This window comes from Neolamprologus multifasciatus, chromosome 7, assembly GCF_963576455.1.
Source record: "Neolamprologus multifasciatus chromosome 7, fNeoMul1.2, whole genome shotgun sequence".
NCBI lineage: Eukaryota > Metazoa > Chordata > Actinopteri > Cichliformes > Cichlidae > Neolamprologus > Neolamprologus multifasciatus.
The window spans coordinates 9,596,815-9,740,993 of NC_140445.1; the positions used below are offsets into that span (position 1 = coordinate 9,596,815).

At 39.2% G+C, this 144,179-nt stretch overlaps 7 protein-coding genes across 10 annotated transcripts in view; 2 read left to right on the forward strand and 5 right to left on the reverse strand.

Moving 5' to 3' along the window:
* sptlc1 (serine palmitoyltransferase, long chain base subunit 1) overlaps positions 1 to 7,552 on the reverse strand; it is a 13,271-nt gene extending 5,719 nt beyond the window's left edge. Inside the window, exons 1-6 of the mRNA XM_085167535.1 lie at positions 7,436 to 7,552; positions 4,983 to 5,090; positions 4,814 to 4,908; positions 3,099 to 3,192; positions 2,660 to 2,732; positions 1,271 to 1,403 (exon numbers count right to left, since the gene is read on the reverse strand). Coding sequence (XP_085023661.1) covers positions 1,271 to 1,403; positions 2,660 to 2,732; positions 3,099 to 3,192; positions 4,814 to 4,908; positions 4,983 to 5,090; positions 7,436 to 7,489 — 557 coding nt within the window. The 5' untranslated portion in view covers positions 7,490 to 7,552. The remainder of the gene's footprint in view (positions 1 to 1,270; positions 1,404 to 2,659; positions 2,733 to 3,098; positions 3,193 to 4,813; positions 4,909 to 4,982; positions 5,091 to 7,435) is intronic.
* A 68-nt stretch (positions 7,553 to 7,620) lies between these two features.
* On the reverse strand, positions 7,621 to 14,905 carry LOC146513745 (chondroitin sulfate synthase 3-like). Of its 2 annotated transcripts, none has more exons than XM_085167534.1 (3): positions 14,461 to 14,905; positions 13,661 to 13,944; positions 7,621 to 12,580 (listed from the first exon to the last, which is right to left on the reverse strand). In XM_085167534.1, the coding sequence occupies exons 1-3, from the start codon at positions 14,903 to 14,905 to the stop codon at positions 11,006 to 11,008; spliced, it is 2,304 nt and encodes a 767-aa protein (XP_085023660.1). In that variant the 3' UTR covers positions 7,621 to 11,005. The 2 variants fall into 2 exon arrangements, with proteins under 2 accessions (XP_085023660.1, XP_085023659.1); XM_085167533.1 differs by having other exon boundaries at positions 14,341 to 14,905.
* Positions 14,906 to 20,656: 5,751 nt separating this feature from the next.
* megf10 (multiple EGF-like-domains 10) lies at positions 20,657 to 76,723 on the forward strand. The gene is made up of 25 exons (XM_085166885.1): positions 20,657 to 20,941; positions 26,768 to 26,903; positions 27,905 to 28,006; positions 30,009 to 30,109; positions 31,289 to 31,381; positions 45,073 to 45,319; positions 47,390 to 47,510; positions 47,737 to 47,873; positions 50,552 to 50,764; positions 51,629 to 51,803; positions 54,853 to 54,973; positions 55,495 to 55,658; positions 56,060 to 56,162; positions 56,992 to 57,138; positions 58,175 to 58,309; positions 58,731 to 58,859; positions 58,964 to 59,092; positions 64,704 to 64,832; positions 66,664 to 66,792; positions 67,815 to 68,042; positions 71,404 to 71,510; positions 71,620 to 71,743; positions 72,933 to 72,977; positions 73,060 to 73,269; positions 76,303 to 76,723. Exons 2-25 carry the CDS (start codon positions 26,785 to 26,787, stop codon positions 76,467 to 76,469), a joined length of 3,375 nt encoding a protein of 1,124 aa, XP_085023011.1. The 5' UTR covers positions 20,657 to 20,941; positions 26,768 to 26,784; the 3' UTR covers positions 76,470 to 76,723.
* Positions 76,724 to 83,151: 6,428 nt separating this feature from the next.
* On the reverse strand, positions 83,152 to 86,021 carry LOC146513747 (lamin-B1.S-like). 2 transcript variants are annotated; one of them, XM_085166887.1, is made up of 4 exons: positions 85,704 to 86,021; positions 84,633 to 84,853; positions 84,311 to 84,543; positions 83,152 to 84,085 (listed from the first exon to the last, which is right to left on the reverse strand). In XM_085166887.1, the coding sequence occupies exons 1-4, from the start codon at positions 85,800 to 85,802 to the stop codon at positions 84,048 to 84,050; spliced, it is 591 nt and encodes a 196-aa protein (XP_085023013.1). In that variant the 5' UTR covers positions 85,803 to 86,021; the 3' UTR covers positions 83,152 to 84,047. The 2 variants fall into 2 exon arrangements, with proteins under 2 accessions (XP_085023013.1, XP_085023012.1); XM_085166886.1 differs by having other exon boundaries at positions 83,152 to 84,089; positions 84,315 to 84,543; positions 85,704 to 85,996.
* Positions 86,022 to 90,775: 4,754 nt separating this feature from the next.
* On the forward strand, positions 90,776 to 102,595 carry nadk2 (NAD kinase 2, mitochondrial). 2 transcript variants are annotated; one of them, XM_085167030.1, is made up of 12 exons: positions 90,776 to 91,580; positions 91,673 to 91,761; positions 91,848 to 91,936; positions 93,928 to 94,009; positions 95,346 to 95,429; positions 96,299 to 96,438; positions 96,674 to 96,767; positions 96,907 to 97,050; positions 97,708 to 97,763; positions 100,146 to 100,199; positions 100,288 to 100,411; positions 100,514 to 102,595. In XM_085167030.1, exons 1-12 carry the CDS (start codon positions 91,359 to 91,361, stop codon positions 100,650 to 100,652), a joined length of 1,317 nt encoding a protein of 438 aa, XP_085023156.1. In that variant the 5' UTR covers positions 90,776 to 91,358; the 3' UTR covers positions 100,653 to 102,595. The 2 variants fall into 2 exon arrangements, with proteins under 2 accessions (XP_085023156.1, XP_085023157.1); XM_085167031.1 differs by having other exon boundaries at positions 96,955 to 97,050.
* On the reverse strand, positions 100,722 to 108,696 carry skp2 (S-phase kinase-associated protein 2, E3 ubiquitin protein ligase). The gene is made up of 10 exons (XM_085167032.1): positions 108,558 to 108,696; positions 107,755 to 107,993; positions 107,555 to 107,666; positions 106,961 to 107,104; positions 106,625 to 106,759; positions 106,192 to 106,290; positions 105,974 to 106,101; positions 105,648 to 105,699; positions 105,378 to 105,485; positions 100,722 to 104,944 (listed from the first exon to the last, which is right to left on the reverse strand). Exons 1-10 carry the CDS (start codon positions 108,569 to 108,571, stop codon positions 104,725 to 104,727), a joined length of 1,251 nt encoding a protein of 416 aa, XP_085023158.1. The 5' UTR covers positions 108,572 to 108,696; the 3' UTR covers positions 100,722 to 104,724.
* Positions 108,697 to 118,070: 9,374 nt separating this feature from the next.
* Positions 118,071 to 137,436, reverse strand: LOC146513750 (stromelysin-3-like). The gene is made up of 8 exons (XM_085167029.1): positions 137,283 to 137,436; positions 127,722 to 127,987; positions 124,564 to 124,707; positions 120,171 to 120,304; positions 119,870 to 120,084; positions 119,546 to 119,750; positions 118,646 to 118,906; positions 118,071 to 118,540 (listed from the first exon to the last, which is right to left on the reverse strand). The coding sequence occupies exons 1-8, from the start codon at positions 137,385 to 137,387 to the stop codon at positions 118,413 to 118,415; spliced, it is 1,458 nt and encodes a 485-aa protein (XP_085023155.1). The 5' UTR covers positions 137,388 to 137,436; the 3' UTR covers positions 118,071 to 118,412.
* Between the last annotated feature and the right edge of the window lie 6,743 nt (positions 137,437 to 144,179).

Below are 144,179 nucleotides of genomic sequence, written 5' to 3' on the forward strand. Positions count from 1 at the left end.
ATAATCCAGCTTAGTCAAATATAGATCAATTTCACAGACCAAAACCTAGTGAAGCTTAATAATCGTCTTATGGCCTCTGGCAGTGGCCTGAAAACGGCTTGTCCTGTTACACCTCAGTGCCGCATTCAACCGTTGATCGCAGCAGTTTACAGAGACTAGCATACACTGTTAGCTATAAAGCAAAACACTGTGCTGTTGTCTGACAGATTAAAATTTGTACATTTAAAGAAGAAGTTTCCTTCACATACAGAAGTTAGTCTTGGAGTTCCACAGAAAACTTTATGTTAGACATGCTTTTCTTAGGCAATTTATTTAAAAAACAATTTACACATTTCTGTTGCTGTACAGATGATACCCAGTTATTATCATCTAAAATGTGATCCAAAAGTTTTGAGCAGCCCATGATTTGAATGATTTGACTTTTTTTTTTTTAATTATTTTGTTTAACATATTGGTTCCTCAAAAAGCCCATCCTTGGCCTGGCGGTAATTATTCATTTTTCATCTAAAAACACTCCTCTTTTATTGATTGATCAGTTACATCTAGCTCTGGCTCATGTTTACGTGTAACTAGTTTCTGGGGATGGTATTACACTGACCTCCAGTAACACTTTGAGGAGTCTTAGGGGCGTTTTCTTGTCTAGGATGTGTTCTTCCATATTCACATTAAACTAGTATGTAGGAGACTGCTCTAACACCTCTATTTAAAGCTTTCATTTGAATCACAATGTCACAGTAAGGGTACTAACATGGACTAGAAAGACACCTTAGACATGTTTCCTATTTTAGTTTCTTTTTGAGTCCCTGTTAAATCCAGAACTTAAAATGGTAAATGGCCTGTATTTATATAGCGCTTTACTAGTCCCTAAGGACCCCAAAGCGCTTTACATATCCAGTCATCCACCCATTCACTCACTGGTGATGGCAGCTACATTGTAGCCGCAGCCACAGCCACCCTGGGGCGCACTGACAGAGGCGAGGCTGCCGGACACTGGCACCACCGGGCCCTCTGACCACCACCAGTAGGCAACGGGTGAAGTGTCTTGCCCAAGACACAACAACCGAGACTGTCCAAGCTGGGGCTCGAACCGGCAACCTTCCGATTACAAGGCGAACTCCCAACTCTTGAGCCACCATCTCTGAAAATCTCTGTCCTCACAAAGGCCACATAAAATAAACAAAACTAAAGCTAACTGAAGATTGGTTTAATTGAGTGAGGGGTGTTATATTGGTTTAATATTGGTATAAATATTATGAGAAACAACACTCACACAAAGATGATGTCACCCCTCTTGGAGTACGCAGGTATTGCACTAGCAATAGTCGCAAAGCCATATGAATAAAGAATGGCCTCTTCAGTCTTCATGAATTTGGAGAGACGACTTTCCAGCTCCAGGTGAACATCTGGGGGCAGGGAAACATAACATTAGTTACTAATTGGTTACATTTTTTAGATGTCACTTACCATTACCTTTAGTATTTCTAAATTTTTAGTGGATGTGGTTTAATCAGAGGTGAAAAACTACTGCACTTTGAAAGAAAGACTGTCAAGACACCAAACAACAGTATGATTTTAAATATTTGTGCTTGACTGAGAAAAGTCTCAGTTCATCACTTAGCATTAGATACATTCACTTGCTTATCCCTTAACAAGGCTCATTAAAAAATATGATAGGGCTGTCTATCCCATTTATCATGGCAGAAAGACTTAAGGATAATGACAAAATTATAATACCAAGAGAAAATCTGAGAAACTGCAAACTCCAGTGAACTTAATAAGATATACTTGGATATATAGTTGCGCGAGTGACTCTAAAACTATGTTTTGCTCTGAACAGTGAATGTTTCTTGGTGTGTGAAAGAAGTTGCTGCGGTGATGGAAAGTAAATGTCCATACTAAGGTAGAATGAGTATGACTATTGGTATTTGCTTTACTACTGAGGTTTCACTAATTCATTTGAATTAGTGAGTCATTAGGTCTTTTTCCAAAATTTTTTTCCAAAATTATCCTCCTTGTATTATCCCCAGACGGCTGGAATTTCGATTGCAAATCAACAGCTAACATATAAACGCTTAAGCTAACATAACGTAACTAATGTCATGCCCCGTAGTAATTGGGCTACTCAGCAGCCATCCTAATATTTCGGTCTTTGTCGTTTCAAAAAAATATAATGTTAAAATCTCAAATAAATAGTCTGACACCAATATGTCACAGATTTAAAAACGATCTTCAGTTTTCGTGTTTGCAACATCTTCTGAAAACCTGACCTCTGACTTTAACGTCAATCCAATCTAAGACTTCTAAGAAATGGTGTCAGTTTAAAAATCCTTACAAAAGCGAGTGGCCATGCCGCTCAGTCGTTTAAGGCTGAGCTATAACTGCAGAAAAGAAGTTGTCCTATAGTTAACCCTTGAGGTAAGCCACATTTCTGTATAAATGGGTTTGATTTCTCTGACAACACATCGTTTTATGTCAGCGAGATATTCATTCAAACCAAGAAAAGAATAAATTAAGGGTATATTTAGGAAATAATTAGATTATCAAAGAGTTTAATTACTTTTCTTGCAAGTGTAGCTTAACATCAAATGGTGGAATGTTAATAGAAGATAAAAGTACCCCATCAGCCTTTTACAGCTGAGGGGTGAAAAGCTGAACTCACCAAAGGTCCCATAGAAGCCTCTTGGACCACAAGTGCCCACACCATATTTCTTCAGTGATGCCAAAGCCTTTTGCTGTAATGAAAAATTAGCTTATAATTCTAAAATTAGAACAAATTCAAGTTTTAATAAAACTCATTGACTGAGGCATACTGTCAATGTCACACCGTGTTTGTGCATAATTCAAAGAATTATTGTTGCTAGCAATAATACAACTTAATAGTTGCTTCTGATAAAAACTGCACTGCCCACTGGGCAAGTCATTCACTGGGCACAGCTAGCTGTGTGTGTGGCTGTTTTAAATAAGGGATTTTCCCTTCAAAACATAAATTTTGCCTAGATAAAGATTTAGCTATAACAGTAAATGAATAATTTAGCACATTAGAGGAAGAACATATCGTACTGAAATTACAAGGTTGCCTTTAAATAATAAATACTGACCTTAACCCGCTCATTATCAAGGAGACCCAGGAAGTTGAATGATGCAAAGTTTATGCAGTCTTTTCCATTGATTGTGATTTTGTGGCTGGGAGGTCTGTAACAAAATTTTTTGCATTTGAATCTTTATTTTATCATCTTTCATACTCAAGGCACAAATCTGATATTTACAAAAATCTGATATTTTCATTTTCATCCAAGCTGTCAAGATGTAATTTAAGTTCAGATTGATTTTTTTTTCCTTTTACTTTTTCTCGAGTATATGAAAAACATTATCATTTAGTTTGAGATCAAGTAAGTGACTCAGTCATTTACAAGTATTCAATTTTTGCCTGAATAAGCCCTTGGCCTGCTTTTGTGAAGGTAATTTAGCTGAATCTCAAATGCTACAACCTTCGTATTATCCTGCTACTATCAGCAGTCACACAGCAGTTTTAGATATTATATAGCAAAGAGTAACACGGGCTTCCTGTTCTTGAGCATAAGCAGTGGTTTACACTTTGTTTTAAATCTTCATTCATTATAGTGACTTTTGATTATAGACTTTGGCAAAGATATGCTCTCTACATCGAGTATACTATTTGAATAGATAGTGTCATGTTTTTTCTTAACCAAGGAAAGACTTCTCCAGTGATGCTCTTCATCTTCTGTGGTCTTTTAGACATTTTCGTCTGTCTGAGCTTGACCAGCTTCCTTGTTTGTATGAATGTGCTAGATAACTGATTTGGCCACTTTAAATTTTTGGATATCTACCTGATAGATTTATTTGGGGTTTTCAGCTTAGGCATCTCTTGATACAACTGCCTATTACTTACAATTGTTCCTTACTTCCCTACCTGTTTTTATTGTCTTTTTGATATAGCCCTGTTGAAATCTTGTACCATTTCTGATGGGTATGTTTAGCAACTTAATTTTAGGCTCTTACCCTTGCATAACCTTTGGACTGCATATTCAAAGCACCTATGATCACCATGTGTGGAAAGGCAAAAAGATAAAAACTATCATTGTTCAACTGCTCGTGGAGATGCCTAGCAGATTACCCATAATTATATTAAAGAACTTTTTTTTTCTTAAGAGTATCAATGAAAAATCTTTAAAAGTAATTAGGGAGAGATGTTTCTCAAGATCCCAGAGCAACTGCCAAGACACTACTGAATCACTTAGCCAAGTCAAAAATTGTAGTCTTAAAAAAGGCAATCACTTGAACATAAATGGACTGCAGATCAAGAAAACCCCTGCTTCTGCAGAAGAAACATCTTCAAGCTAGACTGACACATGCTAAAGATAACCTGGAGAAAGGTTAATCACACTGGAAGTACATCCTTTGGTCAGATGACTAAGGTCCTTTCCAGAAGACCATAAAAGAGTTTGAGAGATTTGCCAAAAAACAATGGGATGTGATTGCTTAGTAGATAAGTGCAGGACTGCTTGAAAACAAAACAAAACTGTCACTAGGCTGTCATCCAGCTAAAAAGAAACAAAATTAACTATTAGCATTTTTGGTGGGATAATTCTGTTGGCAAATTAATGTAAGCATGCAAACTGAAATTAGTATATTTGGAAAAGTCATGCTAATCCTGGTTCAGAGGGAAAAAAACAAATAATATTATTTTCACAGGGGGGCTAATATTTCTTTCGTCATCTGACTCTTATAGACATTTAAATTTAGTGAATACTTAAAACCTGTAAATAAAGCAGTGAGGTAACAGAGTGTTTACCCTGTGACAACATCATAGTTGAGGGTGGGATAGTCTTTGGAAACGGGAGGAACTAGCGCCTCTGGCTGCCATTCCTCAATCAGTTCCTCCTTTTCCTGTAATGTAGAATCATGTGAGAAGAGTTTGGTAACAAAAAATAACACTGTTTGATTTTCACCGCACGGTTTACCTTCTCTGTCAGTTTATACGTCTCATGAAGTTTGTAGGTCTTAGAGAATAGAAGCCTAATTATCCACAGTATGAGGATTCCCTCCAAAATAAGGTGGTAAGCAGGAGCCTGAGGGGAAAAAAAATACTTGTTTTTGAGACATGCTCCAAAAAAATGCATTTTTACATAGGAAAGAATTAAAATAAGTGGAAACATTTCAGAAACATTGCAAATGCCTGAATGAAATTTAAATGCAACATAAACAACTAAGCTGTAGAGAACTTAATACAACTTTTTGATGTAGTAAAAGAGGACATGTAAGGGGTAAGTGTAACAGAGTACGATGCTGACCAGGAGGATGAGGAAGAAGAGGAAGATAACTGAAATGGCAGTAAAAACAAATTCAGCACTGTTGAACACTCATGTCTTCAACCCAATCATGCTGGCTGCACCACCATGTGCAAGGTTACAAAAATTAAGAGGAACACAATCAGCTAAAACAACAGTGAGGTCCAAAGCATACTGCTGCATTTTTACTAGGGCTTCAACAAATAAAATAACTCAATTATAAAAAAATCCTCAACACAAATGTTTTAATCCGATGCTTCGTTTAATACATGGCACTGTAGTGTGCAGTTGTTACCATGTAAACGCGAGCTTTTCACCCATGTTTGTGACTAAAAATAGACTTGCAATAGGAACATATCTAAGAACAAGCATGTGAATATGTAGTATGAAGACATTAAGCCTACGCAGCCCCCAATTTTTCAACAAAAAGACTTATAACATAACAGCAGCAGTGATAAAGTCAGGAAGAGTGAAATAAAATGTTTTTCTAGTGTTCAAAACAGCAGTGCTGCTCCTGTAATAGCCATTGAAACCTTTACTGGGAAAGGGTAGTGGTCCTTAATGAAAGCACCTGATCAACAAACTCTGACATGAAGAAAAGTGAAATTTGTAGCTTCTCCATCCACCACTGTTTGCTTTATACAGCGAGAAGCTACAGTAAAGCTGCAGAAATTATATTAAAATATGCAGATGAACTGTTAACTTAGTCTGACACATGTTTAAATTAGGCAGCCTGTTGAAGGCTGATGGCAGCCTTTCTATCGCAGTGATAACTGCAGCAAGCAGGGGGGAGTCAGTTGACAGTTGACAGTTGAAATGTCCTATGTCCAAAATTAATGTCTTATGTTGGACACTGAATTATTATTAACATTCTTTATTAACCTCATACACCATCATAACAGAAAAATAAAGATATGAAGATGTGACAAACTGAGGATGAGGATACTTGCATGTCCAAGACAAGTCAACATTTTTCTAACTGCCTAGATTGGGAATCTAGAGCCTAACTGACATAAAGAAAGAAAGGAGGCAACAATTCACAAATACAGCCAATTTAAAATCAACAATTAATGTAGCTTGCATGAATGGACTGATTCTTATATAGTGCTTTTCTACTCTCTCTGAGCACTCAAAGTGCTTTATACAACATGCCACACTCACCCATTCACACAAGCACTTTCTTTTATGCTTTAAGTTCTTTCTATCTATAAGCATTCACACACTCAAAGTAACTTGGGGTTAATATTTGCCCAAGGATACTTGGCATGCAGACTGGGGCAACCTTCTGATTAGTAAGTGACCTGCTCTACCTCCTGAACTACAGCCACCCCACAGGACCATGCAAACTTCTGCAGAAAGGCCACAGCTGGCTCTCTTATTCAAATCCAGAGCCTTCCTCTGAAGTGATAGCACTAACCACTGTTCTACTTGTCATTGCTTAAAAAATGTAACATGGACACTTGTGAATAGTTGAAGAGATCTCAAAGATAAAGTATGCTCCTACTTCATTCCATCATGACGGTGCCCTACGAAATGACGGAAGAGACGCCCTCTACACACACAACTAGCCGATCACTCTGATAAGTTTCCCCGATTACTAACCAAAAACATGTGAAGGAAATAATAACAACAATAATAATATTAATAATAATAAAACAGCCAATCATAGCACTGATAAACAAAAGCTACAACACCTCCAAAAGTTGATTCTGTTCATCTGGACGTAGCGTTTTGTGAACAGAATCAACTTTTGGAGATTTACTTACCTGGATGATTGAGCATGCATCAAGACGTTAAAAAGCTACAACGGTTAGCCTAACATCATCAGCATAGTTTGAAGCTCTTATCGTAGCAGCTCTATCGTACTATGTGCATTTAGAAACTTAACTCCAGCGCTGTAGCTCACCTAATATGTAAGTAGTAGCTAGCTACTACATACTTCCTTGATGAGTTACCTCTTCGCTGAACAGCTACGGGCTGAGCCTTTCATCGGGTCGTAACCGAGAACTTTACAGTTAACAACCTGGGACAAATTTAACAGCACCAACGTATAGCCAAGCATAAGAAAAATCGAGCAAACGTCAGGGAATACTTCGGCCCAACAACTGAGGAAAAGAAACACTTACCTCATAAAACGCCTGGACCATTTCCACCAACACCCATTGCTGTCCGGTCGCCATGTTTGACTTCCTAAAACGTCACTCGCAATCATGCCACACCCCTATTACGTCACCCACCACTGCTATGACTTTATTTTTATATTTCTTAAAAAATAATAATAATGAAATAAAATAATTAAACCGCCCACGTATAATTGCACAGCTTTTTATTATAATAAAAAATAAAAATAAAAACTCTTACTCTATGCAATACTGTTCTAAATGCCACTTTAAATCTTGTACTGCTCTAAAAATTTGCACTGCTGCTCGCTCTTGCCACTTTATCTCATGTGCAATCACGTTGTCCGACCCCACCTCAATACATGAATATTGAGGTAAGGTGGTCCATTAATACATTTCTATTTTCTTTTATTTCTTGGAACTGTAATTTTAGTGTTATATTGCATTATAATTTTAACTTGCAGTGCTATATTGTACTATGCTGCTGAGAGACTTGTCTTCTGCTCGTCTAACACATTTCATTGCAATGTTGACCCTGTGCTAACTTGCTTATGACAAATATAGCTGAAAACTGAAAATATCAAAAAGGTGATTGAATGATTAAATTTAATTAAAATGAATAACTACATAAAGCATTAGTGTGATTAATGAATTTAATACTCGAAACTGACTGACTATACTGAAACAAATTATCAAAGAACAAAAGTAAAATTTAGTAAATGCTGGTTTCTACAAGCAGTGCTTTGGCACAGGATTTGAAAAACAAAAACATTCCAACAAACTAAATTTGGGTCAGAAACTTGGGTCAGATTTGTTTTAGTCCAGACGCAGTAATGACACACAGTATTATCTCTCTGTGATTGATTGTAGATACAAATTCATGCAAAATGGCTCATGGCTAACAAAGTGTCCTTTATTTAGCCCAACAATTTTCTGTGGCAAAATACAAAGAAAACATACAAAGAGAAACTGCAGCATTATCAGAATGCACCATCAGAAGAACATCTCATGCGTGAAAGACGCCAGCGAAAAATAGTTTCATTACAGGTGCTAGAGGTCTGCCTGAACTGACAGGAACAGGGGTGCCTCAAAATATTTACACCAGAAAGTGCTGCATAATCAGTCAACCAATCAAAATGCTTGGCCAAGAACTCACCAACTTCAAGCTTCAAAAACCAACTGTGTGGAGCTGTGACATCTGGTGGAGAGCTTTGTTTTGCCACCAGTGCAGGCAGAGCCTTTTGGGGCACTCTTTTAAGACCGTGCAAAAACTAGCAAGTTAAACTAACTGTTGTAGTGGGCAAAGGAAGGAAATAGGATGACACTCAAATTTCAGTTGGTTCCAGATCACTGTCTTGAAAACTGAAAAGTTGATTTTTTTTTTTTCCATTTGTGTTTAATTTGAGCTTTTCTAGAGTCTGTCCTAATGACTTCTGTAGTATATCAATAAAGGATAATCACACATCTTCTATTAAGAATTAAAAGTGAATCATTTACACTAAGGATAATTACAATAGAAATGGTCAATAAAAGAATAAAGGTTTTTCAGAGCCAGCTAAATTAACAGCATTCACACTTTGCATTTCCATATGAACATCATTAAATCAACGTGAAATAATTAAAAATTGAATTTTCAACCAACCCTGTACTAGGTTTACCTCAAATGTCTAAATGATTTTAAAGGTCACCCAATCATTGCTTAATCAGTCAAGGGAGAAAGCCTATATTTAATTCAGAAACAGGATTTCAGTCTAAAACAAGATTTAGACATTTGCTTATATTTTACAATCAAATCTCATTTTTATAATAAATACTACTGCTTATATCAGCTCTAGAATTACAGAGAGCTATAAACATTATGCTGAAATTGATCTTGAACTGTACAAGAGTTAAAATGTCTGTTTTGAAATGCAAAAACTGTTTGGTTAGCATAGTACTGTAATTCTTCATATTAATAAAACAATACCTCGCCATCTGGCTGCATGGCAAACTTAAAGTGCATTATAACACATAATTATCTAAGCTTATAAATGCTGTGTCTGAAATTGTAAGATGCTGATTTGTTTTGCTGAAAAAAAAATCTTCTTTTGTACATGAATAAGAAAGTATTGTGAAAGTGGTTATCCTGCCTTTAACTGAGTATTTTATTTATTGGTGGGTAGTGCATTCCACTTTCAAGCCTTTAGATGCAGCGTGTCACTTTACCTTTGGTTTAATCACAGAAATTATTATTTATTTATTTATTTACAATGTAAAAATATAAGTGTGATAGAGGTTAAGGGGGTAGTGCCAGGGAGGCTGGCAGGCCAGCTGAGATCAATTCGTTAATCACTCTCTCCCTATTTCAGTGATACTGGGACTTGGAGGTGGCAACAACTGGGAAGCTGCTGGGACAGCAAAGTGAAAGGCACAGTTGTACATAAACACACACAACATGCAACACTGAGTTTCTCGGGTCCTTCTGGTGTTTACAATCATTTTTAATTTATAAAGCTATAATATCATTTTTCATTGGTATTTGATTTAAGCTGTGCCTACATTTATTGTATGCATCCTGGGTAACTGAGAATGAGGTTCTGTCTTAGTGCATCTTCCTAGGTTTTGATTGAGTAAAATGATGGCAGTGAAGCTGCTGAATTATGATACTCTAAAATTAATGAAAGCAACATTATATTTAGACTTGAGACTGGAAATAAGACAGCTGAGCAGGACTTATTTCTAGAACAGAAGCATACAAGAAATGTGGACAGACAATAACTACACAGGCTCAGCTTCAGCTTCTGCACGAGCCTATTTTGAAACTGCATTGGGAGATTAAGGTAGATTAGTTTAGATCAATACAGCAGTACCAAATCCCTCACCTAAACATACATACAGATTGTTTAGCGCAGCACACCATGCTGCTCAATGAGAACTTATGGAAAGAAACAACAAATTATCTAATTCACTGACTCACTGAGTTGTAGGCAACATAATTGTTGTAGGCAACAATTATGCTACAGACTCAAACTTGTAGCAAAGTAAACCATCACTCTATGAATAACATATGAAATCATATGAAAATCTCACTTACCATATCAATAATTTCTGTTGATTTCATTTTCTGATAGTACTTTTTAATTGCCAAGTATTTTGAATAATGCAACTTGTTCTTTGGGTCATTTAATTAATTCCTCAACTTACTCAGATTAGCAAGTAGTTAATTTATACCGGTATAAAAAGGAGACTAGTAGAGAGTGATGCATAACTGTACAAATAACAATCAGCTACATTTAGCTATTAAATATAACAAATATTTCTTTTTCTCATTTTTTCCAATTTTCCAGCTGGTTTGGAAGAAAGTAAAGAAGCAGATAGTTGGCCTTGCTTCTGCACTAAATTGGGTGCAGATCTGTTCTATCTCCTTTTGGTGTCTTCAACATTGGTCTATCTCCTGCTGGTTAAGCTGTGTCTAGTACCATTTCATTGGTTAGAGTACACTCAATTTTAGAGACATGACTGCTTTGGGCCCCACAGTGCATAGCTATCTGCGTTTAAGCAGAACAGAAAGTAGAGGAGTCCTGGAAGGTTGAAGTATCAGGATGAAGTTCTGTTATAGCCTACCTCTATGTGTTTCTCAAGCCACATCTCTGCTAACTGCACAGCTGATGCAAATGCACTTGCTCTTGACCCAAGACACATTTTATATTGCTTCTGTTCAAGGCTTGAATTGCAATTGATAGGATGATAAACGTGGACAATTCCTGGTTCTTGACTGCGTAAAACCTTTAAACCAGAATTAATAACCTTGGTGTAGAAGTCTACATCTTCCAACCCCCAGCCTAGGATGGATGTATCAAAACCTCCAGCTTTTAGTAAATCGCTCTTAAAAACACAGGTGGTTCCAAAGCCATAATCACGCCAAAAGCCACTCTTCTTGGTGAGCACAAAGTTGTTTTCACTTGGGGCTTTTTCACCGTACACAATCTTAGGGCTGTATTGGCTAAAGATAACAGGAAAATAGACCTGTCTCCCTTGAATAGCATTATCTCTGCAGCGCTGCAGAGCCTCACCACTAAAGATTAGATCAACATCGCAGAGGAACAGTAAAGTGTCATTATCAAGCTGTGACGAACCCAGCTCTAGAGCCAGCCCTCGTGAAAAATTTCCTGTCATGGGGATTACAGACATATCAGCTTTAGGATACCTTCTCTTATAGTCCATTATTAAATGAATATGCTTTTTTATATTCTTATTGTTTACATTGTCCACCAAAATGATGCAGAGCTGAACATTTTGTTTAGGTATCAAACACACTTTCTCAAAGTTCTCCATAAACCGAATAAAAGTGCCATAGCGACCAGACAGTGGGACGAGAATGCTGATCTTTTTCTGGCTTTGCTCCCACATTTCTCTTGTTGACTCATAGAACTGGAAAGGTGACAAGAACTTCAGAGAGTTGGATAGGAATGACAGGGATTGGGATTCAGAGTTGATGGCAGCCATAAGTTCTGAAACATTTAGATCTTCAGCTTCACTAAAGAAAGGTCGGCTGAAGGACTGTTGAAGGTAAGCATGCCGCCTCACAGGCAGAGTTATTTTACGTCCCTTGTGTTTTTTGTACAGAAGCAACAAGTCTAAGACGTATTCTGCACCATGTATTGGATCCACCCTGTAGTAGCCATACTGAATCTCTTTAAAGTCAATTACATGGCCACGTGTCTTTGAATTTTCATTAATCATTTCCATGACCTCTAGTATAATATTGTCTTCAAGGGCAGTCCGAAGCAATTTTCCAAGGCTTTGCCTAGCCATCTTGTTTTCAATGGCAGAATAAATATGTTGGCCTGTCAGGAAATCCCACTCAGTGACATCATTTCTCTCACTGGGCACATAGCGCATGTAGGAAGGTGGAGACCCCAGCTGTTGGTCCTCCCACAGTATTTCTGTATCACTAAGATAACTCATATGTAGGCCTTCACGATGGAGTAGGATTGTGCGGTAACGGAGCCTTGAGATCTCACAGCTGAGCATGTAGTTGTGGAGCCGGTACTGGTAGGCAGGACTTTTGTTGGGATGGAGCGTAATGGCATTGTGGATCTTGCGACTGTGAAGTTCTTCAATGAAGCCTTTTTTGTTGTGTTCATAGTTTTCATAGAACAGTTGCTGCATCTACGGAAAGAATTTAAAAGTAATAAGACTATGGATGTCCAAGCATCAATACACACAACATTGTTGACTAGAGCTGGATGATATATATCATTAGCAATTCAAATTTGTTAAACAACAAGACAATTATTTTTCTTTCACAAAACAAAATACATTCCATGTCCTAATTGCTTGCTGGCCTTGGTATCTGGGGATTGGTCTGCCAGGGTCTCCGTCCTGGCTGCTACCCAGCACACATTGCACCTGACGGCTATGGTGCCTCATGCGGGAAGCGGGCCTCCGGAAGGGGGGCCTATGTCCCTTTTTCAGGCTGGGCCCAGCTGGGCCCCATGGACTAAAGCCTGGCCCTCGGGCACCCTCTTCGGTCCCAATCTCTAGTGCGGGGATCCAGCAACCCTATCCCGGGCAGGATGAACAGTTCCCTCAATCTTCTGCACATAGGGGTTTTTGAATTGCTCTTTGTCTGGTCCCTCAACCAGAACTAATTTGCCATAGGAGACCCTACCAGGGCAACACAGCCCCTGTTATCCTTGGGACACACAAACCCCTCCACTATGATAAGGTACCATTTCACAGTGGGACAGTACAGTTGGGTGACCTCCAAGAAAATATCAATTAATATCTGTGATATCTGTGAATATATAGGAAAATACTGACTGGAAGGATGACTCACAGATTTTAGAAGTCTGGCAAAAAAGAAATAATCCAATATGCTAAGAACAGGGGTGGATCTACATGGGGGTGTGAGGGGCACACTGCCCCTCTGCTGTAGAGGCCGCCACAACTTTTATGTCTTTAAAATACTTGTAAAAACTAATAGTCTAAACCTACCTACTCAAAAAATGTCTTTGTTTTCTTAGAAGAATGATATAGCAAATAGCTTTAAAGTGTTTTTGTGGATATTTTGTTGACTCCATGTACATATAGGGGATTTTCACATACCCCACTGAAGAAGTGTGTGCCACTCTGCCTACACCTCTGCCCGTCCTTTGCCTCCCCATGTGAAGTTTTCTCGATCTGCCACATGCTAACGATCTGAAACACAATCTCTCACACATACACACACGCAGATTCAAGTCTTACCTCATAAGACCATACACACTGTGTGCCTCCAAAGCGTCGTACACAACGCCCTACTTCCACATCCTCATGGGTGGTGTACATCTCCCTTAGACAGGTACTGATGTGAGGGACCATCCTGCGTAACACCTCTCTACTAAAGATCATCCCAGGACCTCCCATGCAAAAGTTTTCTCCGGGTTCTAGAGCCAGTCGTCCTAATTCTTCAGCTGTACCCAGCCCTGTCTGGCCAAGGTAATGGGGCTGACTGCTGTTGAGTGACCGCAAGAACAATTCCAGCTTCCCACCTAGCAGAAAGTGAGTTGTAAGAAATAACTGTTATCAAAAATGGTAAAATGTATGTATTCTAGACATGTGTATGTGTGCATGCTTAAGTCTTTATCTTACTTATCTCTCAAGATAAAGACTCAAAGTATGTAAGCATGTAACCCACTGTTTTTTTTTTTAATTAAAACACTCTTTTTACACTTTGTAGCTGGATGAAAAATATTAACATCTTAGCAACTTGTACAATCATAGCTTTGGTTGCCTAAAATGAGACAACATTAATTTATCTCAGTAATGTCAAAGAGATGTTGTTTTCACTAAAGCCACACAATATTGCATAATGCATAGCATGTTACATTTTACTGTGACAAATAAACAAACTGCACTGGCATCAAATTCACTCCCAAAATAAGCACCTCTTATATAAACATCATCATCTGCCCGCATGAACCACTCGTATTTATCCAGGTAATGGTCATGGATGTACTTTAGCATCATGAATGATTTCTTCTGTGGTGGATAGGAATCATCAACACCTGCCAGTGAAACCACAGGGAGAGGAGCAGGCGCGTGGACGGTCCCAGACCCAGCGCTCGAGAAGAACTCCACCTTCCCGGGTATAGAAGCCGCCCATGTCTCATACGCAGCCTGTGCTCGAGACGTCAGGTATTTTTTGGCTGTCATCACGCCAACATAAATGAAACGCTTTGGTTTGCTTTGGGTTCTGCCTAAATATCCACTGCTGTTCTTCGTACTGAATAACCTGTTCTCCTGCGCACTGTCCAGATCTTTGACTGACACGGACTTCCCGTGGATGTCAGCACCTATAGCAACGGCGGAGTCACTGTAGTACAAACACATGGCAGATCTTTTCCTTTTACTTTCCAGAACCTGAGGTAAAATGAGCCAAGAGGACGCTGTGAATCCGAGAAAGACGCCGAAGATCACGGTCGTCCACGATCTTCTGGACTTAACAGCCATTTTCGTATCCTACGAAGAGTACAGTTCTGCGGTTAACGGGGACCAAATGTATGATTGCTGACGCTGTAAGGGTGGTGCTAATCTGTGAAGCATGCTATCCCTATGGAGCACGAAGTTTCCGTTTTAGTAGCATAAGTCACGGAGCGGGACATTTCCTTCACAACATTAAGAAACATGTTAGCCTGTCCAAAGCCGTCCCAGGACGTCTGTACTGAATATTTGTAGTTTAGTTTCTTTGGGGGTTAAATGATTTTGTCCTCATCTGGGACCGCTATCTTGTCGCCCGTCAACAAAAACAAATCGACTTCCAGTCGTATTTCCTTTTCAGAATAAAAGCAAATGTCCATAAACTTGCAGCAATAGTTTTCTTGATTGTTTGTTTTAATAAAAACCAACTGATTAACCACGACATGCAAATTACAACGGTGTATAAAACCTTCAAAAAATTAACATTGGTCTAAGGAGTAACAAATATAACAAAATGTCAGTACTTTTGTTTTGAAAGTTTCCTTTTCTCTAACAACTTTTAAAATGATTGCCAATACAAAATAAAAGCTTTATCACCGTAGACTGACGAATCATACAAATATATATTTTCTCTGGTATTTGACGTGCATGAGCATTATAAGACCTTACCACGCCACATTTTTATAACCATCTCTTCACAATAAACCCGCAATATTCCAGTTGGTTAGGCTGAAAAATAAACGCATTATCAGCGGTGCTATCGCGCAGTCCGTTTCATTCGTGCGGAACTGGTCGGTTAAATGGAATGGTCGAGGCGCAGGGATCTGGTCTCATTTCAGCGGATCTGGGCTAAAGCAGATCGGTTAAATGGAAGAGTCGCGTCATCTCCGTTTACTCCAATGGACCCTTTTTCCTTCCTTTCTTTCTTTCTTTAAACTGCAATTGCGGATCATGGAGCCTCGTAATAGATCCAGTGTTCCAGGTGGTTCCAACTGGTTTTTATATTAACTGGTTAGATTCGTTTACATATTCCACTCTCAGTGTTTCAGATGTTGGATCCGCAGATTCGTCATTTTTACTGAATGGGCTTCTGTCTGTCAGTGTGTCATGCGGTTTGTCAAGATTCATTCCTTTTAAATTCCGTTTGGCATTTTTAAATTAGATCAGTCAGTCTTTTTTTTGCTGATTTTGTGCAGAATTTTGCCATAACATCACGTTATATAGAGTAGCAGCTACCCACGTAACATTTTTACATCACCAAGTAACGTTTGCGTGTTTCCTGAGTCAGTCAACTCGAGGGACGAGTCGAAAAAAAAAATGTTGGCTCGTTTTTTTATGTTATAGAAAGACAGAGGTAGGAGACAGCAGAAGACTTTTTGATTTATAAAATAAAATAAAATAAAAATAATTTCATTGTTGCCTGAAGATAATATTTGCATGAGCTGGAGACCTCTTGTCAAACCACATGACACACTAACAGAGAGAGAGACAGAGAGAGAAGACCAGGATCAAACATCTGGAACTCAGAGCATGGAATATGTAAACAAATCCAACCAGTTAACCTGGAACACTGGATAGGTTTTCTCTATTTAATCTATCACAACACCTGTGGCTCTCACAGATTTAAATATATTAATCTTTCCACATCGAATAGAGCCAGTTGAGGTGGTTCGGGCATCTGACAAGGATGCTCCCTGGGCACCTCCTGGGCAAGGTTTTCCGGGCATGTCCCACCGGGAGGAGGCCCCAGAGCAGACCCAGGACACGCTGGAGAGATTATATCTCTCAGCTGGCCTGGGAATGCCTTGGTGTTCCCCCGGATAAGCTGGAGGAGGTGGCTGGAGAGAGGGAGGTCTGGGCTTCTCTGCTTGGGCTTGTGCCCCCGCGACCCGGCCCCGGATAAGCAGAAGAAATTGGATGGATGGATAATCTTCCTTACTGTATTGGATTGATGTACAAAAATATAATTATTAAAATATAGTCACTTTATTTTCCACTCAGATTATGCGATTTTGATTAAAGTTTTTGTGTTTTGTTAAGAAAAGCCAAGCACTATGCCTTCGCATAGCTTTTTCTCTCAAGCTATTGACAACTTACAGAACCAATGCAGATGGAGAAAATGATTATACATGTTCAGTTGTAGAATCAAATCTGTGAAACATACCAAAACAAACAAAAAGAAGTGTTTAATTTTTGTTTCTTCTTATAGATCTTCTTATATTTATTTTATTTCCACAAGTACAAGTGAATTATGAAAAAACACTGAAAGTCTGTTGAATGTAGAGTCCATTGTTTTTGAGGTTATTTAAAAGACAAAAGAATGCTGTACTCATAAATATACATAGATTAAATGGTAAGTAGACTGTTTCTCATATAGGGCTTTGCTACTCTCCCGGAGAACTCAGAGCGCTTTATACAGGATGTCACATTCACAGAAGCACATTCTTCTATGCTTTTAAGTGTTTTCGAGCTAACATTCACACCCTGAAAGATACATCAGAGAGCAACTTTGGCTTAGTATCTTGCATGTCCCAAGGATATTTGGCATGCAGCCATGGATCAAACCACCAACCTTCCTATCAGTAGATGTCCTGTTCTACCACCTGAGCTACAACCACCACAGATCAGCATGCAATTACATCTTCCAAGAAAATGATGCACCTTCATAAACTTTGAATTAATCCATTAAAAATACATAGCAATGTGGAAGCCGCCACATTGCCTTGCAGTTCTGAATACAGTGGAAGAGATTAAATCACTCTGCATATGTAGCACACAGTACTATTGTTGCAGTTACTGTTGATGTTTGTTTGAAAGACAGCATGGAATTTAAATTGTACTGTAAGTTTGAAGAAAAAGAGGATAGGATAGTTTTTTTTCTGGAAAAAAGAAACACTATTCATCTTACTGAAGTTAAACGAGTGTAATGCCTTAATATTTACTCTCTTTACTCTTTACTCTTGCTCTTTAAAAAAATATTTTCTAATGCTTGTTTGACTAACTTTGCAATCCTTCCCTAATACAAGAAAGTGTGGTATGTAACTATGTTTAAACCAAAAATTGTGCCATTAAACTATGGGCATTCCTGATTATGATTATTGATTAAAATGAAAAAACTGGATCACTCCATAATAGCTGTACTGCCACTACCTGACTACAGTTCATTACTCCGTATTTATATATATATATATATATATATATATATATAAATATATATATATTATAGAAACAAAATCAGTCATGATAAGTATAGTTGTATAGTTCACCAGTTATAATAAAAAAGCATTATGACAATATGTGAAATGACTATTAGTTAGAGAACCTATCTCAGCTGACATACAGCAAAGGCAGGGTACATCCTGGATAGGTTGCACATAGAGACAGACAACTTTTAATAAAATTATTTAGCTACAAAATTAGATTTTTGCTTCTAGGATGGGTTAATAACATACAGCTAAGTTAAATTTTAAAGTATTACCTAACAACAAGCTTAGAGACTTGCCTTGCACAGCATAAAAATTAACCCTGTAACTTTTCTGAATTGTTAAATGATTAAAGAAATATTATTAAATTCAGATTTTTCATGTCTAGAAAAGAAAACTACCAAATACTGTTGCGGGGACTCTGACTGTGTTATGGAACGGCTGTGTGCAGACAGGAATAGGACCCAAAGTGCAGACTCCAGAGACAGACGTGAACTCAAAAAAAAGCTTTAATGCTGAACTCAAAGTAACAAACTTCCAAAGTACAAACATTAACACAGGCAGGAAAACCAAAACACACAGCATAAGTGAGGGTAGATAAGAGTAGATCGCAACACTGACAAACTGAAACACAGGGCTTAAATACATAGAGGGAGCAATGAGGGAATGGGCAACAGGAGGGAGACACAGCTGGGGCAAATCAGGCCTAACAAGACAAGGGGAAGCAAAAGCAGACGCATTAACATGAGACATGGACTTTCAAAGTAAAACAGGAAACAAAACACAGACTCACAGGCAAGCACTATAACAAAGGGAACAGAGACGTGAGACCAGGGCAGACACAGACACTGACTGGACGTGGGGATACTGCAGACAGGGGAGACAGCAACTATGGAACACAGACAGAAAACCAGAACACTAAAACTCTAACCAAACCCCACCCAGAGAACCTAAACTAAGAATAATCCTTAAACCCATAAAGCAAAGCTAGAATATAATGAAATAACAAAATCAAAGAACCAAAAACACAAAACACTGTGTCGATGACCCAGGGACCCTAACAGATTGTGACGCCATAATACGACCCATGCCCCCGAAAGTACAAGGTACTTACAATGTAATTATGTCATTGTTTCCTGTAAAAACCTGACTTGCCACTTGATATTAGGTACAATTACAGGATACTTACGCCTTAGTTGCATGTCTAACAGTGTCATTTTTTCAGTATTTCCCGTAAAAACCTGACTTGTGACGGAAAATTACATGTGGTTATAGGGTACTTACACCCGAGTTGCAGGTTGTATTAACACATGGTAAACATCCAGGGAAAACAGGAGCTGCGCAAATATACAGAAAAGAAGAAGCCAGGGTTTCACTGTGTAGCTCAACAATTCAGCAAAGATTGACTGCCAGCTGAATTGCCACAGGGAGAACCCTGGATTAGTCATGCCCATAAATGCAGGCAACAACAGCAACAGACAGAGAGGGAGTGAGAAAGAGAGCGATAACCAAAATGGAGAGACAGAGGGAAAACAAACCGGGCAAAACCAGCCAGGGAGAACGAGGGGCTATCTGCTTTAGAGCATTAGGCTGTTATACCTCATGTTGAGAATAGCGTCCTTCTTTCTCCACAAAATAACTGCAGAAAACAGCTTCTGTGTTTACTGGGAAATCTTTTAATTTGAGTTGACAAAATTCCTTAGAACTATAGCAGTAATTTAACCTGAAACATAAAAAGGGAAGAACAAACTTTGATTTCCAAAATTGAATGTCTCATCACTCCAAATTATATCTCCTGAAAAAGAAGACGTAGCTATTTTAAATGACCAACTTCACAACCTTTATCTTTATAAAGGCAAAAGCTCATATGCGAGCTCTAGAAGGCAACGGTTAGCAGAGGGAGACCAAAGCACAGCTTATTTATTTTGTCTAGAACAACAAGAAGCACAATTTCATTCCTTCTCGTCTGCAGCTTACTGTTTACTAGCAGATTACTGTTTTGCCTTTTACAGCAAACAATGCAATTCCATCTACTAACAATGAGGTTTCCTTTATTTTATGATTAACGTTAATATTTATTTGTTGAGCACATAAATAAATGTGATGCTCCACTTACTCTGATCAATGTCAAAATGCATATTTAAAATCTAAAAAACCAGCAACTCTCTAGGTTTAGGCTGTTTAAGTGTTGAATTTTAAACATCATTCTCTGATTTGCTGACAACAGAGACTATACGTACAATTTATTGAGCAAGAATTTTTACCTGGTGCCTTATTACATTAAAGCTTCTACCACTGGGATATTTCTTCTATCCCTGTTATCTTTTGGAGTAATTATATCAATAGAATTAAATGTAAAAGAAAAAAAAATCATTTTCTTTTTTTTATTTCAGTATATCGTGTAAGATTTAATTATGCTATTGTGAGTCCTTGGTTTGTATTGTATATTCTGTTTGTGTTCCTGTTCTGTGTAGATGAGACGTACTCGTGTGTTTCTAATGGGATGGTGTTTTGCGGCAGGTGGCAGCAGAGTCAAAGTGTTGCTACACAACCCTCAGAAAGATGCTGTTGATGCCGCATCAATGACGTCACATACTTGGTCACCAGTATTTTGACGGTGGGAAAAGTTTATCGTTCTGGCGACGAAACGTTGTAGAAATCTGAGAAAACGATTCGACTAATGCGCTTTACACTAGTTATTTTTAATTTCAGTTTATGATTTATTTCTTATGCGGTTTCAGGGGGATAACACTTTTTTCTTTTCTTGTCTTTTCTTGTCTTCTTTTTAACTACTGGACATATCAACCTCATACACCGAAGGACGGATCGACAGCCGTGGCATGATCGTGTTTTGCTCATAGAGAAGGTAATGTATTGTACTGATTTGTGTGATATTTTTATGTAATAACTGTAAATGACTGGACAAGAATCTGCTATAGATAAAGTTAAAAAAATATTTTTGAACAACGATACTTTTGATGTGTGCTGGCCAGCTGGCAAGCGATACAGATGTTCAATTTTCTTTTAAGATCTTCAAAAAAAAAAAAAGAAAAAAGAACTTTATTCCTGTTGTGCTTTCAATTTGGACGTCTTTCATAGACCTAAATGGTGTTGGGGTTTTGCAATCTTAAACTCTAGATTTGAACTATATCTTGCAAAAGGAGGATAAAAAATAGTGACCGAGAGATGTTAATGGGTTTAATAATTTGCACCTCTCAAAATCACCCATCTCCATATTTTGGTGGTTTAAACCACCAAGTGCAAAGGTTACTAGCTGTAAACACTGAGTAATGGTCAGATAGGAACCGTTTCAGACCTATTTGTTTACATGCTTATCTTTGACATCTTCAATACTTTCACACAGTAGGTGAAATCAAAGTACAAAGCTCCTAGCTTCGACACTCTCTCTTGTTTTGTTTTTTTTTTTTTGGTTTTTTTTGGTTTGTTTTCTTTTGTTTTTAAAGAGTAGCATACTGAAAATGCAATAGTACTGCACTAGCAGTACTGAAAATATGTTCTGACGACAGACAACTCTACGACAGACTTGGGTGCTATAACTTTAAAAACTTTCTAAATTAATTAGCTTAAAGAAAACTGAGTATAGTGACTGCTCATATTTATACATCTCATTTAGTTCAATTTACACCAATTCTAAAAAGAGAGAATTTACGTCAAAATGGCATGTGTTTGCAAATGAATATTGTGCTAAAGACTGACTGTTTTTTTCAGGGATTTCAAGTAGCAGATCTGCTTTTCTGGAATTCCTTTGTGCATAGAGAGAGCCATCAATGCTGTGCTGCCTGACTGCTAGTATATCAAAGTTATGCAGCCTAGCTTAATCCATTTCATTAGCATTGTGCCTGGAGCTCTTTCACGCATACAGCATAGCCCTTATGTGCGTAGCAGTGCAGTTGTCTTGGGGTGGGGAGGATTTCAGCATTGGTCAGTGCAGCTGTGCCCACTTTCAGCAGAATGAAATCAGAGATGACTGGCTCCAGTATCCAATACACTGCCTGAACAGACACAATGTTACTACCCATACAGCTACTAGAGACATCTTGTAGGCTTACTCCATTAGCCAGTATTTTTGAAAGAAGGCTGACCAGAAGTGTTGACCTCAAAAGATTTTGCTTGGCCACCACTGCCATGAAGTGTGATGCACTAGTCATTTAATGTCTGTGTACTATTAAAAAAGGTCATCCATACTTAATTTGGACTCTTATACAAATTGTAGAAACTCTTAAGGTGATTTTAACCATTGATAATTTGAATGAGTGTTTTGCACAATTTTGGTTCACTGATCTTACACGATTTCTTTATAGTATCGGTTTGAGTTGAGGTTGATGTTCAGTATTTAATTCTAAATTTATTAGTTTAGCTAAACTGACGATATTTTGTGTTATGTGTTTTAAATATAGTTAGTGGTGGGGAGAGTTGAAGGGAAGTTTAAGCCTAATTTCAGTTTGACTACAAATAAGTTAAAAAATAATGGTGTGTTTGCTGGCTACAACGCTTTCTCAGGTCCTTCCCATTTGAGTATACTGTAACCCAGTTCTTTCTTTTTTTGGTACAATTTACATATGTCCCCTGTTTACATGTGTCAATTTACATGTGTCACATGATGTTGAATCATAAAGTTTGTGTTTTGCAAGGTGGGTAGCTATAAAGATCATTAAATATTTGTGATTACTGTGTGTGAATTGTGCCTGTGCAGAAGTGACACATTTTGAGTTCTAACTTTCTCGAGAACCCAGATAACAGAAGTTAGAGCTAAAGTAAGTTGTCATTAATTTGTTTATAAACAGCATTCACAAAAGGAAACATAATACGTCGACTCTTTTTTTCTGAGAATCTGATTAACTTTTTGTGACATGAATGAGGACACACACACACACACAGCTTACACGTTGCTAGATGTTTTATTGTTTGGGATTTTTTGTTGCAGCTTTTCAGCTGCCACATACACACAACGCACCATTTCAGGTCCCAGGCACATCTTTTACATGGGAGACATGATCAGCTGATGGAGCTGAGGTGTGCGTCAGCCTCCCCTGACACCACTGTTCCACCCCTCCCCTGCAGCTGAGCCACAAACCACACCCTGCCACACTTTTAAACTATCAGACTGATAAAAATGAGTAAACGTGAGAACTTTTTGCTAGCCAAACTCATCAAAAGTCTTTTTTAAATGTTCACAATAAACCCCACTGAAGATGCTGATATGTATGAAAAACGACATGACTACAGCTGTTTTCTATTTTAGTTTATTTCTTTTCATATCTATATTTGTTTGTTAGATTTAAAAAAAAGTTACCCATAAACGTATTACCTAAAGTATTCTATTTAGGCACATTTTGTGCATCTGCAAACTTAGCTTGCAAAAGTAACTCACAATTTCCTTCTATCTGTAACAACACGTAATGTTAAAATCTTCTTCTGGGGGTGGTATGTGTTTGATCCTTGAGCTCGGGTCCTCAACCAGAGACATGGGAGTTAGAGGGTTCTGCGCTCTGTCTTAGTTGTTCCTAGGACTGCACTATTGTGGATAGAGACTTCCAGTGTTGTGCCTGGCTCTTAATACTCTTATTACCGCAAGAACCAATTTGGACTCTACCTTCTAGACTTGCTCCAGCAGTTTTTTCAGACCCTAGTACTTCTCTATTTTCTTGTGCTGCTTTTTCTTGATGTTGCTATCTGCTAGGATTGCCATATTTATTACAACTGCAGTCCTCTGGTCCTTCTCAACTACCATTATGTCTGGTTAGTTGGCCAGCAGCTTCTTGTCTGTCTACAACTCAAAATCCCACAGGACCTTATCCCCGTTGTTTTCAACAAACTTTGGTGGTTTCTCCGATTGAGACTTGAAGACTTCGAGTCTTCAAGCCACACTATCTCAGTAATTTGGGTTTGCCTCTTATATGTGGTCCAAGCTTGCATCATACTATGTGATGCTCGTATGTGCTGGATAGCCTCCAGGGCACCCTTGTACAGTTGGCAGCTTAGATCCAGTCAGCTGTGGTAAACGTCTGGATCTTGTGTTTAGGTTCTGTTCTTGTGCTGCTATTATCAGTCCCTCTGTGCTGGCCTCTAAGCAAGCCTTTTCTATCCACTGGTAGGATTTCTTTATGTCAGGGATTTCCTCTATGTGTCTGTGGTACATTTTATGCAGTGGCTTAGTCATCCATGATCTTGGTCTTGTGGTGCAAAAAAAACAATGGTACAGAAATAGAATATATGGTATTTACAATATATATAATATATACATCTCAAAATAAATATTAATATAAATAAATACATTAGGAATATATACTAGCTACCTACCTTGAGAAATGTGTGTGTGTTGTTTGTGTGTGTGTGTGTGTGTGTGTGTGTGTGTGTGTGTGCATGTATTGAGTCCAGTGGGAAAGTTATTGTAGCCTGAGTAAATAAGTGTGTTGTTGTAACATGTTAAGTGAGGGGGTGTTGTTACGTAGTCCGACGTCTTCTTGTGCCATGAGGTGTTGGTTCTGATGGACCACAACCTCCTGTAAAAGGGAAATATCCCAATTTATGCCTGGGTGAAGAGTCAGTAGCAATCCTGATTGCCTGTCTCACTTGCATGAAGGAGTACATGTCTTGTAGGCAAGGCAGATTGCAGTCAGTGGAGTGGATTACATGCTGTAGTCTGCCTTTGTCCTTTGCAGTGGCAGCAGTATGCCAAAGTGTTAAAGGAGGTGAGAATAAATTCAGTGATGGAGCAGCTAAACTGCAATCTGTGATGGTGAGCAGTCCATGCCACATGCTCCGTGTGTCGCCCTGGTGGAAGCGAGACTCTATGCGCTCCCGATACCGGCGTTTGGCATCCCTCACCATGCGCCGAATGGCATATAAAGCCGCTTTGTAGGCGCTTATATCTCCAGTGGCGAGACCAGCCTGGCGGTCCTGGTTTTTGAAATAGAAATTCTTCAACAAGATTTTGAGCTGTCACTTGTTTGTTTGTTTTTGTCAAAAACAAAAGAAATCAGTTTAGACTTGAGAAATTTGTTGCTGCTCACAATGTAATAGATTTATATATAGAACAACTTGTCAGAAGAACTGACAAGATGCTAGAACGTTGATTGTAGGGTGTTTACCTTACAATATGAAGCACCTTCAGGTGACTGTAGTGATTTATGACAGTATAAATAAAATTGAATTGAATTGAACAGAACCCTGACAGGAATGGATTGTGAAATTGCAGACCAAGAAGAAAAACTTTTTTTATACCGGTTGAGACTTCATTGTCATTAAGACTCAACATCTCGTTTACAAGAGAGACCTGTTTCAGACAGCATAATAAAATTAAAATTAAAAAACCACATTAAAATAGCTGAAAGAGTCATATTAAAAACAAGAACAAGTAATGATGTCAGAAAATCATTTAACCCTTTGATGCATGAATTATGACAACCTCAATCAGGATTTTTTCTTAAGTATTTTTATTCACCTTAAGCCTTCATTTTTTTAAACATGTACTTTTCAAAGAGTTTTTTACATGTCCACTTAGGTGGACAACATCACCTTTGGAGTGGCTGGCAGGGTATGGATTGACGCACCAGTGTCCAATGTAGTGGTTTATGTGCAAGTATACTATCAACACTGACACAAATACAAGAAAACAGCACCAAAGCATTCCCACAGCTGCACCAAAGCATTCCCACAGAAAACAGCTGTGCACTGTAGTGACCACTGTGTGTGAAAGGGTTAAATGTATTTTAAAGTGTGCATGTGAAATCAATTGAGAGAGCTGCAAGTCCTTCCTTAGTACGCTAAGAACAACCTGGAGAAAGATGATGCATACTGCAAGTGCCTTCTTTGGTCCATGTAAAAACAAGAGCTCTTTGGCAGAGACACTGCTTATATTTATGCTTAAATAGGGGAGAGGTGTTCAACCCAAAGAACAGCATCCCCACAGTGAAACACAGTAGTGGGAGGATTATGCTGTGGGGATGCTTTGGTGCATCTGGAACTGGGAACAGGTTCACATCAAAGTGTAAAGAACCACGAGGAAAGAAAATTGTAAAGATTTTGAAAGAAAACCTCAAACAGTGATTTAGAAAAAACTGGGTCTGGGTTGTTTCCCTGCACAAAAGAAATTTTCATAGGTGGGCAAACAATCTTGTACACATCTGTATCAGCTGAAAAGTTCAGATTCTATATCTCAAGCATTTGGTTGGAATAGCTGATTAAAACAGGATCGATCTTAAAGTGAAATTATGTCAGTTACAATATAATTAATCGTGTCAAATACATGTTCATACTTCTGGTAAATGGACTGTTTCTTGTATAACACATTTCTACTTTATTTGAGCACCCAAAGCCTCATTCACATCCATTCACGCAAGCACTTTTTACACCTAAGTGCTTTCTATCTACCATTTACACTCTGAAGGATGTGCTATATTCGGTGCCCTTTCAGACATGAGAAAAGTACAGATCTCAGCAGAATCTTAACATTGTAGTTGGTTTTGACTTTTAACAATTATGTCGAGAACAAAATTAAACAGGATCATATAGACTACAAACATAGTAAAGCACAGATGTTTTGCTTTTTTTAAAAATTAAAACAGAGGAATACAAATTTTTAAATTAATCTTTTTTTCTTTACATTTTCAGACCTGTTGAATGTATTAGGAAACTTAAATGGTGTTTTCTCCTCCTTCCTTGTCTTAAGGTGCAGCCCTCACAGAGATGACTACATCACTGTTGCTCCACAGGACAGTCTTGCTGACTGTAGTCTTCTGTAACTTGCCTTGCATCGCTTCCTCCCTCAACCTGGAGGATCCCAATGTCTGCAGCCACTGGGAGAGGTTAGTCAAGATAATAGCCCATAAAGGGCAATAAAAGCATTCAGCCTTAGGTGTCCTTTACCCACCTCCAGACTATACTAACCAACGTAACATTATGCCCCTGATACTAACATTACATACTAATGCACTAACAGTGGAAATGTGTTATCAACCTGATAACTTCCTTAAGCTGTGTTTAAAGTGTCAATACTTAGCAGTCTGTTTTTTCCATTGGCAAGGATGAAAAAAACTTCTATGTTCAGGACTATCCCAGTAAAGCTGAGCATCGCTCATTTTCCTAATTATAGTACCATCATTCCACTGAATGCTAAAGACACTAGAGTTACTAGAGTTTGTGCACACACAGACTTACCTGTAGAGGTTACTGATGAGACTTACATGACTTACAGAGAATCTGTTCTGTTCAGCCTCATAATGCAGAAACATATCTTCAAAACAAGGCTGAACACAAACAGTTTCTCTGTCAAGGTTTGTCAAAACTTGCAGAGTACTTTGTTTGCAGAGTACTTTGTTTGCAGAGTACTTTCAGCTTTTGCTCTCTGCTGAAACCGAAAGCTGAAACCTGAGCTTTTGACTGGCTCACTTTAATATATAAATCCAGCACTGTAACAGTTTGCATAAGATATTAGAAACCATATGCATTTCCATTGTTAAACAAATGACACCTATTTATATTTCTATATGAAGGCCAATAACCTGAATTGGTTGCCCTGCAGGCATAGCATAACGATGTTAAGACCTATAATTTTTAATCTCATAAACTATTTATTGTATCATTATCGCTTCTAAGAAAACAAAGCTTTTGGACAAACAGGCAATTGGTTTTTACAGGTATTTTAAGGACATAAAAGTTGGTTGAGTGTCAATCTATTGTGTGTCAATCTCTTTTGAAGTAAATCAACTAATCGAACAGAGACGATTAATGAGGCAGTCATGAACTATCATCAGCCACACACTGGTTTCATGTCTGATATCCATTTTTTCACTTTCTGTGGTTTCAGTTACTCTGTGATAGTGCAGGAGTCATATGCCCATTCTTTTAATCAGATTTATTACACCAGCTGCACTGACATCCTCAACTGGTTTAAGTGCACCAGACACAGGTAAGAACCAATTACAATGATACCTGATACGCATGGAAATGTGTGATGATAATGGGTTTGATTAAATGGCAGTACCACAGTTTTTCCCTGTTGTTTTTTCTTTTTTTGTTTATTTCAATCAGACATTGTCGCTGTATATTTACCTCATTGCGGTCTCATTTGTCAGTGTCAAAAACAAGGTCTGAAAGTGGCTTACTCCCTTTACCAAATACAAGTTGTAATAATAAAGACAAAATTTACAGAAGAATGTAGACATGCTAAATGGACTGGAACTTAAATAGAGCCTTTCATTCACCCAGTTACACTTACATTCATACAGCACTTTTATCTAACAATTAAGACAGTCACATGCCAATGCATGCAAATTGGGGTTCAGTATTTTGCCCGGGGACATGTCAACATGCAGACAAGAGGATCTGGGAATTAGAGCCTTGAACAAGACTATTTTTTTGAATTCTGCTCCCACCAAATTTCTGACCATTACTGTTTGCTCCCACTGTCTGTCTCTGTCACCTGCTTTTACAATATTTGTGTCCAATCCTGCCTGCATCCACAGAAAGCATTGTAAGATGGTGAAAGATGTACCCTTAGGCCCCCTCCTCAATTCAGAGATGGTCTTTATATTTTCATGTAAACAGCCTTGTTGACTCCCTGCTCAAACCAGCATTCCTCCCTGTCCAGGATGTGGGATGCATCCTTATCACTGAAAGAGTGTTCACTGGCCTGTAGTAGTAAATAGACCGCAGAGTCCTGGCCTGATGAGTTAGCTCTTCTGTGCTGTGCCATCCACTTAGCCAGAGGTTGCTTGTTATCCCTGATGTATAATCATAACAATCCTCCTGGCACTTAACACTGTTCACTATATTACTGTTTGTGTGCTTAAGGGTACATCTTTCAATATCTTACAGTGTAGCAATTGCAGCCATTCCCCAACTCTCGATGAATGGCACTCGTCATCATGACAGTTTGCATATTAATGATAAAGAAACTGACCCCTATTGTTAGTCAGTGGTGTTAGTTTCAGCTTGTTTCATGCAAATGTACTGTTTAGAGGGTTGGGGAAACCTGCAGTCAGCTGAGACTGAAGAAATCACTTGGATGAATGATTAAATATTTCTTCCACTGAAAAAGTTACGTCCTGAGAAGAGAATAAACTTTTTGGGATTTACTTACCTGGATGATTGAACATGCATCAAGTACTGTGGCCCTAGCAACTACCTGGCATTTTGGCTAATGGATGCACTAATCACCATTTATTTACACCTTTCAGAAGGGAATAGAGTATGGCACCAACATGTGAGCACACCTCTCATAATCCTGCCTTACAGGACAAATTGCACCAATCCCTGCTTCTCCACAGGAACACAGGTTGTTAGTGGCGGCTCATTTAAACTGTAGGAATTATTTACCAAACATCGGAAAAATACTAGGTCAACTTTAGTGCTATGACACAACATCAATATAACAAATTAATGCTATCTTAACTTCTCTGGCCCTGCACTTTAAATTGTCCAAGTCAACAAAATGTAAGATTTACCTGTGGTAGTTTATTTAAGCAAGTTGTGTGGCGCTAACCTTTGCTTTAACAATGAACAATTTCTTGTTGCTGTCCATACTTTGAAACCTTTCATTCTGGCTACAATGTTAGGGATCCTCTACAAGACACATGTAGATGTGACCAAACTGGAGCTCTGGGAGAGAGGTCACTCTATATACAATACTTAAAAAAAAGTATTGTATATAGAGCTTTTCTAGTCTTACTCACTGCTTTTAATACACAAGCCCAACTCAGACCCGAAGATGAGCTACTAGTAACACTACATAGAGTAGATTTTGCAGTAGTTTTGCTCTCTTTGGAGAAGAGTTAGAGTTAAATGATGTTTTCGGTTGTTAATGTCAATGATCCACTTTATACATTTTAATAATATAATAAAAGCTGAAAAACAAAATAATTGGTTACTCAGTGTCTAATTTTGTATGTGACTTAAATTCTTTTCTGCAGGATGATCTATAGAACAGCATATCGTAGTGGGAACAAGACCATGTACCGGAGGAAGTCTCAGTGCTGCCCAGGCTTCTATGAGAAAGAAGAGATCTGTGCTCGTGAGTAACACACACACACACACACACACACACACACACACACAGCCAGCCATGTTTCTATCGCTTTAGAGGATTTCAAGCTATTTCAGTCAGGAAAGCATCTTATACAAGTTTCAGTGCTCTGTGAGACAAATAGTGATTTTGCTTAAGGTCAGCTTTTAGTAACACTTTCCTTACAGCCATTTATCACACTTATTAAATGCTGTAATTAATATTTCTTTTCAAATATCTTGTCACACTTACCTTCCCAGTAAGGCTATTACACAACCCACATCCCTCCTTTTTAATAGGCAGTGACAGGTGTTACTTTGGCAAAACTAACAATTGTAACAGCAGTAAAAAAAAAAAAAAAAAAAAAAGTTTCTGTCAAGACAGCCTGTTCTCATGGTGGAAAGAGTTGGTGATGATAAAGTTATGTGTGCTGTGGTGGAAGGGAGAAAACAGTTAATGTCCCCCAGGAATTTGTTCTAGTGTGAAAATACTCTGCTTTATAAGTAGCCTAAGCATCACATGCTGCTCTGAGAATCACATTTAATTTGCCAAACACTTTAGGCAACATGCCGTTTCCTGTTGGAAGTTTTATTGGAGAAGGAATCAGTTATATTAAGGATTAAGGATTTATTACTTTTTGTTTGTGTAAAGTCAGAGAAGAATCTGTTTGTTTGAAGTGGGTTAATCAATGCAAATCCAGCTTTAAAAAGAGTAATAATCTTTAAAATCAGTGGCATTTGCTTGGTATTAGTGGACAGTGAAAATAAATCATAGTCTTGATGGAAGTTGTCTGTTACAAGGACTGTATTTAGAGTTTCTTGTAAAGAAAAATATTTGTTTGCATGAGGAAAAATCTGCTTGAAAAGCTCTTTACATCAGTTTGCTGTAGAAAACACAAAGTAACTAAAAGAAACATTGACATTTTATTGAAAAAGCAAACAATTTCTAAAAGTCCAATTCTGTTTTTGGCCACAAAAACTCTTTAAAGTGTTAAGCCAAGTCAAGTCACAGAGCATTTGAAAAAGAATATCAAGTTTCCATTTCACAAATCAGATTTATGTCTTAGACATGAACATTTATGTGATTACTACTACATGACTAATTCTAATGTAGATGTGTTTTGATGGGTTATTTTTTGGGGGGACCGTGCTGATCCCTGGCCTCTCTCCCTGTCTCCTCGATGTCTAGCTCATTGTACAGAGAGCTGTATTCATGGCCGTTGTATGGCACCCAACACCTGCCAGTGTGAGCCAGGCTGGGGGGGCTCCAATTGCTCGAGCGGTAAGTCCTCCAGCTGTTGCTGTCTGTTCACAATAATGACTTTGTGAGTGGGATTGGTTTTCTGTAAAAACACTCTGAACTCACAAGAGGAGAATCAGACTGTTCTCGTCTTACTGTACCACACCAATGGCTAGACATACTGCAGGGCCAAAATACTGATGTTAGTCACAACACATGCCCGTCAAAAGTTGGAACGTGAGCATGTAGGAACTCAGGAAATTAGTGGATTTAGTTTTGATAATCAGATGTTCTTACATAGGAACTTGTTATAGGATTTTAACTACCTGTCTTCCTTAGACATATTTTAATTTCACAGGGAATTGGGGGGTCTTAGTGGGTGGCAGATTTTTTATGTAAACAGACCAGATTAGCAACGAGACTTTTTGTGCAACCTGGCTGCAGCAATTGATTAATTCTCTAAATTAAAGCAAGTTCCTAAAATGCTAAAGGTGACATGATGCACGGATAATAGTTTTGAGTAAGTTTTGTTTGATTTGGATTTTGCACTCTCCTCACATGGAGCATTTCTTATCAGCAAGACATCAGGACTATATCACTTGACTCTGCTTCACCAACACTTTTTTTTGTCTGCACAACGCGGGAGGCATTTAGGAAGATTTACATAGCTTACTATGTGATATTTATAAACCACGTGCTTATCATCTTCATTCACAAGAAAATCACAAAACAAAAAACACACAGCAGCACCTGAAATACAAAACGTGTAGTATACAAACAAAAATACAATTTTGCTGCAGTGTCATGATCCAAGCAGCCAGGAACACACAGGCACAAATGTAATCTTCAAAAAAATGGGTTTTATTATACCCCCAAAAAGGACAAGATGATTACAAAAATTCAAAATAACAAAAATAAAGTTTTTAAGAACCAAGTGGGCCCATAAAAGAGGTTAACTTAACAGAACGCTACTCAAAAGTCACTTAACAAAAACATAACTCAACAAACTGACCTGCCCAAATGAGAAACAGCTCCAGTTATATAGCAAATGAATAAACCATTATATACACCAAAGGTGAAAACTAAAGCGATAACAGCTAACCATCCTTCAAGAAGAACCCCATTCCCCCTGCATGATCACAATAGATGGTCCAGTCCACTTTATTGGCTTCTGCATTTAAACCAGCTCCACCCTCAGCCTCCTCTTTCAGCCAAACCAGGAAGGACTGGAGCGGAAGTCAGGTAACTCAGAAAGAGCAGAAATATAATCAGTATAACATATACCTATGTAAAATAACAAACAATGCAAAGCAAAGTCTATGCCACCATTTGGGCTATAGCTTAGTGCTGTCATGCATTATAGGTAAACTCAAAATATCAAATTAGTTTACTTATGATCACAGACGCTTTAGAGCATAACGTAAACATAAGACAAAAGACCAAATGAATATTACCTAAGTATCTCAACTGTGTGGTTGCATGCAGCCATCACATGCATGTGTGTGTGTGAAAGAGAGAGTGAAAGAACAATTGGAAAAATTGTGAATCTCTGTGTATGAGCATTTGTCATGCAACATATTTGATAATGAGGGTCAGAGAATGCAATACAAACCCCTGGGAGCCAGAGGCAGACAGTTAAAAACTCAGGAGAGCTGCACTGTACACAGAACCCAGAAGTGCTGAAGACCTGAGGTCACACACCTAGACGAAAACCATGGGTCCAACCCAGCAGGAGAAAGAGGGAGGACCTGGTGGAGGACTCGATGGAGGGCCCACAGCCAAAGCGCAGGAGTGCCAGACAACCAGAGGCAGCAGGCAGCCAACCGCGGCAGAGGCCAGCTTTCCCAGCATGAGCAGAGGATGGGAACCCAGGCGCGAGAACCTCCTGACGGAGCCAACTTGATGAGAGGTCCAAGCCTCCCCATACCACAACCCCAAGGGAGCAAGCCAGCCAACGCCAAAATCTCCACCCAGGGTGCCGTTGGAGTACTAGCTCCAGCCAGCAGTGAACCTGGGACGCAGGCAGACTGGCCCCAGATCAGCAGCCAACCTCACCACCAAAAGACAGGGTGCAGGAAACAGGGGTGTAGGCCACTTTTAACAGTTGTTAGTGTCAAAGGTAGGCCTTTTGGGTCCATGTGTTGGTGCACGTCACAGTACGAGTAAATAATGAGTAGGACTGTGTGAAATCTAGACTAAACCACTACTGATGAGGGAACAGATGCGACATGAGAATGTGGCAGCTGGTTAACTCATCCAACCAACTTTGGCCCATGCGGCACATGTTCCATCCCTCCCCACGACCCTATGTGTAAAAGTGACTGATAATCAGAGGAGGTTGAGGAGGAGAAGGCATGGGATCTCTAAGACCAGTTGACTACCCTTGAAGGAGAAAGCCACTTCTGCTGGCTCAGTAACCACTTCTGTTTCCTCTATGACACTGCAGGGCAACAAAAAGTGAACCGGGGCCCGTGCAAATGGCGCAGCCTACCACCGCTGCACCAAAGGCTGGCACACTGCTGACGCCACTATAAAGAGTATTCTAACATGTGCAGACATGCCCCAAATCTGGGGCCCATCTGCACATGGAGCCAGTAACCCGCTCAATCAACAAGGACAAAAAGGGTCAAACTGAGTCTGAACCTAGCCACTGCTCCTACCCACCCAAACTGTGTCAACCACTCCAGAATGCCAGAACATTCGGCCACTTGCTCTGGAACCAACAAGTACCAGCATACCAGGGAGGGGCATCAACATCAAGCAGGGAAAAATAGGGAGGGGTAACCTCACCCTCCATGACCTTGTCCCACAGCGGCCAAGGCTCAGCAAGCCCCAGACCCAGACATGGACACACACACAGACACCCAGGGAACCCTCTTTTGATGATAATGTTGAGTCTCTTGTAAATTCTTTTAATGAACATTGCCTTTCTATTATGGATTAGGTTGCTCCTTACAAAATTAGATCTAGTTCTGTTGTCTGTCTCTCTCACCCTTATTAAATAGTGATCCTCATGGTTAGCAGAAGACAGAAAGACTGTAGAAAACCATGGGTGTGACTGTCTATAAAGAATATTTTAAAGAACTTCTTTTTTCTTACAATATGGCACTGAAAGAGGCAAGAGCCTCATTAAAAATCATAAAAACAATCCCAGGGTGTTATTTGACACCATTAATAGCATTATATCCTCCCCTCCTCCACATACATTGATAGCCTCTGACGATGACTTTAATGTATTTCTCCATGATTTTGTAAATAGGGTGATGGACTTAAGCTCGAAATTCTACTTAGGTTCCTTACCTAATGGGGATTGCCCTCAGTGCTTTGATTCATTTACCTCATTTTGTTCAATTACACTAAGTCACTAAGTTAGAATAATGGTTAAGCTGAAACCTTCATCACCCTCTTTAGGGATCTTGCATCCCTCTGTTCTTTCTGGGTCCTTCATTGCTTTCTATCATTAGCAGCTCACTGAAGCGAGGTTGTGTTCCATCTTACTTTAAGCATGCTGAGGTCCTTCCATTACTTAAAAAACCTAGTCTTGATGCCAGGTCTCCTAGTAATTACCGGCTTATTTCAAAATTACCATTTATTAGCAAATTATTAGATAAAGTTGTCAAATCAATTTATTTATTTATTATGCAAACTACAAATTTCTGACCCTTTTCAGTCCGGTTTTCAAAAGCAGCACTCCACTGAAACTGTTCTTTTAAAGGTCTGTAATCTTTTTGCTTTGTGCTTGTGTTGCTTGACCACAGTGCTGCCTTTGATACTGACCATAATATTTAATTACTAGGCTGAAGGTTTTGGTTGGTAACTCTCGCTCACCACTAGATTGGTTTTAATAATAATGGATTGGATTTATATAGCGCTTTTCAAGGCACCCAAAGCGCTTTACAATGCCACTATTCATTCACTCTCACATTCACACACTGGTGGAGGCAAGCTACAGTTGTAGCCACAGCTGCCCTGGGGCAGACTGACAGAAGCGAGGCTGCCATATTTCTCACTGCTGGTTTAACCTGTGGCATTCCTCAAGGTTCCATCCTGGGTCCATTGCTATTCTCCTTTCACATGCTTCCTTTAGCTGGTATTATTCGATCTTTCTCGGGCATTTCATATTAATTTGATGCTGATGACATTTAACTGTACTATGTCTTTTAAGCCTCACCAGCTGGATAGGTTATCTACCCTAGTTGACTGTTTATCTCATTAGTGACTGGCTTTCCAACAATTACTTTGTTTTAAACCCTGCAAGACTGCCATGATTATAGCTCCTCCTGATATACAATCAAGAATCAGTCAAATGATTGCTTCTTTTTACTTGGTAATTTTGGTGTAATATTTGATTCCTCCTTGAACTTTGACTCAAATATAAAATTTTGCTTAAGATCCTGTTTCTTTTATTTAAGGAGTATTTCTAAATTGCAACCTATAGTTTCCTCCTATGAAATGGGAAATTTTTTTCATGCATTTGTATTATGCACTTAGATTACTGTAATGCTTTTCATTTTGGCTTAAATCATCTCTGTCACACCTCAAGCAATAAAAAATGCTGCAGACAGATTCCTGACACACTCTCGTTTTATTTTCTCAATACTGGCTCTTGGTTGATATTAAAATTCATTTGAGGAGTCTCACAATTGCATACAGAGCAATAAATAGACAAGCTCCGCACTATTTGTCCCAAACATCTTTTTAAACACACTGCTGCTTGTTGCCTCCATTCACAAGCTCAAAATCTATTAGTTGTACCTCATACAAGAGTGAAGACTACAGTGGACAAAGCTTCCAGGATATGGAACAGTTTATCACTCCAGCTCTGTTTAGCTGACACTGTGGAGTCTTTTAAGGAATATTTTTTCCATTTAATCAGGTTTTTTGCTGACTTTCTTTTGTTGTGTGTCTGCTGTGGCAGACATGTGGAGTGGAGAGAGAGTGGACCCAAATGCATACTTCGGAAATGGACTTTTTTTGAGGCAGAAAAAAACACAAACAAAAGCACAGTAAGAGGCGATCGTGGCTCAAGAGTTGGGAGTTTGCCTTGTAATCGGAAGGTTGCCGGTTCGAGCCCCGGCTCGGACAGTCTCGGTTGTTGTGTCCTTGGGTACTACCGCCTACTGGTGTTGGCCAGAAGGGCCGCTTCTGTCAGTCTGCCCCAGGGCAGCTGTGGCTACAACTGTAGCTTGCCTCCACCAGTGTGTGAATGGGTGGATGACTGGGTGTGTAAAGCGCTTTGGGGTCCCTAGGGAGGACTAGTAAAAGCGCTATACAAATACAGGCCATTTACCATTTTACCAAGAAAACGACTAAACCTAAACAGGGAGGAAACTAGAAGCAAGTATAAAGAAACTAAAAACCTGAGTCATGGGAAATTCAGTGGGTGATATGCAGACAATCCAGCAACAAACAGAGGAAGACAAAGACTACGTGTACACTAATCAGAATAAATTTGAAAACGGCGTTTTAGTCTAAAAATGCTCTGCGTCCACACTACTGTTTTCAATTGTTTTCAGCCACACTGAAAACGCTTAATTCCTGTACTACGCATGCGTGAAACCTGTGTCATTTCTGCCGTGTATTTACTTTCCGGTTCTTTGAAATGTTGGGGCAAAATGTCGAGGAAAAGTGATCTCCAAGTTTTATCTGGAGCTATCTGGAGGATGTACAAACTGATATTATTCTTTAATAGGGCTGCCAAAATTGAGAACAAACAAAACAACTGCTGTACAGTACCAAATGCCATCTTAGTTGAATTGGTCACATGACTGCATCATATGACTAAAATGCATCATCGTCTTCGCAGTCCACACTGCGATGTGAAAACAGTGTTTTCAAATGTATCCACTTTGGAGAGCGTTTTCAAAAAGCTCCATTTTCCTTGACCAAAAACGGCATCTCAGTGTGGATTGAAGGTTAAAATGGAGAGAAAAAGATGTGTTTTCAAACAAAAACGTATTAGTGTGGACATGTCCAAAGCGCTTAAATACACAGAGGGATAACGAAGGAATGAGACCCAGGAGGAGAGCAGAGCTGGGAGTAATCACACACAATAAGAATGGAGGAAGCAAAACTGAAAACACTAACATAGCACACGAGACTGTCCTAGTAAAACAGGAAACATGAGACAGGCACTTGAAATAATGTGAAACACAGACATGAAAAAATAACTTGACTAGACGTAACACAAGGACCACAGGGGAAGCACAGAGACAGACACCAAGAAATCCAAGACATTTGTTTTTGAACATGGTTCACTGTTGATACTGTATCTTAATTGTCGTTCACCACTTTGTGACTGTTATGTCTGTGAAAGGTGCTAGATAAATCAACTTTACTTACTTACTTGTGGCTCAACGAAAACAACAAAAAGCGATCATCTTTGTATCTCATTGACACCGAGGTCTAATGTATGATTTAAAACACATCAAGCATTCCTATATTCTACTGTTGAAATAATGATCATGATCTTTCAAAAGCAAGTAAAAGTAATAAAGAATTATAACACCTAAATACTTCTACAGTTACATGCTAAATTGATCAACAGGAATGGAAATGTCATAACTGAAAAGACTTAATTAGAAAGCAATGGTTTTGTCATAATTTTTGAAAATCATGTGTCTGTGCTGCTGCCAAACTCTGAAATGTTTGGCCTGTCTACTTTGTCTCTTGTTGATTTTATCTTCTGACTGTGGAAATTCAATTTTTCGACTGTGTAAATTGGGGAAGTATTTGACTCTTCTCTCTTTTGTGTCTTCATCAGTTGACACACCAAAAGAGTCCCAAACGTCATAACAGCAAATGTTAGTGCATCTGGTAAACTAGCTTGAGCTCATCACTATTTTGAGACTGTTGTTTGTGTTTGTTGCCTTTAACAGTCATTTTCCTAAATTATTTTGTTGATGCAAACTTACCAAGAGGTGATTTTTGTTCTTATGAATCTGTAAATGTGCGTTCATGCAGACTGAAATACTGAATACTGAAATGGAAGAGGGCCTCACACGGTGTGTCCCATCGTCTTCAGTTTCACCCTGTGATAAAAGAGCTTGTTGTGTCTGTCCCTTAGGGCAGGCCTGTCTGCTTACTGCTCACACACACACACACACACACACACACACACACACACACAAAAAAAAAACAAAAAAAAAAACATTCAGCTATCTTAGTGAGGACCTTCATTGACATAATGGTCTCCCTAGCCCCTTACCCTAACCCAGTGGTTCCCAAACTTTTTTTGCTGGGCCCCCCTTGTTTTACAAGAAAAATGTTCTCGCCCCCCCTCGCGCGCGCGCGCACGAACACACCCTCCAACCACACACACCCATATTTTGCTCCATTGCGGTTTATTTCACACCTCAAACATTTAGTAAACAATTAAGCAAATACAAGTAATCTGCAATAAATGACAGGTAGTAAGAAAATAAACTACTAAGTCTTTTACGCTACGTCCACACCTACACGGGTATTTTTGAAAATGCAGCTGTTTCGTCCACACGTAAACGGCGTTTCGAATCACCGAGAACTGTAACTTTACTGTATAAAGAGCTAACATCTCCAAAATGTCAGGAGTAGTTAGTCATTACAACAAGTGTTTGTGAACTACAAATCAAGAATGTGGGATACTGTTTGTCCGTGATTTAAACAGCCGCTTCGCTGCTCCCAACGAAGGGAAAACCAATCCTGCAGGGAGACCTACCTCAGCACTTGTGCAGGTGATGCCAAAGGGAAGATTTGCTTCACCATATTTTCTAGTCTTTGGCTTAGAATGAAGTTGGTTTGGAAACATATTCAGCTATGCTTCATCTCCTGCTTTGCGTTTGTGTGGGCGCCCGTGCTAGCAGTGTCCAAGCGTTGTTGTTTTTTTTTTCCCTTTTCATGCCGCGCCCCCCCTGCAATGGCTCTGCGCCCCCCCTAGGGGGCGGGCCCCACACTTTGGGAACGTCTGCCCTAACCCTAACCATTAAAAATGAATGCCTAACCCTGACCCTAAACCTAACCGTAACCTAATTGTAACCCTGACACTAAAACCACATTTTGAGCCTCAAAAAGGCCTTCAAATTTGTGAGGACCGGTGTGTGTGTCCTCACAAGTGACTGTTGGTTCTCACAAGTATAGTAGAATGCAAATTTCGATCCTCACAAAGATAGCGAGAGAGAAACACACACGCACACACATTTTTCTTCGTGGATAGAAAGTGTGAACAAATTACTTCAGTTGTTAATTATTATTTCTTTTTCTATTTTTTGCTTATTCATTTTTTAAATCTTAAAATGTATGAAAGGCAAACTCAGGTGTTATATTTGTTATATTTTATTTGAAAATAAAAGCTGTAGGAATGACTTGATAAAAAATGTTGCAAACCCAGGAGACAAGTGAGGGAAAATTATGTGGTTAAAGTTACTGCATTGAAGGAACAGTCAAGTTCAAACACAGTATCTTGCTTTGTTTTTATCACTTGCACATGAATTAGGTGGTTTTTGTGCAAAGCCATTTCTTTCTTCCACAATTAACCCTGCAGCAGTTGCCCTGCAGTCGTCCTTCACGGTCCATATCCATATTAAGATCTCTTACTGAAAACCATTGAGCTCTTTGGGACTAACCCAATGTTCGACCTTCTTTTACAGCTACACAGTTAAAAATTTAAGGCTAGAATTAGGATATTTATGAACTCAAGTTTCAAGTGTCCATCCATCCATCCATTCGCTTCCGCTTATCCTTTTCAGGGTCGCGGGGGGCGCTGGAGCCTATCCCAGCTGTCATAGGGCGAGAGGCAGGGTACACCCTGGACAGGTCGCCAGTCTGTCGCAGGGCCAACACACAGGGACAGACAACCATTCGCGCTCACATTCACACCTAGTGGTAATTTGGATTATCCAATTAACCTATCCCCACAAGCTGCATGTCTTTGGATGGTGGAAGGAAGCCAGAGTACCCGGAGGGAACCCACGCAAACACGGGGAGAACATGCAAACTCCACACAGAAAGACCTGATGGTGGGATTGAACTCAGGACCTTCTTGCTGTGCGGCAACAGTGCTAACCACCGTGCCACTGTGCTGCCCCAAGTGTTTTCCAGTTAATTCTCAACCCTATCTTGGATGAAATAGATTCAAATTACACCACCAGTCACCTCAAGGCGCTCAAGATTGAGGGAAATATTTTCCATCAGTAATGACAGCTATTGTTAGAAAATGATTTTAAGTTTTTAATATCTGATGGACAATCTGTATTGCATTTGGAAGACATCAAAAATCGTATCAATAATCAATAAACACTGACATGTTTGACTTGAAATAGGTGCTGAAGCAGGGACTAGGTTTTTCTGTAAAATGTAGCAAAAATAGCTCAGTATATGGAACTAGTCACTCAGTTCATATTCATGTGGCTTTCTGTATTAAATGGCCTGAAGATCAAAGAAAGACTAATCTGTTGACTGTCTCATACAGGTCAGTGAACCACAACAATATGTCTGAGGCTCAATTTGACATACGAACGACAGGAAATGGCAAAGACAATATGTGCTGTGTGTGTGTGTGTGTGTGCGTGTGTGTGTGTGTGTATGAGATTATGGGTGGGGAGGGGTGGGTTATCGTTAGGAGTAATAGCAGGAGGAGAAAATTTTGCGGGAGGAAATGACCTGAGGCAGTGGAGCTTGTGATTTAGTACACATGATAATAACACAAGATCCTCAGGAGGGGCTCAAATTCAGCTGTGAAATCAAAGTAACATCAACATTATGGACTATATTTTACTGTCTATGTAAAAAAATTCTCTTTTGTGTTTATATCGGTAGATCACTTTGAACTCTTAGTTGTCAACAAAGACTCTCAGTAGTCTGATAATGACAGAAATTATTAAACGTAATTCCACCTCAAACAGCAAAAATATTTTGTATAATACCCACACATAATATGATCTGAGCCCTAAAAGCCAACAAAATGCTTTATAACGAATTACAGTATTGCTGTTATTTAAATTATTCAAATATTTAATTAATATTTAAATCATTAAAAAAAAAACGTTGCTGTTGCTGTTTGAGAAATGGCCTCACTTTGGCTCAAGAAAACTTTGGTATACAGCATAGTTCATGGTTGGCTTTATGACTGCAAAGTGCCCAGGTCTCGTGGCCCTAAAACAAGCCCAAATCATCCCCTTTTAGATGTTTTATCTGATTTAGTGCTCAGCTCAGATAAAATAATTAATTGCAGGTGATTTTTAACATTCATGTAGATACTAAAACTGACAGCCTATAAAGAACCCACCACTTTAATCACACTCTAGATCTTGTTTTAACATGTGGCATAGAAACCGAACATTGAACAGTGTTTCCTAAAAACCCTCTCTTGTCTGATCATTTCCTTAAATTGTGAACATGTCTAATAACTGGTTTGATTTACCTGTCTACGGACATGTTTAACAAAATAACGTGACAATTAAAAACTCTGGAGGATGAGAGAGGAAAACTGGAGGAATGCTACAGCTGTTTCTTCTCACTGGGAATCCTTCGTATTAGTGTGACAGTGCTTTCTGTTCCCATGAGTGCACCATTTTTGGCAGGCTGGGTAATCACTAAATAGATGGAAAAACATCCAGGCTCCCCAGTGTGAACCCACTCTGAACAACTGGCAGTCACTGGCTCCCAGTCTTTTCTCTACTCACCCAACTCTTTTATACTCTTTCTTGGTTTGTGATTAGAAGAAGCTTTTAAAATTTATCTGATGCAGATTCAAGTGAATATACATAAAACAGTCGAATTTACTGTGGCAGAAAGTGAGAGCTCAGGATAACAATGTGAGGTCTGACAAATCTTTCTCATGTTGAACATTTTAGAAAATAAAATCCTTAGGATCCTATTTGAGACTGTGATGCAACCAGCGTTGTGACAAAACCATGCCACAGTTTTTTTTCCTGCGTGTGTGTGTGTGGCTGTTTTGAATAGGCTGATGAAAGAGAACAATCCGTTCTCCGGGAAGTAGATGAAGAGCCCTAAGCTCCTGGAGTTGAGCTTTTATTCAATCTAGGTCAGGTTTCAAAAAGGTATCGTGATAGTGGACTTGAATGGAAGAGATTTTTATATGTACATGTTAGTATCTTTATTCTCCTCCTCCCCCTTCAGCCCCGCTGCTGTTTGTCACACAAGGCTAAACCGCCGGAGGTAAGAGAGTATGTACATTTTATCAGGCCAGAGTGAAGCGCACTAATGCAGAAGGAAGAAAAGGAGCCTTTTAATCACTTGAACAACTTCAGAATAGTGGAGTAGCTGGAAATGGCAGCATTACTCTGCATGCCAGGCATATAAATGCCAAGCTGTTTGTGGTAGTCGAAAGAAGGAGCTCGACCTTAAATAAAATTTATTGCTAATAAAAAAAAAATAATAATAATAATTTATTTTGACTTAAAATGTAACTGAGAGCTATACCTTCTCACCATCAATTCAAGTTGTATTTGCAGTATTACTACCTTTTTATTGACATTTTACACAGCATCCTATCTTTTTTAAAATGTCAATGTTCAGATTTGTGTTCAACTATTAAAAGTTTTGGACTAGTTTTGACTCTCAGTCAAACTCTCTTTTATTTTTTCTGAAAATCAAGCAAGATGACACCAAAGATTTTCAATTTTATACTATAGGTGCATCTACTAGGAGGCTAAGATAGCACTGGAAACCACAAATATTTTTGAGTCCCTGGGTTTTTTGCGGTGCTTCATTGCACTACATATTAATACATGCAGAAATAAAGTTGCTTGTAAAAGAATGCAACTGCAATCAGTGTGTTTTACTGTGGATTTTTCACAGCCAGCAGCTTTTCATTAGTTAGCAGATACACCAGGCTTTGAGAATAAAAGTTGAAGCCCAAAAAACTACAGCCAAAATGTATTAGCCAGTTGCTTGTGTTTAAGACAAAACAAGATTGCACTGAGGACATGGTGTGGAAGGTCATGCACTGGACTGATGAGATTTGTAGTCAGTTCTTGTAGGCAATTATCAGTCTTTAAACATAAATTAATGAGAGCTTGACGGGTTGATGCTTCATCCCTGGTGGATATGTGGTCGTTTTGTTCATTTTTAGTTGAGACTTTCCCTCTGCAACATTATATGCTGACCTGAGCACATAATATAAAGTCATCAGCCTTTTAGCAGTAGGCTGAGGACTGTGCAACATTTTAACAGTCATTAACTTTGCAGATGTAATTTATATGTATACATCCTGGTGCCAGTACTCTTAAGCCACTTGATTCTATACATCACAGTTCTTAGACTTCTAATTACTGTCATGTATAGGACAGATAGAACAAGATTTACTAAATCAGTCATAGGAATTGACAGTGATAGGAATTAGAGCAGGCACTGCAATAAGGCACAAGGGATGTTGGAGGCCAGGAGAAAGAGGTAGGGAACAAATAACTTGAGAACAGAAGAAGAAATGTGAATAAACAGAAAGACTTTGACACCAATACCAGCAGGTCAGCCACTAACCAGAAGGTCGGTGGTTCGATCCCAGGCTGCTCCAGTCTGCATGCCAAATATCCTTGGGCAAGATACTAACCCCGCGTTGCTCTCCGATGCATCCATCGGAGTGTGAATGTGTATGAATGGTAGATTACTTAGCACTTAGGTCAGAAAAAAGTGCTTGTGTGAATGGGTGTGATTGGGTGAATGAATTAGTTGTATAAAGCGCTTTGAGTGCTCAGACAGAGTAGAAAAGCGCTATATAAGAACAAGTCCATTTACCATTTACCATCTATATGTCAATTTAGAGGGACAACCACAGGAAAATGGATGATAATAGACAAATCATGAATATAGGACAATGAATAAGATGAATAAGTTACCGCTAATAAATACTCCATGTGTTGACAAATGCAGAAAAGCCTTGCGTAGCTTAAATGGCACCTATTTCTTTCTTTAAATTTAGATGTGTGTGTATAGTATACAACAAAAAATGAATATCTTCCTGACAGCAGAATATACAGAAAACTCCAGTATTCCACCCACAAACCATTTGGCCTGATAGAAACCCCCAAAACCTGTAGATGGTGCTATATTCATGAAGAACCAAAGGCAGAAAACTATACTATGATGTGCCAGAAAAGGATATTCTGTTCCAGTATAGAGGAGCAAAGATTACACTTACAACTCAGATGGGGGTTATAACGAAGGATGCAGAAATAAAGCTGCTCTGCATTTATTTATTTAGGAAAGCAATTAAGAAAGCCCAGAAACTCCACACAATGCTGAGCACATTGATTTTTCATTCGAGAAAGGCACACCTAAGAGAGCCTGAGGCATTTTGTAGTGAAGAATGATAAGTAGTTATCATTATTCTTATTCTTATTCTCTTGGAAGTATTTGGTGGCACATCACATATTGTAAACATTTATGTCACTTATTTTCTCTGCTATTTTACTCCTAGACAGCTTTAAAAGTAATAAAAAATAAGAATTATAGCTATATTTAAATTGACTTCAGCACTCTGGGGGACTGAAAAAAGATCTGGACAGTGATATTGATGAGTGTTTTGAGTGAGTTTTTATGTGCAAGCTGAATAAGGTGCTAACTCCCTATAATAGATTTTACTTGCAGACTCTTGCATCTCTAACTTAATGATCTATTAAAGCTTCGTATGCAATTAGAAATGACAACCTATGTCCAGTTCTGTGACACATGTCAAGTAAGATAAACATGAAAGATAAAAAAGATGTATTTAGATTTTTTTCTTTTTTTCTTTTCAGCTTGTGACAATGATCACTGGGGTTCCCACTGCAGTAACAGATGCCAGTGCCAGAATGGAGCTCTGTGTAACCCTATCACTGGAGCTTGTATCTGCACTCCTGGATACAGAGGTTGGCGCTGTGAGGTGTCGTGTGCATTAGGCACCTATGGGAATGGATGCCAGCAGAAATGCCAATGCCAGAATGGTGCAGCCTGTCATCATGCAACCGGAGAATGCAAGTGCCCACCGGGATACACTGGTGCTTTGTAAGTCAGGAGGGATCATTTGTTAAATTGGTTTCCTGCTTCTAATACCAACAGTGACATAAAAGAAAAGGTAGGCACCTATAAGAATGGATACCAGCAGAAATCGTAGATTAGTGCTGCCTGTTGTTATGCAACTGGAGAATACCAGAGTGTCCACCTCCGTCTAATGCCAACAGTGACATAACATTAAAAGCCTAGTATCTATGGTCATGGCAATTTCATTTATACAGCACATATCATTATTCTTAAACATTTTGTGCACACACTGGACGGTTCTCTGGACGGTTAAAAGATTTGCATCATATGAGAAGTCTGACATGGTTACAGTGCAAGTTAGAGACCAAAGCACTGAGAGCTTTACAAATTAATAGAAAGATTTTAAAGATAATTCTGAAGTGACTTCAGTAATGATGCTAAAAAACTAGTTCATGCATTTATTATTTCTTGGCTGGAGTATTGTAATTTATTATTATCAGGTTGTCCTAAAACTTCTGCACTGACAGTACTGACAGGGACTAGAAAGAGAGATCATATTTCTCCCATAGTGGCTTCTATTCATTGGGTCCCATTTAATCCAAAATCATATTTAAAATCATTTTCATCACATACAAGGTCTTGAATAATCAGGCCCCATTTTATGTTAAAGGCCTCATAGTACCGTATCACCCCAATAGCGCACTTTGCTCTGAGACTGCTAGTTTACTTGTGGTTCCTAGGATATTTAAAATTAGAACGGGAGGCAGAGCTTTCAGGTTTTAGGACTTTCTTCTGTGGAACCACATCCTAGTTTGGATTCACTAAAGACACACTCTGCATTTAATTATTAGTAAATATTAATCTCTGGCTCTCTTCCACAACACGTCTTTTGTCTTGTCTTCCTCCCCTCACCCCAAACAGTCATGGTCACCCCTCTCTGAGCCCGATTCTGCTGGAGGTTTCTTCCTGTAAAAAGGCAGTTTTAACTTCCCAATGTCACCAAATAGGGCATCATAGGGGTTCATATGATTGTTGAGTTTCTCTCTGATCTACCTTACATTGTAAAGCACCTTGAGGTGACTGTTGTTGTGATTTAGTGCTGTATAAATAAAACTGAATTGAACTGAAATTTAATTGAATGTAGAAATTATGAAAAAGATTAGAAAAAAATGTGTGGCAGTGCTGAATAAATAACTACAAGAAATATTCTTCCTTTTACTAGAAACTTTGTTGTAGTAATAGAACATTTATTAAGTTCAGACACTAGTGTTTTGGAGGAACTGATTAGTTTATTAATGGATGATAATAAAAAAGGAGTTATACAGATCATTTTTTAATTTTATGTCATTGTTGAAGCACAGAGTTTTCCATTATATAGATAGATATATAGTATCTACAGTCAGGGGAATAATTATTTGATTGCCCACTGAATTTGTTAGACTGCTCACTTATGAATAAATGAACAGTCTCTAATTTTTATTTGATCACCAAGCAAAACCTGACTTACTAACTGATGGAGAAACCCTAGTTGGGGAGCACAGTAGTAAGACATTACTTCTAGTTTCCCTAAAGGTTTGCACAAAGGACAGATTTTGTCCCACTTCTCTTTACAGAAACTAGGACACACTGTGACTTAAGTGTGGTTCTACTTTAACCGCTCCTTTGTTGCCTTGGTGGGATTTTTTCCATTATTGTCACGCTGGAAGACCCATCCACATGTTCTGGGAAAGGGAAAGAGGTTCTCGTCCAAGATTTTACAGTACAGAGCCCAGGTCTATTGAAGTTGTCCTGCATCATTAGCAAAGACTAATAGTACTCAAAGTACAGTCTTTCCATCTCTGTGCTTGACTATAGGGATAGTGTTCTTTTAGGTAATATTCGGCATTTTTCTTCCATCAAACACGGCAGGTCGAGTTGATGCCAGAAAGTGCAACTTTAAAACAAAGTTTTAGTGAAACAAGGGTCAGCACAATTTTACTTTATACTTTATAATTTTATATCTATAAAATTACTAGTTGTCTATAATCTCAAAGAAAATTCAGAAGTGCAAAGATGTACCAAGTGTTCTTTTCTTTTTCTTTTCTTTTTTTGAAGGTGTGAAGAACTCTGTCCACCAGGTAAACATGGGCAGCAATGTGAGGAGAGATGTCCATGTCAGAATGGAGGAGTGTGTCACCATGTAACCGGAGAGTGCTCCTGTCCAGCAGGATGGATGGTACAAACACTAACTGTTCCTTAACTCTTTAAGAAAATTCAGCTCACTAGACATGCTAGTATTTTATGGTAATATGCAAGCATGAGCTAAACCAGAGAAAAACCTTTGATACAGGAGCTCTGTGAATATTTTCTAGGAAGAGAATTTATTTTTGAAGTTATAATTATTGAAGTTATTATTGCAGATTCTGTATACGATAAATACATGTTTGTGCTGTTGTCTGCAGGGAACAGTTTGTGGTCAGCCATGTCCAGAAGGGAGATTTGGAAAAAACTGTTCCCAGGAATGTCAGTGTCACAACAATGGCGTTTGTGTGTCATCTACTGGACAGTGCATCTGTAGCCCTGGATACACAGGAGAACGGTAAGAGAGACCTTTACAACAAAGCCCCACAGTACAGTACAGGGTTTTTTATACCCAAAAATCAGGATATCCTCAATACCAAACATCTCCATAACTAATAATTAAAGCTCAGAGTGCATAGAAGGGACCTGCAGAACCTTAAGTATTTGAAGACTGTGTGGAGGAATGGGCCAAAATCATACCTGAGCAAAGTTTCTCCATACATGAGGCATTTTGTCATCGCCAACAAAAGCCTTTTTTTAAGTATTAAATAAATTTCAGTAAGCATGTTCAATGCTTTTCCTTGTGCCATTTCTCATTATTAAACAATTTAATTTATGCACATTTATTGTTTGATTTCTTTGGATGTGTGGATTGGATGGGTTGCTGTTACAGACATCTGGTGAGAATTTCATGTCACCTTTAGAAATATATTTACTTGTGTTCAATACTTATTTTACCCGTTGTATAAACTTGACACAGACAAATGATAAACAGAGACATGACTGACTGGGGAGAGAAGACTAATTTGACACAACTGAACAGGGAGAGCAGACAAATACAGACGGAGAACACAGAACTAGACAGACATGGGAAACAGAGAGGGATCAAAAATGGGAATGACCAAACACAGAGGAACAATGATCAACTACTATCAGAAAACTAAAAAAGCTAAACATAAGTTCTTTCTCAAAATCAAAACAGATCATGAGCTCACAAAAAACTCAAAATCCTGGGTCCAAAACCCAAGGACCCTGACACCACGAGGCAAAGCAGGATTCAAATGCAGGACTTAGTGTAAAAATTTCAGTGAATTTATTTAGATAGTAAAGAATAGGAATACTCGAGGACCTTCTTAATCCCACTGGCACGTCATCCGTGGAGGAAGTACCGGTCTTTAAGTGATGATGTGATGAATCCTGCTTCCGGGCCCAAAGTAGTCTGCATTTAATAAGGCTGTTGTGTTTTTAACATGTTTTAATGCTTTGTATCTTGTTCTATTTAATCTCAACAAGCACCTAAAAACTGTCAGTGATCACTGTCGGCTTCTCTCAGTTTTCATTACCACTAATCATTTTAAAGCTCAGTTTTTAAAACCTTACGATGTAACTACAACCCAGCCCTTGCAGCAGTATATTAATGACTAACCTCGTATTGTGGATGGATTATCTCAGTTGTTCTACTGACTGAGGTTTGGTCCGTTTACAGTATCCTGCCATGCGATGGCATTTGCCCCTAACCATTGGAAGCCCTCACATTAACTTTTATCGAGTGGGAAAAATTCCTGCGTTCGTTAGCATTTATCCTCCAGATTTACTGTTTAAGTAATGCTTACATAGCTTTGTTGCGCTAGCGATCACGTAGCACATCATTATATACCAGCTAGCCCAACTTCAGTAACCTTACAAATGTCGCTGCTGTTTAGTTTCCTGTCTTCATTTATGTTGGAAGTGATAGCAGAGCTGTACGTTTGAATTTGTTTCATAAATCCCTCAGTCAGAACATGGTTAATTATATTTAGATGGAAGCTAGCAAGCTAACTCCCAGCTAACTTCTAAAGCTGTTAAATGTCATAAATTCTGTTTTCATTTGGATGTTAAACTTAATTGTTACACCTGGTAGAGCAGAACGCTGATCATTTTATTACAGAGGAAAGAATTTAGACAGTTTTTCTCTCTCTCTCAGTAATGCTACAGTGATCCTTTGACTTAGGGACCTGCAGCGGAGTTTGTGCCCAGAAATGTCTAATGACGTCAGACTTAAAGACCGGATAGGGACAAGGGGGACAACTCGTCTATCTCTGGGGGTGAGGTCCCTGAGGTAGTTAAATAATTCCTTGGTGTCAGGGCCCCTGGGGTGGATGAGGTTCACCCTGAGTTCCCGAAAGCTCTTGATGTTGTAGGGCTGTCTTGGTTGGCACGCCCCTACAATGTTGTGTGGAGGGGTCAGGGGCGGTACCTCTGGATTGACAGATTGGGGTGGTTGTTTCCATCTTTAAGAAGGGGGACCAGAAGGTGTGTTCTAATTATAGGGAGAAAACTCTATGCCAGGGTGCTGGAAAGGAGAGTCCCTCTGTTATTTGAACCTCGGACACCGGAAGCACAATGTGGTTTTCGACCTGGTTGCTCGTTATCTAGTGGTGGTTTAAAAAAAATCGATTTCCCGATTCAAACTGATTTTAGTTTGAATAATGAAATATCGATTCATTACGTTCTGAATCGATTTTTTTAATATAAATGTATTTTGCCAGAAAAATGCCAAAATCTCAGGTTAAAGGTCACTAAACTATTTCAACAACTGCCAAACAGCTAAAACAGCATATGAGAGCAGGTAAATGGATTCCGCAAAAAGATGTAAACACAAAGCACCTGACGGGAATGGACATGCGCGTGCTGAAAGCCGACATCTCTCAGAATCTGAAGCTGCAGGTTTTATCCCTCTTTATTTTTATACATAGATATAAAATATGGATATGTACTGATAAATGATCTGAATTATAATATTTCTGACTGTCGAGAGACAGACAACCACACATTCCAGATTTGCAGCCAGTAAAAAACAAATTAACCATATGCCTCTTTCCATAGTCACGGAGCTAAATACGCAACAATTCATATTTCATTTGAGAGAATGGTCATTGATCACCACCTCTTTTTCCTAATCACTGTCTCTGGATATTTCTGTGTCTCTATAAACAGGTGCCAGGATGAGTGTCCCCTTGGTACTTATGGTGCTGCCTGTGCAAAGACATGTAATTGTGAAAACAACAGCAAGTGCTACCACAGCAATGGAATGTGTCTTTGTGAGCCAGGATACACAGGAAAGACATGTGATGTCCGACTGTGTCCTGAAGGAATCTATGGCCTGCGTTGCGATAGGAAATGTCCGTGCTATGTCCAAAGCACTCGTGGGTATGTAGTAAATCATGTTGTCATCTTTGGCAAACTTTGATCTGCAGATCAGGGTCAGTTTGAAGCCATTTGATTAATGCTGCCTCACGGTTCCCCGAATTCCAAAATATAACTCTGTGTTTCCTTTGTATCTTTTGGGTTTTAGCAGTTTGACATGTTGCGTGTATAGATTTGTGTATATGACCGCTGTGTCTGTAGACAACTGAGTGTAGTGATCAGTTAGCCTAGCACAGCTGGTGGGCTGCATGTGTCATTGCAGATAACAGCTGTTCTGCTTCTTTCTCAATGGGACTGCTGTGTCAGATACACCATCTGTCAGTCAAACTCTGACACATTTCACCTGTATTACTACAGTTAACCCACACACTGAAAAATGAAAAAAGTCTTCCTCAGGTATATTGTAATTCATTTTTAGATTTAGATTTTCGATAGTTTGATTAGGTTTTTTTTTTTTGGTTTTGTTTTTTCAGATTTAGACCAAGACAGCTAGAAGAAACACTTATGGCCTGATTTGCCTGTTGCCACTGCTGTTAGGCTTTCATTATGCTTCCAGTGAGCACTGTTAGGATGTAGAGAAGTTGTACAAGCTAAAAGAAAAGCTAAAGCTCAGTCCCACAGGGAAGCATGACAGTGCACTTCATTTTTGTAGCTAACTGCAGAAATGCTACTAGTGTGTTAGCTAACCTTTGGGATTAAATACTAGAGATAGTCACTGATCTTAAAAAAAAAACAGGTCATAGAAAAAATTGTTTCAAGCACACTAAATACTTTAAGTAGGAAATAGTACTGACTAGTAGGAATCTTGACTGTAGGAAACACCTCAACAAAGTTTATAACTATTATCTTTTTCTCTCTTGTCACCAGCTGCCACCCGATATCAGGGGAGTGCACATGTCTGCCTGGTTGGTCAGGTCTCTACTGCAATGAGACGTGCACTCCAGGACTTTATGGCGAGTCCTGTCAGCAGGTGTGCCAGTGCCAGAATGGTGCTGATTGCCACAGTGTAACTGGAGAGTGTATCTGTGCTCCAGGCTTCACGGTAAACCCACATATTAGTATGTGTAAATGCCAGTGAGTGTTTTATGTCACAAATCATAAATATGTGATACATGATATCAGACCTAAGTATACTGCACATGGTACATGCAATATTGTAAGACATTGCTGTAATCACATTGCATGTTTTTTGAAAAGCAGCAATGTGATGCATTACTGTCTAAATTCAGTAATCACTGCAGTTAGTAAGCAGCATTAACAGAGCAGCAAAATGCAAAACCGTCTGTTTCCAAATAATAACACATTAATAACCTATAAAGCTAGTCTGTGCTAGGATGCCACCTGTCATGAAATTATTCACTTCTAAGTATTCCAAATAACTATTAGAACAAAGTGTAAGTGATTAGGAACAACAGCAAAAAAGTGGTGGGCCACATAAAATACTGAGGCATATAGATCACCACTTTTAATAATAATAATAATAATAATAATAATAATAATGATGGATTGCATTTATATAGCACTTTTCGGGGCCCTCAAAGCACTTTATAATTCCACTATTCATTCACACTCACATTCACACACTGGTGGAGGCAAGCTACAGTTGTAGCCACAGCTGCCCTGAGGCAGACTGACAGAAGCGAGGCTGCCATATCGCGCCATCGGCCCCTCTGGCCATCACCAGTAGGCGGCAGACTGTCCGAGCCTTGGCTCGAACCGGCAACCTTCCGGTTACAAGACAAACTGCCAACTCTTTGAGCCATGATCGCCCCGCAGAGTCAGTAGCTACAGAACTCCAAATTTCCTCTGGCCTTCAGATTAGCTCAAGAACAGCAGATAGAGAGCTTCATGGAATTCCTTTTTCATGGCCCAGCAGCTGCATCCAAGCACAATGCAAAATGTTGGATGCACACTGCCACCGGACTCCAGAGCAGTGGAGACATGTTGTCTGCTGTGATGAATCGTGTCTCTTCATCTGGCAATCCGGTGGACAAGTCTAGGTTTGATATTTGCCAGGAAAAATGTATTTGGTCTAACTGCAGTGTACCAAGTCTAAAGTTTGGCGGAGGGGCATTATGGCTACCTTCACACTGCAAGTCTTAATGCTCAATTCCGATTTTTTGATCAAATCCGATTTTTTTGTCTGCTTGTTCACACTACAAATAAAATGTGACAGCAAACGCGCTCTAGTGTGAACGCTCAAAGCGGCAAAAGAAGACGTCACACACAACGCGCTCTATTTAGACCCAGACCAAACAGTATTGTTTGACTGATGGCCGTTAATATAAAGACTTGTTTTGGACTTTACGTTTCCCAATTTTGCTTTAAGTTATAAAGTTATTTTGTTATTTGCAAGTGGCTGTTTTAGAGAGGAGCGGCGCTTCAAAGGATAGTTGCAGATTTCTGTCAGAATCTGCAGATTATGCAGTACAAATAAAATGTTCACGTTTCTCCAATACTGTCTTCCCAACAGATTCACTGACATCTACATTGGATGGCCAGGAAGCGTTCACGATGTCTTCTCGGGCGCTTCTCCGCCACTGATAATTGGCGTCTGTCTTGTGTCAGTGATGTAAAAGACGGACTTAATGCAACACGACCATTCAAACAGCAGTCGCTTTCTAAAACATCAGATATGTATCGGAAAGTGACCCAGGTCGGATTTGAAAATATCGGATTTGTGCTGTTTACACTGTCATACCATGATTGGATATGGGTCGCATAGGGTAAAAAAAAGTTGGATTTGACGCGCTTTCGCCTGCAGTGTGAACGTAGCCTAAGTTGTGGGGTTGTTTTGCAGGAGTTGGGCATTCCCATAAACACCTTCCCAGAGGCGTTGAAGCTGTTATAGGTGTAAATATCAGCTGTTATAGCTATTGTAAACCCTATGCATTAAGAATGGGATGTGAAGGCATAATTCTGGCAATTTAAATGGGAGTTATTTGGCAATGAAGGAAATGTTGCAGAGTAATGCAAGCAGTATTTTCTGCTGGGAATTGTTAATGCATGTTGTTCATGGGAAATCTATTTGCCTTTCTTAAGTAAGATACATAATACAAGCACAAGTTATACTTCCAAACACTGTGTGGGCCCATTAACCCGCCTGACTGCCTTATTCACAACCATCATTCCAGTATAGATTAATGTTTCAAAAATTACCAACAAACAAATGGATAATGTGAGGCTCTGCCCGTTCTGTTATTGCATATGTGGCTTTGTAGATAGATCTAGTGGCAACAGGTTGAAACGTTGACAAAATGTGCAATTCTGTTTTCAGAAAAAAGCTTTTAATTATTTTCCTTTTCCACACACGTACACATGATAGTTTTGTCTGTCTGGACACAACTATTTTGGGACTGTTGAAAATTTTAGAAAATCTAAATATTTGCTTCCTTTCCTAGAGTTAGGTTTCCTACTTACTTGTCTCCTACTCTGTAAGTGAAAGCAAAATGGGTTAGCTTAGCAACGAGTGTAGTCAAAGCCCAGAATTATTCCTCACAACATCAATTCCTTTGAATAATGTAGCTTGTGAGGCTACATTATGTGCTTAAAGAATTGTGTCAAGGCAACCAGTTCTCCAGCCACAGTAGTCGTATCCAAATAGATTCAGTGAGCAATTGTTTGCATTTTGGGTTCTATATAGATGTGGCAATATGATCCCCATCTATACAGAATCCAAAATCTTAAATCTCCTGCTTATAATATTCTAAGAAGCTGATAGGAAATAGTTTGTTTCATTTTTGCATGTATTACACTGCCATGAAAAATAACATCTGAGAAGTGTTTGGTTGCCTCTCTTTAAGTGGCTATGCAGCTACACTCAAACATTTTAAACAGCCATAATGAAGCTATCCAAAATTACAAATGTTCAGCTATAAGGCATGCAGAAAATAAACAAGAGTAAAAGAAGAGTGGATCAGAAGTCTTTAATGTGCTGTGTGACTATGTCAAATACAGTTTGAAGAACTGTCCCTTCAGGTCTGTTAATGATCAAACTTTACACAAAAGACAAAAGCAAGCAAAGTTACCAAAAAATGAAACTGTGTTGTTTTCATCGTCACTTTTAGCATTTTGTCTGTTAACCTTCTCAGGGTCCCATATGTTCAGTGCCATGCCCAGCAGGAACATTTGGTGTGAACTGCTCCTCCAGCTGCAACTGTAAGAACAAAGCTAAGTGTTCCCCCATAGATGGATCCTGTTCCTGTAAGCCAGGTTAGTTACTATTAATATAACCCCTGCATTTGCTACAAGTTACAACCATTTCTCTATATAGTTCCCCTGGATGGGTTATTAATATCCTTCTGATAAACACTTGATGAGTCAAACGTTTGACTCATCACATCTAAAATATTCCCAAGTCCATAGTGCATTGTTGCTGAGATAAAGCAGTATTTGCTCTGAATGATAACTGAATATAGGAATCCAAGAATTTAAACTAAAGTCAAAGGATTGCAAAAGTTAAATAAGTATTGTCCAAATTCATGAGCACTGCCTGTAGAAGCCTAGAATGAAAATGCGAGGTCAGAGACTTTGCCTTCCTAGTCAAGCGACACCTTTTTCTCCTCTGCACACACATTAGAGCCTGCAACACATTTTGCACGAATCTCAGTTCGTGTGTTTTATTAATACAGAAATATTTTGATCTTTGTGCTGCACTGAATAAAAATGCTTTCATAAGTTAATCAAAAGTAAGGTTTACATGTGTTCAAATATAAATTACCTTGTCTAATCAGGGTGGCATGGGTTAGACTGCTCCATCAACTGTCCCAGTGGCACCTGGGGTTTGGGATGTGGTTCCGCATGCATTTGTGGGAACGGAGGAGCGTGCAACCCACTGGATGGTCACTGTACCTGTGCTCCGGGCTGGAGAGGAGAGAGATGTGAACTCCACTGTCAGGTGAGTTATAGGATTATATGGAAGCTCCCGAAGTTTTTTGAAAAAGAAAATCATTGTTCTGTTTTATCACTACTTTCAAAAAAGTGGTATCTTATGAAATTTATAAATGGAATTCACACAACAAAAATACAAATCATTTGAATTTTATATTTGAATAAATATAGTACAAAGACAAAATCTGATATTGAGAAGTTTGAACAGTTTTTAAACTGTTTTTGGACCTCAGCTTTTAATAACAGTAAACATCTGTATTTTGAAACGGAGCCAAACCACACCTCAGTTGGTTTTCAGACCATACACCATATTTTTGATTATCTTAATAACCAAATGCCACATGTCATATGAGTGAACATGTTTCTACATTTCTTCATGGATTGCCTTGTTTGTTTGTTTTCCTTTAGGATGGTACCTATGGTCTGGATTGTAAAGAACGCTGTGACTGCAATCATGCTGATGGATGTCACCACGCTACTGGTCACTGCCGCTGTTTGGCTGGATGGACGGGTAACACCTAATTACAATGTGCCATGTGTCATAAACTGGCTGTGAAGCAGGCAGCGTAGAACCCAAATGCAGACTCACAGGCAGAACTTTAACAAAAAAAATAAAAACACAGCTTTTATTATAGGATATAAAATAATACTGTCACGGCGAGTGAAATGAGCCATGTGGAGATGATAAAGGCAGGAACTTGTAAAGGTGTGAAGGTGGTTTATTGAACACAAAGTACAAAATAGAAAAACGGCAAACAGGACTGCAGACTGTCTAAACGGAGAACAACTAAACTACAAGACACGAACATGAAGGAGGATGGGCAGAGGTAAGTGACGATGGACAGCAGGGAGAACACACAGATGAAACACGGTGGATACACAGACGGACCAGCGGCTACTACAACAGAAGACACGACTTAAATTAAGTCTGCATGCTAAGATTGTATTTAAAATGCGGAGGTCTGCATTTAACATAGTTATTGGGCTTTAAAACTGACACTCTGTTGGGTCTTTGCCTTCTTTAGGAAGAACCAGTATTATGGCCTCTGTCCAGGATGGGGCCATTGTTTTTTTACTGTAAGGCGTAATTAAAAGCTTATGATGCCTTACTCTCCCTTTTTTTCTTCTTTTTGTCATCTTCACCAGTGGGGGTTGGCAGGGGGTTTTGCTGCTAATCCTCAATTAGACCTTTTCTAAAACATAGCCATGGACTGACTTCTCCTTTAGCATCAATAGATGTTTTGGTTTTTTTCGTTCACATTCAGGATTGCAGTCTTTGATAGTCAAATTAATGTAAGAATGTACTGCAATGATGGAAACACATCTGTGTGTGTGAACAGGTATCCACTGTGACAGCGTGTGTGCAGAGGGCCACTGGGGTCCAAACTGCTCCCTCCCCTGTAACTGTAAGAATGGAGCATCCTGCTCTCCAGATGAAGGAACCTGTGAGTGTGCTCCAGGATACAGAGGCCCAACCTGTCAGAGAAGTAAGTCCCACATCAACACCACACAATACTGTAAAATCATCACATAGGTTGTGGTGAGCTAAAATGATATATAGGTTTATTTAACCTCACTCTGATTTAATAGTTATTATAGTCATCAATAGTCATGATTAATATCAGTGTTGTTAAAAAAAAAGTCTGGAACAGAAATAAACCTTGGGTTCACATTTGGAAGAGAAAATGGACATCAAAAGCAAAATGTGATATGATTAACCTGCATCTGATGATTTAAACTAGGGGCTTTAAAATATTTTGACATGGTTCAATTAAAATATTTGTACTTATTATCTTAACTCATTTAATGTTAAAATATATAACAGGAAGGTCCATAAGAATTTGGACAATGACACAAATGATGACACACAAGTATTTTAAGATGTAGTAGAATTACAGATTTTCTGTTTTAATGTAAGGAGTTTAACAAAAGTATTACACTAACTGTTCAGGAACTGCAGCTTTTCATATACATAGTCAGATATTTTTACAGGCTCAAAAGTGATCTGAGCATTTAATGACAAGAAGTCCCATGGCCAAGTGAGGCCTGTTGGCTTATTATTCCATGTGAAGTTGAAAGATGTGGAGCTGAGAGGTGTCAATGCAAATAAAGTCAACATAAGGTGGAAAACCAAATTTTATCAGAAACATCAAAAACTTTAGGAGCGATCAAATGAATTAACTTTAGTTAATAAAAGCTAAAGCGTGAATGTCTGCCAGGCTTCACAACACTTACTCAAGTCATGAACATTCTCGAGGAGGTAGGGTATCATTGAAGCCAATCTTCAAAAAATAAATTTAAAGACCTTCAAAAAGCGTGGAGAAGATAACTTCTCTGGCTCCTTTTAACTAAAATATAAATATATTTAAGGTGGCTCAAGAGTTTTGCACAGTACTGTAAAATCCACTAGGACGGTGGACAGAGGAATAAAATTACCACAAAAAATATCCCCTCGCTGTCCACAAATATATGATCCAACAATTTTATAAATTGCATGTTGTGTTTGCTCTGTTTTGCTCGCAGTCTGCTCGCCAGGTTATTTTGGTCACCACTGCAGTCAGACCTGTCCACAATGTGTCCATAGTAATGGACCATGTCACCACATCACAGGACAGTGTGAATGTCTGCCAGGCTTCAAGGGAGCACTGTGTAATGAGGGTGAGTGACAGGCCACATACTGTTGCTTCCAAGAAACAAATGCTGGTCACGTAATTCAACTAGTGTAGGTAAAGGGTTAGTGGTCAAGCTTCCTGTTAATGTTAATCTTTGATGTAATATTCTGAGTAAAGTATGACACATGTTAATCAAGGACTGAAGACAGTCATTAGAATAACTATCAATATTTGTGTGCATACACATTTTAGTTAAAGGCAATAGACACTAAATGTTCAGAAATGTTTGAACATAGTCACATGATGCAATGCACTGCTCAATAAAGAACAGTTAATTGACACAATATTGACGATTTGTCTATAACTGAAAAACACAATGAACCCAATCACCACAATCCCAGGATGCCAGAGAATAATTACACAAATACTATGCAGTTAAGGACAGTGTTTAACACATGTCTATACAGTGTGTCCCAGTGGCCGTTTTGGGAAGAAGTGTGCCCAGAGCTGCAGCTGCACAAACAATGGAACCTGTCATCCTATTGATGGCTCCTGTCAGTGTTATCCAGGATGGATTGGCAGTGACTGCTCTCAATGTGGGTTTACTCTGGAAATAATTATATATTGCAATTTATATATGCTTGATAATGTTATTATTCTTGGTTATGAAGCACTAACATTTGATTATCACATTTTGTAGCTTGTCCAACTGGTCACTGGGGACCCAACTGCATCCATACATGTAACTGCCACAATGGAGCATACTGCAGCGCTTATGATGGAGAATGCAAGTGCAGCCCAGGATGGACTGGCCTCTACTGCACACAGCGTCAGTCAAATTGCAAACACACATACACATAAACACACACCTAAGTTATGTCATTTAGTCCAAATTGTAAATGGTTAAGAGAAAGACAAATTTTTGTTCTGCCATTGTCGAGCATTGCCATGCTCAAACTGAAAAAACAAACGATAAGAAACAATCCAAGGGCGCAAACCTTTCTTGGCAGTTTTTACTTTTTTTATTGTATTTCTATATATTAATTTCGCTTTCTTTCTTTGTTTTGTTTTTTACTTTAAGAAAATACTTTAAGTTTGTAGTGCAGTAAAAATCAGATAAGGGTGGCATGACAGATGTTTAGACAAACATTATGTAGGAGTAAGTAAAAAGTATTGATTTGTAAATAACTGGACATGGAAAAGTTGTTATACGTGTATATAAATATAACTTGCTATATAATATTATACTACAATTTTTCTAACTAACTTGCACCTCATTCTCTTTCTCTTGGCAATACTTTCTTTAAAGATTTAACACATTTTCTTGTCAATTTGAAAGAAAGGTTATGTATAGGATGTGTACTGTAAAAATGAGATCGGAGGTCAAATGGGACAGGATATTTGGATGCAAACTCTAATGTGATATGTCGAATCCCCATATACCAGTATCATTTCCTAAATGTTTCCAATACAAACAAAGGTAGTTCAATAAGGAGAGATAATTTGGAAGAAATGAACATAATTTGTTGCAATAGAAAAATTAATGCATTTGGCAGTTAGATACGATGACTCATCATGGCAGAACAGAATCCCAGTGACAACAGGATTTAGGACAGGACCCCTTGGACTTAAGGAGCTTTGATGGTGCTCTGAGTGACTCGGGTGAGGTGGAAATTTGAGGATGCTGGCTGCATGAATGAGAGCATGAGAGGGAGAATGACAGGGCACTGATCTGGAAGCTAATACGCCTAAGTTTCATTAGAATTTTAAGCATAGTTTAAAAGATAAAAGACATTTTAGAATTTTTATGAAACTTGCGTTTATTTGACTTTAAAGAGGAGTGACCTTAATAAGAAGTGGGCTACCGGAACAAGAAGGCAAGGGACGAGAATAAGGAGCTGTTGGAATGCTGCTATGCAAAGAATTCCAGCAAAAGGGGGTTACATGAATAGGATGTGGGACCTATGGCTTCTTTGTCACCCAACTTCTAGATTAAGAGCAAATCAACTAATAGCTCAGTGTTCCAACATCCAGAAGACGCAACTGCTACAACTAGAGATTGATGAGGTACAACACAAATGCTATGGCAAGGGTTGGCCAGGACCTCAGGCCATGGGGGAGATATCATCATCTCTCTGAGATTGGGTACCAAACCCGATGAACAACTGGTTCATTGAAGGCTTTGAGTTTGAAAGAAGCTGAGCTGAAAGAGAAGCTAAGCTAAGAGATGGCTAAGTTTGAAACCTGGACCCTCCGTGGCCGATTACCAAGCCTTGGCTACCCACTTGGAACGGTATACCAGAGAGAGCCAGGAGAAAAAGCCAGCTGTTCTCCACTAAATAATTCAATCTGTACTATCAGCAGTGTTGGGAAGGTTACTTTTAAAATGTATTCCATTACAGAATACAGAATACATGCCCCGAAATGTATTGACTATGTGCACGTTAGCATATGCTACTTCCGGTGCGGAAACTCCTGTGGGGAGCTTTGTTTCCGGTGTCCTATTCGCGCCCTGTTTACGGTCCAAAACAAGTTAAGCAAATAAATAAATAAAGCGGCGATTTACATTTCTATAGATGTCTCGGGCATTTACCCAATATATCTGTAAATGATGTTCATCGACTTGTCGATATTTTCCCCCACGCCTCAGGGGAAAAGAGAAAATGGATTTAAATGTTATATTTCTCAACTGTCCCTCGTTTATCGCGGGTGTTATGTTCTAAAAATAACCAGCGATAGGTGAAATCAAGTAGCCAATTTTATTTTTGACGGTGCAAAACGTTTCGTGTACATCGTGGACATACAGCACTGCACTTCAGAGTCACACTGCTAGCGATAGATGCAGCGATTCTGTACTGTACAGGAGAGACGGAGGAGATCGTCTGCAGCGATCAGGACGCAGGACGTAAAAAAGCATGCAAACTTGCACTGAAAAATCTGCGAAACAGCCAGGTGAAAGGTGAACCGCGTTGTAGCGAGGGACCGCTGTAATTTTGAAGGTAAGTCACAACATACCCTTCGTAAATACTAATGTATAGAAACCGTTACCAGCAATCATTAATTTTTTGTGTGGCTTTTTTTTCACGGTTTGTTAACATGCTGTGTAGGTGTGTACTTGACTAGCTGATATCGACATAACGGGAAAACATCTGGTTTGACTATTGTTCACCTGTAGTTTGAATGCTGAACATTTGCCTGTTTAAATCATAAGACCAGTCACTATACAGAGATGTGCTTCTGAATGTGGACGATGTGTCTTCTGCTGCAGTGATGCAGTTCTGCTTGTGTTTAGTGATGTAAACAACTGATCGATCTAAACTCTTTAAACGTCAAAATTGATCATTAGATTTTTATGACACAACAGTGGTGAGTGTTCCCACCTTCTCCTCTTTGTAACTTAACGCGATCGTTCCGTTTTCGAGTTTTGGACATCAATTTTGGAGTATATCTTCGCAGTAGCGATTGACCGCAAAGTAAAGCTACCGGAAATGTACAACCCCACATCCGGTCTCAAACCAGGAAGTTAGCATTTTCTCGTGCACAGGGTCAATTCTGTAACGTATTCCGTTACGTTACTCAATGAGAGTAACGTATTCTGAATACTTTGGATTACTTAATATATTATCATGCTGTTTACAACTACATGAATGTACTATTGCTGTGATTTATTACTGTTACTGAAGGTCCGCGGCTCCGAACCGTAGTAAAGGGACCTCTGGCTAATACGGTGGGTTCTGTGTCGGGCTCGTAGCCGAAAACTAGCTTTACTTTGTTGTCTGGGTCAACTTTGCTAGCGAGAGACAGAGAGAGGCGTTGAAAGGCTGCTCCAAAGCAACTTATTGTTTTTGGAGGAAAACACGAACACGGTGTACAGTCGAGTCTTAATAGCTTACTTACAACTGGGCTCGTCAGGCTCTCTTCTTGGCTGCAGTGGTTATTATTATATTTACATGCTTCCAGCTCCCGTTTTTGCTCGATGACAGCTCGTACTTTTCCTTTTTCTCCCTCCCTCGCTCACAGACACATAACGTGTATGGCAGTCCATTCTGCCTGCAGCACGGACTACACTGCCTATGATGCTACATTCTTTAGAGCTATACCTGTAGCATTCTGCCTATTAGCTTAGCACAACAACAACAAAAAGGCCTCTCTCACCCAGGAAACACGCAGAGAGAGAGCGTCACCCTGTAACCATGGCAACCGTAACGCTGCTGCCTGGAACAACAGAAAGTAGCTGTCAAACAAAACCCAAACAGTCCTGACCCGCCACAATATGAAATGAAGTACCGCCGTGTAATCCATTTATTTCAACAAAGTAACTGTATTCTAAATACCACCTTTTTAAACGGTAACTGTAACGGAATACAGTTACTCATATTTTGTATTTTAAATACGTAACGGCGGTACATGTATTCCGTTACTCCCCAACACTGACTATCAGTGGCAGAGGAATGATATGAGCAATGCACCACCAAGACTGGAGACGGAGCAATACTGGAATAGCATATGGAAGAAAGATGCTCAGTGGCTGGTGTAGCTAAGAACAGAACTGAGGGGATTGCACTACATGAACAGTTGAACATTACAGTGGCAGGCATACAAGAAAGATTGTAAAGCATGAAGAGTTTGACAGCACCAGGCCCTGACATGATTCGCACCTACTGGCTAAAACTAACTGGAATCCATGAGTTTCTGACAGCACAATGGAAAAAGCTGCTAAGTGATGAGATGCACCCGGACTGGCTAACTTAAGGCCAGGCAGTCCTGATCCCCAGAGGGGACCAGTCACATCTAAATACGATGGGACTGTTAGAAGCCACTGTCATCAAGACAAGTAAGGTCCTTACTGCGAGGGACCAAGCAGCCAAGGCATAGAGGACACAGGAAAAAATATCTTTAAAAAAGGTTTTCTTTATTTTAACCCTCAAAAAGACAAAATTCCAAAACAGAATTAGCAGGCCCATAAAAGAGGTCAACTAAATATAACTCTACAAAAAGTAATTTCCAGAAACTTAAACAAACAAAGTGGACACAACTTAACCCACAAACTGACCTGATTACAAAGACACATGAGGGTAGCTTTTAAAGTGGTTTGGCCAAACCATTTACACACAGTAGGGGGTAAAAAAAAAACACACACTAATATTAACTAAGCACAGAATAACATAAGTAAACCTAAAACACCCCTGTTCCTGATAACCACATGGTTGGTCCTGCTGAGCAGGCATTTTGTTCTCAGAGTCCTGAGCCAAAACGGAAACAGCCACCGCCCAAAACCAGGTAACTCAAAGAAAGAGAAACATAATTAAACAGAAAACATTTTTAGAAAAACCCCACAATGCTATTATGCGCGTGCCTCATAATATCAGTGTTAGGTTTAAATAAAATGATTAATGAATTATATTAATGAAGAAAACTGCAAACCAAACTAATAAAGTGAACAAATGGACTTGATTTACCATGTGTGGCTGATGCCATTACACTTAATGGGTTTCAACCTCACCTGTTAACAGCAGAGTCTATATTCCTCATATATAGGCATATAGTCCATGCTATTGGTAATTGACTGGGTTAAGATGGGAGCACTTTTTCCATTAGTACCTACTCGAATTGACTCAATGCAGCTCAAGGCAATACAACTTGGCTTGACTCTATTTCTATTACAATCGAGTACCATCTTATGTGTGGTGTCCTTATAGCAACGCGGTCAAACGTCCTGTGAGGTAATTTGTTTGCAACACAAATGCTACAAAATAGGTGGATGTCGAGGCGATGTTTGTACCAGCTGCTGGGTCGATGGCTTTTTGTCAGACTCCGGAAACATGGTGTTGTTTTTGTGACGTTGACGGGTTTCAAAAATTGCAGTTTTGGTTTTTGTGAAGAAGACTCTTTCATGACTCATTGAGTGACACAACTTTCAATTCAGTTTCATTTATACAGCTCCAAATCACAACAACTGTTGTCTCAAGGCACTTTATATTGTAAGGTAGACCCTATAATAACACATACAGAGAAAAACCCAACAATCATATGATTCCCCCATGACCATAAGACTGACTAGCCAATTGATGACATGCATTCTGTTGATGTCATACTTTTGGATCGCTTTGGATAGCTAGCTTGTAATAATACTCATCGTTCTTGTATTGACATTTGTGTCCCAGTGGCAGGCGGGTCACATGTTGGCCATAACACAAATGACTAGGTAGCATTAGCAATTTATAGCCAACAGAATTTGATTAGAGTGAAAATATAAGATTAGGTGGGCCCCATGTGATCTATTTTGGATTTTAAGGGGGGTGCAGCACTCTTCTCTTTGGGAATGGCTGATCCAGATGATACTGGTATAATCTTGGATAAATTTGTCAAAGGTACTTTTTAAATTAAAAAAACGGCATATTTTAAAAGTACAGAATATAATGACGATAACTTCTTTGCAGGCTGTCCGTTGGGTTTCTTTGGGAAGGACTGCTCTCAGACTTGTCAATGTAGGAATGGAGCCGACTGTGACCACATTTCTGGACAGTGCACATGTCGAACTGGTTTCATGGGGAAATACTGTGATCAAAGTAGGTTACAAGATATTGCTGCCTGTTTTGTTTGCTTTTTTGTGTTATGTTTTTTTTTTTAATCATATTAAGTTTCAGTTTTTCTTTTCTTTTTGTTTTTGTTTTACTTTAATCTTGTCTTATTTTTCAAGTTTTTAAACAAAAGTTGGAAGCTGCACTATCCTGTCCTTTGTTCAAGTCACTTGGCAGGTTTTAATTATTTTCTTTGTGCATTCTTGATTATCGATATATCGATATATTGCAAAAAGTATTTGCTCGTTTGCCTTCACGTGCATGTGAACTTGAGTGACATCTCATTCTCTCATCCATAGGGTTTAATATGCTGTCGACCCACCTTTTACAGCTCTAATAGCTTCAACTTTTCTGGGAAGGCTTTCTACAAGGTTTAAGGTTAATGGGAATTCTTCCACAAGCGCATTTATGAGACCAGACACTCATACTGGACAAGAAGGTCTAGCTCTGCTTTAATTCATCACTTTCTGTTCTTTTGGGTTGAGGTCAGGACTCCATTGTAGAAGAGCTTGACTAACCTGCACATAGCTTGGCCTGGCTCGCAGTCTCTGCTCTAAATGATCCCTTTCTATCAGTTCTAACGAGCTGAGGTCAGGACTTGCTCACCCATGTCTTTATGGGCCTTACATGTGCACTGGTATGCAGTCATCTTGTAACAGGAAGGGGCAATCCCCAAACTGCTCCCACAGAGTTGGGAGAATGAGATTGTCCAAAATGTCTTAGAGTTTCTTTCGCTGGAGCCAGTCCCAATTCCTAAAAAGCAACCCCACACAATAATCCCCCCCTCCACCAAATTTTTAACTTTACACTGCTCGGCCAATGAAATTTCATTAAGCTAATCTAAAGGCCAAATGAAGTTTGAAGGTCTGTAGCGACTGACTGCAGAAAGCTGGCGAACTCCGCACCTAAGCATCCGCTGATCCTGCTCTGTGATTTATTGTGTCCCACCACTTTGTGGCTTACATGCTGTCATTCCTAATCACTTCCACTTTGTCATAATAATGATGTTGATTGTGGAAAATGTAGCATCGAGGAAATTTCATAAGTATTTCATATCTAGTCTTGTTGCACAGGTGGCATCCTGTCACAGTACCATTCTGGAATTCACTCAATTCCTGAGAGTTAGTTTTATACACCTGTGGCCATGGAAGTTTTTGGAAAACCTAAATTCAAATTCGGACAGCACGATCGCACGGTGGTTAGCACTGTAGCTTCACAGCATGAAAGTCCTGAGTTCAATTCCACCATCAGGGTTTCTGTGTGGAGTTTGCATGTTCTTCTCGTGTTTGTGTGAGTTCTCTCCGGGTACTCCGGCTTTCTTCCACAGTCCACAGACATGCAGTTAGTGGGGATAGGTTAATTGGCAACACTAAATTGCCCATAGGTGTGAATGGTTGTCTGTCTATGTGTTAGCCTCGCGACAGACTGGTGACCTGTCCAGGGTCTACCCTGCCTCTTGCCCTAAGACAGCTGGGATAGGCTCCAGTGACCCCGCGACCTTGAAAAACGTTTAGCAAATGGATGGATAAATTCGGTTATTTTGATGGGTGGGTGAATATTTTGGCAGTATACTGTACATTGGACATTGGGGGGTTTTTTTTGGGATCTTGCCCTTTTGCCTCCCTGCCTTGGTAGATTTTAAGGTCCATGTCTGTTGTTAGTTTTGACAAGCCACAAATGCAGTTCTGCAGCTTCTTTCCTACCATCATTGATGGTAGGAAAGAAGATTTAGAACGTGGCTAAAGTCAAACCAATCCTAAATAGCACTAAATCCAGATGAACAGAATTAACCTTTTTCTTTTCTTTTTCTGTTTTTCAGAGTGTCCTCCTGGTTTATATGGTTATGGTTGCCATCAGGTCTGTGACTGTCTAAATAATTCCACTTGTGATCACATGACTGGTTCGTGTTACTGCAATTCAGGTTGGAAGGGAGCTCAATGTGACCAAGGTGAGAATGTACTTCAGTAAAAATGGAATCAAACGTTGTTTAATGACACAAACTACAAACCTAATTCACAAAAACAAAAAAGTTGTGATGCTGTGTAAAATGTAAAATAATCAGAATACAACAATTTGCAAATCAGTAATGAGCTTATCACTCAAAGACTTAGATGGAATTTTACTTTTTCTGAAGTCCTTAACATTAGCCTTGTCTGTCCTAATAGGAATAGGCCATATTGATGTGCTATCCTAGACCTAAAAACAAAATGAAGACTTTGGAGTGGCCTAGTAGAGGTCCTGACCTGAATCCAACTGAGATGCTATAACATGACCTTAAAAAGATGGTTCAAGCTCAAACACCCTCCAATGTGGCTTAATTACAACAATTCTGCAAAGATGAGTGAGTCAAAATTCCTCCACAGCACTATAACGATAAGGTTCATTTTCATTTATCGCAAATGCCTGATTGCAGTTTTTGCTGCTAAGGGTGCCGCAAGCAGTTATTAGGTTTAGGAGGCAATCACTTTTTCACACAGGGCCATGTAGCTTTGGATTTTTACATTTTATTTACATTTTATCCCAAACATTTAAGTGTTCAAACATACAAAAAAAATAGGAAATCAGGAAGAGGGCAAACACTTTTTCACTCATCAATAATTCAGTAGTGTTTTTCAGCTAGATTTCAATTTGTTTGTGTAAATAGTGAGTCTTCTTCACTCAAAAGTTAGTCACATAGTTCCACAGGGTTCTGTGCTGGGACCAATTCTTTTTATATTATACATGTTTTGCTTAGGCAATATTATTTAAAAAATACTGCACATACTTTCATTGCAAATGATTGCTTTCTGTTTTACTTTACATTTTACACAGCATCCCACCTTCTCTGGGATTGAGGTTATAGAGGTTTAATTTAATCAAATTTACTGATTTCTCTAATCACTCTCCATTAGAAAAACTAACTCATTTAAACCTAACAGACTCTAAAACATCTAACTCTTATTCTACATTCCCTCCCCCTCCTGTGTGCAGCTGGTGTGATTGTGGTGGGCAGCCTCAACACTTTGACTAGTGCAGCGATGCATGTAGACTCTTACCAGATTGGAGCCATTGCAGGAATCATTATCCTTGTGCTGCTTGTGCTCTTCCTTCTGCTCCTCTTCATTATCTTCAGGAAAAAGCAGAAGGGCAAAGAGCCCACCATGCCATCTGTGACTTACACTCCTGCTGTGAGTGTTGCTGCTGATTACAATATAACAGGTACATTTACATATTTACTTGTTTTAAACTGCAACTAGGTCTCATTGTGCTGTACCAGCATTATTTCGTCTACTATTTATACTGTTTTCCTTGTTTGTTTTATTGATTTTAAATGGTTAACCTCACTACAAATGTACACTTCTAAACCGTATATTGCTAAGCTTATATTGTTAAATACCAGAGGTGTAAAATTCCTTTCATAGTAAGGGAAGGAACGCTGGTTATGCGAAGCTAAAATAGCAGGAGTTGACTTTCCTCGTGGTCTTAATCATTTTTGGGAAGGTTTTTCTTGCTACGTGGTAAAGGAATTACATTTTCACAATGCACTCTAACTCTTCATCATCACACATGTTGGACATGGTGACAAGCAATAACATTTTAGCTGTTAAAAGTATAAATGAGGTTTGTTTGTTTTGTTTTGTTTGTTTGTTTTATCACTGAAGAGTTGAAGCCCCTCATACATCTCAGGGTTATGAGATAACCCCGACATCAGAACTATATTCCAATAAGAGCCTTTCAGAGGCAATTGCTTCGCCTTTCCTAAACCCTGTACTATAATGCAGGATTTTGGCTTATTGGGGTGTAACTTCAAGGTTAACCTTGGGGTTTCTGTACTATGAAGATGGGTCACTTCTTCAAGGGGTAATTTAGGTTGTAATTTATACTGTGAAACTAAACTGCTGCAGTGCAGGTTAGATTTGCAACACATATTAGGTTAGGTATAAAATCACTGCCTACTGACCAGTTAATTCCCCACAAAACAGCACCACCATTCCTGGAAGATCCATAGACGTCTGCAGGTAGAGAAAGAGATCTAAAAATGTTAGTATCATCTTAATGTTTCCTTCATGCGTATCATGAAAGAAACATTCCTTCATGATTTATGTTGTATGAACAATATCATGAGAACAACACAACAATTGTATTGTTCTATAAGCATTAATATATGATCCTAAGCAGGACACCTACACTGTCCTTGCTGATCTCATATCAAATTTGTACATAAAATAGCTGTGCTAAAGTAAGCCTATATGAATGTTGAATTTTGTTTTATATTAATCTTTACTCAACATCACTGAGTCTGTTGCTGAGAGAATCAAAACAAAAAGTGTTAGTAGAAGGTTATGTTTCAGTTTAAAATAGGATGTGTGCCAAGTTTTCATTTACAACATCTGTTTTGGCCTTTTTCAGCTTTATTTGATAGACACAGTGAAGAAAGGACAGGAAAGCAGGAACAGAGAGAGACAAGAGGGAATATGCAGCAAAGGGCCAGACTCAGCGCACTGAGCTGAACCAGCACCCTCTGTCACAGCATAATTTAAGCACATTGGAGATTCTCTGCCGGGGGAATGCCTTTTATATGTGCAGATTATTAAGCCGTAAGAATTACAAGAAGATACAAATATAAATAATAATGAAGCCAAAAACCAAATAGAGAATATTTAACAATAAACAAGAAATCAAAGTCCAAGAGTTAAGAACCCTGGGGTAAAACCAATGACTGCGACAAGATTTACTTTGCTCCTCAATTAGACAGCTAACAGGTTTAAGTTAAGTAAGCTGTCTAAGTGAGCTACATGTTCACTGAGTACTTCAAAAGAGTCTTTCCACTCCTTCCTTTCCGGAGTCCAAGTCATTCCGGCTGAGTTTAAGCCACTGACCCACTGACCCAACAGTGCCCTGAAAACTTGTTTTTACTGGCATGATCATCTCCAGTGACACTCTCCCTCCTCCCACGCACACAGGCAAAACTGTTTTAATTACCTCTGTTTTTGAATCTGCTGTAACTGTTACAGTTGATTAGAGTCAGTGTTCTTCTTTTCTTCAAACTTTCTGTCTACAATGTGGGCTATAAGCACAAGCAACCTGTAATTATCATTATTGGTGATTTATTGTTGAGGTCTCTTGTGCTATCACTTAAGCCTTGGTTATACTTTATCCACAAGTATGAGGTGGATATCCATGGCCCCAGATAGTAGACTTTAAAATATGATCACAATCAAAATGTTTAATTAATCCCAGAAGAAATTATGTAATAAGTAAGAGACAAAGAAAAGTATGGAGAAAAAAAAACAGGAGCAACTGAAACCGGCTGCATGCCAGCTTACGCATGCGCATTCACTTGTGTACAACAGGAATCTCTCCAGCTGTCTGTATCTGTGTCCACAGAGTATTATCAAGGCTTAACTATCTCCATGGTGGCAAAGTGGCAGATATGATTGAAGTTCTGCCATTATTCACAGACTTCTCTCTACCAATTTTTCCAGTTGGTACCAATGACATCATGGATGAACAGTCCCTTCACTCCATGAAGTTTTTGGCAGTAGCATTCCTGGAGCCTGAAGAAGAACATGTGTTTTTCTGTCCCTAACCCTATACTTTTAAAAGCTCTGAACATTTCCTTATGCATGAATTGCTAAAAGAAATTGGTAAAATGTGTAGTATTGTTATAGTATTTCATTCCTCCTTGAACTTTGACTGGAAAAATTCTTTTTGATATTCATCAAAAGTCAAAACTATTCACACACCAGATTTAAAAGAAGCCATTCACAGGTCTTGGTCCTGAAGTTTTCTTTCTACTCACAGCACTACAATCCACATTCATCCATTTACTCTATACACTTTAAATACTTTATTACTTTTCTAAATGTTTTCTAAACTATATCCATTTAGTTTTAATATCATGCACATACGCAGCTCAAGAATATTACACGTGAAGTTGATGCACCTGAACATAATCCAGTTTTTCATCGCTAAAGGTCTTCAATACTCTTTAAATTAACCTCCTAGGACCGGGCGTCCACATATGTGGACATCACATTTTGGGTTGTATAGACCAAAATAATAAATTCTGCTCTACAAGGGCCTGATGTCCACTAACGAGGACATTATACTGCCACTATTCTATTGAAATTAAAAACACATGTTCTCATATGTGAATCACAGTTTTCTCAGAAGCAAAAATGGGTTTTTTTGAAAAAATCAGGTAATTCTTTGTTCTTACATTCATCAGGTCCCAATCAGCCCAAATAGCAAAGAGAAATTAAAAATGCATGCCATGAAAGAGTTCGGGTCTTAAGAGGTTAAATTTACTGTGATTATGAAAAAAACACATTTGTCTTCTTGATTCTTGAGGAAATGAAGCTTTCACATTTTGTAATGTGAGATGTATTCTATGAATAAGTGTGAATGCATGGTAATTCAAATAAACAACAGACGATGGGACAAATGTCTCCGACATTTGAGTGAAGCTTAACCAACGAAATTACTGTTTTACAGACTGCCCCAGACAGCAATGACATGAAGAAATTATATATATACATGACATACTTTGTATCTAACAGCTCCTGTAACTTTTCAGGTGGTTATCCAGCAACATGTGAGCCCCATCTAAGCAATTATTTCTCCAACCCTAGTTACCATACTCTGACCCAATGCATCAGCCCCCAGCATGGTCCAAATGGAAAGGTAGAGATTTAAATCCTCTAAGACAGAAGAACAAGGAGATTGCAGAGTACAATTTCTGTTGACTGTCTGTAAAAGAACATACTAAGAGCTATTTTTGTGGCATTTTTAGGCGAAGAACAACCAGGTTTTTGTAAACGTTAAAAATATGGATCAGAGAAAATGTGCTCTTCTTGTTGATCATACTGGCACACTACATGCAGAGTGGAAACATGGGGACTGCTTAAATCAACTGGGTGAGTTGTGGACTGCAAATATTATAATCAGCTGCTGTGTGTGTGTGTGTGTGTGTGTGTGTGTGTGTGTGTGTGTGTGTGTGTGTGTGTGTGTGTGTGTGTGTGTGTGTGTGTGTGTGTGTGTGCGTGCGTGCGTGCGTGTGTGCGCGCACTCATTATCAAAAAAACAAAAAATTAACATTGCATGATTTCCTACTCCACATAACTATATTGTGACAGACACAAACAACCTAGGGTAGGCTAAATTATTACATTCACTTTGAATGAGGCTGCTGTACATAGAGGATCCAGGTTGTGTGATGTGCATTTTTGACCTACAGTGAGTAGATTCTTGCTTGTATAGTTCTGGGTGATCACTTACATATTATGTGTGTACTAAGCAGCTATAAGGTAAGAAAACATGTTAATTTCTTTCAGTCTTGTCTATGAATTCAGTTTTATGTTGCTCGCTTTAGACATAAGATGATAGAATTATATTATAATTTGTAATAAATTTTACCAGTTTAGAATGACTGTGGAAAAATATTGTGGTCTACCACATGTGTAATATGATGTTTCTGTAAGTTAAGGTGTTAATTGGTGCACCATCAGTGACTAACATACAATATCTGGTTAATGCCACCAGGTGGGGCTATATTAACAGAGAAGTCTGAGCTAATATGTCAATTTTATGAGTTTGTTTTGTGTAGATGCTTATTTGAGTTGGACAGTTGGTCAGTGTCATGTGATCAATATTTGTCTTGATCTAATATTCAACATTTGTGAAAATAATTTAGATCTTGCTTGGTACTTTCACTCATTGTCTTTCTAAAGTCCAAAGACACAACTATTGTGAGAATTCTAAGTTAACAGCAGGTGTGAATGTGAGCAACATTGGTAGGATAAGCCCCAGCTGCTCTGTAACCATGAATCAGATAGGAACTGAATTGATGTAACACAAACACTGTCACCTTACAGTCACTAGTCCACATACCTAGTGCTTGTGGGTGGAGTTATGTAATAAGACTTTATTAGCATAGTGTTTGTATTGACATTAAAACTGGTAAAAAAAAAATAGAATACATTTCCTCTACTTAAGCCCCAGCTCTTAATATTATAAAAGATTTTTTCTATTTAATAAAATCTCTCACATTATTTTTACTTTTACTGTTCAGTTATTGATCTACTGATTTAGACTTTTTGGTTTCAGGAGCCTGTGGAGGTGATAGAAGTTACATGGAGAAATCTTTAAGAGGCAAGTCCTATACATAACTATGAACTGTCATTTTTAATGCTGATATTCAGTTGTCACTGGATCCTTTGTCTGTGCTGTGCAGATCTGATGAAGGGCACACCCTATCATGCCAGCTCCTGTTCGCTCAGCAGCTCTGAAAACCCATACGCCACAATAAAGGATCCTCCCATGCTGATAACCAAAAACACAGAATGTGGCTATGTGGAAATGAAATCACCAGCTAGGCGGGATCCACCATATGCTGAGATTAGTAGCAGAAGCCCAACCAATAACCAGAATGTCTATGAAATTGGTGAGGACTGAACTCTGTTTGTTATCGCTGTCTACTTTCTTTCTGCAATATTAACTGCATAACTACTATGTAAAACTAGAGATGGAGAATATGACGTAATCTTCAGAGTATAGTATTTATATTACACTATTTTTCTACTGCACTATGTTAACATTTTAACACTTGAAGTGAATTGTAGATGTAGATTGCAGATTCATCAGTTATCAGTTCATACAATGTGCAATAAGAAAACATGGGAAATTGATTTATATCATGCTAATGAACATTTTAAAAACCCATTCAGAGTGAAAATAGCAGAACTATGCCCTTGCAGGTAGAACAAAATTGCTGGTTGTACAGTAATTGCACTGGATTGTTTCACATTTGGTGACTGACTGCAGCAACTGGTCACCTGTGGTTTGAAAACACAATACCCTCAACCCTCGACTCCACAGTCTTGACATTACATTTTTCAGCAATGCAGTAATATAGTGCAGTAATCACTTTACAGCATAATTGGAACTGTAAAGGTTCTTCAGTTATCTGTGCACCAGGCAGGTAAAATAAATATTTAATTTTCATTTATTTTATTTTATTTTTTTTATTTGTTTTTTTTTTTTTTTTTTTTTTGGGGGGGGGGGGGGGGGGGGTATTGTTTTTTGCTACAATCAGCTTATTTTTGCTAATAACAAAAAAGTAGCCTCCATTTCTAGCTGTTCATGTTTCTACAGTAGAATAAGCATAGCAAACCTGGCACATGGCAAACATGTCAAACAGCAAAGTCACTTATATGATGGCAACCAGCTGTGAGTGGCCACAAACCTGGTCACACTTTGAAGCAACAATTTGAAAGATTGCAAGTTGGTCACAGTACCTTTTTTTTTTGTCCCAGTTTCCAACCAGTATTTTATTTAGTGTGGCTGTACCATTAAGCACATTCTAACTATCATGTACAGTGGGGCAAAAAAGTATTTAGTCAGCCACCGATTGTGCAAGTTCCCCCACTTAAAATGATGACAGAGGTCAGTAATTTGCACCAGAGGTACACTTCAACTGTGAGAGACAGAATGTGAAAAAAAAATCCATGAATTCACATGGTAGGATTTGTAAAGAATTTATTCGTAAATCAGGGTGGAAAATAAGTATTTGGTCAATAACAAAAATACAACTCAATACTTTGTAACATAACCTTTGTTGGCAATAACAGAGGTCAAACGTTTACTATAGGTCTTTACCAGGTTTGCACACACAGTAGCTGGTATTTTGGCCCATTCCTCCATGCAGATCTTCTCAAGAGCAGTGATGTTTTGGGGCTGTCGCCGAGCAACACGGACTTTCAACTCCCGCCGCAGATTTTCTATGGGGTTGAGGTCTGGAGACTGGCTAGGCCACTCCAGGACTTTCAAATGCTTCTTACGGAGCCACTCCTTTGTTGCCCGGGCGGTGTGTTTTGGATCATTGTCATGTTGGAAGACCCAGCCTCGTTTCATCTTCAAAGTTCTCACTGATGGAAGGAGGTTTTGGCTCAAAATCTCACGATACTTGGCCCCATTCATTCTGTCCTTAACACGGATCAGTCGTCCTGTCCCCTTGGCAGAAAAACAGCCCCATAGCATGATGTTTCCACCCCCATGCTTCACAGTAGGTATGGTGTTCTTGGGATGCAACTCAGTATTCTTCTTCCTCCAAACACGACGAGTTGAGTTTATACCAAAAAGTTCTACTTTGGTTTCATCTGACCACATGACATTCTCCCAATCCTCTGCTGTATCATCCATGTGCTCTCTGGCAAACGTCAGACGGGCCTGGACATGCACTGGCTTCAGCAGCGGAACACGTCTGGAACTGCGGGATTTGATTCCCTGCCGTTGTAGTGTGTTACTGATGGTGACCTTTGTTACTTTGGTCCCAGCTCTCTGCAGGTCATTCACCAGGTCCCCCCGTGTGGTTCTGGGATCTTTGCTCACCGTTCTCATGATCATTTTGACCCCACGGGATGAGATCTTGCGTGGAGCCCCAGATCGAGGGAGATTATCAGTGGTCTTGTATGTCTTCCATTTTCTGATGATTGCTCCCACAGTTGATTTTTTCACACCAAGCTGCTTGCCTATTGTAGATTCACTCTTCCCAGTCTGGTGCAGGTCTACAATTCTTTTCCTGGTGTCCTTCGAAAGCTCTTTGGTCTTGGCCATGGCGGAGTTTGGAGTCTGACTGGTTGAGGCTGTGGACAGGTGTCTTTTATACAGATGATGAGGTCAAACAGGTGCCATTCATACAGGTAACGAGTGGGGGACAGAAAAGCTTCTTACAGAAGACGTTACAGGTCTGTGAGAGCCAGGGATTTTCCTTGTTTGAGGTGACCAAATACTTATTTTCCACCCTGATTTACGAATAAATTCTTTACAAATCCTACCATGTGAATTCATGGATTTTTTTTTCACATTCTGTCTCTCACAGTTGAAGTGTACCTCTGGTGCAAATTACTGACCTCTGTCATCATTTTAAGAGGGGGAACTTGCACAATCGGTGGCTGACTAAATACTTTTTTGCCCCACTGTATGAACTTATCAGGGGTAAGGAAACCAACATAAAAACCTTCTTTCATGTGCTGTGAGTGTCTCGTGGCGATTTTGATGTCACATCACGTGTCACATGGGCCGGTCATGAACCTCTTGATTTTTGTAACATGGCGCTCACCATACTACGCATACATACACTATAAAAACAACTGCTTTGATTTGTATTAAGTTTTTCACAATACTTTCATGGCTGACATTTTCATTTACACTGTGTCAAGAGCCTGTGGAGGTAAGAAATATTGTCCCAAAAAATAGAAGAACTGAATAGACAAATTGCCACAGTTCCTCTCTGATTTAGACTTTCTCACTGTTTCTGCGTTTTTATCAGACGTTTTATTTCTATTTGTATAAATGTTCAATCAAATAAAAATAGAGGTACATGATTAAAATTAAGCATCTTAAAATAGTGTTCTGGTTCTTTATATCAACAGTTTTGTACCTTATATTATGCCAACTGATATTTCTTTGATTACAGATTCAACGGTAAGCACCATCCAGTCCACAAGAGATGGCAGTGGCCATGTGAAGTTTGGGCAGGATCCATATGATTTACCAAGAAACAGCCACATCTCCTGCCACTACGATATCCTGCCATCCAGAGAGAGTCCTTCCTCAGAGCTCAAGAAGCTGGACAGTGAATAATCCCACAGAAACTCTGAACCAAGATTAAGCCTTACCACAAGGCTGTATCTTCAGCACTGTGTCTTCTACAAACTGGCACACTATGTACTCATAAAATGCTAGTCCTTATGTGTTATTTTACAATATTATTATAACTATGGATTATGACTACAAGTTGGATATATACAATTGTGGTCAAAAGTTTCACTCGTCATTGTAATTATGGTCTTTTTATTATTTCTTTGAGCTGTCTTTTTTCAAGGGTAAAATTATCATACAGCATAAATCTTTAATGACTCTAAAAACAAGACGTTGGTTCACAAGTTTGTATTTATTTGGGTTTTTCTCAGATTCACACAAGGTCAAAATTATACATACAGGATCAATTATATAAACCTCCTTACCAAGTAACACCTTGACCATTTAAATTGGTTGGTTTCCTGGTACAGAACTGACCTTTATGTGTAGTCCACTGTTTTCAATAGGGTTGAGTTTGAGGCTTTGAAAAGATCATTCCAGACGCTTTGATGGAGTTTTGAAGAGATGGAATCATTGTCTTTCTGACATACCCAGTGGAATGTGGTGAGGGCGATAGCTGAAGCAAAAACTCACGAGAGGGAGCAGTTTGGTGAGGGCACAGAAGCAGACTTTCCATCTGCATTTTTGGGAAACCACCAGTTGGAGAAAGTGGTATAGTGTGGGTGGGTTGTTGTTGACTTCAACAGGTTACGTGACATAGTTGGGTGGTAAGATACCTTCCTTAGTGGCCAAACTGCCAGGAATCAATGAAGTTTGCAGTGTGTTCCTAAAGGCCCTGGGTATCGTAGGGTTGTCCAGGTTGACTTGCCTCTGCAATGTTGCATCGAGATCTGGGGTGGACTGACAGACCCTGGTGGTGGCCCCCATGTTTAAGGGAGACCGGAGAGTGTGCTCCAACTACAGGGGTTCAAGCCCACTAGGAAGATCTATGCCAGGGTACTGGAGAGGAGTGTCTATTAACTAAATCTTGGATGCAGGAGGAAAAGTGAGGTTTTTGTCCTGGTCATGGAATGCTGAACCAGGAGTTTGCCTTACCGTTTTACATTTGTTTTGGACTTGGAGAAAGCATTTCACAGTATCCCTCAGAATGTTGCAGCTGAGAAGACGGGGGCATCCTTGCTTGGGCTGCTACCTCCACAACCCTAGATAGCACTAGATAAGCGGTGATGAAAATACACTTCACTGTGGATAGTGACACTAATATTCCAGCTGTTTCCCGTTCATGGCAGGTTTGTGTTTGGTGGCTCCTGAGTTGTTCATGAACATTCTAACCAATTTCATTTCCTCTGAGGGTGATAATTTGGGTCTTTGGTGGTTACACATCGAAATTATTTGAATTTATCTATTGTTGTTTGAAGCACTAATCTTGAAACCTGCAGTTATTTAGAAATGACTCCAAAGATCTTTCCAACTTGTGTAAATCTACATTTCTCCTCCTTAGATATTCACTACGTTTATTGGTTTTCCATTTGTCTCAGTATTTTGTTGCCCAATGAGTACAAATCCTTTTTGTGCTATCAAAGAGAAATTATCTGTTGTAGTCAATTATGATGACCAACAAGAATTTAATTGGCCTTTGACTTGCCAATTAAAAAAAAGCATTGTAGAACCTTCAGCCCTACATGCATGCCAGACAATGGGGAGGCCTAATGAGACAGCAGATGTTGTCCTGAGGAACCTCCTCCTGCAACTTGGTAGCACTGAAATGACTGACACATATTGTCCAAAAGGTTTTATAATGGACATACGTCAAGCAAGCATGGGGGCTACTCACTGGTATCAATTCCTCCATCCTCCAGGAACTGCCTGCATACTCCACCAAAATGCAACAGTGCAGGGTTGGACAATGGATCCCATGATTTCACCTTAATACCCAGTGGCAGTCATTGTACTGTTGCCTAGCCTGCAGAGGTCTGCACATCCCTCCACGGAAATGACTCCTTAAGACAGTCAGTGACACCCCCCCAAATTGGTGATGTTAAACAGCGTTACAAGTAGCAGCATAATGTTCACATCTACTCACGGTGAACCTGCTCTCATCTGTTGGAGTTGGTCTACCTGTACAAACTCTGTAGGGTTCAAATATCACCTCATGCGACCAGTAGTGACACTAACCCCAGCCAAAGGCAAAACTAGTGAAAAAAACAGTCAAAAGTTGAAAAGGGGAAAAAAGATCTCCACCTGTAAAACCATTCCTGTTTTGAGGTTTCAATGTTGTCTTTCTAGTGCACCTGAAACTGATTAACAACTCCCTCTGCTACTTGAGTAACTGGATCAATATGCCATAAGTGTAAATGATGTGATGCTATATTCTCAAGTGTTCCTTTATTTATTTTTTTAGCATTGCATTTCACCCTATATTGGAGGTTGGTTTTCAGGCTTTTTTGCAGCTGTCGCTGTAATAACCAGTGACCTACAATCATTTTAATTAACATAGGCCTTCCCATAACTTTCAAAATCTGATGTTCACAATCCCAAACAATTCCAGGGTACGCTGCTAAAAAATTTGAGCACTTTGTTTCAAGCTTACTGAAGTAGCTGAGCTGTAGCTCAGGAGGTAGAGCAGGTCACCTGCTGATCGGACGGTTAGTGGTTCGATCCTGGCTCCTCCAGTCCGTCGGAGTATGAATGTGTCTGAATGTGGTTAGGAAGCAGTATAAGTATAGAAGAAGGTGATTGTAGCATGTTGTATAGAGTGCTTTCAGTTCTCTGGGAGAGTAGAAAAGCACTCTATAAGATTCAGTCCATTTACCATTGCATATGACATGGGATACTCATCAATTCTTTTATTTTATTGCAATAGAATTGTATATGGGTTATTTGATTGAGTTTAAGCAAATTTCTTGAAAGGTTACATGATTGGTTTTTAGAAGATGAAATGTTGAAGATTATAGCAGCTGAAAATGTATTTGATGTTTTTATATAGAAAACTGGTTCTTGTAGAGAACCTGCTCCAGTAGTCCAATTCATTAGTATTGTTAGTCTGCCTGCCCATCGATCTCACTTACCGGTTCCAGTTGCACTTCCACTACAATCAGCTGATTTCAGTTTGTGTGTCAGACAAGGAAAATAGCAGCACAATCTATAGCATGGATGTGGACATTTATTTTTATTGCACAAAAGGACAAGGGTGTGATGGTAAACTTTAAACTATATCAAGACAAAAACAACCATGCTAACACAACTTCGGCCTGCACAAAAAGACCTGCACGGACAGCATGCTAATGCTAAGCTAGCCAAGAACCAAGAGTGAAAACTGAGTGAATGCCGACCCAGCACCAAGACCCTTAACATCAACAGTAACATACAAATGAGCAGTCAGGTTGCAGTTTCCATTTCTACCATGTTTGAATCACGGTGGTCATTACTTTAACGTCTCTTCAAGCCGGTTTTCATCTTTGCTTTGTATTCATACCTAAATACTAAGAGAAAGATCATATGTGTGTCCTCATTAGAACATGTATTTGTGTTGCTGTGTTGAGTTGTAGTATCAGGTTTATCTTGTTAAATGGTAATTATGAGAGAGTGTGTTTCAGCTATTTTACAGAGAAAGTAATGTAATGAGTGGTACAAAGAATTACTCTCTCCTGGGAGTAATTAAGTAACGTACAGCATTTTTTTAAAAGTGTGAAAAATGTTCTGTGTAATATGTGTAATAATTACTTTTTGTAATACTGAGCTGGGAAAGCCCCTCCCCCCGCGACCCTGGCAAGAATAAGCGGAAGAGAGTGGATGGATCCCAATACTGATCACAAAAAAGAGCAGAAATATCTCCAACATGCACAAACATTTGCAACATGCGCACACTGTGTGGTCAATAGTGCACACGTGAGATGTGATATATTTTTATATGCTAGCGATGGTGGTGACTCTCAAAGCAGAGCCGATGAAAACATATTGATAAGTTTTGAACTTATTGAACTGATAAGGAATTGAATCTATAAGTGTTATCGATAATGAAACCGGGATCACTAAATTCTCAGCATTCCTATCCCTAGTAATCCTAGCAAATGCAGTCAGTGTTGTATCAGTACACAAGTAAACCAAAGTGCCATTTAAAAAACATTTTGTTTTTCTGTTTGCTTTTTTGTTTGTTATTTTTTGTACATAGCACATGAAGTTTTGAGATTCTCATTCTAACAGTGTTTTGAATACTATGATTTTCAGTAATTTACCACTAATTATAGGATATTTTCTTTATGGTGATTAAATACAACATGTAGGAAAAGGTGATTGCATTGCATTTCATTTCAAATTGTAATGATTCATTTGTGATTATTCTACTTCATAAATACCATCAGTTATACATATTGCACAACAGTCACTTTCATTACTCTGTGGCCCCTGTTGTCATTTACAACTTTTCTGAGCTAGATACATGGCTATTCTAGCTGTTATACACAGTTTTATTTTAAAAAGTAACTTGTTGCCCACCCTGCTGCTTCAGGGTCCATGTTCAATGGGATGTTTTCGCTTGCTTTTAGCATGTGATGTTTAAATATCTCAGCGATAAAATATGATTGATTTTGAATGTGTAACAACCTTCTTAAACCCGACACTTTTTTGCATCACTTTATTGCATTTGTACACATAACCATGATTCTCATTGTAAGAAAATGTAAATACAGGAAATTATTATTCCAACACTAGAGTGAAAACCCTGACTTTGATTTGAAAGTCTGGGTCAGCTCAGCTGGTTCCTCAATAACCTTGATGGAAAAAGGCTGTATATGCCAAAACAAATGTGATTTCTTACTGGCCTCTCTGCTATTTCATGCTGTGGGGAAATAAATGGAACCCATTAAAGGGAGTCATACCATTGGCCCATCACATGACACATGACCAAAATTATTAACCTGTAAAATAAACCCATTCTTCTTATATAAATACACTATTCAATTCAATTCATTCCTATAAAAACAGGTGTAATTTCCTGGGTAGTAATCAACATTTGGAGGGGTTTGTGGTTTTACAGATGGGTAAAGATAGTGCAGCAGTTTGCAGGTTTCATTTGGGGGCAGCAAACAACTTGAACAACTTCAGCATGCGTGCCAGGATGGCTGAACTATTTTCTGATGTGAGTTGAAATTGTGGCTAGGGTTGGTCTAACGGTTGTGCATGAGACATTTGCTTGGTAGGTGGTCCAAAATATCCAATCTAACCATTCATTTTTTTCAGTGTAGCCTGTTTCATTTCTAATATCTTTTCAGTATTTGTTATATTTAGGGTTGTTACTCCTGTGGTGTGTCTGTTAATTTCTTCAGTCATCCAGGTCATCATAGTCGATGGAGCTCAGAAAGAAAAGCATCTGGACTTCTTTAATTTTTTGGAAGATGTTTCACCTCTCATCTGAGAAGCTTTAGTTCTAAGAGCAATTGGTGGAGAGTCCCAGATTTTAAGCCCTATGGGAGTGTCCCCAAGAGGGTCATGGACCCTCTGTTGATTCATTACACCACTGGTTATTTTTGCTTGCGCTTTCTTGCCTTCACGTTACACAAAGCCTTAAAGAATGACCAAAAAATACAAAACAGATAGCAGTCACAGCTGTGTAATACCCAGAAAGACACAGACAGCTAACTATAATATTTATGAAAACTGGTTCAGCCACTTAAGGGCAAAACTCGTGGTATCACAATAAAAATTATTTTAACATTAACTAAAATGGAAAGCTTAAGTCATGTTAAACCTAAATAACGATTATTTAGAAAATGAGTCAGCAAAATATTCCTGACTTGTCTGGAGACAGCCAAAACCTGTTAACAGATAAATTAACAATACTTTCTAAATAAAAATGCGGAGTCTTTTGAAAAACATAATTTTAATAAAAGAAAACATGAGTTTTAATACTTACCACAGAAATTTGAAGGCAGTTTCTCCAACTCCAGAGTCCAAAATCCAATGAAGCCTGAAAGAAATCTAATGGCTGCTCTTGCTCTTACTTTTCCCTCCTTTTCGGGTTATTTTTCCCACAATGCATTGCAATAGTTGAGAAATACAGAAAAATACCTGTAAATGACTAAAATTAACTAAAATTCCTTCACGTTTATGCAGTAGATTGTACTGTATTTTTACGGATTTTTTTTACAGTGTAAGGTAGATTCACCTTTTGCTGGAGGTTCGACTCAGACATTTCCCCTCGTCCCTGGCCTGCATTCCCCCAGTGAGCTGACTCCTTTTAAGGGCAGTGTGCACAGCAGATCTCCAACAGATTATCTTCACTCATGTGGTGGTATTCAGGCTCCTCTGTTTCAACTTCTTTACTTAAGTAAAGACTCACAGACTACAGGCTGTGAAATGTACTCAAAGTATAAAAGTAAAAGTAGCCCTTCTAGCAGCTGTCACACCTGCCATATTAATGACAGGTTAACATCAATCTATCCTCTTCTACTTAACCACTTCAGGGTCATGTGGGGCTGCAGCCACTGAATGAGTCAAGGTAGAAAAAGATTTTTATTTTTATTTTTTTCAATGCATACTATCTGTATATGTATTTACATTACATTAATGTATTTAAAAAACATTGCATGAGAAAGTGTGTCCACCTTCTCATGTAATGTTTTTTTATTTATTTTTGCTACTTTTTACATTGTAGATACATACTGAAGACATCAAATATTGAATTTAATAAAAATAAAATTGAATTGAATTGAAATACAGACAAATGTAAGTTTGGAAATACGTTTATTGAGATATATACCCATAGCATGCAAAATATCACACAGAAAGTACTTTAAATATTTTAAAAAACAGTTAAAGTGATGCTTGTTCATAGTCAGAAACTTACATACAATCACAATTAAGTCATCTGTGTATACAGTGGCATTTGTATACACACACTAATTCACAGAAATGAGTCATACTGTTTAAAATTGCAAGCTTTTGCTTTCAGTGAATGTTCATAGTGTCTTAGATCCAATCATTTACAACCCAGTACTAACACAGGAGTGACTAAAGTCAGTTTTCATCCTATACGAAGAGTTGTAACAGTTGCAACACACTGCCCTTACTTCCTTATTAACAATCAATATATATTCATCAACAATCATGTAATATTTTCAGTTGTTTGTAGTCTAGTAAATTGTTGCCAGTCAATGAGAGTATTTTGTGTTATGTAACTGGAAATTTTGTCCAGATATGGTCCAGATTTCTGAGAGCAAGTAAATCCATGCAGTTCTGGGCAACTAAGATCCTTTGATTCCCTGTTTTAGTTTAACAGGATGATATAGAACTTTTACAGCTTACCAGACCAAAAAAAAATGAACCACTTGTGGCTTTTCTGTAACTGTAAAAAAGTCAACAAAAATAAAATGACACGAAAAGAGAAAATGTTAAGATTTAAATACAGATTCAAGAAAGAAAGTTCAGAAATACAGTTCTGTTTGATTTTTGGTTGTTCACATGAATACCTACAGAAAAAAATTAATGCAGTTTTAACACGCAGTTATGCATTTTTGCTGAAATTTACAACAAAAGATAGAAAAATAGTTTTTGTGTTACAGTTGGCAGCAGAGTGGATGGGCTCAGAGATGATAGTAATGAGGAGTGGTTGGTGCAGCCAAGTCACATGATTAAGCAGGCTGTCTTGGCAGTGTGAGGCACTCTCTGCAAAATCAACCAAATCTATAATCAAACTGTTTTATAGCACACATCGGAAACATTAATTTTTTTCAAAAACTTGTATTTTGTTAAACTGTACCAAATCCCAACAAGTGTGACCCAGAATACTAGACTTGTCACATACATGGTTTTCGTTTGAAAGTCTGATACACAAAAATTATTCTAGAAATCCACATACATATGAAGTGACATGAATCATGTCAAACTTGCCTCAGTTCCACTGTTTTGAAGGCAGATGAATTTGCCACCTCTGTCAATCTCGTCAGTATAGATGGGTCCTGTGGCTGAGGCAGTGTGCACTTTTGACATTGAGCTGCTGGCTTTTTGTTCCCCTATGTCAACACGCTTCCGCTTTCCCTGAGTGGTGCACACACTTCCACTGCTGGATGAGCCTCGAGACATGGTTTCATGAGATGAAGGACTTTGAGACAGCTTTAGCCTAAAGAAAAGCAAAGTTAAAGAGTTCTGAGTTATCAAAGCTTTTCAGAAGGGATGTCAAAAGATGAGCCAAAATTTTTGTTTCCTCACCTTTCTTCTTCTCCTTCCAGAAGCTTACGATAGATGTTTATCTCCATGTCCAGAGCAAGTTTAACATCAAACAACTCCTCATACTCATGAAGTTGCTGCTGCATCTTTGCTTGGATCTCAGCCACCTCACGTTCTTTGTCTGCTAGCATTTTGCGGCTCGTATTTTTTTCCTTTACCAATGCTGCCTCCAGCTCTGCTATACGTTCACGCCAACCATGAGTCTCAATATTTGCAAAAAAGACAGAGGTGAACAAGCAAGTCCACAGTGTCATTCAGCAGTGCTTTAATTTTGTTAGCTTTGTGATCTGCGTGACAGCATTGTTCAAATGTATTTGGTAAATTTTTCTTAAGGATTTAGGTTAGGTCTAATCAGTATTGAAATGTAAGTAAGTTAGGATGTTGGGTTTTTTTTTACTTTAACTTTTAACTTTAAACACAGGTAGTTTCGTAGAGCCAGATTCTTTGGCATATAAGTTATATTTTGGCATCATTTTTTTCATGACATCTTAAAAATGTCATAGGATTGGATGGGCTACAGTAAAAAATAGAATTCTGACATGATCAGTATTTATGTCTCTAAACTTCTGCAGCTATTATGTCAATGTATAGAAGACAGTTGTAAAAACTCATACTGATAGCTATCGAGACAGTCATTATATGACATCAATCTTCTAAATTAAGAAACATTGAGGCAAACACCTATTGCTTTACAAGTCTATACATGCTTGCGACATTGGAACATTTATTATTGTATTGAAATTCTAAATTAAGAGCATTAAAAAAAATCTCTCTGAATATCATATCAAAGTTTCACCTATTGAAAGCTTCCTGAATTCTCTTTCCCTACTCATACATGCTCAGGGTGAACATATGTAGAACAAACTCTGATCAGCCCTTATGGAACTGCAAACTCATCATCAATGTTAATCACCTCAGTTTATTTCTAAACTCAGATCATTTAACATCCTTCCTGGAATGGAACCATGGTCTGTACTCACACTTAGCACTAAGAAACACATGCATTTTGGCTGACAAAAATTAAAGCCTTCATACGTAAGATAAAAAGCCAACCTCCTTCTGCAGATCAACTAGCTGCGCAATGAGGCTCTCAATCATAAGGGCAGACTCTCTGAGCTCCCCCTGAGCCATGTTGGTTGATGCTTCTTTCATCTATGATAAGCGATGCAGATCTTCTGGCTGGAGACAAATATACAAATGTTTCCAGATTCAACAACAGCAACAGTTTCACACCCTGAAAGAGGAACTAAGTGCTGTCAGTGACTTCCTGACATACAGGAAGTTATGTTTACAGTTCTCTTCGCTTTCTTATGGGTGCTACTTTAACATGTTACTTTCTCTGCATGAGCAGACTTCAGCTGGTATCAACACACCGCATTCTGCAGTATATTGTCAATAACTGTTTAACATTCTGGTGTCTACAGCAGATTGCATTCAGTTGATTTGATCTTCAGATCTTAAGATTTTAATTAATCAGACACAAGTTTTCTACTAAAGTAAAATACTACATTTGAAAAGCCCTTAGAAAAGACAGCAAATAAGAACAAACTTTGTTGTATCTGCACATAAAGAGCCTGATGTAACCTGATAGTCCAGTAGATTCCTTCACGCAACAGCTTGCATGATAGCTAATATACAGGACAACAGCTTCAAGCACAGCTTAATAGTAATGGTAGTAAGCAAATCAGTTTCAACTATGAAGGGAAGACTTCAAGCTGCAGGTTTGACAGGATGAGTTGCAGCTAGAAAGACATTGGTAAGACGTCAGAATAAGACAGAGAAGCTTGCCTGGGCCATGTACCACCACCAGTGGACTTCTGAAGACTGAATGAAAATTTGAAATCTTCAGTTCATCACGCAGGATCTTTGTACAGCATAGAGTAGGCGAAAGGATGGTTCCACAGTGTGTGGCCTCAAATGTCAAACATGGAGGTGGAAGTGTGATGGTCTGGGGCTGTTCTGCTGGATCCAGGGTTGGTTCTACAGAGTGAGAGGCACCCTGAACCAAAACAGCTACCACAGAATTCTGCAGTGCCGTGCAATACCCTCTGGTATGCGCGTAGTGGATCAAGGTTTCATCCTACAGCAAGATAATCGCCCAAAAGTCCAAGCGATGCCAGAACTACTTCAGGAAAAAAGAACAAGATGGTAAGCTTGAAAAAATAGAGTGGCCAGCACAGTCTCCAGACTTAAACCCCATCAAGCTGGTTTGGGATGAACTGGACAGAAGAGTGAAAGCAAAGCAACCTACAAGTGCCACACATTTATGGGAACTTCTGCAACAGATATGGGAAGAATGCCACGGGTGTGTTCAGCTGTTATATCTGCCACAGTTGGCTACTTTAATGAGTGAAAAGTTTAGAATACATTTCGGTCTCTAAATCGATTCCATGATTTGTTTTTTAACTCCAATTGCTTATTTGTACTATGCTTCATTTCAGAGTGCAATGAGACAAACTGCATAATTTTCAATAAAAATATGGAAATATTGGGGTGTTCTAAAACTTTTGACCAGGAGTGCACCTTAAGATTACCATATCCAGGTAAACAAGTTCAATTCAATTCGGTTCATTTAGTTCATTCAGGTAAAAACAGGGATTACTAAAACTTACAAAACCAGTTAGTGTTTTGCAGCCAACCAGTTAACCATGACTATTTCCTGATTTTGTGCCTTAAGTCTTCCAAGCATCTTTTTCAGTTGTGAGTGAGGGAGCAACACATCTGTAAACCTTTTTATTTTTTGTCCTTGAGGCTGCAGTATGGAGGAAATATTTAAAACATATAGTTGTAAAGGCCCTGTGCCAAACTGGTGATCTGTCCAGGGTGCACCCTGCCTCTCGCCCTATGATAGCTAACTTAGGCTGCAGCTATAGACCTGCAGTCTGGCAATCTGACTACAGGTCTAGAGGATATATCCTTCAATTCACATATTAAACAAATATGTAGACCTGCTTTCTTCCATTTGCATTTTATCTCTAATATTAGAAATGTCCTGCATCAGAGTGATGCTGATAGGGGCCGTATGATTGTTGGGGTTTTCTCTGTTATTATAGGGTCTACAAAACACTCTGAGGCAATTGTTTTTTTTTACTTATTTGGTGCTTTATAAATAAATTTGAATTGAATTGAAAATTGAATAAACATCTTGCTTGCATCGTTTCTGCAACTTTCTCCGCTGCACATTTTCACTCTTGATGTCCCATTTTTGGGGCGACCATGGCTCAGGGGGTTGGGAAGCGTATCTGTAACCGGAAGGTCGCCAGTTCGATCCCCGGGCTCTCTGTCCTGGTCGTTGTGTCCTTGGGCAAGACACTTCACCTACCGCCTACTGGCGTTGGCCAGAGGGGCCGATGGCGCGATATGGCAGCCTCGCCTCTGTCAGTCTGCCCCAGGTCAGCTGTGGTTACAACTGTAGCTGCCTCCACCAGTGTGTGAATGAATAGTGGCATTGTAAAGCGCTTTGGGTGCCCTGAAAAGCGCTATATAAATCCAATCCATTATTATTATTATTTTTAAACACATCACATCACATCTAGTGACTGGGAAGTTCACTGAACTCACTGGACTCACTATCATGTTCATTAAATCAGTTGAAGATAATGTTTGATGGTAAACTTTGGCCATTATTGAAGAATGATCTTAGTTTCCATTGCTGAGAAAAATTAAAAGTAGCTCTTTTAAATATTTTGCACTCACTCAAGTTCACTCAAGCATTTCTCAAGTAGAATTCCAAAGAGTGCATCCATATAGTCTATCTACAGAAAATGAATTTGAATATAAGTCAGATTTAATGTAAAAAACAAAACAAAAAAAATCAATATCAAATAATACCATGTTCTAGCTATAAAAAAATAAATTAAAAAAGAGAATAATTACAGTCATTATTATCTACTTTTTAAGTCTGAATCTTATTGTCTTCGTCTTAGTCTAAATTTGTTATAGTATTACAGCAATAATTGTTTTGTTATGGAGAATGTATAGACTTTTACCTCGGTTACCTTTACTAATCAATTTGAGTTCATCTTCCAATGCTGACAGAAGACTAACTGCTTGGTGCCATTCTTGTGCTTCCGTAGACTGCAAGCAAAAGCAGAGTCCTCAAGTTTTTTACTTAGTGATTTCGAAATCATTTGTACTCTGGGGCTTGGGGGCTTCAGTCATGTGTAGCTGGTAGGGTGTAGATATGATATAATATGATGTTGCTGTCGATGAGTAGGTACATGCTTTATGTGTTTTTGTGCATTCAGGTTCATTTAAAGAATGATCGTAATAGATCATTAGTGTTAAAGGAACATCACATCGTGAACCCCACCCAGCAGGGTCATATCTTCTCTGAGCGCCGCATCATAATGGAGGTCCACAGTCCCTTTATTATCCGGTAAGACTGACCTTTCATAGTGTATGAATTATTCCGATGCAATTCAAAATGTGCTACGCTGTTTCAGAACATCAAAATTATTCTCAAAATGATCAATAATATTTTTTTTCTTGATGTCGCAATCATACCCCTTCGTAGAGTGAGACAGGCGATCTATGTTGACTGTGAACAATCAATGAACAGAGGGCTTGGCTTACTAGAACAACTGACATCACCTACAGTGCTGTTTTGAGATCCCTTCCCAGACGCTTCAACCCCCACTCATATCTGGCATCAAGTGATCTCAATCTATAGACCAGATAAGATGCTTATCATTATACAAAATTATACAGAACAATTATACAAACATTATACATTATACAAACGTGTAAAACAAAATTTTAGTCCACTCTCAAGATCCAATTGAATTCAATTCAATTTTATTTTTTATAAAAAAAATAAATGGTTTTTATCCTGTGAAAAGTGCTATATAAATAAATTGATTTGATTTGAATTGACTATTTATGCAGCGGCAACTCACAACAACTGTCACCTCAAGGTGCTTTATATTGTAAGGTAGACCCTGCAATAATACATACAGAGAAAAACCCAACAATCATATGACCCCCTATGAGCAAGCACTTTAGCAACAGTGGAAGGAAAAACTCCCTTTTAACAGGAAGAAACATCCGGAAGAACCAGGCTCAGGGAGGGGCATCCATCTGCCGCAAACAGTTGGGGTGAGAGAAGGAAGCAGGACAAAATACATGCAGTGGAAGACAGCCAGAGATTGATAACAAGTGTGATTCAGTGCAGAGAGGTAACATAGTGAGTGACAAAGAAATACTCAGTGCATCATGGGAAACCCCCAGCAGCTTATTGCAGCATTACTAAGGGTAGCCCTAACTATATGCTTTAGCAAAAAGGAAAGTTTGAAGCAGAATTTTAAAAGTAGAGATAGTGCCTTTCTCCCGAATCCAAACTGGAAGCTGGTTTCATAGAAGAGGGGCCTGAAAACTGAAGGCTCTCCCTCCAATTCTACTTTTAAATACTCTAGGAACAAGAAGCCTGCAGTGTGACAGCGAAGTGCTCTAATAGGGTGATATGGTACTATAAGGTCATTAAGATAAGATGGGCCTAATTATTTAAGACCTTGTATGTGAGGAGCAGGATTTTGAATTCAATTCTGGATTTAACAGGGAGCTGAAGGGAAGCCAATACAGGAGAAATGTGCTCTTTCTTCCCAGTCCCTGTCACTACTTTTGGGTCAACTCAAGGCTTTTCAGTGAGTTTTTAGGACTTCCTGATAATAATGAATTACACTAGTCCAGCCTAGAAGTAATAAATGCATAAGATATTGTGCAAATGTAAGAAAGCAGTCAATCACTTTTTGGCACAACACCCGGTCGTGCACGTCTTGATTTCTGTTTCAAGGCACTGCAGCACTGCAGTCTGACCGAAAAGCGTACGAAGACGGACAATTTTGGGGGACCATAAATCCTGCAGATTAAGCATTGACCATTGGTCATTTTCAGTACTCACAATTAATTGCCCAATTAAATTACTAAACATAATTACATATTGACATAATTAGAGAGAGATTCAAGTCAAATAAATAGCTGCTTTGACAATGAGCCACTGCTGATAGCTAGAGTGTGTGTCTGTTTTGTTTTGACTGATCATTCATGCTGGGGCGCTTACACTAAGAAATCCGTTTGTTTGTTTTTTTGTCCCAGGCCAGGCACTTCGACCAGCCAATCAGATGCTACGTTACGTACGCACGCACGCACGTACAGCCTGAGTACGTACCCGGTTGCATGGTTTGTGCTTCCACTGTTTTCTATGTTGTCGCGTATTATTCACCTTCTTATGGGTGTTATCTCGTGTTTAAGGAGCTTTGGAGCGTAGCACGACTTGAATGTGGCGTGCGACAACAGTTAGCCCAGTGAAAAAGATGTGATAGGCAGACAGGCTAACGACTTGTGAACAAGCTGCTAGCTACTTTTAGCTTGTTAAGCTCAGCTGGAAAAGTCCGGTTCTGCCAAATATGGTTAGAAGAATCACTAGTTAGCAGCAAGGTTACTGCTGTTCTTGGCGTTTTAGTGCTGTTCTGAGGAGATACTTTACTCGGACAGTTAAATCTTAACGTCTTCATCTTGCAACACGGGGCGAGCGTGGTGGTGACCGTCCTTGGCAGCTGGGTGCGCGTGGATCTCACTTGACTGTGAAACATCTGTCGAGTACTGACAGGAGTCAGTATGTGCGCTCCCTAACAGCTGCACTACGCAGGACCCTGAGTAACTCTAACCGGATTTTTGTGAAGTTTTTGGTTGTAGGTTCATTTAATAAGGATGGCTCGCCGTTCGGTGCTGTGCCACGGGAGTCGAGCCATCAGCCTGCTGTATGGAAACACTCTTCGCCCCCTCCACGCTTCACTGTGCAGCGCATCACCACAACCGAAAGCTGGGTTCAAACCAGAAAAGGTAGCAGTGGTCACAAAGACTACGCGGTATGAGTTTGAACAGCAGCGGTATCGCTATGCAGGAGTTTCTGAAGAAGATCTAAAGCAGTTGGTAAGACTGCATTCATGTGACTACCACAAAGCAAACACGCCACTTTACATTCTACCCTTCACCCAGTGTTTTACTTAATCTGTGTTCTACAGCTTGCTATGAAGGGCTCCAGCTACAATGGCCTGCTGGAAAGACACAACATCCACACTAGCAATGTGGAGCACATTGTGAAGAGCCTGCAGTAAGATACCGTCCAACAGCAATGTTTCTTAGAGAAATGGGAAGTGTTTGCAGCTGGGACTCTCTTTGTATTCTGTTTGTTTTCAGGAGAGAAGGCATTACTGTACAAGTGGTAAAAAGAGGAGAATACAATGAAGATGTAGTGCGGTGGGCAGATTCCATTATCTCTGCTGGAGGTAGGAATATTTTGTCATCCCAGGTATCATTTGTACAACAAAGCTGTCTGCTTGGGACAGTAATTCATTGTAAATGTAGAACATCAATAACGGCTTATATGGTCATTACCAGTATATATTCTGTTAATGTAATAACCACAGAATAAAAGGTTCTTCCTTGCAGGGCCGTGCAGAGAGGTTTAAAGGGGCGGGTGCTCAAAGTTAAAAAGGGGCACATTGAGCCAGGCTGAATAACAACAACACACATTCATTAAGAATCTAATATGGGCAACAAGGCAAAGCAAACATAGCCGATGTTTTAACTGATGGGTACAATGTTGCTGTTGAGAGGTTGCTGTGGATAGTGCTGGAGGGCAGGGCTGTGTTGATCTGAGACTGTAGACATTAAAAAGTCCATAGGAGAGATGGTAGCTGATTAAACAAGTGTCATGAGATAATAACAAAATGCAAAGATTGGTGACAGCGCTTGGAACCATAAGGCAACAAAAAACTGTGAGAAATAATTTAGGCTCTGCCTGTGAATCACTCTTTGCTTCTCTTCTTCCTTCCATCCCATCATTTCATATATCACTCTCCACTTGCTGTCTATCTGAGAACAAGGCACAACTTGCTATTGCAATAAACTATAATTTAATTATCCACACCTAACAACTCTTGCACTTAATCTATAATAAAATGATGACAAAAAAATGTTATAGCACTGCCTTTAGTAGCCTCACACAGCTCCTACTGTTTCCTCCTCATGTCCTTACCAGCCATGTCTGGACAATGTTATATCATGAGTAATATTTTTTTTTAAATCCATCTAAATAAAACACACACATGCACACACACACAGTGACATTTTAGACCTTCTTCAGAATACTGTATATACTATGGGCATCACGGTGCTGATCCAGAATCCTTACATTATTATTTATTACTAGAGCTACAATAATAAAGCAATGAGGGGGGGGAAGTAATAAATATGAAATAATGTATTTATGATGATTCCATTTGTTTCACTAACCACTCTGTGCAGGGGCAAAGCTTATTACATTTTTAAACTGTAGAGATACAATCATTTTACTGCTGTAAAATCCAGATTTTGTCTTATTTAAAATATAAATCTAATACAATCTGCTTCTTAATGTATGTTCTTTAAAATACAGCGTGTGTTTTTAATATATTATAATTATAATAATGCATAATTATGTGGACATGCATATTAGATCGTTTTTTAGTGAAATATAATCCCTCCAGAAAGGCAGGAAAAGCCCGGAAACTTACTTTAAAACTAAATATGTTCCCAAAAACGGTGGACAGAGCTACAGACCCATGACAGCCTTACAAAGGTAGCCAGCAGCTATGACCAGCACTACTTGTGCAGTTAATAAAAGGACAGGTAATGTTTGTTACGCTGTTGCACACACAGCACGCTCGTTTGTTTCAGTTCGTCAGTTGCAACAAGACAGCTTACCAATGTGTACGTAATAAGCTAATACTCCTGTGTGCTATACACTACAGTGTACGCTGTACACCTACTTACTGGTTTTGTCGCATCAGTCTGTGTCTCTGAGTTAATTTGTGTTTCTCCTACAACTCCGGACCGCAAAAAATGCGCGAGCTCTTTGTGAGCTCGTTCCCGGCTCGTAACCAGCGCGTTCTGCCGTCAAGGGCAATCATTGGTTAAATGTGATCATGTGACTGATGCAAGCCAGATCCTTTTATTTAGCAAAACTGTGATTAATAGTTAAATATTATTGTTGGGGGGCACAGACAGGACTCCGCACGCACACACACATTAAAAAAAAAAATAATTTTTTTAAAAAAGTTGACTCAACAAAAGGGCACTTTGGGCACCCATCAGGAAAGGGGCGGTGCTCAAGCCCCTCTAGCCCCCCCCCTCTGCACGTGCCTGCTTCCTTGTCTTTCACTTTCTTTGTTCTTTAACAAAATCCAAGTTCAGTAACTGGAATTGTGTGGGGATTTTTTTTGTTTTTGTTTATTAGGTGATGGAACAATGCTACTTGTGGCCAGTAAGGTTTTTAGCAAAGACAAACCAGTCGTTGGAGTTAACACAGACCCTGAAAGGTAAAGCACAGAACAGACCATTGTTGGATATGAATTGTATTGTTAAATTAAAGTGGACCTATTATGTTAGTGTACAACTCCATATTTTTGTTGTTGGGCTAGTTCTGCATAGAGCTGGGCAATGTAGACAAAATTATTATCACTATTAATGTTTTTTTTCTTTATTAAACAATTCTGGTAATTATTGATATAGATCTAGGTACATGTTACTATTCTAAGCTAGCTGTTTGTTTTAATATAAATTGAAAGTTGAAGAAAAAGTATTAATAACTAATAGGATACAATTACCTGAAACATGGGGAAATTACTGGTTTACATGCATTAAAAAATACAATTAACTCAAATTAGCTGGCAGTATAACACTATGCTGTACTGTTTAACAGTGCAGGCATAAAAAATGTAAATTAAGTCTACATCTAAAAATCTTCAACTAAAAACACAACATTGTATCTGAATAATTGCACCTGTACCTCCAATTAAGAAGACTAGCCTGTTCACGGTTTCAAGTTTAATAGACATTCTTTTGCATATTTTTGAAAGTAATGAAAGAGGTGTGTGTCATTTTACTGAACTTTGTCAGGACCTGTCGGCGCTGTGTCTTTTTTAACCTGTCTATCTGTGCTCAGTCTGAATGGAGGAAACTCAACAACTTCTGCACTTTTGCCTTTTTGCGACCTGTATTATCTCTTCCTGAGCAGCTGGCTTTTCGTCATTACTTGTTGGGTGCGGCCGAGTATTAGAGCCACGTTAACCTGTTGAACCCCATTGCCCCTGGTACCAGGGTTGAGAGGGAGAACATCTATTGGCCCGATAAGCCATGTGTATTGATTGAATTTATCATTGTCATCAACATTTTTAAAATAGCGTGATCGTTTTGTCCTCAGCACTAGTTCTGCATGGTTTGGAGACGATCTTTATCGTTATGCTGGACCTTCATCTGCCCCTTTAGTTCATCCTCTGTCTTACATGTATTGGGGCTCTTCACTGTGGCAGAGCCAGAAGAAGGGAAAAACTGTCTGAAAATGAGTATTTAGAGCAGCCATGAATTTTTTAGCTCGCAAAAATTATTTGCAAGTACACTGACTTAATTCTTTGAAATTTTGGCCACATCCACTGTTGGAACAGTGTGTATATACACAACAGAAAGTAAATGAAAAGCATAGTAGGTCCACAATAATAAAGACTGTGTGTTTTATTGAAAAGTCATTAATGTAAATTTCTCAGTGCAGTGGTGTGTAAGTATTTAAATAAGTTGAATTTTTCATGGGATTAAGGCAGCCGATTGCTGGTTAACATTTCCAGGTGAGTATATTGAAGTTTTGTCTTTCTACTGAAGGTCAGAAGGTCATCTGTGCCTGCCTGTGCGATACACTCGTGCCTTCCCAGAGGCACTGGAGAAGCTGTGCCGTGGTGAGTTCAGGTGTGTATTTTTATCTACAAATGCTGACTGCTCTCACGCCTTCCTCAATGTTAGCAGCTTTTTCTGGCTCAGTAGTGACGATCTACAGTTATGGTCCATAAGTATTTGGACAGTGGCTGAATTTTTGCAGTTTTGCCTCTGTGCACAACCACAGTTACTTTTAAATCAGGTAACTTACCAATGGAAATGGGGGAATGTGTATGAAATGAGTGTAGTTAAACAGTTAATGCAATACCTTTGTTAAAGTGTAAAGTACCTTGAGTTAAAGTGAAAACTCTGCACTTTAATAACATGTTTGATTTAAAATGTACTGTGGTTCTGCAAGGTAAAAATGCAAAATTGTATCATTGTGTCTGTATTGAAGGCCCTGACAACTGCATTATGTTATTAACTAATACCGGTGGATTATTTTATGTTCAAAGTTGTACAGAAAATAGTCCATAACTCTTTGCTGCTGGCTATAGCGTACTGAACACCATGGAGTTGTTGACATGTCATTAGCTTATAGTTCAGGAGTTTAAATCTGTGTGTCTGGGGAAAAGTCACATGATGTCTAAAACCCCAAAGCTGTGTCGGATATCCTAAATCCATTTACACTGTCCTGCTACTAGAGTTCACTTGCTGCCCACTGTTAAGAGTTTTGGGAAAGGTGTCCAGTGAAAATGAATATGGTGATATTTGGCATGCTGTCTTAGTGTCACCGTTTTATTTCCTCAGATTCTGTAGTTATGTTTCAAAGTAGACCTCCTCTTCTCATAAAAGTGGTTTAAAGAGGATTCAGAGACAAATATAGAAAATGGAGAAATGGCGCACACACAAGGCTTGAGACTGCAGATCTCGTCCCCTTACATTTCCCTGGCTGTCTTCAGGTGGCTGTGGCGTCAGAGGATCCGTCTGCACTTAGAGGGCACAGGAATAAATCCCAATCCAGTGGACCTCCACGAACAGCAGCTCAGCCTGGAGCAGCACAACCAAGCTCACCGCTTCACCTCCATGGACAACTTAAACAGTACGACCCACTCAGCATTAGGACTGCCACGATTAGTCGACTAGTCACGATTACGCCGACTATCAAAATAATCGTTTGTGGCAGCCCTACTCAGCATGCTTGTCTGATCCAGTCTCTTTTCTCCAGTGTCACTCAATCCTGAGTTTGGGCAAACATGGCGTGAGATTGGGGTTATATTGATGTTTTCTTGATTTCTTTCCCTGCGTCCTTTTCCCAATTCAATTACTCTTTCTAGGGACAGGAACACTACATGAGACCTTCTACAAGCCTAGCCTTCTTCCTGTTAGAAGCTTAAATGAAATCTTCATTGGAGAATCTCTGTCTTCCAGGTACCTTAATCACGGAAGCAGATTCTTACTCCCATCTAAGCATGTTTGCATATTGTAATTTTCATAAATCCTCAGTCCCTTCACTGGCATGCTGCACGCTTTTCCAGCACTCATCAGGAAAAATCTCTGTCCACCACAGGGTGAAGTTAAAATCCTTCAAACCCCATGTTAACCTCTTGCTCCATAGGGCTTCCTACTACGAGATCTCCGTGGATGATGGCCCATGGGAAAAACAAAAGAGTTCTGGACTGAACATTTGCACAGGAACAGGATCCAAAGCCTGGTACACAAAACAACTTTAAATGTTTAAAAAAGTAGTTCCTAATCACCTTCCTGCACCAGGAATAGCTCTTCCTGCACCATTTAAAGCTTTGATGCTTGAGTCAGGTGCAAATGAACCTCATAGGTTCATAGTCTCTTCACATAAGTGAGCAAATTCTTACTGGACTGTAAAAAGTGTGATGTGATGGGAAAAGTTTCAAGTCACTGGAAAAACCTAGGTTGTAACATCTGTATGAGCACAGCTGCACAGTAATAATAGCCAGTGGGCCTTTATCATGTTGTGTGGATCAACCAAAAATTTCTCTTAGTTGGCTCCAAACACTTGATTCATCTTTGGTTGGTCTGTGAAGAGCTTTTAATATTCAGATTAATATTATTAAACTTCACCTAACATTGAAAGGAGATGCAAGCAAGACTTAAACACACACAGATAGATATAAAGATAGATATAAAATTTATATTGGCCCAGCTGTGATTTACTACTAAAAATGCTGATTCTTTACTTAGACATTGTTTTATTTTTGTCACGTTTTATTTTTCCTATAAATTATGAAAGCCATTGATGTAAAGCATGATATTGCCTTACAAATAAGAATGAAAATAATCGTGTCTTTACACTTATCAGCTCCCTCACAATCTTCTCTCTTGTGCTCCACAGGTCATACAACATCAATAAACTTGCTGAACAAGCAGTGGAAGAAGTTCTAAAAATTGGTACGTACTGTACATGTGCAAATTTTGAGATGCAAGACCCGCAGATATAGGGATGGGTATTGATAAGATTTTCACGATTCCGATTCCATTTTCGATTCTGTTTAACGATTCGATTCTCTTATTGATTCTTTTAAAAAAGGAGAACACTAAGGTCGAATAGCTTAGAACTTTGTTTTATATCTTCTCTTTGAACAAGATAGAAATTTAGGAGTAACATGGCCTTACAAACCCAACAGTGAGATCTTAAGAGATCCAGCCTACGGCTCTTCAATGGAGTGTCACAGGGTCCCCAGGAAAAAAAATTGTAAATGTAAAATAATAAAATAAATATTCTTCTGTAGCAATAACAAAGTATAACATACATTATTCTGTAGCAAATACACAAGAATATCCAGTAATGTCCCTGCCTACAATTAAACACATTCACTTACCGAAAATCGGGGGCATCTGCTGTGGCAAAGAGATGCAAGCCTATTACCACAAACTTAGTCACTGCTCGGTGACATTCGTCTATCCTGGCCTGAAAGGAGACGCTACCGGTAGACTGCGGTGAGAACTGCCAGCATCTGAGGCAGCCAGACTCTGTGTGTCTCTCTCATCATGGTCACCTAAATGTACAGTAATGGCAGGTTTTGTAATAAGGCAGATCGCGCTAACATAATATGCACTGTTAGTTGATTATTTACCTGCCGCATTAACGGGAGAGGACGTGCAAACGTTACCGCTGCTGCTGGGTTGAGATTCACGAGTCCGGAGCGGAATTAAAAACACGACATTCATTTAAGGTCATCGTGTGTTTTGTGAGCAAATGCTTTTGCATATTCGAAGTGTTTCCTCCCTTAAATGAAATATCTACTTTGCAAGTATTGCAAGTTGCCCTGTTGTCATCCGTTCTCGTAAAGTATAACCAAACTTTTGAGCGTTTGAGCCGCCATGTTTCCTGCCAGGTAAATGACACTCTGCAACGTGGTGACGTCATTCAGGGCGACTGGAATCAATAAGGGAATCGTTTGCAAAAATGGCAAACAGTTCCAAGGAATTGAAACAGTGGGAACCAGTTCTCAACAAGAACCGGTTTTCGATACCCATCCCTACTCAGATATCATCATAACTTTGCAGAGTAGCAGGCAGAGACTTGCAAGATGTGTCTGTCTTAATGTTGCTTATCAGCAAATGCAGCAAAATAGCAACACCTAAACTCTCAAGAAGAATGTGTAGTTCCATTTGCCTGGTTGTCAATCTAAACAATTTGTGTATATTTGAAAAAGAAAAAGACCACTTTCTTTATTTGCCCGATGCAGCCGCTCTCTTACTCACTGTCAACCACTCAGTCTGAAGCCCTTCACCTCCTCAATTCAGCTATGGTTCCCCCACTGCTCTGACACACCCCAAAATCCCCTGTGATGAATAAAACTGTAATGATATATTGATGATTTTTTAAATTTATTTATCACAAACTGATTAAATATAAAGTTCAGTTTTTATTTATTTATTTAGAGTTACATGATTTTTGTTTTTTAATGACCCCTTGGCAGTTGTACTGCTAAACCCACCCTTCCCTTTAACCATCTTTTTCTGAATAGTTGACCCTTGTAAGCAGGAGCTTTAAACAGCAGGTGGGTGTAACATTACCCAGAGCTGTGTGCCTGAGGTAAACATACTGCACATTCTAGTGTCAAACAGAAACGTACATACTAAATTGTCTGGAGTTTTTAGGGCTAAAGCACATACACTTACCTCATAACTTAAAACTGTGGACAGGGGTAACACTGAGTATCCACCCAAGGTTGTTATTATTATTATAAAGGAAAGAGCCTGAGTTTTAGTATGTGTTAGTCTGGTAAAGTTTCTATTGATACTTGCCTGCCTACAAGAAATGTTGCCTCTGACTCTCCACTTCATAGAATAATAATTTAAAAGCCACTGAAACAAATAAAACAGCTCTGGAAGCTGACTGAAACTAAATTCAATTAAAAGCAAAAAGTCCAAATAATAAAATATGAAAATGAAAAACTCTAATAACTCTGGTGTCCACCACTGGAACAGCATTCATGACAGAAAATAAGGGGAGGTACAAAAGGTCCACTTTCCACCAGCATGTGGATTAAGAGGGGAGAAAAAGAATAAAACCTGGTATTATTTTATTAGTAATTCTGAGGACCTTTCACTTAAACTATAACACACCCAGTAAGGTTAATGCTAAACTTCCCAAATTTTCAAAACAAAAGTTAACAAACTGCAGTGATCCCACTTACCTGGAATCCAAAATGTATTAGATAATATTTGGCCTCTATTGTACTGTTCTGGAACTGTAGATTGCAACTGGTCCTTGCATGCATAAAACCCCATTTGTTTCCTAAATGCCTTTTTATTTTCTTCCAGGGAAATCCCAGTCAGGTCTGGATATCCCCCTTAACCAAGAATTAATTGAAAAAGGTGAGCTCCTATTTCTCTTGTCATTATTGTTGATTTGTGTAGTTTTATAGCCTTTTTTTAAATCTTGCTCTTGTGCCTGTGTGATCAGTTACAGAGGAATACAACAAGTCTCTGGTGTTCAGCCCAGATGACAACCGTTTGTTCTACAGCGTCAGGGAGCCCATCGTGAACAGGGTCTTCTCCAGCAGTCGACAGAGAGGCTTTGCCACAAAGTCAGTGGTGATCACCAGTCTCAGGCAGAGCACAACGTCGATGAGTCTGTGCTGTAACTGAAGCCTTTGATCGTTTTGGTTTTTTTTCTTTTCTGCCTTCAGGTTGTGTGTCCGTTCCCGCTGTTGGGATGCATGCATGGTGGTGGATGGTGGGACTTCCTTTGAATTCAACGATGGTGCTATCGCTACAATCAGCATGAGCGAGGAGGACCAGCTCCGGACTGTTGTGTTAGAAAACTGAGACAAGTCTGAATATCTCTCAAACTAACAGTGTTCACAAGTGGATGTGTTCAAAGGGAAGTATTTGTCCTTTGCTTTTTGTTATATTTTTCAAAAAAAAACAAAACATTTACACTTTCTTTTCATTTTTATTATTTGTGTCACTATTCCAAGCTACAAAGATGATGATCCATTATTTAGATGATCCATTATTTTCTGATTATATTTACAGTATATCAGCACAAGCCCTAAAGTGAGCAGTGAAACTAAGGCCAAGATGAAAGAATGTAAAAACTCTTTGTAGACCTGAAGTCTTTTGGAAACGTCAGACATAAAAACTACACTGATCCAGCAGACTGTTGGTAAATATTGCCCCACACTGAAACAGGACAAAGATTTTGATGTGGTTTCACACTACTGAGTGAGCTTTAAGAATATGGGCAAAGTTATTCAGAGTTATTGTTGTCAACAAATCCAAATTACTCTGCCTCAAGTTTATAATTTATTGCTGAATACACAAAAAACCTTTAAACAGAACATGGCTGCAGATTTCTAAAGAGTTCAAACTTCTGACATTGATATATCAGATGATTCTTTTTATACATGCATTACGATTAGGACAGTGTCACACTTTGACTTCCTGATTATCACCACTGATAGCATAACTTGAGCTGATTATAATAAAATGCTTGACTCATGTGAGGAGCTTTCTGGGAAATTGAAGATGAAATAAAAGTGCAAGAACGTGGGGAGAGTGTAGCCATAAATGTACAAAACCGCACAATAACACAATTGTTATTGAATGTATCTAATGACAATTGGTATTTCAGTTTTTAATTTTTGCTTTTTACCATGTTACATCTCCAATCTCTATATATATTATGTAGGCTAAAAGGAATCATTATTTTCAAACTGATTAGTAACTTACTGCACAACCGTCTGGCTCTGTGATGCGTTCCTGTTACATGTGATGCGCAGTGCTAAGAGGACTGTGGAAGCAAAGCCCCCTGCTGGTCAAACTGTGACAGGGTTTTTAACACCCCGCCAAAACAAAACAGTTTTTTAACACTCGACATATGTGCTGATGGCACAACTAGCATGGAGTTCTTTTCTGTTCCTACAGACCACTCAAAGCACTCCATTTTAAAAATATATATATCTGGATATGTTGTGTTAAGTTATTATCAGCCAATACTATAAGCTAGCCAACTGTCTTCAGTGGTGGATTAATCCACATTTCCTACTCATCCTACTATCTACTATCCTATAAATTGAGGGGGAAATAATCTACAGGATGTCTTGATGGTATTGAAAGAACATTCACTAATGCATTTAACCTAAGTTTGTGGCCAACTGTGGGATATGCTACATCTGGCTTTGGTACAGTATTTGTTACCAGGAGACATTCTCTGTTGGTTTCAGGGCCTCGTTAACACTAACACTAAATCTAGATTCATCAATCCTGTCCTTTCCAAGCATATATTCAATTCCGCTGTAAGTTTTATAATTGTAAATGTATGCAGAGGACTTGAAGCACAGCAGCTTGCTGCGTAAAGATATTTTTGGAATATAGTGTCTATTTTTCCTAGCTGTCTGAGCCACACAGAACGGTACGTTTTAGAGAAGAAAATGTAGTGCAGCAAAGAGAACTCAATGTTTAAAGGGTTGGGTTTTTTTTTCTCTAGTAGAGTTAAAGGGGCTGTTTCTTGACACCTAAGACAGGAAACAGTTTTGTCTGTGGTGGGCATGGCTAAAGTTATAGGTGAAACAGTATCTGATGGATGCATGTTATTTTTAACCCAACAAATCTCTTGACTTGGAGTTTTCTTGCAAAAACCATGTTCTGTTTGAAAAGTTATCTGCAAAGTGTAACATGCACCATGCCAAAGGCAAGTTTCCCTGTGGAAACACACTCTACTGGAATGTGTTTTGTTTTGGAACTCGATAAAGTGATATGAACTACAAGTGCTTCTGTGTGCTGCTTTTGTTCCCCCCCTTAAGCTCATCTTATTATCTTCCTGTCCTCATTGTATCAAGCAGGTTGTTTTCCGTTGTGACTATAACAGGAAATTTATCATTTTTAATAATTAAAAATCTGGAGGCTGAAATAATGGTCCAAATTGTGGGAGGAGTCATCCTTAATTTAAAAAAAAAAAAAAAACCAAAAGCACAATCAGATTTGAGAAGTTGTCTGCTGGAAGAAATGCTAAAAACTATCCCTCTGCAGCAACTTGCCTTGCCCTTGATACATTTGGTTATGCTCAGTGCATTTAATCATCTGCACAGTGTACCATTTTAGTCTGTCTGCTGTAACTGCAGAAGAACATCATCTGTTTCTTGGATTGTTAGCACTGCAAGTATGTCACAGTTGATGCCATACCCACAAATGTGCACTGTTCACTTTTATTTATATAGCGCTACAACACGGCAACAGTCGCCTAAAGGCGCTTTATACTGTAAAGTAAAGACCCTAAAATAATAAAGAGAAAACAGAAAACCCCAACGGTGTAAGCACTTTGACAGTGGGAAAGGAAAACTCCCTTTTAACAGGAAGAATCCTTTGACACTGTTTGGGGAGAGGCAGCAATTTGCTGAAACTGGTTGGGCTGAGGGAAACAAAACCGAACCAAAGAGCAGAGTGGTTTGTAAGCACAGAGAGAGGGAAAGAAGAAATACTCAGTGCATCACAGGAAACAGCCGAGGCCTATTTGTTACTCATCCGAGTAACTTCTTCAGTCTCAGCTGAGTGCAGGTTTCCCCAACCATATAAACTGCACATGTATGTGTTGTAAATGTACTGTTTATAAAAGGTTGAGGAAACCTGCAGTCAGCTGAGACTGAAGAAGCTACTCGGATGAGAGAGAAAACACGATCCAGATGAACAGAATGAACCTTTTGGGATCTCCAACAGGTGTTTTATGATTTTTCAGGGTTTTCAATTTATTCACATCTCTTCACTCCTGTCGGTTCATACAAGTAGCAATCAAATTCAAGTTTAGTACAAGAAATCTAAAATATCTGCTTACTTCTGCACTGTCCAAATACTTTTAAGCCTTAAAACTGGACAATGTATTACAACTGATTTCTCTACAGGAAAAGCAAAACTTTTTAAAACTTAAATCAAACTTAACATTTGAACATCAATCGCATCTTTATTGATCTAATAATCCACTGATGCTGCAGGGGCAAACATTACATAAACATGTGGCACAAACTGTACATTTCCTTAACTTAAGTTTCCTTAAATTAAATAAATCCCACAGAAAAATTCAATAGCTTTTAGTTTAAAGTGGTTTATGAGAAAGGACTCTGAGGTGAAAATAAGTCATTCACATGTTCCTCTAGAATTAAAGCTGACACGAGGGCAAACACATCCACGCTATTGAGCTACTTTGATTAGTGCAAGCAACACAGATTATATGGAAGTCCATAAAAGGTAGTCTCTTTAGCAACAATGTGTTAAGACAGATCCACATATATCAGTTGTCATTAAAACTGGTTCAATTAATAAAATCAAATGTTCTCTCATCCTTGCAGCTGACACACACAAAACACTTTACTGTTAAATGTGTCGACAGCTGGAGGTAAGGATGCAACTGATAAATGTTAGATTACAAGTTAAAATTATTTGGACAATAGTCAATTATTGACTTTTCTAAAATAGAAGAGGCCGTTTTAAAATCATTAAGCTTATCAAAAGATCTGTGATCATTTAGGCAGCACAGTAAATGCCTCATTAACATACCTTCATTATGCATTTACTGATTTCCAGATATTAGTGAGCAAAACTAATAAGAGTATTTAGCCAATTAAATCACTTTACCCCCTTGTAAACCATGCTTAATACATTTTTTAAATGAATTAAAACATTATTAGAACCTAAAACAATGTAACGTTTCACTTCACAACCCTGACACTTCACAAGCTTGCGTGCTCTGCATTTAAGATCACACAAATGTGCAAGCAAGGCTAGAAAGCATATTCTTTAGCAGCAAACACTGAAACATTGTTCCATTACTGCACACCAGGTCAGACCTGAATGCATTGGAATTTTGCAGGACAAAACTCTCTGCGTTACAAACTTTGTTACTTTGTTACAGTCCAAACCGCAGTCTACACTTCTTGTTCCACATGGTGCGGTCGCTGGTGGATCCAACAAACCTGCTGGCCGGTGTGGGCCGGGCGATGCTTGAAAAAGGTCTGGAGTTGATGCTCACATGAGGCATCTCCCTCTTCAGAGAGGGCAGCTGGCTATCTTGCACCAGCCCAAACACATCCAGCTGGCTCAGCACAGGGAACATTATACCCACGTCACTGCAATCACACCAGCTAAAGTATTAATCGTGATTTTCAGCTATTCAAATAGGATTCTGTATTCTTTTTAGAAAACTATAAATTAAATTTAACAGATTTTCCCCGTTTAGGCCCCAAATAAAATCTAGACCAGCATTTAGTTTTCAGTATTCACTCATGCAAACAAGTCCCAAACATAGAGCTCGAGGTTAGAGCAGAGTTTTTGTATTAATAAAATCAAACACTAGCACTAGTTACCAAACAGACTAGTGCTGTAATCATCATCCGTTTACTTTACTAGTACCTTAGACAGTGCGTTTCCATCTGAATAATGATCACAAACAAACATCTATATACCTGTGGCAAATAAATAAATAAGCTAGAAGATTAGATCAGATGGGACACACCAACTAGCAGTGACATGGATTGAGGTGGGAGGCAGACAAAAACTTACGTGAGAGCAGCAAGGTGAATGTGATAACAGCGGCTCAGGGACAGATGCAGCAGGTGCTTGAGTTGTTTGAGGACAGGTAAGCAGTCAGCTGTCAGCAGAGTGCTATCACTGCGACACAGAAACAGGTTTTAAGCTGCAGTCATCTGTGGCCACAGTAAAGACATTTTTCCAACCATGACAATTTAATTTGCAATAGCAAATAAAACGAGACAACTTAAAGAAAAACCCCACAATTAAATACCAAACATAGAACGATGACTAAACTTTTACCTCAAATCTAGAGTTTTAATCTGGGGGCATTTTTCCACCAGCACCTTCACATCTAAAAATGAGAAATAACACAGACACACATCAGAATGATGCAACTCAAACAATCTTTAAGACATAGGTCTATATCTAGATCGATCTATCTATAGTTTTCACAAACTACGGTAATTTCACTTCAGCAGTATGCACCCTCAGTGTTACCCTTCAAGCTGTCAAGTGAATCAAATTACTGTATCATTATGCAGTTTGTTCTGTGTTACATCATTAAGGACAAACCAGCTGTGTTTGTTAGTGTTGAAATCAGTGACTTGAAGATCTCCACCACTCACCATTTAGGGTGAGGCTCTCTCTGTAACCGCTGAGGTTGAGATGCGTAACACTGGAACTCAGATTATCAACGACGCTCTTTATGTGATTATTATCAAAGGTGCACCATGATAAGTTCAGCTGTTGTATACTGAAACACAAAATAATTGCATTAGTAAATCTGAGGCAGAGGAGAAACTGAAACTGTGGTTACAAAGTAAATAAGGACTGAGCAGCTGACCGGGAAAAGGATTTAAGCATCCTAGCGAGCACAGGAGCAGAGAAGGCAGAGCAGCCGCTGAGGTTGAGCTCCTGTAGGCGGGTGTTCTTTGCCAGACAGCTGAGTAAAAGAGATTAACAAATACACCCAAACATGAGCTCCAAACACACAGTACAGATTTAAGGCTCAAACAGATTCGGAAAATGCATCTACTGAGAGGAATTTAGTGTTTTGCCAGTTTACAATCGACAGTTACAGCACGACTTTTCCATCTCTGATGAGGCTCTACTACAAACAGCATCACTGACTTTTCAGACAAAGGCATGTTTCCCACGACATCTGAAGTCAGAAAAAGCTCAGACATATTTTTGATAAGAGAAAAGCAGCTGCAAAGACACTGGGAATCAGTGACATCCCTGCTGCACTAATCAGTAGCAAATGGTTCAGATCTCACCTGATGATGGTGTCAGAGAGCTGCAGACCCTCCAGGCTCAGACATTCTAGCAGTCTGCAGCGACAGATGATGTCTTCCAGAGCCAACGTTGGTATGATTGAGCTTGACAGATCCAGCTGAACCACCTGCAAAGAGCTGTATAATGGAAAAGAAAGAAAAGAGCATTTTTCTACTTAATAAGTGTCACAGAACTTAATACTTAGAGCTCTTTGGTGTGAAGGAAAATTAAATAGTTAGACAGATAGTTTTCATTAGATTTTCGCAGGCAAGGAAAACTCAGAGTAAGTCTTCCACTGAAGAAGAAAGTCAGGACACACTACGATATATGTGACTAACCCTCTGACTGTTAAGTGCAACTCTTCCACAAAGGAGCGGGGGCAGCGCAGTCTGCGGATGCCAGTCCTCAGCACCTGCTGCAGAGCCGGAGCCGTGTGGGTCATCCCCTCTAGATCCACACTGTGCCACAGAGACTCGTCAAACCTGTGATGAATGCACAAGCAAAGAGGTGTCATGGAGGCAAACCCCTACAGCAGCCTGCAGTAAATAACCTGCACACAGCAACCCGTTCTGTTAAATGTGAATTTCACGGTGCGTGTCATTGAGAATATCAAGCAGCACAAACTCATTTGTCAACCAGTTTGTCAAAATTTAATAATTTCGAATGTGATGGTGTGCAAGTAGCTGTGACAGCTGTTTAATGGATGAACTAGGAGTGATCCTTTAATGAGGAATCCACAGGGCCACAGATTTCCATATTTTTGAATACTGTGATAAGTGTCACGCGTTTAAACACACAGATGTGAGAAAGAACCAGAGGCGTGGTTTGAGGTATGCAAACTCAATCTTTAGGATCTGCCCTGCACTTAAAAAAACCATTTTAAGCGGGAAGAAGCAGGGCCAGAAATTTTGTTAATGATCATTATGACTCACGCCAAACGTTGCCAGCGCTTGCAAACTACAGATATTCTGACAAGGTCCCGTGGAGGAAGGCAGAAGAAAATCCTAAGAACAACCTCATCTGGTAGTTGATCCCATGAAATGTCTGCAGAGGGAAGGAGAAAGGGAAAAAAGTTAAGTTGATCACAGGTGAAAGTCCTCATCTTAAACATCAGAAAACCATCTGCTCCTACTTGGTGAGGAGTCTTTCCTCCTTGGTCTCCTGCTAAGAACAAATTGATTGCTGTCATTCTCCTTCCCCTTGCTGAAGAGCCGCTGTTTCTTGCGCGGTGGTGTGAACTGCAGGATGAGATCTGTTGGGGTGCACTCAGTGTCCAGGCCCTCGCTAAGAATGCCTCTCGACTTGCTTTTCCTGGGCTGAGTCAGCATGGAGTCCTGCAAATTTAGGCAGGGACGATCCTGCAGTGGGACACTGTTGGAAGCAGAGGTTAATCAGACATGTGGGCATCGTTAAACAAGGCTTCATCATTACACAGACACCCCACAGAAAGGCTACTTAGCGGCCTAGCTTCCTCTAAAGAACCCCTCCATGCCCGCCATATTGATGTAGCTACCAGCGGAGTGACCGCGCAAACTGACTGCAAAACCAAACGACAGACACCGTCTCCTGTCTTTCAGTACACAAACACATGCAGGTGGTCCAGGACGTCCACTCCTGCCCTGCGGTTAGCTTACAGTGTGTACCCCGGGAAGAAAAGAGCCGTTGACAGGCGTGGAGGGAAAGCGCGCTATCGGTACAGTTTTACACTAACGACGCTGCTGACGGTCTACCGAACACACAATTTCGCATAAAAACCGCCTTATTCACACCGCTTTAGAAATGGAAAGTTTTGAGTCGGGACAGTTAAACAGCACCAAGCTAGCCTTGGGATGGCGGCTCCTTTTCACATGTGCAACACATCTGAGAGATAACGTATGCACCGCTATACCTCAAATATGTTTAGTAACAGAAAGTAAGAATCACTGAGGACGATACCTGTCGCCTGGCATTTCCTTTAACTCGAATCAAATACGATCCTACACGAAAAGTGCAAGACTGGATCGCAGCCCTCCAACCGAGACTTTAAATTCGCCGCCAACACCGGGGCGCCCCCTTATAGTTACGTCACGGACGTGCCTGCACGTAGATCGTGATACGTCTTACGCATTAGTGATTTCGCCAGGTGGCAGTTTTTTGAGTTATGTTATGTTATGTTATGTGCCATATTATTGGCTTTAGAACGGGTGGTAGACAGATCTTTAGAAGTAATAATAGTGATTCATTGTTAGCATTGTTAAGCATTGAAAAATCGTAGATTTTGTGTGTGAAAAAGCAAAAATATAGTAATAACGTGGACTCCCGCTCATATAAGTATTGTGGGTAATGAAAGAGCAGATAGGTTGGCCAAAGAAGCTATTAAAAAGTAGATATTGATATGCAGATACCGTTGTCGAATTCTGAAGGGAAACGTTTGGAAAGAAATTGAGAATTTATGGGAAATGGCGTGGGATAATGAAGTAAAAGGGACAGTACAAAACCGTTCACGTTACAAGAAATAGAAGAATAAGTAGGCAGGAGGAGGTAATTATAATTATAAGTAGAATAAGAAGAGGTCATTGTTTTCTAAATGACACTGTTTTTAGCAAAGGGAAACATCTTACTGATTTGTGTAATCGGTGTAATGCTATGAAAACGATTGAACATGTGCTTTTTCGTTGCAGGAAGTATGTCAGTCAAAGGAGAATGTTGAGGGTAGAAATGGGTATTACTACCGAACCCAAGTTTGAAATGGTGGTTGATCAGTTAAGTCATGATGAAGGGAAAGGAAAGACTTTGTTATTTGAGAAATACTGGACTCATCGAGAGGATCTAAAGACATGGAAGTGATGTAGCAGTAAAATCCAGGAGATGGAAGTAGTGCAACATCGTTGGATGCAAGCTGCCGTTAAAAATGAAAGAAGAAGAAAAGTTCTATTTTTAGGCAGTAGGTATTAGGTCCCGATTATTAGCAGGTCTTTTTCCTTAGTCGTAGTTTAATAAAACAGGGAAGCACTTGTGTTACCAATTGGGTCAAAAGACGTATGAAGTAAGATTAGGGATGTGTGCGACGAGTCGACTAATTGCGCTATTGTCACTAGTTGGTACCAAACTTACTAGTTGTTGTGTCCTAAATGTTATGCAGCCATTTGCCACCAGACGGTTGTTGAGAAACACCATATATAAGTTAATATAGCCCTTTGGTAACCCTATTAGAATGAGACTGCAGATACAAATGGCAGAAAATAGCTTTTTCCTAAAGGTGAATGGGCTTTGCCTTAGTGACAGGGTGTGGGGTTCAGAACAGAGCCACTATTCTTCCACACCAATCATCGGTGTCCAACCTAACAACCCTCAGGTCAGTGGCCCAGTGTTTTACTGTGTGTTTTATTTTATTTTATTTTATTTTATTTTTTCTTGTAAAAAAGCTTTTATTTTTATATTTTAAATATTAATGCAATTTATATTATTTCACTTTCAATCTGAAACATTTTATGAAAGCCTTGAAATTAATATTTAGCCACATGGGTGGCTGTAGCTCAGGTGGCAGAGCAGGTCAGCCACTAATCTGAAGGTCGGTGGTTCGATCCCAGGCTACCTCCTAGCTGCATGCCAAATATCCTTGGGCAAGATACAAACTAACCTGGTGGTGGTCAGAGGGCCCGGTGGCGCCAGTGTCCTCGCCTCTGTCAGTGCGCCCCAGGGCAGCTGTGGCTACAATGTAGCTTGCCGTGGATGTGTGTGTGAATGACTGAATGTAGTGCTATACAAATTTACCATTTAAATTATACAGCTTGATCATGGCTGACAGCAGCTGTCCGATTTTACATGGAAGCAAACAGGGGTGATAGTAAAGAGGGGCATGATGTACACCAGACCATGTTTCCAAAAGTTGATTATCTTCATCTGGATGTAGCGTTTTCAGTGGGAGAAACGTTTGGTCACTCATCCAAGTGACTTCTTCAGTCTCAGCTGACTGCAGGTTTCCCCAATCTTATAAACAGTACATTTGCACAATGACTGAAACCAGCCCACTGAGGAACAATGGGCAACTGCATATTTTAATACAACTTTTTGAGACTTACTGGAGATTTCTCTCTGTGTAAAACGGATGTTGGTCGGTGGAGCAGCTATACAAAGTTTGCTTTTCTTCATGTCAGAGTTTTGTTGATCAGGTGTGTAGATGAAGGACTCCAGCAGCTTTTTCCCAGCAAAGCTCTACCCGAGCTCACCACGATGTGTAAACTGACTCCGGCTCCACATTAAACTGTGCCAATGTCATCAACACTGCTACTGTTGTGTTATCAGTGTTTCTGTTCAAATCTGGGGGCTGTGTGGGCTTAATGTTGCCACAGATTTTATTCACACACTATTTAGGAACAGTATAACAGAGCCATGCATTAAACGGAGCATTGAAGCAAAGGATTTGTGTCGAGAAGTTTTTATAATCAAATTATTCGAAATATTTAATGAATCATTGCGGCCAGTGCAAACAAAAATCACCATCCCTCTGAGTGCTGAATTTACACAAATAAATCCAAATTTTAATTTAAATTGTGGGCTGAGATGCATTGCAGCAGTATGTATGCGCCTTCCCGTGGCTGTTCTCCTGATGAGACCATGCACATGTCACGTTTCCACATCCTCCAGGTTGCAATCTGCCCTCTATCTATCTCCCCTTCTTCTATCTCTTTCTCTCGGCTATCTCTGTAAATGAGTGCATATATGGCTGGAACTAACCACTGTTTTTCAGGAGTAAGCATGGTCCAGAGAGCTCCCAGGAGGTGCACCTGTTCTCTAACCTGCAATCAGTGATAGTACCTAAGCCCAGTCTTCTACACCACCTGTTCCCAGATTTTTGATTTACAACAGTGGTATTGCTGCTCAGGCAATTTATGATTCAGCAATTTAATTTACTTGTTTGTTTTCTTTTAATGGCCAGATGACCAGTGCTTACCTGCTTACCGCTCATTCTTCGTAGTGAATCCTGTTTGGTGTGCCAGCTAGAAGTCCATCCCGAATGTCTGCCTAATCTACTCTCTCACACGCTCTTCAGAAATATTTTGGATTTTCTCTAAACCGTACAGGCTCAAATATATACACACGTCTCCCACTAATCCCCTTCTTTCGGCTTCTCCCTTTAGGGGTCGCCACAACATGTCATTTGCCTCCATTTCAGTGTGTTCCACACACACATTTCAACCTATTTAGAGTTATTTATCCATCTAACAGTGTCTCAGAGGCTGTCTGTGATTTTGAGTATGGATATATAAGTATGGGAAGCACAAATATTTATAGTTTGGAAAAAATGATGTAATTCCACCTGCTATTTATAACTCTTGACCTTTCTCCCTCGTTCTCACACATACACGCAGTTTTGCACAAAGGTAACAGTCCCAGACCCTGACAATGACTAACAGGAGGGACAAGGTGTGTCAGATTTTCAAAATAAAACTTTATTAGAATATTAGTATGCTTTAAAAATGTGAAATGTTCAAAATGAAAGCCCTCAGTTACAAAAAACAAATCTGTGTGATTTTTTTTTTTAAATACAAGATAAGTATGTTTTTAAAATAATGTAATTTTGTTGCCCTAAGTCACAGCAGACAATACATTGGATGAAGTTTGAGCAGCAGTAACTATCCCTAACTATTATGCAACAAATTACATAGTCTTGTGACCATGGTTTCACACTCTGCGAGTGGAACATATCTTTGTTTGGTTAATAATTTTGATGCATACTTAACAATATTCCAACCTGACAGGTTTTTCTAAGTAATTTTTTCTCGCCAAAACCTTGTCTTGATTCAGAAAGTAACATCCAACTGCAGCAACTTTCTTCATATAATGAAATTCCTGAAGCTAGAATAGTGGTGCCATTTCAATTGTCTTCACGTGTGCTCCCCAGACATAGCATTTTAATTTAAATTATCACTGTTATCTAAGTGATACAATTGTATAACTATATTTGCATATTCCCTCAGATTGATATCTTTCTATGTGTTTGATCCCTGTCAGAGGTTGCAGGTAAAGAGCAGATGTCTAGCTAAACAAATTAAGACACATGTAGCAGATCTGAGTTTATGTCAAGATCTGCTGCAGCAGATGGTGTGGAGTGGAGAGTGAGAACCCAAATGCAGACCATGGAAGCAGGGAGTAGCTTTAACAAAAGACAAGCTGCTTATTCAGGCTGATTGACAAACACAAAATAAGAAATCCAACTAAACACTTGGGACACAGAGACACATAGTTAACAGACGCTCCAACAAAGGAAGACAAAAAAATACGCTGAGGGGTGACAAGGGGAGTGGAAACATGGGACCCAAGCAGGAACGAATTAGTTGCAACGAGACAAGGGAAACAAAACTGGCATAATGCACATGAGACAAGGATTAAGGATGAAACACAAAGAGAGGAACATAGGAAAAGGTAAGGGAGACGAAACACAGAGTCAGACAGGGACACAGAAGGAGATCCATAACATAGAGACAAAATACTAAGGACATGATAGAAAGGAAAATGCTAAACAACCTAAAATAAACCATAATCCGTCGAGATAAAACATAATCAAAGCCAGAAACAAAGAAAACTAAACTAGGAAATATAATCAAGATCAAAACAACAATAAACAAACAGAATAGAACTATGACAGTTTAGACTTGGGCCTAAAAATATATTCATCTGTGTTATAAAAACATCTTGCACAGACCTGCTAAGCCTAAAGGCAAGAGGGTTTTGTTAAGCTAAAAATGAGAACAGCACATTTATCATTCTACTTACAGGAGATTTATGGGAGGTGAAAAAATGGCTGGATTTCATTTGTCTCTTTAGTCATTAATCATATTATGCATTAAAATGCTCAAGGCAAGATGTAAATATATGATATAGAAATTACTGTGATGCAATTTTTCCTTCTACTTTTTTTTTTTTTTTTTTTTTGGCTGCTGCCTTTAAGGGTCACCACAGCGGGTCATCTGCCTCAAAATTACCGTGTCTCTATAATCCTCCCTTTTCACATCAGCCCTCTGCATGTCCTCCTTCGCTACATCTATGAATCTTCTCTGTAATTTTCCTATTTTACTCCTTCATGCCTGCTAACAGTATATCCATTGTCCCTGCTCGGGATGCCCAAACCACCCCAGCCTGACCTTGTCTCCTAAATGCTGAGCTGCGATGTACTCAATTCTTTTCTGTCAGTTCTCATCAGTCACCATCAAAATCTTAGCATTTTCAACTTTGCAACCTCCAGTTCTGCTTCCTGGTCACTGCCATCGTCCAAACCATATGCCATAATAGGTCTTACTATCATCTTGGAAATCTTCCCTTTCGCTCTTGCTGCTATCCTCCTGTCAAACCCCTCTCCACCCACTCCACACTGTCAGCATGCTCTTCTTCCTCTCTCATATGCACTCTCTGTTGCTTTGGAGATTTGACCATGGATATTTAAATTTTTCCACTTTCAGAAATTCTATTCCTTGTACACTTTTGTGCTGCTTTTTGAAGGTGAGATGCTGTGTTAGAGTAGTTTGCTTTTATGGTGTAAAATTTGATATGTCCCTGCGCGGGATGCCGTGGTGTCCACATCTATGTTGTATGTATAGTCTGAGGAGACATGCTGCACGTGACTGATTATGCCTCGCAGGTATAATATTATATAGCGCTAGATAGTGTAGAGGGAAGACTCAAACACGCAGCTAACAGGCCAAATAGACGGCATAAGACCGCACAGCCAACTCTGTGTTCTGGGTTTAACTCATGACTGTGTCAGCTTATACAGCATCTGCCTCCTTATGCTTTTGTTAGTTGTTATATATGTAGCCATTCTGTGGTTGCACCATGTATGTTTAAGAATAGTGCTAAAGGGATGTGTTAAATGTAGCAAGAATTGTCCATAAATGGTCCATAAATGTTGGGAATGAGATCAGGTTTCTTGATATGAATCAAAGCAGCAGGCTGAAGACAACTTACCACAATGCTGTTCACTGAACACTATCGACCTGTTTCTTTCAGTTCACTCAGCACCTCCATACAAACCTTTTTTCTATTATAAAGCTTGAATTCAAAAACAGGAAAATTAGTTTGTTTTTGTGTAAATACAGAACTGGTTTATTCACATGAAATACCCCTGAATATAATGGTAAACAGAGAGTTTATATAAAAGGCACATTTGCAATGATTAAAATTACAGCTAACTGTCCATGCTACGATGGACTGCTGTTTTTTGCAAGCACACCAGTGTATTTTACAAATCATTGCAATCCTCAGTGTCCTGCACTGTTTATTACAAAAAATAGCAAACAGTACTGAATACAAACTAAAATATGTAATATCCATAAAAAATATGCATTACTGTAAGTGAACCACAGTTTATATCACAGAGACTTTTTGTTTTGTTTACGTTTGTTTATGTTTTTAAAAGATTTCACTCAGTGGTTTTCTGAGGAATCAGCAGACAACCTCAACACTGAAAAGAGCAGATGTGAGGCATGTGTCTGTCTTGTCTACAGAACCTTAAGTAGCACCTTAAAATTTTAAGATTAACCACAAAGCTTCATTTATTCTGGATACTATTTAGTTTAGTTAAAAAAATAATAATATGGATAAACTGGATTTGCAACACAGGCTGTCAGTGGCACACAATGCAAAAGCAAACCAATCGTTTCTCACATCAGGCCAGCATCAGAACAACAGTTTACTTCTGCTCAAGCTGAATAAAAGGCTAGAAATTGCTTTTGTGAACAATTACATTATTATAGTAATGCATCATTTCCTGGCTGGTCCTGATTCATTTTCCGAGGGGCTAAATGGCCCGTGGATGAGGTCAAAGGAGAGTGAAGCAGTAAAACCACTAACCCAGTTTCTCAGGGCCAGCCATACAGATGTATGTACAAAGCCAATTCCAAAAGGTCAGGATATTGTGTTAGATCTAAATAAAACAGAAAGTAATGATTTATACATCTTACAAACCCATATTTTTATTTGCAATACAATATAGGACATATCAGCCCTTTAAACTCAGAAAATGTACCTCTGTAAGAATGTTGGCTCATTTTGAGTTTGATGCCAAAAACATGTCTCAAAAGGGTGGGACAGGCAACAAAACGCTTGAAAAGTAAGCGGTTTAAAAAAAAATTAGCTGGGTTAATTGGCAACAGGTTACAAACATGACTGAGTGTAAAAGAAGCATCTTGGAGCTGCAAGTAAACATGGTCAGAGGTTTGTCTATCTACAAAAAAAAGTCTTCAAGTTGTGGAACAATTTCAGAATAGATATTGTCAGTGTAAAACTTTGAATATCTCATCATTTTCAGTAAGTTAATTATCTGTTGTGCGAAGAAGGAATCATATGTGAACATGACCCTAAAGTACCAAAGCTAAGATAAAATGGACTGAGGTAAAGTGAAAAAATTCAGAACACTTTGAAATACGTTTTTGGAAACATGAACATACATCATGTCCTCTGAGCTAAAGAGGAAGGAGGAATATCAAGCTTTTTATCAGTTGAAAGCCTGCATATCTGATGGTCTAGATATGTATCAGTGCCTATGAAATTGGCATCTTGCACGGCTGGAAATGCTTTATCAATCCTGAAAGATATATCAAGGTTTTAGAGTAATGTGTGCTCCACCAAGATTACGTGGTTTTCAGGGAAGGCCTTGCATGTTTCAGTAAGAAAATGCTGAACCACATACAGTATCTGTTTCAGCAGCATCGTGGTAGAAGACTGCAGATGTCGAACTGGCACGCCTGCAGTCCAGGCTTTACGCCAACTGAGAACATTGGGAGCATCATGAAGTATATGGCAAAGAAGACCCAGGACTGCTGAGCAGCTATAATCCTCTATGAGACAAGAACGGGACCACGTTCTGCTCTCCTCAGCTCCCACACATTTACAGAATGTAGTGAAAAGAGGAAGGGACACTACACAGATGTAATTATGCCCCTAAGTTTTCTGAGATGTGTTGCTCCCATTAAAAATACCTATTTCTTAAAATGGTACATTTTCTCAGTTTAACCATGTTTTGTATCTTCTACTTTAAATCATTTCTGGGTTTATTTGCAAATGTATTTGATATTTGCAAATAATAATTCTCTGTTTTTATTTACATTTTTCACAGCATCCACAGTTCTGTAAAACTGGATTTGTACATGTTTATATATACAATGCCAACACACATTTGGGGAAAGCTGAGGGGGAATTTAGTTAAAGCAATTTTTCTCAGAACTAAACTGTGGTTGAAGTTATTACTTAGGAAAACCTTTACATTTTTATTAATTTTTTATTCTACTCAGAGAAAATTTTATTTTTTAAAAAAACATATCAGAACTTGTAGCGGCCAGTCCTCTGTACAATCCATGCAGCATTTGGTGAGATACTTGAACCTGCCATCTGTAGAGCTATTCTATTAGCACAGCTATAACCACTTCTTACAACCACTTTTCCAATTAGTAGATTACCTGCTCTACCTCCCGAGATGTAGCCATCCCTAAACACACATGGTCAGATATACACATATATACCACATGACCAGAATACAGTGGCCCGGGTTTGAATCTGACCTGAGACTCTTTGCTGCATGTCTTCCACCCTCTCTCTCTTCGCTTTCCTATCTGTCTCCACTGTTGCTATCAAATGGCAAAAAAAATGGCTCTGCAAGCAGAGGAGTTGCTCCCTGCTGAACATTGGAGTAGAATTTAGGATTCAGGCACATCCACACTGACTTCCCTCTTCAAACCAGGAAGCTACATCTATCATTTTTAGATGCAATCTGTGGTTGTAAGCCAACAAACAATATAGTTGGTGGCTCCAGTAGGTGTGTATGGTTAATGAACAGCTAACACAACAGGAGAATACTCTTAAATATTTTTAAAGCGTGTAAATAACCTTGAAAGTGAGTTTGAAAATTTCAATCAAATCAAAACTACACATTTTTTGTTGTTGTTGTTTGTTTGTTTCTACCACTGACGCAACTCATCAATAATGCCAGACTAATGTGAGAAAGTGTTTGCCTTAATCCCTTAATTAAAACTATTCAAACACTCAAAAGAACAGTTTATGACTGTGTGGGTTTTGAATACTCAGTGCATGAGTACTATGAGTTATTATTTTAAGCAGTTCCAGAAAGTTAATTCTGTTTATCTGGATGTAGAATTTTCAGTGGGAGTTTTGTTCATCTTCCAAGTGACTTCTTTCATCATTGATCAATAGTCATGATACCATTTACAAAGACGGGCCTGGGAAACAGACGAACATGACATCAAGAAGGCCCTGAGTAAATGTGGTTATCTCAGCTGGACATTTGTCAAAGCTGGGAAGGTGCCTAAAGAAAGCTCCAGCCAATCCAGAGAGAAGACAGACAACTGCTGCCTAAGCAAAAACCCTTAGTGAACCCTTATGTGTCATGAGTATTGGAACAACTGAGATGCATTTTCCCAAAACATCATGCCAATTTGCATAATAATGACCATGAAACTGACCTCACAGCCCATTGTTAGCCACTGGTGCCAGTTTTAGTCATTATGCAAACGTACTGTTTATAAGGTTGGGGAAGCCTGCAGTCAGCTGAGATGGGGGGATATAAGCTTGGATCTGAAGTTTTTATTGAACTGACACTAACAATTTTAACTAGCTTTCTCCAGACTGTATTCTGACACTGACAGAAACATTTCTGGCTCTGCAAAAGGCAAATACAGACACTTGCTTTAGAGTCAAATTCATGAAATCTATCAGATTGAATATATCCAAAACATCTTGAGTGTTTTTTATGGGAAATTTAACAGAAAAACTGATCTGTAAAAGTAATGCAGATGTAACTTATTTGGACAGAGAGGCAGAGCAGCCAAAGAAATCCATGCCGATGCTCCGGGGATAGCCTTCCAGTACCTTCAGTGCCACAGGGTCAAACTTCCAGTAGTGCATTCCACTCAGGAAATTGGCATAGCCTGTCAAAGGGCAAAAGAATGCAACAGTGAACTCCACATGTACATGTTAAAACCTTCTCTAGACCTACAAGTCACTAAGTCAGAGGCGGAGATTACACTCCTCACCATATCTGTCCAAAAAGGCTCCATCAATGTGGCTGGGCATTCCCCTCCACTCGTAAATGCTGTGGGGGTGTAAGTCATTAATTCGATTATCCTGAATATTGAAGGACCAGTAGTAACTCGACTTGAAGAAGTAGACTTTCTCAGTATGGTCCTCTTCCCACTTCAAAGCTGCTTCAATGTGTGTTACAGGAAGACCCAGCCGTCTCACTGAATCTGGCCCTGTTATCTTCCTTTCAGCATCAAAAATCCAGTAGCTGTCACCTGATAAGTAATAATTAAAATTAATTATAATAATTAATCAATTACAATTAATAAATAAACAGGATGTTGTTTCTAGAAATCATCCCTGCTGAATACAAGTAAAGCACATCCTTGTGAAAAAGTACAACCATGTACAACATTCAAGGCTACTATTTCTACCATAAACTCGTGTGTCACTGTGGTGAAGATTATTATTTTATTTAACCTTTTTCCTCATGTTCCCACGTTTCACCAGATTTACCTCATTTCCTCTCTTGACTTTCTCATCACTGATTGGCTCCTGAGTATCTTTCTCCCTTAACTGAACTCACCAGACACACATTTTATAAAGGCTTCACTCCCTTTCCCTCACTATTTTAACTTCCACGTGGCAGTTAAGAATTTTACAGTCCATGTGTGTCTTCCTTTAAGGTAAACTACATTTGCAAAGTCATTGATAGCTGTTTTATTTACATTCTGACTGCCTAACAATGTTAACTTTCAGCTTCCTAATTAGCAATCCCTACATATCATTAAAGTTATCAAAATCACTTTTGCTTGACTAGTTTTGAGGAACAAAGGATATTTTGTGGAAATACTTGTTTAATGTGTCCTTCCCCCATGTCCCCCAGAAAAAAAATGTCTAGTTCGCGTCTGTACCTTGGAAGAACCAGATGTTGCCAGACTTGTCTTCAAACGCAGCATCAATGTGTTCTGGAATTCCTTTCCAGTGGCGTGATGATAAAGCTGGATAGCCAGCTTGTAGCTGCCCGTCACGTATTCGCCAAATATATTGAGACTTAAAGAAGAAGAGCTCTCCCCTGATCATGGATACAGCATCAAAGTTTGTTTTGCAAGCATTTGGCTGGAACACAGCAACAAACTTAGTCTGAATATTTTTGTCTATGAACTATCATGCAAAGCAGCAAAATACAGAATGGCTTATATTTTTTAAGTAAATACATGTATTTTCAAGGGCCTCACCAGTTCAGTCTCAATCTCATTGGTCTCTGTCATCACAGGCGGCGTGTGCCGAGGGGATCCGTACAGATACTGAATGCCCCTTTTGTCATCCTCACTCAGCTGCAGAGGGTAAGCGTCACTATAGAATGGGCACATCACAGCATCGGGCTCAAGGGAGTGCTGCAGGCCCAAAACATGGCCAAACTCATGAGCTGCCACTTGGAGGAGGTCTGTGCCTGAAAAAGCAAACAGAGGAGGGCAGTCAAACTTAGAGTAGTTATTTTTGGTTCCAATCAGCTCAAAGCTTTTCAAATGTACTTACCAGCATTATTGCCCACTGTCCAGTGCTCATCATAGTCAAAGTGGACTTCTCCCTCTCTCTGTGTCTGGGGGAAATAAGCGTGAGCAAGGATTCCTCCTGGACCATCGAATGGTAAGCTGTCCCCATGCCAGTACCTACACAATCACTTCTTTTAGAGGACAAGGTAAACCTACCACATATCATTCTTTTGATGCTCTTTCTCTATGCTAAGGATGTTGCAAATTGAGTACAGTGTAACTCTTAACTCTAAGTATTAATTCTAAATCGCAGTGCACATCATTCAGTGATTCAGCTAATACCCTTATACACATCCAGTTAGCAGAGTTGTTAATTGTGTGTGTGTGTGTGTGTGTGTGTGTGTGTGTGTGTGTGTGTGTGTGTGTGTGTGTGTGTGTGTGTGTGTGTGTGTGTGTGTGTGTGTATTCTACTATACTTGTGAGAACCAAGTCACTTGGTCCTCACCAGTTTGAAGGCCTTTTTGAGGCTCAAAATGTGGTTTTTGTGTCAGGGTTACAATTAGGTTATGGTTAGGTTTAGGGTCAGGGTTAGGCATTCATTTTTAATGGTTAGGGTTCACCCAACTGCTGAACGGCAGTGCTCATCCACAAAAATATTTTGAATTTACAAAATCTGAAGCACACAAAAGCACAACATTTAATGCATTGCCAGTCCCTGAAAAGGTTCATTTTGTTGTCATATGGTAATAATGAGAACTCCTTGTGTCCTAAATTAGTTTGCTTTTAGTGATATTGGTAAATGTTAAATGGACTGGTTTCAGTTATTGAGTCATCATGTTCAGGACTCTGAAACAGATTCTGCGAGGCATGAAGACATGTGTAAGAACAAAATTAAATATTTATTTTACTTTCACAATAGGACATGACTGGTATAATTAAATATGCAAAAAAGTGAGTAGCTGTTAAAGGGAATGTCTGCTTGTAGAATTATACTTGGATTGCATTATTTAGCTAGAAGAAATGATACAATGGTCAAACGACTTTTTATGTGGACTTGTTGACTAGTTGAAATTTCAGTGGACCAATGTTTCTGTAAGGAAACTATGTAGGACATGCTTTGACATTGAAGTATGTCAATAAGCTACATATTAGGCACATGATGCAATTCTACGCTGCACCCAGTAAAGTAGTGGCTAGCCTATTTTAATGTATGTAAGTAAGTAAGTATGTTATACAAAAAATGGTAGCGTGATAGATTTTAACCGAGTACATAATATTAAACACAATATAGCAGTAGTTCTAAAAATGACTCGTGAAAGTAACTTGTACACACGTTAGAACTTGAATTGCTGACAAAGTGAAGTGTGGCAGGACACTGAAAAACAGGAGAGCTGTTATGACATTGTAAGTATCATGAATCTGATGCCAAATGACTCTTCTGATTTGATACAATATGTAGCCAGAGGCATGCTATTAAAATCCCACCAAACAAATCCTATGTTGCATTTGTTCCATAATCTTCTCTCAGTCTTGGCTGGGAGACATCTGGTTTAGTGTTTCCTGGTTTACTATGACAGCAGGAGTCGTGCCTGAGATTTATGTCTGGGTCTTTAAAAAAAAAAGTTGATTCTGTTCATCTGGGCGTAGCGTTTTCGTTTGGAGAAATGTTTCATCACTCATCCAAGTGACATCTAGTCTCAGCTGACTGCAGGTTTCCCCAACCTTTTAAACTGTACATTTAAATAATGACTGAAACCAGCACCACTGGCAAACACTGGGCTATGATCCAGAAACTGACCTCACAGCCCATTGTTCGCCAGTGGTGCTAGTGCGAGAGAGTAAAAGGTCTTTTATGTTTGAACTGATAAAAAGTGCTATAACAGACCTCCTCCATATTTGCTAATAGTAAATAATCTTTATTCCTAACTAAAGATATAATCAAAATATAAGTTTGATTAATATGTTGAATGAGAAATGCAGTTTGATTAATGAAAACTATTCTAATGTCCAGATTGTGTCTGCACAGACATGATCCAGGTTTGACCTTGGCAGCTTAGAGTCTGTGTGTGTGTCTGGAAAATGCCTAAGAGTTATGTGTGTCTGGAAAAATGTGAAAGATAAGAAATGTGCCGCCAACCCATAATTATACATGATTCTGAATAAGATAAAGTAAGAGAAATGTAATTGAAGAGAAATACCATAACTTAAATAAGACATGAAAGGAAGCATATTCATGTGTGACTGAACATTCATATGTGCTGGAATTATTGACAAATTAAGTACTGCATAGAAAAGGAAAAAAATAATAAAGTGATTTCTAAAGTTGCTTTAAATAATATATCTGGAAAAGCCAGATAGAGAGAGAGAGGTTAGGTGAAAAAGTGATACAGGGTTCTTCCCTTTGTCTTCTGCATGATGAGCAGTTCAGAAGATCGGACCTAAGATGTCGAAGATTCCAGCAGAGACCCCGGAGGGATTGACCACTGGACTGTGAACCTGCAAACTGTTTTTGTATTTATTTATTTATTTGGCTTTTTCTCTGCTCCTTTTTACCATGTTAGAATATTAATTCAAAAGGATTTGGATTTCATTTGTTTCCCGTTGATGTGTCTCCTAATGGGTCATACCTACATGGAAGAGATAAGGGCATCGGTGCTCAAGACACGCTCATTCCCCCTAACCTCCTCCCTCACAAGGATCAGCATTAGCTCAGAGTTGGTTAATTAGAAAAGTATAATTCAGCCGATTTCAATATTATTTCGTGATTGTTATTAATTGATGCTTTGCTCTGCATAAATTGCTTTAATAAAATGTCCTGCAATTAAAATCTAAATTATAGACATTCCCATTTCAACTGTTTGTGAATGTGATGGCTTCAGCCACACATGGGTAAATCATTTGTCCATTTGTTCACTTTATTAGTTTGCTTTGCAGTTTTCTTCTTCAATATAATTCATTAATCATTTGGTTAAACCTAACACTGATATTATGAGGCGCGCACAAAGTAGCATTGTGGGGGTTTTCTAAAAATGTTTTGTTATATTAATTATGTTTCTCTTTCTTTGAGTTACCTGGGTTTGGGCGGTGGCTGTTTCCTGTCTGGGCAAAAGGCTGGCTGAGGACTCTGGGAACAAAATGCCTGCTCAGCAGGACCAACCATGGGCTTACCAGGAGCAGGGGTGTTTTAGGTTTACTTGGGTTATTCTGTGCTTAGTTAATATTAGTGTGTGTTTTTGTTTTCCCCCTATTGTGTGTAAATGGTTTGGCCAAACCATTATAAAAGCTACCCTCTTTGTAATTAGATCAGTTTGTGAGTTAAACAAACAAAGTGAGACACAACTTAAGTTTCTGGAAATTACTTTTCGTAGATTTATATTTAGTTGACCTCTTTTATGGGCCTGCTAACTATGTTTTTGAATTTTATCATTTTTGAATTTTTTGAGGGATAAAATAAAGAAAACCCTCTTGCTAAGCCTCTGCCTGAACATGCCAGCATTTGTTTAGGAAGTATGATTTTAAAAATCTTAAGGCAAATGAACTTTTGGTAAAAAACATAGGTTACTTAGTTTCTTGCTTTTTGTTGAATTGTACCAGCTAGTTTCTTACCTTGCAGTTGCTCTGGAGGTGTGCCTGTGTCTACTGTCTGCTTAGACTAGCATGTGTGCTCACCGTTCCACACCACAGCTACATCTGGGCAGGCCAGAGTTTAAGTGATTTGATATCTAAATAGTGATGCACTAGTTTTGTTGTTTATTGCAATTCTGAAACTGCTTAATGCTGATTACGATTTGGGGGTTTTAAAGGGCTAGAACATGAAGAAAAGTGCAAACACATCATGTGTGATTACTGTACACATTGTTAATGGTCAGGATTTCATCTATACAAATATTTAAATCTGAATACTTGGAGCTGTTTCATTCGACACACATGCTTAAGATGGCTCATCTAGAATTTGGCCAAGAAACAACAAATCACAGAGTTCCTTTATCACAGCTTTATTTCTGCTGTATCTCGTCTTCCAGCTTCACATTATTGACAGTATATATCAAAGAAATCTGAAGCTGAGCTTGAACAGGATAATCGTATCTAATCATACGAGCATTACATCAGGGAAAAGTCAGAAAAGTTGAAGTTGAGGTTCATGAAATGCCCTAGTCAAAGTTCAGATTTGAAACTCACTGAAAATTTGCAAGTGGATTTGAAATAGGTAAAGCATGCAAGAAAGCATTTAGCATCTTGCAACTGGGGGGATCTGCAATGGTTTCAAGGATTGCTCTGTATTTATTTTTCATTCCTGTCAATATTTTTGTTGAATAAATGAGTGACAAAGCAAACTGTCCTCAGGTTGTTGTCTTAGGTAAATCAATGTCTCAGTTTAGCTGAATTTCTATTCTTATAGGCCAGTGTTGTGTTGCTCACTGGTGGACATTTCTCACCTGTTGAAATCAATGATGATGTCAGCGTCCTCACTGGTTACTTCACTGAACCTGAGAGGAGTAACAGCACCCCACACACCAAACGCTTCCTGGAAAACACTCCGCACTTTGTCCTCACTCATCTGCCAGGGAAAACGTATGATCCTGGTTGGCACAAACACATTAATATCATGTTTTATTAAGCTTTAACATAAATTTAATATATATGTTCATGTGGTATGCTAGACTTCTTAAACTCTTGGAAAGAAACTGGTCCAAATCCATGTGGATCAATAGTATTAATCAGCATCGCTGCCTTTGGCTCGTCTCTGTCTATTTTTGATTTGCATATGATTGCTGGTGTTCTGTCCTGGTAGGCCTAAGAGTGGATTCCCTTTGGAGTCTGTTGGGGTTTTTATTTATTTATTTATTTATTTATTTATAATTGTGGTGTCAAAAGCTTCTGCTTTTGGTCCTTCTGTGTCAGTTTTGTGTATTTGGGCAATAGAGTAGAGCTTTGTTTCTGTTAGCAATACCAATTAAAGGCATGCATGTTTTTCTGGGGAATAAGCCGGTAGTTAGTCCACCACCCCCAACTGTGACGACTTGTACGTCAAGTTCAAGTTCCTTTTATTAGTACCCTTGTTATTTATTTTGCAATTATGAAGTGGCTCCCTGCTCAAACACAGGCACTAGTAAATCTGTACAAGCACCACACTTCTTTAAGGCTACAAAGAGCTGTCATAAATAGGTAAGTTCAGGTTTAAACAAAAAAATTGAATAGCTTAAGAAACTGTATCTTATATAAAAGACCTACCTTCTCTTCAGTTGTCTTCTTTTAGCAGTCCCTACATTAAGAGTCCCTACTCTCACCTCCACACTCCATTCCTGCCTTTCTTTCTCTTGTGCTAACTCCTAACATGCCTTCCTCCTTTCCTCTATGTTTGTCTTTGGCCACCAGCACCTTGTTGGATGTTGTCTAAAGGGCTCGGAAAGCTAAAAAGCGTCTGGACTTCTTTAAGTTTCTTGAAGACATTTCACCTCTCATCCGAGAAGCTTCTTCAGTTCTTCTCTGATGAGCAGCTAAGATAACCTGGATGACTGAGAATTTTCACAAACACGGTGGATGTTGTTAACAACCTGGGCCCCGACTGCATGTTTTATTTGGCCAACATTTTATGCAAGATGCACTTCTCTGATACAACCCTCCCTGTTTATCCGGGCTTGGGAGTGATATTAAGAGTGCACTGGTTTGTGGCCTATGCCAAGTCTATGCCAGGGTGCTGGAAAGGAGAGTTCGTCCGCTAGTCGAACCTCGGATACAGGAGGAACAATGCGGTTTTCGTCCTGGTCGCAGAACACTGGACCAGCTCTTCATCCTCTCGAGGATACTTGAGGGTGCATGGGAGTTTGCCCAACCAGTCTACATGTGTTTTGTGGACTTGGAGAAGGCATTCGACCGTGTCCCTCGGGGTGTCCTGTGGGAGGTGTTGCGGGAGTATGGGGTGTCTGGCCCATTGCTACGGGCCATTCGATCCCTATACAACCGTTGCAAGAGCTTGGTTCGCATTGCCGGCAATAAGTCGGACTCGTTCCCGGTGGGTGATGGGCTCCGCCAGGGCTGCCCTTTGTCACCGGTTCTGTTCATAATTTTTATGGACAGGATTTCTAGGCGCAGCCAAGTGGCGGAGGGCTTTCGCTTTGGTGGCCTCAGGATCTCATCTCTGATTTTTGCGGATGATGTGGTTCTGTTGGCTTCATCGGGTGAGGGCCTCCAGCTCGCACTGGAGCGGTTCGCAGCCGAGTGTGAAGCAGCGGGAATGAGGATCAGCACCTCCAAATCTGAGGCCATGGTTCTCAGCCGGAAAAGGGTGGAGTGCCCACTCCGGGTCGGGGATGAGGTCCTGCCCCAAGTGGAGGAGTTCAAGTATCTCGGGGTCTTGTTCGCGAGTGATGGGAGAAGGGAGCCGGAGGTCGACAGACGGATTGGGGCTGCAGCTGCAGTAATGCAGACGCTGCACCGGTCCGTCGTGGTGAAGAGGGAACTGAGTGTAAAAGCGAAGCTCTCAATTTACCGGTCGATCTACGTCCCTACCCTCACCTATGGCCACGAGCTGTGGGTAGTGACCAAAAGGACGAGATCGCGGATACAAGCGGCGGAAATGAGCTTCCTCCGAAGGGTGGCTGGCATCTCCCTTAGAGATAGGGTGAGAAGTTCGGCCATCCGGGAGGGGCTCAGAGTAGAGCCGCTGCTGCTCCACATCGAAAGGAGCCAGCTGAGGTGGTTTGGGCATCTGGTAAGGATGCCCCCTGGGCGCCTCCTGGGTGAGGTGTTCCAGGCATGTCCCACCGGGAGGAGGCCCCGGGGCAGACCCAGGACACGCTGGAGAGATTATATCTCTCGGCTGGCCTGGGAACGCCTTGGTGTTCCCCCGGATGAGCTGGAGGAGGTGGCTGGGGAGAGGGAGGTCTGGGCCTCTTTGCTTAGGCTGCTGCCCCCGCGACCCGGCTCCGGATAAAGCGGATGAAGATGGATGGATGGATGGATGGATGGATGGTTTGTGGCCCATTTTTCAAACAGTAAATTTGAAAATTCATCAATAAAATACATTTCTTAGCAATAAAAATATTATTCTGATTAAAGAGCTTGTGATTATTCGTGGATAAACCATTATAGGTGCTTTGTCTTTGATGTAAATATATAAAAATTGTGTATGTTTCTGTTCTTTGTCTTGTGTACTGTTTGTTTGTATATGTGTCTTTCTTGCTGCTGTTACACCCAAATTTCCCCTTTATGGGACAATTATAGGATTATTCTATTCTGTTCTATTCTATAGAAACATAAGTTATTATGGTAATTGCCAATACTGTACATTTAGGGCAGTTATGGCATAAACCTAATACTGGTTGGTGATGTAATAAATTTGCTAAGCTTAACGTTCCAGTGCTTCCACCATTTATAAGATAGCTGCCAGTTCTTTTGACAAATGAAAACTAAAAACAAAGTCTTAATGTGAAACTAAACAAACATATTTGTTTCATTAGATCCCCATACTAAACTAAAACCATCAGCTTTGCGTTCCACTCCTGCAAATTATGGTCATGTAGGCAGCCATGTAACACATCAGTAAAACAAACAAACAAGTCACTGTATTTAGAGACTTTTTAGTGTTTCTTACTTGTAAGTTAAGTCTGTCTTCTCCCATCGCCTGCCATAGAGCGCAAATCGCTTCCTGCGCTGCTGTCTACTCAGGGTGTCCCTCCTCTTTTTCACATTGTTGTATGTCGTGCTGAGCTGCATTAATGTAGGATAATCTGGGACTCCACAGCGAGGACGATTCCACAAATCTGTGTCATTTGGGGACTTGAAATCGTACTCTTCATTTAGTGTGTCCTGTTCATGACTTGGCCTCTTCTTCAGACCGGCATGACTGTTGCTCCATCTCTGGGGGAAAGAAAACAGAGTCAGAGTACTTTTTAGTTTTAATAGATACATAAAGATGTAATGTTGGCTATGTACCATTTCTGCCACCTTTCTACTGGTAGATTCCAGATTATCCTTGGCTTTTGACTTCATACACACTTCTTTGAAAGTAAATCATCACAAAATACTGATGCTGATGACATAACGTTCATAACGTTCACACCCTCCTGGAGAATTCAAAGTACTTTCTTTATACAAAATGCCTCATTTTGTGATGGGTGCATTCAGCCATTATACAAGCACGTCTTTCTATGCTTAAGTGCTTCCTATCTAACATTCACACATATTCATACTCCAGTAGATGCATCAGAGTGCAATTTGGAGTTAGTGTCTTAATGCATGCTCAATCATCCAGGTAAGTAAATCCCAAAAGGTTGATTCTGTTCATCTGGATGTTGCGTTTTCAGTGGAAGAAACACTCCGTCACTCATCCAACTGACGTCTTCAGTCTCAGGTGACTGCAGGTTTCCCCAACCTTATAAACAGTACATTTGCACAATAAATGAAACTAGCCCACTGAATGAACAATGGCCTGTGAGGTCAGCTCCTTGATCATTAATATGCAAATTGTCATGACTATTGATCAACAACTACTGATCAAAGCCAAAGACCATTGATCACTGATCAAAGTCTATTGATCAATGGCTATGAGTACCATTCACAGAGAGTTGAGGAATGGCTGCAAACACGGCATTTTAAGATGGAAAAAGTCAAATCTCATGATGTACCACAATTCACGGATCACATTAACTCGGTGGACCAACAGATCAAATTCACCAGGGGAGATATGAAAAGTGGCAGGTTAGCCTTCTTAGACTGTGAGATTTCCATCAGTAATGGGGGACAGTTAAAAGTTTATGTGCACTGCAAACCTATGCATACGAATCAGTATTTATGGTCTAACTCTCATCATCCACTGGAGCACAAACTGTGTCCTCAGGACGCTACAACACAAAGCAAACACCATCCCCAGACACAGCAGCCAGGGAAGCAGAATAACATCACATCCAGAAGGCCCTGAGTAAATGTGGTTATCCCAGCCGGGCATTTGTCAAAGCTGGGAAGGCACCTAAAGAAAGCTCCAGCTGATCCAGGAGAGAAGGACAGCGAAAACCCTTAGTGATCCCTTATGTGTCAGGAGTATTGGAACAGTTGTTACAGTTGAACAGTCTAAACACCGGGTCTCTGTGGCTTTTAAACCTCAAAACATGCTGAACCAAAAATTGGTCCACCCCTAGGATCGAGTCCCCTGACACAAACAGAGTAATGCAGTGTACGCTGTTAAGTGCCAGGAGGACTGCCATGATTTTTACATCGGTAAACCAAACAACCTCTGACAAAGCGGATGGCACAACACAGAAGAGCTAACTCATCAGGCCAGGACTCCGCAGTCTATTTACACCTACAGGCCAGTGGACACTCTTTCAAGTATGAGGATGTACATATCCTGGACAGGGAGGAACGCTGGTTTGAGCGCGGAGTCAAGGAGGCCATTTACGTGAAAAGGGAAAAGCCAGGAGGGGGCCTAAGGGTACATCTTTCACCATCTTAGGCTACGTCCACACTAATGCGTTTTCGTATTCAGTGGTGCTGGTTTCAGTCAATATGCAAATGCACTGTTTATAAGATTTGGGGAAACTTGCAGTCAGTTAAGACTGAAGAAGTCACTTGGATGAGTGACGAAACGTTTCTCAAACTGAACACGCTACGTCCAGAATCAACCTTTTGGGATTTGTAGTTAGTATTTTTCTCAAGGATATATGGAATGCAGACTGGAGCAGCCAGAGATCAAACCATCAGCCTTACTAGATGAACCTCCTGAGCTCCAACCATGAAGGGCATCAGTGTATGAGCTTCAGCTCAGTTATCCATATGATGTTTGAAGTGTCATAAGGTGCTGCGCTGGGCGTCTGTCACACTCCCTCATTACATGCTGACGTCAACTGCTGGCTCACTTGTGTTGGTTTTTGTTGTCTGATGTGAGGGATGTAAGTTGGCCCAGGCCAGCCTATGATTGTTGGTACAGTTCAGTTTCAGAGTTGCTGAGTGGCCTGTTTTTCACTGAGAAGACAGTTAGCTGTGCTAATATGCTGCTGTGACAAGGAAAGAAATCTGTCAGCAAGACTCTGGACATAAAATGTAATAAATAAATGTGTAAAATTGCAAATAAGGCAGAAAATTGCTATTATTAATGAAAGGATGAAAGTCAAAGTAAGAGGCAATTCAGTTTTTCAAACGTGAAGTGTACTTTTGGTCTACTTTTGCTGCTGGTTCAGTAAATTTTGATCGGAGTGATGAAACCTGCAGTTTGAAATTCTGTGAGGTGTTTGTTTTCAGCACCAAAGGTATGTCCATGTGTATCGGGTGAACGGTGGGATCCACGCATTGTGTTTATATCTTGCACTTACTTGCTTTTTAATCATTTGCCGTTTCAGCTGTTGGTGGTTGTTGAAATGACTTTGTGAGTTTTTAGCTGAGATTCTGATGTTTCTGTGGATACCACACGTGTCTATATTTAAAAACACATCTTACAGTACATCCCATTAAACCAGATGTTTAATGGGATGTACTGTATGCCTCCAGTACCGGGAGCATTGGGGTTCAACAGGTTAATTGTTTATTGCTTAATTATGTTGTGTGGCATGAATGGCCATAAGGGAGGTTTTTGTCAGTAGGAAAAGCTGCAAAACTTATGAAAATACAGTTAAAAGTTCAACATTTCAGCTTGTTTGCGGTGAGCAACAGATCAAACAAGTCAAGAATGATAAATTTCTTCAAGCACTGTAAAACTCATTTAGACGATCAGACACCCAATATCACTGAAATGCAGCCAGATACTGCTCGTTTTACGTTTTCACTTGTTTTTTCACTTCTTCTGACATGCTTGCATTTAAATCCGGCTCCTCGTCTCCCTGTGTAGGCCATATCCCTCAACTGTGAAAGGGTGGAGTGCTCACTCCGGATCAGGGATGAGTGCCTGCCTCAAGTGGAGGAATTTATGTATTTCAGGGTCTTGTTCACAAGCAAGGTGAGAAGAGAGTGGGAGATTGGCAGGTGGATTATATCAATTGCAGATACTGAGAGAAGCTGTTACTATACCAGTCAATCTGTCGCCGCGCTCACCTATAGTCGTGAGCTGTGGGTAGTGACTGAAAGAATGAAATTGCAGATGCAAGCTGCATAAATGAGCATTCTCTGTTGTTGGGCTGGCCTCTCTCTTAGTGACAGGGTGAGGAGTTAAGTCAGAGAGCTACTGTTTCTCCACATAACAAGGAGCCAGTTGAAGTGGTTCGCAGATCTGACAAGGACGCCTCCTGGGTGAGGTGTTCCAGGATGTAATAGGATGCATTGGAGAGAAATACCTCTTAGCTGACTTGGGAATGGCTCAGTGCTACCCCGGAAGAGCTGGAGGACGTGGCTGGGGATGGGGAGGTATGGACTTCTCTGCTTAGGTTAGAAAATGGATGGAAAGATAGACTCAAGAATATACTTTCCCTGTCAATTCTAAAGCTACATTGATCTATATTGCTTTTTGGTACTCTAGCAGAGTCCAAGTATAAAGTTCAGTTCAGTTTTGTTCAGCAGTGCTGAACCACCGCCACTGCTTTAGACCTTTACTTTACAAAATACCTTGTTGTTTTTGGTTTTTGAGGCTCACTCACAGCAAGCAAAGCTGTTAATCATCAACATCAAATGTCAGGTCTTAATCTATTAACTATACATTCAAAAACATTGAAGCTTTAATTGTGCTATTTGATTTTAAACTTATAGAGACCATTTAATTCCACCTTATACTGGGTGGAGAGCACTTACTAACATGACGGAGGTTGACTGAACTGAATTCTTAAACTGACCCTTTGTCTTTTAAATCAGAATGTCCCTATTTGCTTTGCAGAACAAATAGCATTTGTCTTTGCTAACAGATTAATGGCTGCCAGGGCTTTCCTGCTATAGGTTCATACATCATAACTTTAATCTGACAGGCAATTTTTTACAGTAAATGGTAAATGGCCTGTATTTATATAGCGCTTTACTAGTCCCTAAGGACCCCAAAGCGCTTTACATATCCAGTCATCCACCCATTCACACACTGGTGATGGTAAGCTACATTGTAGCCACAGCCACCCTGGGGCGCACTGACAGAGGCGAGGCTGCCGGACACTGGTGCCACCGGGCCCTCTGACCACCACCAGTAGGCAACGGGTGAAGTGTCTTGCCCAAGGACACAACGACCGAGACTGTCCAAGCTGGGGCTCGAACCGGCAACCTTCCAATTACAAGGCGAACGCCCAACTCTTGAGCCACGATCGCCCCTGTAGTGGATTGAATTCAGTGGATTGAACAGTAGTTCAATCCACTGAAACTGTGGGAAGTGCAACAACAGTTGAAGACTGCAATCATGTCTTCTATTACTAATATACTAAAATGTAACGTGATCAGTAACTGAAGATAAGGATTCACTACCCCTATTTGGAATTCAGTCATTTTTACCTCATACCTTATTCGCACATCAGTCTATCGTTGAGTAGTGTTGTTGGCCACAGTTTTGTTTTTTCCCCCAAAAATGCCCTCTGACGAGAAAGCCTATTTTGTTCCATTCAATACCCAAGAAATTTCAGTTTTCACAAATTGCATAGCTACGTGTCTACTAATAAAACTTCTGTAACTTTGTGAAAAACTGAAAAGTTTCTATTTTCTATTTTCTACTATAGAAATTTTAGTTTTTTACAACTACAAAAAACAAACAAACTGGAAAATCTAAACAATGAGCAACCAAAACTTTTTCTGAAATTTTACACATTTATTTCTTACATTTTAAGTCCAAAGAGTCATGGTCACAGTTTCTTTCCTTGTCACAGCAACCTTTTCTTCATCATGTAGAAAAAAAGTTGAATATGTAACATCTTTATACTGTCAAAAAGGGGATTTTCACTGGTCCGGCCTGTTTAAAATGCTTTAAACTCTTAAAATGAGTTTGGCACCCCAGGCTTAGACAGTTTGAACAATGCTGAAGCCAGAGCCATGCGGAGCTAGCAGATCGTTCAATTTAGGATGAGTGACAAAACTATAGTTTGTTCTGTAAGTATATTGGCAATGAGTACATGTTTGCTTAAAAGGCATAACACAGAGTCACATGCCACTAAAAGAAAGCATTGTGTATGTTTGGGAATCCTGCCGATGGGGCCAACGTGTCCCCACAGGATAGTGTGATTCCTGCTTCCCAAATCAGTGTGCCTGAGATACAAGCCACGTGTACTGCTGGGCCCATCTGCAGAAAGGAGCATTATAGTTTTATCTAATAGGTGGTTACACTGAGGACTCTTTGTTGATGATGTTCAAACATGCAACTACACGTATATGTGCAAGTATGAACCTGCACACAGAAAAAATGTGCACACACACAAAGATACAAAAAGCTGCATCACACACAGTGAGCAGATGTCTGGAAATTCCCTCTTCAGTCATGACATCAGGTCACCTGCACTATAATACCGGGGGTGTTTTATGGGAGGTTGTTAAGGATGGTAATCTAAACATTAGCGAGAATTATCATTTTTACAGTGACACAAAAAACAAGCAGGACTTGATTCAAGTCCCTTTTAAACACGTGCAGTGAGATATCTCACAGATATCCCTTGGCAGATATAAAGTAGCTAAACTTTAGATAAAGAAATTTTTCCAGGGTAAATATTTAACTACAAAAAGTCCTGAATATCAGCAGGCTGTAAGTGTTTTGCACACAGAGAGCTGACTGTGCTAAGTGTGGGGAATGTTTGCAGGATGAAGGGTATTAGCATGAATAGAGATGAGAGGCTGCTTCTCCAAGGTAAACATCTATCAGTAAACCTTCAGTCAACAAGCCCCATCATACTCTAGATAACATCAGCTTTTCCATAGGAACCTTTGAAAACATTGCAGTTTCTGTGTGTTGTGGTTTCTAATATGAATGGTTAGTTTTCTCTGTCCTTTGTGTTTTTGATGGTTTTCCCCTCTTCTGTTCTTTCTGTGTGCCTGCGTCTGCCTTTCTCTCAAATCCTTTTTAGTTTACTTCCTGTATTATTTTAAAGTTATTTTGATTATTACATATTTCTGTCTGATTGACCTGATTGTTGCCCTATTACCCCTCTCTCCCCGGTGTCTATTTAGTGCATGTCTTTTCCCTCATTCTTTGTTGCACTTCCCTAACATGCCTCCATCGTTTCTCCTGTGTGAGCCGTGCTTTTTTGGATTGTTTTTTTTTTTTATTGGACTTTCCTGGCTCACTACACAGGGCCTGTCATTAAACCAGTCATTTGTTGTTTTTATTTCCCCCCATGTACTTGCAAATCTCTGTTGTCTGTATATTGGATGCTCTTGTAAAATAGACCTTAACAAACTTCAGCAGATTTTAACCTTTTGTCCTCATCCCACACTGTTTTCGGTCACTCTTTTGGCCATGTGTGGACAGGGAAAAACTCAGACGTTTGGAAACAATCAAGCAGGCATACAGTTTGCTTTTTGATTCGATTTTATCGGTCCCAAACTCCTTTGTTCAGGGTGGAAATTTATGAGCGTATCACGCAGACCCTGCCAAATTCCTTTCATAAAAGTCCCCATCCATAATTGAGGATGTAGGGCAGAGTGATTTCATTTGAAAACAGTTTCCAGATAAAAGTGCATAAGTGTGATTATAGAAACAGTGAGAACTACTGTCTCCAGCAGTGAAAGTATTTGGGTCTGTGATTGGCTCAATACCAAAATAAAACTACCTCTATGTCTTGCATTCAAAATACCATGATAATATATCATCCAGATGATATATTATCATGAGTAGCAAAAATACTAGAAGTGTCTAAAATGAGAGGTACTGTAATACAATGAGCAACTTTTTTCAGTTCTTGAAGTTAGACATAGTTTTAGCTACTTTATAAGCTCCATCCAGTGTATACCCAGCTCAGCAAAAGCTGCAACTCCATTTTTTTCATTGTTGATTAATTTGTGGAATATCTTCTGGAAACAATCACTTAGTTATTTGATCTAGAAAATGTCAAAATACATCTTTTCTTATTTTTTCCAAGAGTCCAAATTGATGTGTTCAAATGTCTTGTTTTGACTAACCAAAATAGTGCACTTCTCTCACCAAGGAAACAATTAACAAGTCCATTTTTAACAGTCAACAAATTAAATCATTTCAGTTCTGGTTGAGGTTACTTGAAAAACTCAAATAAATCTAGAGTACAGAGGAATGGAGGGAAAAAATTAATTTAATTCATATGTTTAAAGCTAAATTTACATTTAAAACTATGTTTTCTTGTTTTCTTTTGTCCTTTCAGCTTCTAACATTCTAACATCTTCTGAACATTTTGGTGAAAGACCTCTAAAACATGTCAAGAGGCCCAAACAAGACATGGCTTCAAGGGCCACAAGCCAAACAGCACGATTATCCCACTTAAACTGCCTCTTAAAATATGTGAGTGAAAACAACATGATAGTAAAGCAAACTAAGATTATGCACTGCATAAAAGGGACAACAATATTGCTTGTTTTTATAGATGCACACTCTGGTCTGACGCGTCTGAACAAGCAAAGTTTCTGCAGTTAAAAACACAGACATTTCCCGTGTGTTGCATTTTACATCATTGTTAGAGGAGTATGAACCACAGAGCTGTCTTCGTCTTCTCCAGGTTTTCATATTGTGAAAAAGTACATTTTTTGAAGGATTCAGATGACATATTCTGTCTCAAACTTTTATTCTTTTATTTCACTTTAATCAGTTTTCTTCTGATTAGATGTTCCTCATAAACAGAAGATTTGAACATAATGTGGAGAGTTTGCGCTCTTGCATCTCACCGCTGTCTTTCTGTCTAAACCTGAAGACATGTTCTTCAGTGTTGAAGCAGCACAACACTTATTAACAACAATGATTGCTGATGGTTGGTTGCTATTTTAATGTGGATTTTTGACAATTGTGTCAGTCTCCAAAAATATTTGCACTTAACTGTAACTGTATACATTTGAATGAAGACCTTTTTTCATTAACCAGACTCAAACACATGTAAACTAATGTGTTTACATAATCATAACAAAGAATATTAGAGCATACGATGTTACGTTGGATAGTCAGGGAACTACACAGAAACTGCAATTATAAGTATCACTAAAGTGGATTTTGGTATATTAATCTACTTTCATAAACTGTGACTAAAAAAAAACATCTTTAAAAAAACTTTTCTTTATTTTTAAAGTTGAGCTTTTGCCTTGACTGTTATGAGCAACAGCTCAATAGGTAACAGGGTTTGTATAAAATGCTAGTATTTGACTTAATGGTTGTGCTGCTTAACCTGCAGATAAACAGATTAATTCATCATTGACAGTCCAGAAGGAAGATTCCCACACAAAAGAATGTCAGGGACTGATTGTTAGTAACATGAATCTGTCACAAGCAGCAGGTCTGCTTCAGCTATTAGGATTAGTCACTGGACTCAAACAAGGAATAAATAGGAATGCCAGACAGCTGCACAGGGTCCTTTTTGCCAGGGCCGGTTCCTGTCTGTGGACACTTAAAGCTTACAAACAAGTCTTGGTGGTGTTACTCTGCTGCACACTGCCTGTTTACCTCGTGTTTCTGTCTTTAAGTAGTTATCTGCGTTTTCCCCCTGAGTCAGCAAATAAGTAACGTTTGCACCGGAGTTACCAGGTGCGTGCCTCTGCCTGCATAATCTGACTCTCACTCACCGGAAAGCAGCTCTGGCACCCTCCAGGGTACAGTACACAGTAACAACAATAAAACTTCTTTTTTTTTTTTCTTTCTTTTTTTAATCCTTCACAAACAGGACCGACCGTGTTATTCCAAAACAGAAACACCACACTGGTAATCTGAAGATGTTATAACTATGAAAATCATAGTTCCCTGAGTCAGTTGTGACAGAAACTCAAAGAGACTTCACATCTCACAAATCTCAGCTGTTCAACCATCAACAGCTTTCAGTGAGAACATCGATGTCTTTAAGGGCAGCGCATGGAGAATCATTAAGGTATGCAGAACAACAAAGGAACTTACAGCAGCATCGCTAAAACGAGTGGATGTGACGATACATGCAGCACAGTTTTGAACACACACACACACACAATATCAGGTAACTTTGACATGTTTAATTAATTTATTCATGTCAACTTCTGTATTAATGGATGTTTGTTCACCATTGCATCTGTGAACACTTTCCCATTCATAAGGATCTCTGAAAAGTGCATTTACGCTTCAGATACTTTGACTCACCTGCAGCTGCTTGGCGGTCCTGTGGTCGTGTACCGGCAGAGAACAGACGCAGAGGAAAAGGTACAAAGGCAGGATGCTGCCGTAAAACTCGGCACCTCGCAGCATCTTTTCAACGCTGTGACGGCGACCGTGCAACAGAGCGGACGGAGCGAATGAATGTCGGCCCCGGTGTCTTTGTCCTACTCGGGTAACAGGTTTACCACACACGTGATTTAACCCCTTACACTCCCAGCGGTGCAGCTCATGGGTTTCGCAAACTGCTGTAAATCAAAGCGAGTATTACACTCTGCAGAGGAGGATAAAGACCACTGGGAGGTCTTTTGGATTCTTTTTTCCAGAATTCTAAGAAAAAATTCTGCATTTGAGTTTGTTTGTTTTTCTGAATTCTGGAAGAAAAACAAAATCCAAAAAACGCTCACATTTGTTCCTCTCTCCGGTCACCCCAGTCCTCTTCCGTAGCACTCGGACTATACGATGTAGATTCAGAAAGAAGGGAAACCTGTGCGTCAGAAACATCGAATCCTTCGTTCTTTTGGATTTTCTCTGGAAAAATGTGCAATTTCTCCCGCTTTTGGCGGAAATCATTTATGTAAAGACATTCTTTATTACTCTCAGATATTTTTTTCAGCTTCTCCGTTAATGCTTTTCAGACACAACACGCATATGGTTATGATATACCTGTCTGTCTTCTTTTGGTCCAGAGGAGGACGTAACTGTTCCTTCTGATATATTTTCTCTGTTAGTAGTACCAAATGTGTCACGTATTCACACCAGCAATGCATTCCCTTAAAATTATGAATCATTGGTCTATAATAGCTCAGATGTTTGCACATGTTCAAAACTTTCCAAATATGTTTCAAATGCATGTTCTCCCAAATCTGAGCAGTAAAACTAACAAACTGAAATCAGTGACATGAACCATTTCTCTTGTTTGCAAGTATATATCTCGCTCCGATTTTTTTAATCGCGGAAAAAATGTCTTTTGAGGATTTATGGATTCATTTTATTTTTGTAAAACAAATATCCAGGATCTCAATTTAATAATCATTTAAATCCTTCAGATTTGAATATTTACTTAAAGAGGGTGCACCTTAAGTTCTTAAATCTTACCATAACCTGGTTTAAGTTGTTATAATCACGTATTTAACAGTTGCTTTAAACTAGAAATAGCATTGACATTTCAATATATTTCTGGGGTTTAATGGTGAATTAAATCAAAACTACTGTACTTAACTACAAGGAAATGACATTCAAGATTCAAGATTGTTTCAAACTAGTAATTTGTTAAGGAACAGCTGATTAGATCAAAGAAAAAAAATGTTTTAAGGACTGGAACATATTTGCTGTTCAAGCCATCTGTTCATCACAAATCTTCCTGCAGCAGACTGAATTACCTGCAGCACTGCTGGCGAGTGGAAAACGTGATTCTGTCTCCCGTCCAGGTTTCCCTTTGTGTTGCTCATCTAACTTTGATGCATCTGTGACTCATTTTATGGATATAGGTGTACTGTCTGAAAGGGACACTGTGTAGGCTAATAATATAAACTGTCTCATAGTTACAGGACTGCAAATGTCTGACTGCTGATTGCACATTTACAGAAACAGTTCATCATGCACCAACGCATGCACTGACATTTGATTGTGTTCGGTTTAAAAGAGTGAGGACATTGTCTAATTACTGGAGTTTAACACTAGAATTACTGAGCCTTTTTTCCCTGGTGCAAGTCCCTACTACTAGATTTACTAGCCCTGCGCAAATTTGCGTAAATTCCCCTGACCCTAACACCTCTTGGCACCCCGCTGAGATTTTCACAGGCCTTCAGCTCCATTGTTTTCCTGCTTTTGTTGTGCAAAGACACCCTCCCCCAACCCCCAACCATGAGAGATTCAGGTCTTTCCTTCCCTGCAAGGCTACTTTCCTTCCTTACCTGCAGCGTACAATACACCATGGTAGTTTCTATGTGCAATCTTTCTCATATGCAATATTAGTTCTTGTCAATCCTTGTCACTACATTGCATGCCTGTCCATAAACATATATACACAGAGTTGTACACATATTTATATAGCCACACCTTAATGACAGGTTCAGTCTGTACCAGCTACATCTCACATTTGCTAATTTACACACTGAACGTTAATATTAAGCACCCATTTCCAAACTACTAAATTATTAACTTGGCTTAACTTGACAAACTTAATGTTTGTCACATGAATATGTTAGCTTCTTGTTCAAATGAACAGTTTTCTATTGGCCTAGGTAGAAATGTCTGGTTGAAAACAACAGTCAGGCAGGCACCAGCTCACTCAAGTGTGAGCTGGTGCTCATATATACATGAGTCTAATGAAGCGAGGCTCTCTGGCATTCTGCATTCAATTCAAATAGATACGCTAGTCAGTTCTATTTATATATGACCAAATCACAACAACAGTTGCCTCAAGGTGTTTATATTATTGTCACAATGAGAAGCATAGAAAAAAGTGCTTGTATAAATCGATGTGAATAGGTGAATGAGGCAAGTTGTATAAAGTGCTTTGAATCCTCAGGAAGAGTAGAAAAGCGTTGTAGCTATAAGAACCAGTCCATTATGTGTGTGGAGTTTGAACCCAAAATGCAGACTCCATTCAAATAAATGAATCTGAATCTTTATTTAACGGTGAGCCTGCAAACCCAGACAACAACAAATGAGAATGTACAAAGAAGCCACACTGGCAGACAACAATACAAACAGTATTATGCAACAAAGGGAAACTGAGGGCTTAAATACAGACATGTGGTAATCAGGGAGATGGAACACACCGGGGGACACAGCCGAACAAAATCAGGGAAAAAGGCAGAAGGACACAAAACTGAACAACACAAGAGAAAGACTAATAAAATAAAACAGGAAGTAACAAAAGATAGAATCACAAATGGGGAAGATGACTTGGCAAGGAATGGAGAGCACAGGGAAAGGTCGATAAATGAAATAAGGGCATTAATACAAACCAACAAATGTCAAGAATATAACCCAGCAAATCATGATATTAAGCACAGACACATAAATTATCACTCTAAGGAAAAAACAGAAATACCAAATACGAATGAGAACACAGCCTAAGCTAAAATATAATATTAGATACACTCAAAACAGAAAAACTACAACAAACCAGGTCAAACAGAGAATATCAAACAGAAACTGAAAGTCCAAAACTGAAAACACTAGGTCCAAAACCCAATATCATGCAGTACCCCACCACCCACCCACTGTCCCACTGTCCAGGGAGAGATGCCAATGCTGGCAACTCAGTTCAGCAGGTCTGCCAGCAGGCAGATGGCTGTGATGATGGAACTCTCGGGGCTGGCCGGGAGACCGGCATCAGAGACAGAGCAGATCGGGGGGTATGGCCAGGTGGCCTCAACGGGTTGAGGAACAAAACCAGAAACTTTGAGATGTTATAGGTGACCTAGTTGATCATACAGACAATTGGTCTTAAAGGTAAACCCTGTTTATGTATCTTCAGTAAACCACACAAACTTGGTGTAGATTAAGTATTTTCTCCACTGGGCACTGACCTCACAGGCCATTGTTCATTCAGCGGTGCTTGTTTCAGTAATTGTGCAAAGGTACTGTTTATAAGGTTGGGAAAACCTGCAGTCAGGTGAGACTGAAGAAGTCACTTGGATGACTGACGAAACGTTTCTCAAACTAAAAAAGGTCCAGATGAACAGAATCAACTTTTGGGGATTTACTTGGATGATTGAGCGCATCAAGACATTCAGGATGGTTGTTTGAACCATTTATAGTTCGAACAAGGCCAAAAAGGACAAACTGCCCTTATAAGAGCAAACAATGTAAATGTTTACACTCAGATAAGCAGCATGGACATTGTTGTTGTAAAAACAAATATAGCTAATTTCAAGATGATTTCTGCAGTGTATTGCTCTCATTATTTATTTATTTATTTATTTCTAATTTTTTTTTATTATTTCTTTTATATTAAAACTTTATTTGTATCTTTTAGTTGTTATATTGTTTTATTATTGTGTAATTAATATTTTTTTTGTTTTTGTTTATAGATTTATTTGCTGTGCAGTACTTTGGTTGAAGTCTGTGTTTACATGTGCTACATAAACATACTTTTTTTACTTTTTTAAAGTAAATTTAATATCTTAATAAATGTAACCTTTACAATCTACAAAGCTAAGTGAAATACACATTTTATGTAAAATCACTTCTGAACACTCAATTTGGAAAATTTTAAACAGGAAAATTTTCATGTTTTGTTTTGTTCATACATGTTTTGTTTTGACCTACTGTCTTTTGAGATTTCTCTCTCTTGATTTGTTCCAAGTGCACAGATCTATTAGATATAAAAGATTTTTATGTAATGCTACATGCAGTGGCGGAGCGGGGGGTTGGCTTACTGGGCTTAAGCCCGGGTTGTTTTTTCAGAAACCCGGGGTCTTTTGGAGTGTAATTTTTTCATAGTTAGATGCCTGGCTGTATAAAACAAAAACTACACACAATATTCGAAGCACATAGTGCACACTGTGGGAATTTACGACTGTGCGTAAATCCCCCATAATATTGGTATGATCCGAGCTCAGACACTAAGCGACTGAGCAAGGGGGCGGGGGCAGCTGCTGCCTGCAAGTGCGCTGTTGGAGAAACGCAGCGAGGCAGACAGAGGAGAACTGAAGTTTGACCAGGTACCAAAGCAAATCATTCGTACTGTACAAATAATGTAAATATGACAGTGAATCACGAAAGATTGATATCAAACTGATCACTTGACCCATATTATGTTACTTGCGCTTTAAGTGAATCAACAAATGAAAAGCCGAACAACAACAATGCTGTCTCTTTACAGAGTCTTAGCTTACATGTGTGTTTATTTCATATTTTCAGTTGTTACCCTCCACGGCTAAATAAATCGGTTTCAGTAATGCACTGATATACAGGAATGGACATAAGGAGCTTCTTTCAAAGAAAAAACTCAGGTAGGTTATTTTATATATTGTCCTTTGTATGTTGTTTAGTATATTTCTATGCAAAACAAGAGGAATTTCTATACACAGCAGTATATTCACAGTTTAAACCAGATATTTACATACGCTTTATGGAAAACACAATAACATTTTTTACTGTACAACATCAATTTAGAGTAAACTTGTTTTGTTTTGGATAAATAAATATTGAAATATCTTTTGAATTAGTTAAATGTCAGAATAAAGAGAGACAGAGCTGTCTGTTTTTATCACTTTCATCAAATTTAGGAGTACATATACACTAAGTTTATTGTTAATTAATAAGAAAACTGCAGACGATTCCATTCTGAGCTGAAGAAGCTTCTGATAGGTTAGTAGAGTCCATGTGAGTAAATTGGTGGCACAGCTGTGGATGCATATCAGGCAAAACACAGAGCCTGTTTCTTTGACATGGGAAAATCAAGAGATGTCAACCAAAACACCAGGAAAAGAATTGTGGAGCTCCATAAGTGTGGCTCAATTTTGAATACAATTTGGTGCCATTTACAATTAAGAAATGCAGAAAGTTTCTCTCTTTACTCTTAAATGTGTGTGAATGGGTGAATGACTGAATGTAGTGTAAAGCGCTTTGGGGTCCTTAGGGACTGAGTAAAGCGCTATACAAATGCAGGCCATTTACCATTTACCATTTAAATTTAACAAGTATGTTTTTTATATTTATCAACCTAAAAAAATAAACATTTAGTCTGATTTGATGTTACACTTAAAAAAGTGTATCTGTTTTTATCCGAAGAGTATGTAAATATCTGTTTTCAACTATATATTTGATGATGTTGGTGTTTGGCTTGATTGTCAGCACAGAGAGAGAGAGGAGAACGAGGACAGAACAGAGATGGAACAAGAGCAGGTGAGACAGACATGTTAGTCAAATGGTTGTTTACCAAAAGTATCACCGTATCATAGGTACTCATGTATCTCGTACCTAGTGTTTCTTTTTAGGTTTGTTATTTTTCAAATTCTATATTTGGAATATATAAGCATCCAGTATCCGTAGGTCTCCCGATCTGACCCCCTTAGACTTTTATCTTTGGGGTCATCTGAAGGCAATTGTCTATGGTGTGAAGATACGAGATGTGCAGCACCTGAAACTACGGATACTGGATGCCTGTGCTGGCATTTCTCCTGCGGTGTTGCTATCAGTGTGGGAGAAGTGGGTTGCATTGACAATCCAACACAATGGGCAGCACACTGAACACATTTTATAAGTGGTCAGAAACTTGTAAATAACTCATGAAAGAATAAAGTTACGTTGAAACCAAGCACACCATTGTTTTTCTTGTGACATTAACAATAAGTTTGATGTGTCACATGGCCCTCTTCCTATTGAAAAAACAAAAGTTGTATCCAAGATGGCCGACTTCTAAATGGCCACCATGGTCACCACCCATCTTGAGGAGTTTGCCCCCTCACATATACTAATGTGCCACAAACAGGACTTTAATATCACCAACCATTCCCATGTTATTACAGTGTATCCATATAAATGGCCCTGTAGTTTTAAGACTGACAAAAAGTCTTGCTGCATGTTCTCGCCAAGCTTTTGCTTTAGCATTCCACTTAGCTTGCTTCTCATCAGCTGTCATCTGCCTCCAGAGTCCCACAAGCTATCGAAGCTTGACCTGTTCTAGTCTGATGTCTCTCTTCGCCTCAAGTCCATGACAGTAAAAGAAAACTAACCTTCAAAGTCAAACAGAAAGTAATCTCTGTCCTCCTCTCTCTGTCTTTCAGAGATGAAATAATAATAGATGGAAATAGATAAATAAACAGAACAGAGTACACCGATTGCCACCGATTTTAATGGTTAAATCATACAAATAAGCAAAGGAAATTCGTCTTTTGTTTTTTAGACACATGTGCACAGCTGTTT

Excerpts from the sequence above, each read along its gene's own strand:
- LOC146513745 (XM_085167533.1), bottom strand. The coding sequence starts at position 14,905 with ATGGCTGTTAAGTCCAGAAGATCGTGGACGACCGTGATCTTCGGCGTC. Across the intron at positions 13,945-14,340 it reads TGATGATGTTTATATAAGAG|GTGGGAAGCTGGAATTGTTC; the intron begins GTGCTTATTTTG and ends ACTTTCTGCTAG. Across the intron at positions 12,581-13,660 it reads AGTGTGTATGGTCTTATGAG|ATGCAGCAACTGTTCTATGA; the intron begins GTAAGACTTGAA and ends TTCTTTCCGTAG.
- skp2 (XM_085167032.1), bottom strand. Across the intron at positions 106,760-106,960 it reads TTGCACTTAACAGTCAGAGG|CTCTTTGCAGGTGGTTCAGC; the intron begins GTTAGTCACATA and ends TCCATTATACAG. Across the intron at positions 104,945-105,377 it reads ATTCACCTTGCTGCTCTCAC|TGACGTGGGTATAATGTTCC; the intron begins GTAAGTTTTTGT and ends GTGTGATTGCAG.
- megf10 (XM_085166885.1), top strand. The coding sequence starts at position 26,785 with ATGACTACATCACTGTTGCTCCACAGGACAGTCTTGCTGACTGTAGTC. Across the intron at positions 54,974-55,494 it reads ATCCTGTTCCTGTAAGCCAG|GGTGGCATGGGTTAGACTGC; the intron begins GTTAGTTACTAT and ends TTGTCTAATCAG. Across the intron at positions 57,139-58,174 it reads AGGCCCAACCTGTCAGAGAA|TCTGCTCGCCAGGTTATTTT; the intron begins GTAAGTCCCACA and ends TTTTGCTCGCAG.
- nadk2 (XM_085167030.1), top strand. The coding sequence starts at position 91,359 with ATGGCTCGCCGTTCGGTGCTGTGCCACGGGAGTCGAGCCATCAGCCTG. Across the intron at positions 91,581-91,672 it reads AAGAAGATCTAAAGCAGTTG|CTTGCTATGAAGGGCTCCAG; the intron begins GTAAGACTGCAT and ends TGTGTTCTACAG. Across the intron at positions 97,051-97,707 it reads GGAACAGGATCCAAAGCCTG|GTCATACAACATCAATAAAC; the intron begins GTACACAAAACA and ends TGTGCTCCACAG.
- LOC146513747 (XM_085166887.1), bottom strand. The coding sequence starts at position 85,802 with ATGAAAGAAGCATCAACCAACATGGCTCAGGGGGAGCTCAGAGAGTCT. Across the intron at positions 84,544-84,632 it reads CTGGAAGGAGAAGAAGAAAG|GCTAAAGCTGTCTCAAAGTC; the intron begins GTGAGGAAACAA and ends GCTTTTCTTTAG. Across the intron at positions 84,086-84,310 it reads AAACAGTGGAACTGAGGCAA|TGCCTCACACTGCCAAGACA; the intron begins GTTTGACATGAT and ends TTTTGCAGAGAG.
- LOC146513750 (XM_085167029.1), bottom strand. The coding sequence starts at position 137,387 with ATGCTGCGAGGTGCCGAGTTTTACGGCAGCATCCTGCCTTTGTACCTT. Across the intron at positions 120,305-124,563 it reads ATCATCATTGATTTCAACAG|GTACTGGCATGGGGACAGCT; the intron begins GTGAGAAATGTC and ends GTGATTGTGTAG. Across the intron at positions 118,541-118,645 it reads AGCCTTTTTGGACAGATATG|GCTATGCCAATTTCCTGAGT; the intron begins GTGAGGAGTGTA and ends GCCCTTTGACAG.